Source organism: Drepanopeziza brunnea (genome assembly GCF_022702325.1).
Source record: "Drepanopeziza brunnea f. sp. 'multigermtubi' strain 214-2 chromosome Unknown ctg10, whole genome shotgun sequence".
NCBI classification, from domain to species: Eukaryota; Fungi; Ascomycota; class Leotiomycetes; order Helotiales; family Drepanopezizaceae; genus Drepanopeziza; species Drepanopeziza brunnea.
This window is the reverse complement of record NW_027094073.1, coordinates 357,445-501,623: the sequence shown is the minus strand read 5'-3', so window position 1 is coordinate 501,623 and position 144,179 is coordinate 357,445. Positions and strand designations below refer to the sequence as shown.

The following is a 144,179-nucleotide window of genomic DNA, read 5'->3' as shown; positions in this document are numbered from 1 at the left end:
AAGATCGAAGTAGGCTGCTCTATGGGGCCCCATGGGGCCCCACGGAGTTTTGGGTCCTTCCCACGGGGGAACCCACGGGGGGTACAAAATTCTGCCCCTCCCCATAGGGAAACCCCATAAAGCGTAAGGTTACTCCATAAGGTTTATATATATAAAAATATGCATATGCATAATTACTAATCAAGTTTACTAATCACATTTACTAATCACATTTACTAATCATATTTACTAATTACATTTACTAATCATATTTACTAATCACATTTACTAATCATATTTACTAATTACATTTACTAATTAAAAACTTAAAGTATTAGTCAAATTTACTAGTTATAAAGGCCCAAAGGTTAATAAAAACCCGTTCTTTAGCTTAAGTCTATTAATTACAAAAAGTTGATAAAAACCCGTCCTTTTGTAATTACGTAGAATACGTTCAACTCGATCTCCGCCTTTGGCCCAAGCTCTTGCTTATAAGCATAGTTCAAATAAATCTCGTCTAACTTAAATAGCTCTTTCAACTTTTAGCACTTATTGCTTTACTTAAATTCATTTTCATCCGAGAACTTAAAAGTGAAGCGTTTGTATACTAAAGTGCTATCGATAATAAAAAGGTATAGCATCAATAGCTCTTTCAAGATGCTTTTAGCTTCGGTATAATCGCTATCGAAAAGCTTAAAAGTAAGATCATTTAAAATCAATCGAACTTTAACATCCTTATAAGTTAATTGCTTTCTAATTAAGTTAAAGAAAGAGATAAAGTGATCGAAAAGACAAAAGACCTAAGCGCTCTCTTTTTAAATAAAAAATCAATTAATAATTATAAAATATAAATATTATTACTAACTTTATTAGCACCGTAATACTTAATGCCGAACTCGTCGATAAAACTTTTGCGACCCTTTTATTCGTAATCGAAGCCGATTAGTCTTAAAAATAAAGCGGTATCTTTCCCGTCATAGCAAATAAATATTAAATTAACAACGTTATTATTAGCATAAACGATTACGAAATCCTTATAGCGACCAAGTATCTCGTTAATTAGCTTATTGCTACCGGTGCTAAAAAGGTTGACCTCGACTATAGCGTTATAAAAAAGAAGAATCGATATTATTAAATAAAAAAAATAATTAGCTTAAAGCAAAAAATCAAAAAGCAAAGAATCAAAAAGAAAATAATTACTTAAATTAAATGTGATTATAATTAAATGTTAAGATTGGTTAAGAAGTTGAGTATTAAAGTTAAGAAGTTGAAGTTAAATATTAAAGTTAAGAAGTTAAATATTAAAGTTGAGGTTAAAAAGTTAAGTATTAAAGTTAAAAAGTTAAAGTTAAGTATTAAAGTTAAAGTTGAGAAATTAAGTATTAAAGTTAAGGTTGAAAAATTGAATAAAAAGTAATTGTAATAATAATGAAAAAAAGAAATGGAAAAAGAAAAAGAGCGAGTACTTATATAAAAATAAAAGTATAGCTTAATCGTAATCGAAGCATTGCTTCGATTCATTAAAAGTGAATTATAATATTTAAAACAATAAATCGACGCGGAACAAAAAAAATAACGCGTTTTAAAACAATAAATCGACGCGGAATAAAAAAAATAACGCGTCGTTTAATAATAATCGATGCAATGCTTCGATTTAATAAAAGTGAATTATAATATTTAAAATAATAAATCGACGCAAAACAAAGAAAATAACGCGTCGCTTAATAATAATCGATGCAATGCTTCGATTTAATAAAAGTAAATTATAATATTTAAAATAATAAATCGACGCGGAACAAAGAAAATAACGCATCGCTTAATAATAATCGATACAATGCTTCGATTTAATAAAAATGAATTACAATATTTAAAACACGAACTCGACGCGAAACAAAAAAAGAACGCTTCGCTTAGTAAATCTAATTAATAAATCTGATTAGTAAATCTAATTAATAAATCTGATTAATAAATCTGATTAATAAATCTAATTAATAAATGCTGCACGGAAAAAAACCTTGCATGCTGCACGTCCTTTTGCTATACGTGCTTAGCTCGGCTATAGCTCGGCTATAGCTCGGCTATAATACGTGCTTTACCGTACGTAATCTAATTAATAAATCTGATTAATAAATTTAATTAATAAATTTAATTAATAAATGCTGCACAAAAAGAATTAACGTACTTAAGGCTGCTATACGTAACTTACGTAAGGCTGCTATACGTAACTTACGTAAAGCTGCTATACGTAACCTACGTAAAGCTGCTATACGTAACTTACGTAAAGCTGCTACACTTAACGTACTTAAGGCTATTACACGTAAACTACGTAAGGCTGCTATACGTAACTTACGTAAGGCTGCCACACGTAACTTACGTAAAGCTGCTATACGTAACTTACGTAAAGCTGCTATACGTAATTTACGTAAAGCTGCTATACGTAACCTACGTAAAGCTGCTATACGTAACTTACGTAAAGCTGCTACACTTAACGTATTTAAAGCTGTTACACGTAAACTACGTAAAGCTGCTATACGTAACTTACGTAAGGCTGCCATACTTAACGTACCTAAAGCTGCTATAGCTCGGCTATAGCTCGGCTATAGCACGTGCTTTACCGTACGTAATTTGATTAGTAAATCTAATTAATAAATTTAATTAGTAAATCTAATTAATAAATGCTGCATAAAAAGGATTAACGTACTTAAGGCTGCTATACGTAACTTACGTAAGGCTACCACACGTAACCTACGTAAAGCTGCCATACCTAACGTACTTAAGGCTGCTACACGTAACTTACGTAAAGCTGCTATACGTAACCTACGTAAGGCTGCTATACTTAACGTACCTAAAGCTGCTACACGTAACTTACGTAAAGCTGCTACACGTAACTTACGTAAAGCTACTATACGTAACTTACGTAAAGCTGCTATACGTAACCTACGTAAAGCTGCTATACTTAACGTACTTAAGGCTGCCACACGTAAACTACGTAAGGCTGCTATACGTAACTTACGTAAGGCTGCTACACTTAACGTACTTAAGGCTGCCACACGTAACCTACGTAAAGCTGCTATACGTAACCTACGTAAGGCTGCTATACTTAACGTACTTAAAGCTGCTACACGTAACCTACGTAAAGCTGCCACACTTAACGTACTTAAGGCTGCTACACGTAACCCACGTAAAGCTGCTATACGTAGCGTACGTAAAGCTGCTATACGTAACTTATTCGTAAACTATAATTCACGGGCTATATAGCTTTACGAATAACTTAACTTTATTAAAAAACTTAATAGTTATAAAAAGAATTAGCTTTTTTAAAGTTTAATAAAAATAATACTTATAATTAAAGGAATTACGTGCACTAGCTAATTAAAAGGTTTTATAATTAAATTAAAAGTCCTTTAATTAATATAACATTTTAAGCGAAGCATATTAATTGACCCGTAAATTATAATTCACGAGTGAACTTTTCTTTTAATTACTATTACCGGTATTCTTAGCTAGCTAGCTAAAGTCGATATAGATATATTAATAATAATAAAAAAACTAAAGATATCGATAAAAAAGAATATAATTAATTATTGCAATCAATTGTAAATAAATAAATATAAAAACTTAATAATACAAAAAAAGCAATTTAATAAATAAAATCAAAGTCGTTAATTATAAAACTTAGCAAAAGCGATATTCTTTGCAATTAAACGCTTGATTTTAAAAGAAGCTTCTTTCTTTTTATCTTATATTAATCCTGCTTTATCATCTTCTTTTTCTTCTATTCGTTTACGCTTTAAAGTTGATAATAGATTTATAATTCGTTCGCTTATAAAAGTATTAAATTTAAAATCGTTAAACTTATATATTATAATTAACTTACTTTAATTTTAAATAACGACTAAAAGAGTTTTAAGTTTCGAAATACTAAATTTCGAAGTTTAAGCGGCATTTAAAGTTTTATAAGATAGCGAAGCCGAGTCCGGTATTTTATCAGCTTCCTTTCTACTTATTATCCTTTTATTACTTTGCTTAAAGCTTAATATTTCTTTCGCGTTAAAATAATTTTATTAAGAAATATCATTCGAATCGTTTTAATCGCATAAATTTGCTATCGCTAATATTTAAGTTAAAATTTATATCTAAATAAAAGTGTATATTATATAATATCGTATCTCGTTGCACTTTATTTTTATAATTTATATAGCGTTTAAAGCTAATCGATTCGTTCGTACCGTTCGAATCTAAATTTTCTAAATCGTTTTCGTTTTCTATATTATTAAGAACGTTTTAATCTATATCATTTTAAGTTTGCTTATCGAAAGGTAAATCCGTAGCTATTTTCGATTGATTTACTTTGCTTAGTTTTCTTTATAAAGAATATAATCGATTTGCTACGACTTTGCTTTAAAAAGCGAAAGAATGCGCTTTATATAATCTTATATAATAGTTAATAAATCGATTAATAAATCGATTAATAAATCGATTAATAAATCGATAAAAGGTAAAAATATCGCAAGTAAATTAATTTACTTTTTGAATGCTTTTCGTAATTTAAAGACTTTCTGTATTATAGCTATCGCATTTTAAACGAAACATCTTTATTAATATCTTAAAACCTATTTAAGTTCTCTTTTATTTAATATAATTAATAAATATTTATAAAATCAATATTATTTAAACTTACGTGATTTTCGCACTTTAGCTTTCAATATTATCAACTTAGCTTTTCGTTATTTAAAACTTATTATTCGAAAGTCTTAATCGATCGCAAGATTATCGCAAGCAAAGATATATTTAAAACAAAATAAGCTTTAAAATTAACGATTTTGCTATTTTTAAAACTTTTATACTTTTTATTCGAATTCTTCTTTAAGCTAATCTTTATTTAAATCATTATAATTTATTAAAATCGATTCGAATAAGTGCCGAGCTTTATTTAAGCGAGTATTATACATTTTAAAATATAAAGCAGTTATTTCTTTTGCAATTATTAATAGCGATAAATTGCCGCGACGATAATCGCAAATATCTTTTGCAATATTAAATACCTTTTTTACGCAAATATTAATTAAAAAGATGCATAGAAAATCTTTAGCTATTCGAGCTAGATCAAAGTACCGAAGCTTAAGGTTTCGCTAAGAAATTAAAATCTTTCGTCCGTCGACCGTTAAACTCAATTAATAAAAATTAATAAAATTAAAGTTTTAAATTAAAATTTCAAACTTACGAGTTAAAAAATAATTATATACTTCCGACGACTCGTGATCTATATCTTCGAAAGAAGCTTATAAAAAAGAACTTAATATTAATTTGCCGCGGAGTAATAAAGCGGCTATCGATTAACGATCGATTGCTTTAATATTATTAATACGTTAAGCTATAAATATTAAAGACTTATAATATTCGTTAAAAAGCTTTTCGAATCTCGCTTAATATATTGCAGACTAATCTTTACTTTCGTAAAGCTAAGAAAAATTTAAGTCGAAAGTCCTTAGCTTAATAGCAAAATATAAAATTATCGCAAAAGCAAAAATATCTTTTAACGGCTTTTGCGTTTTCTTATAATACTTATTTAATTTCTCGATAGCATTGATAACGCTTTCTTTTAATTGCAAGATTTATTTAAAATTATTGCGATCTTCTTCCGAAATCTTTATATATTTAAACTTTAATCGTGCTTATGCTTTATTTAAACGTTCGAATATTTTATTAAATATTAAAAATCCGTATTAAATAATAAAATTAAGCTTTTCATTTAAATGCATAATTAAAAAGTAAAACGGTTGAAAGATATCGATTAACTATAAGATTTGCTTTTATTAAGTATCAAATAATTTGAAAATACTTATCTTATCGATTTTTATATAATATTTTTAAATAATATCTTTAAGAGTTATAAATCGATTAAGCATATAAAATATAAAATCTTATTTTATAATAATATCTAAAATAAGCTTTAAGCTTTTCGTTAAAAGATGCTTTAAATCGTCGATAAAAGCTTTTATCGTTTTATTAAATCGCGATTTTCGAAGTTAGCTAGCCGTAATACATTTAATAAACTTTCGAACTTAAGTACGTTAATTAATAATTAATAAAATAATTAATAAATATTTTTTTTTAAAAAAAAAAACTTATAATCGCAAGTATATATATAATCTTTCGTTTATCGCGTCTTCTTGCTCCTTTTAGCTCGTTTATATTAAAATCTTTTTCTTAATGCTTTTTTAAGCTTTCGTTCGTTAACGATAATCGCGGTCCGAGCAACGCTTTAAAAGATAATTGCAAGACGTAAGCTATATACGAAACGTATAAAATCTCTTAGCTTATAAAAAGCTTTTTCTTAAATGCATTTTCGACGCATTTAAGCAACTCTTTTATTATTATATTATTCGAAAATGCGTTATCCGTTGTAATCGCGATTATCTTTTTTATTAAGCTTAATTTAATAAAGCGTTCGTAAATAATTCTTATTAATTCTTTTCTTATATAATTAAACTTAACGTATATAAATCTAAGCATAAGCTAAATCATATGCTAATCTTTTATAATTGCAATTCCGATTATGCATATAAAAGAATAGCGCTTAATACTAAACCAATAATCTAGTAAAATGCTAAGTTTTTAATTAGCTAGTAAATTGTCTAATAAATAACGATCAATTTCTAGAATCTTATCGTCGAGGTTTCGCTTAATAATTAAAGCATTAAAAAGCTTAAAATATAAGTTTTATAATTCGCAAAAAGATTTCTAATCCGGATTATTAACTATTCGAAACGAGCTTCGCGTAAATAATATAATATCTAAAACACCTTTTCGAAATGCTAATTTTAAGTCTTAATACGAAAGCGTTTTTCGTAATAAATATATTTATTTGATATTAGTTTTATTATTTATTAATTAGATTTATTAATCCGATTTATTAATCAGATTTATTAATCAAATTTACTAATCAGATTTATTAATTAGATTTATTAATCAAATTTATTAATCAAATTTATTAATTAAATTTACTAATTAGATTTATTAATCAGATTTATTAGATTTATTAATCGAATTTATAAATAAAAACAAACGTATTAAATTGCGTTAAAGAAATTTAAATCTTAATTGAGTTTGCCGAAGCTTTTGTTTTAGCCCACTTACGACGCGTTTGCAAACGTCCGTTTTTTAATAATCGGCTAATGCTTTCGTTCTAAAAGCTTTTAGCTTCGGATGCTTTAAAGCTCGATCGCATTTTTTATAGCATACTATAAGCTCTTTTATTGATTTCTTAGCTGCTTAAACGAATCTAATCTATATAAAAAAAGTTTTCTTTTTATTTCAATCGATTCGCAAAGGATTTTAATTAGCCTTTTGTTATTAAAAATACTATAAGGTCTATGATTACTAAGTATTAAAAGTCTTAATCTTTTCAACGTTCTAAATATAATATTAATTAAAACATCTAATAGTTGCTAATAGTATTAAGCTAAAGAAATTAATTATAAAGCTTTCGAACTCTTGACTTTGAAATAAATCGGTATCTTCGTAAGTATTTAAAGTAATTTAAGATAAAAACGAATTAATAGCTTAAGAAGATATATTTAGATTCTAGCGAATTTGCTATTAAATTATTGATTTAAACTTATATATTAACGTCTTATATACTTAAATATTATATAATATTATTTTATAATTTAAATATATTTTATTAAGTTAGTTTATTTTTAAAAAAGGTTTTGCTTACGCTTAATTTTTTTTAAGCAGTATTCTTGCGAGCGTTAAGTTTTAACTAACGGTTTTTTTTTTTATCTTTTCATTTTTTTTTATTTCCTTTTTATTAAAGCTTAATTATAATTATATCTTTTAACGCTTTTAAGCTCTTTTTACTTAAGTTGATTATTACGAATAACCTTTTTATATATAAACTTTAATATCGGTATATTTATATCGACTTTAGCTAGCTAATAGTATTTAAAGGAGTTCACGGGCCACTTAATATGCTTCGCTTAGCATATCATACTAATTAAAGGACCCTTAACTTAACTAATAACTTTATTAGTTAGCTAATGCGCGTGATTCCTTTTAATTATATAAAAGGAATCAGCTCTTTTAAATCTTAAAAAGCAATTAGAATTTAAATACTTTTATAACCGAGTGTTTTGCAATTGCAAGTACTTTAACGACCGTTACGAAGTTATAAATATATTTTTTAATCGCTTAAAAAGAATCTAATATTTAGTTTTTTTTAACTTTTACTTTCGATAATTATTAATTTTAAATTCAAATAATGATTTTATAATCTTCTTAAGCTTTATATGATCCTTTCGCTTTTTTATAAATTCTTTAAATAATCGCTTAAAGTCGTTATAACAAGTACTTACTTAAATTTATTAAAGTTTAATTAGTATATTAAGATAAAGTGCTTATAAAAATCTTAATTTAAATATAATCTTTGCAGCTTTCTTTTCGGCTGTTATTATACGGTAAATAAAATTAATATAATCTAATAAATATTAAAAATAAAAGCATTTAATTAAAAATTTATTATATAAAACGATAAAATACTTTATAATCGTATTAGCTTATAATTATATCTATAAGCTCGAATATCTATTATAACTGAAAAATAAATAAAAGAAATTCATATTTTAATAGACGCTTGCCGATTTATTTATAAGTGCCGTTTTATTATCTATATATTAATCAAGTTATTAATTTATTAAGGATTGCAAACTAATTAAACTCGATTTTTACCGAAGTAAATAATAAAATTTATTATTCTCTTTTTATTAGACGAACGAACGGTCGAAACGTTCGGTGTGCAATAGAAATGCTAAACGAAAAAGAGCGTAATCGTAGCTAGTTAATTAGAATAGACGAATATCGAGTTAAGCGATTTTTAAATAACGGCTATAAAATTAAGCTATCTATTAAATAAATCAATAAAAACGAATATAACGACGGATATTATAGAATTAGTATTATTAACGAGCAAAAGACTTTTTATATACAAAAGAAAGGTATCGTAAAAAAAGAAGGTAATAAATTCGATAGCTTGCGAAAGCCTCTTGCATTTTATTATTATAAATTAATAGATGAGTTTATATAGATAGTTTTAAAATCGTTATTATATTAAATAAAATATATATATAATTAACTTTAAATATAATTTATAAATATAAATATTAAAATAATTTATTAATATATTTATATCGATTTTAAATACAGCAAGTCGATTAATTCTTTTGATTTAAAACTTTAAAATGTAACGACCTTAAGCGATTACTTAAAAAAACTTACGAAAGCGCGAAGGTTTATATAAAAGCTTAAGAGAATTTTAAAGTAATAATTTAAAATCAACAATTACCGAGTGTAAAGGTCGAAAGTAGCTAAAGTTTATATATACGAAAGTAAAAGCGCTAAAGACTCGTGAACTATAGTTTATAAATCAAAAGCGAAAAATAAAAGAATACGAAAAATACGAAAGAAAAAAAAAGGAAAGTAGCTTAGCGCATATAAAATGCGTTTAAAAGACTTAGCGTATCGTTATATAAAAAACCGACGATTAGTAAATGTGATTAGTAAATATGATTAGTAAATATGATTAATAAATATAATTAATAAATATAATTAGTAAATATGATTAATAAATATAATTAGTAAATATAATAAGTAAATATAATTAATAAGTATTATTAATAAATATAATTAATAAATAAAATAAATAAAAGTATTTTTATAAAATATAAAATTTATAATTAATCGTGAATTCTATTTTATATAAACTTAAGCATTAAGTTTAAAAATAATCTCAATTCCGTATCGCTATCCTTAACGCCGTAAAACAACTCCGGAGCTAGCTCGTTCTTTTTCCAAATCAATTGCATAACGCGTTGAAATAAAATAAAATCGCAATTAGCTTTTTCAAATTTAATATTCTTTTCGAATCTTTTCATATTCTATTAAGCGGCTAAACTCGGCAATTCGTATTTAATCTTATCGGTATTTGCTTTAATTTTAGCTCGCTAATACTTCTTTTTATTAAAGGAAAAGTAGACGTAAAAAAGCTTGATTAAATAAAGACTAAAAGTTATAATATTAATTTAATTAATTAAAAGCATAATAAAATGAATTCTTATTTAATTCGTTTTGAAACCGTGCTTGCTAAATCTTAAGCTATCAATTTAAAGAAAGCTTCTTCACTCTTTAAATTAGCAGCTCGGCATTTTATTAATAAAGACCGCGCTACACTTTGCTAATAGCGACGAAATTGCTAAACGATTATTATATAACGTGATTTTATATTATTAATAAAATATAAATATTTAAATGAAATAAAAGCTTACTTATACGTGCTAACGTACTAATTGCCGAATAATCTTTTTTATCTTTTTATCGGTAATCGAAACGTATTTATCGCGAAGTATATTACTATTTTCTTTTTCGTCTTTTCGTAAATTAAATTCTTTATAAACCTTTTCGTTTAAATTGAATGCTTTATCAACTTAATCGCTATTTAAGTATTTTCTATTATTGAATCTAGTTGTAAAAGAAGCGGCTTGCATAGCAAGATTATCCGCGTAAATTCTTCGATTCTTTTTAAAATCGATTAGTAAATTGCTTAATAAATCAAAGAAAAGAAAAAGTACCGTTTATCTATAAGATTCTTTCGCATTTCGATCTATCGAGTTTTCCTTTTAGCTTTTAATACTTAAGAATATTTTAAGGTTTGTTTTTAAATTGCAAAAAGCTAATTAACGGCCGCTTAATCTCGTCCTTTAGCTTTTCGAAGCTTATCTGCTTAAAGATCTTGTTTTAGCTTTGCTATACGAGCATTAGCTCTTATCGTATAAAGATTAGTTGATAATTAGCTTCTCTTTAGCTTTCTTTTTTAAAAAAAATTAATAAATTAATAAAAGTTAAAATATTACGTAAAAAAGATATTTACTTTGCGCTTGCCAAGGTTTCTTAATACTAGATTGCTTGCCGCTACGATTGCCGTCGTATCGGCCGCATTCTAAAAAAAACGTTTTTGATTAATAAATAAATTAATAAATAAAAAAATGATTCTTATTATAGATTTTTCAATCTTTTCTATCAAATCAAGTTGATCTATATTTGCAATAATACTTTCTATCGAATCAAGCTAATAAGCGGCCATATTAAATAATATTATAAAAAAGCTAAACGTTAAAAGTAATTGTTTAAAGTAAAATCAAAAGTAATAAAATAAAAGTATTAAAATTAAAAGTAAACTCGTACATTTTATTTTTAAAACATCTTAGCGCAGCCGCTAATAAATTCACGAAGTAATAAAGCAGCCGCAGCTAAGATAAAGCGGCCGCAGCTAAAATAAAGCGGCCGCCTTGCGCAATTTTTACTTTACAAAGTAAAGTTTGATTTCTTTTTACTATTACTTAATAATCAATTACAACTATCGCTTTTCTATTTGCTACGCTTTTAAATATAACGCTATTCATTGCTTTATAAAGTCGTCTTTTTCTTATTTAAAATTATCAACTTATTAATCGTAAACTAAATTATCGCGATTAAGTCTTTTTATTAATACTTTTAAATAGCCTCTTTACCAAACGAACCTTTGCTTTCGAACCGACCTTTTTTTATTAATATACTAAGCATTACAGCTAAAAAAGATAACGCAAGCTAAAATAAGTTAATTAATAAAGCAATTAAAAATCAAGCGATCAAAAATCAAGCGGTTAAAAGTCAAGCGGCTAAAAGTCAAGCGGCTAAAGGTCAAGCAAATAAAAACGAAGCATAAAAAGATAAAGCAGATACAATACGCAGCGAAAACGTAGAAAAAGAAAACTTAAATTTGCAAAGTAAATAAAATAAGTTTATATTTAATTAATCGAAGTATTATTAATACTTTTTTAATTACTTTGCTTAGCGCAAATCTTTATCTTTAGTTTAGCAAAGCTCAATTAGCTACGGATACGCCAAACCTTACTTTTACTAAGCGCCGCGCTATTATAACTCGATAGCTATCCGATTAGTATTTAATTAATAAATTAATTAGTAAATCAATTGCAAATAGCTAATAAGCATTTATAAAAATTCTTAACCTTACTTTTGCTAAGCGCCGCGCTACTATAACTCGATAGCTATTCGGTTAGTATTTAATTAGTAAATTGATTAATAAATCAATTGCAAATAGCTAACAAGCATTTATAAAAATTCTTAAAACCTCGCGCGGTATTGCAAGTCTATAACAAAAAACCGATTTATCTTCGTCCTTTTTTCGCTGAATTTCTTAAGGTCAAGCTAATAAGTATTAATTACTTTATTAATTAATAATTGCTAATTTCTATCATTTTAAATAACGCTTTTTAAATATTAACAAACTCTCGCGCAAATATAAACTAGCACTTATTATCTTTTAAACTTCGATCCGATAATATTTTTAACTTATAATTAATAAATATTTACTAATCAAATTTTTTTTTAACAAACGCAATTAAATTTACTTCGGCTATTTAATCCGAAATAAACAAAAGCATCGTTTTTAATAATACTAGCATAAGTACTAATAGCTTTTAATAAGTTTAATCTTTTTAAACCTTTTTCTTTCGTTCGTTAATTGTTTTAAAACTGCTTTAAAAGCAATATAATAATCGACGAGCCAAGCGAGTGCATTAGCTCAGCTTTAAAACGAAAATCCGTTTTACGACTTAAGTGCTAAAAACAATTCTTTTATAGCTGCTAAACCTTTTTCTGCTTTTATTAATAATCGCATTAAAAAAGCTTTCGCGCAAAAAGCTTTTAAAAAGTCTCTTACTATCCCGGGCCTAATTATAGCTACAAAAACCGCGATAAAGACGATGCTTTATAATAATACAAATAAAAAAGAACAAAGCAATAATAAAGAAAACTCAAGTGAAAATGATATTCTTTTCTCTTAATACAAAAAAGCTAAAAAATCACTTTCGATAGTTAAAGCTGCTCGCTCCGTTTTATTAGCTAGTAAATCACTTTCGGCAATTAAAACTTCTTTTCGTCAAAAATTTAAAAAAAGCAAGTATCTTAAAAAGTCTGCAATTATTACGAAAAAAAGAAATTTAAGCTAACGAAAGCGCCGTCGCTATAAGCTAAGAAATAAGTTTAATTAATTAATAAATTGATTTTCAAGTATAATTACTAATTTATATAGCTATTGCGTTAAAAAAGATTCGACGATATCAAAAAAGCACCGAGCTTCTTATCAAAAAGACTCTTTTCTAGCGTTTTATTCGAGAGATCACTTACGATTTTAAACAAGACTTTAAATTTCAAAGCGGTGCTTTAAAATGTTTATAAGAAGCTTCAAAAGCATTCTTCGTAAAAGAGTTTAAAAGTAAATATTTATATATTTATTTACTAATCGATTTATTAATCGATTTACTAATCGATTTATTAATCATTTTTAATAACGAACTTATATACTATTTACGCTAAACGAATAACGATTCAAAACAAAGATATAACGTTAATTAAGAAATTGCGAGAAATCATAACTAAAAGTTTTATTTAATAATTTTAATTTATTATAATATAATGCAATATAATTATAAAGTATAACATATGTGATTAATAAATATAATAAATAAATATAATGATTAAGTAAAATTAATAAATATTCGTAAATTTGTTTTATTTTTAACGGCTTTACATATATTATTTTTAGCTGTCTTATTTTAAACCTATAAGGTTTCCTTATCCTCCGTAAAGAATTTGACTTAAAAAAATCCTCCTTATAAGGTTTTAAAAAAAAAGTCCCTTATCGGCCAAGACCTTATAGGGGGAATGGGGAGGAAAACCCCATGGGGCCCCCACCCTATGGAGCAGCCTAGATCGAAGCGATAAAAAATATTAAATAGTTTCTTAATATAAAAGTCGTCCGCGACTATTAGCGAAGAACGCTAACGCTTATATACGACGCTTATATTAAAAAAATAGCTAAGAAATTCGAACTTATAAACGGACGCTGCCTAGCAACTTTATTATCGTTTTATAATTTAATTAAAAATAAAAAGATAGCTTCGCGAAAGCAAGTGAAAGAGTATTAAAAAAAGATTAGATCCGTGCTATATATAACGATTATGCTACGCTTAAATATAGCTTTTGCAGCCTCTCAACTCTCTTACTTTAATATTAATTTAAGCGCGGAGTACTTCCGAGCTATAAACTAATGTTTGCGATATTTATTTAGCTCGCGCTTTAAAAGTATTTAATATAACTAGTTTAGCAAGTCGAAGCTAGTAATAGCCTTTAACGCTTTTTACGCCGATAACGAAAAGACGAAGCGATTTTCTTAAAAGTATATTATGTTTTTATTCGAAGGTGCGATCTTTTAAAAAGCTTTAAAGCAAGATATAATTACTATATTATTTATTAAAGCGGAGCTTCTTAGCATAGCCTTTATAATAAAAAAGACTATAACGCTCTAACGATTTTTTAAAAAGCTGCACCTTCGATTTACGGCGCTTTAAGTAATTTATTATAATAATTAATAAACTATTAAGCTTATAATTAATAAAAAGGAGCGTATCTTTACTAAGCTTCGCTACGTCGATATTTATAATATATAGCTGCGCTAAAAGCATTTTAAAAAAAGCTTTCAAGTTTAATATCTCTTTATTAATATGATGCACGCTAATAATCTTATAAAAAACTTGACTCGATAAAAGTTTAAAAGCTTTATCAAGCTTTTAAATTTATAAGACGCTCGCGCGTTTATCGAAAAGCTTTAATAGCATATATATACTATTTACTTATTTTATTTCATTTGTTTTTGCGCGTAATTCAAATTAAAAAACATTTATTTAGCTATTTTAGCCGTTATTTTATCTTATTTTATACGCTTTCTACTCTTCGCTTTTTATAATAAAAGATTAACCAAAGCTCTTAGCAATCTTTTTACTTTAGCTCGGCGCTTCGCAAAAGTTATAGCAACGGCGAGCGCCGTCGCAAGAGCGGCAAGCGCAATAATTAGCGCAAGAAGAGCGACGACGATAAGTGCGACGGGAGCGACGAAAGCGACGAAAGCGATAAGGGCGGCTAGCGCAAGCGCAAGCGCAAAAGCTGCTATAGCAGCAGATTAAAGCTTTTGCATAAAGTCTAAAAAGAAGTTCTAGTTAAAAGTAGCTACTTAAATTAAATTATTTCGAAAGTCAAAAAGCTTGATTTACGAAAAAGTGATATGCTCGAAGCGCTTTTTATCGCCGGAGCACGACTCGCTATTATAAGACTATTTAATCTAACGGGGGCCATATTTAAATTAAAAGTCTTAAAAGCAAAAGTAAAACTTGCAAAGCTATTAAAATTATTTTTAAAACCTTTATTTTTACTCGCAAGACCGCTCGGACTATTAGCAACGCTTTTTAAAAAGGCAGCATTTAAAGCGAGCTGTTATCGCATAGCATCTCGAAAACTTTAGCGAACTCTTTATATAGCACTATTATTTTTAGCGCTTACGAAGTTTTCGAAAGCGATATTAATAGCGGCAAAAGCAGCGGTGCAATTGCTATAGCTACCCTTAGTACATCGGAAATAGCGAATAACGCTCGTATCGCAATTATAATAGTCTTTATTAGATCTCGATATGATTTTATTATTAATGCATTTAATACATTTTAATACTTTAACGATCGTTAATATAAGTAAGCGCTTAATAAAAAAGTCTAAAAGAAAAAGCAAAGGTTCGGAGGTAAAAGTGCGAAGTATAACTACCGCTATAGCTGCAGCAATAGCAATAGCTAAAGCAGATAAAAGATTTTTTTAATAATTAGCATAAAAATATTAATCTATTAAAAGCACTTACTTTTAAGCGGCTTCGGCCGCGCTTAATTTTATTAAACAGAGTTACTTGCTTAAAAAGCATTATATAAATAGATAAAAGTTAAGTGTTTATTATAATAAAAAAGAACGCGCTCTTACTTATATAGCAACGCGATAAAGACGGCGCTAAAGACTTTCGCTACGTAATAAGACCGAGTTAAAAAGAAATTGCATTCTTGATTAACACTTAATTAATAATGATAACCGCTATTTATTTGTTTTAAATTGCGATAATAATCTTTTTTATTTATATCGAATTTAAAAAGCTTAATCACTTATTTTTTTTCTTTTTTTTTCTTTTTTGTTTGCTTGCAGCTTAGCAGCTACTTTGCTGACTTAAAAGGTATATTGTGCGGAACAAGCATAGTTTTACTTAAGCTATATATGACATATTATATAACCTCGCTTAGTAGCGCCCTTGGCACACTAGAGCTCTTAAGTACATGTACATAAATTCTAACGAGCTTTTTAAATAAAATATACTAAGCTTCATTCAATCCACAGAATCTCTTCTTGATCTTAGTGCCAGTAAGCACTACAAATCTTTTATCAATTTAATCGCTATTTAAGTATTTTTTATTATTAAATCTAATTGCAAAAGAAGCGGCTTGCGTAATAAGATTATCCGCGTAAATGCTTCGCTTTTTTTCAAAATCGGTTAATAAATTGCTTAGTAAATTAAAGAAAAGAAAAAGTACCGTTTATTTATAAGATTTTTTTGCATTTCGGCTTATCGAGTTTTCTTTTTAGCTTTTAATGCTTAAAAATGTTTTTTTAAGGTTTTCTTTTAAATTGCAAAAAGCTGATTAACGGCCGCTTGATTTCGTCTTTTAACTTTTCGAAGCTTATTTGCTTAAAGATTTTGTTTTAGCTTTATTATACGAGCATTAGCCTTTATCGTATAAGGATTTGTTAATAATTGGCCTTTTTTTAACTTTCTTTTTTAAAAAAAATTAATAAATTAATAAAAGTTAAAATATTACGTAAAATAAATATTTACTTTGCGCTTATTAGAGTTTTTTAATACCGGATTGCTTGCCGCTACGATTGCCGTCGTATTAGTTGTATCTTACGAAAAACGATTTTAATTAATAAATAAATTAGTAAATAAAAAGATGATTTTTATTATAGATTTTTTAATCTTTTTTATTAAAGTAAATTGATTTGTATTTGCAATAATACTTTTTATCGAATCAAATCAATAAGCGGCTATATTAAATAGTATTATAAACAAGCTAAACGTTAAAAGTAATTATTTATAATAAAATTAAAAATAGTAAAATAAAAGTGTATTATTCAAAGTAAACTCGTATATTTTATTTTGAAAATATTTTAGCGCGGCCGCTAGTGAATTCACGAGATAATAAAGCAGCCGCAGCTAAAATAAAGCGGCCGCAATTAAAATAAAGCGGCCGCTTCGCGTAATTTTTATTTTATAAAATAAAATTTGATTTCTTTTTATTATTATTTATTAATCAATTATAATTATCGCTTTCTGTAGTGCTTACCAGCATTAAGATCAGGAAGAGATTTTGTAGATTGAATAAAGCTTAGTATATTCTATTTAAGAAGCTCGTCAAGATCTATATATATATATTTAAGAGCTTTAGTATGCTAAGGGCGCTATTAAGCGAGGTCACATGATATATTATATATAGCTTGGGTAGAATTATGCTTGTTTCGCATAACACACTTTTTAAGTCAGCAGCGTAACTGCTGAGTTGCAAGCAAACAAAAAAGAAAAAAAATAAATGATTAAGCTTTTTAAACTCGATGTAAACAAAAGAGATTATCATCGCAGTCTAAACAAACAAATAGCGGTTGTTATTATTGATTAAGTGTTAATTAAGAATGCAATTCTTTTTTAAGTCGGTTTTATTACGTAGCGGAAGTTTTTAACGCCGTCTTTATCGCGTTGCTATATAAGTAAAAGCGCGTTCTTTTCTATTATAATAAACACTTAACTTTTATTTATCTATATAATGCTTTTTAAGCAAGTAACTCAATTTAATAGAATCGTTAAGCGCGGCCGAAGCCGTTTAAGAGTAAGTGCTTTTAATAGATTAATATATCTATACTAATTATTAAAAGAATCTTTTCTTTACTTTAGCTATTGCTGCTATTATAGCTGCGGCGGCTGCGGCGGCTATATTACGCACTTTTACTTTCGAAGCTTCGCTTTTTCTTTTAGACCTTTTTATTAAGCGCTTGCTTATGCTAACGACCGTTAAGGTTTTAAAGTGCATCAAGTGCATTAATAATAAGATTATATCGAGGTTTAATAAAAACTGTTATAATTGCGATACGAGCGTCATTCGCTGTTTTCGGTGTATTAAAAGTAGCTATAGCAATTGCACCGTTGCTTTTGCCGTTGCTAACACCGCTTTCGATAACTTCGTAAGCGTTAAAAACAATAGTATTATATAAAGAGTTCGCTAAAGTCTTCGAAATGCTATGCGATAATAGCTCGCTTTAAATGCTGCCTTTTTAAGAAGTGCTATTAATAATCCGAGCGGTTTAACGAGTAGAAGTAAAGGTTTTAAAAGTAGTCTCGGTAGCTTTATAAGTTTTGCTTTTGCTTTTAAGACTTTTAATTTGAATATAGCTTTTATTAAATTGAATAGTCTTATAGCAACGAACTATAATCCGGTGACGCGGAGCGCTTCGAGTATATCACTTCTTCGTAAATCAAGCTCTTTGACTTACGAAATGATTTAATTTAAATAGCTTTTTTTAATTAAAACTTCTTTTCGGACTTTATACAAAAGCTTTAATCTGCTGCTATAGCAGCCTTTACGCTTGCGCTAGCCGCTTTTATTGCTTTCGTCGCTTTCGCTGCTCTCGTCGCTTTCGCAATTACCGTCGCTTCCGTCGCACTTATTATCGTCGCTTTTTTTACGCTAATCGTTGCGCTTGCCGCTTTCGCGGCGGCGCTCGCCGTTATTATAACTCTTACGAAGCGCCGAGCTAAAGTGAAAAGATTGCTAAGAGCTTTGGTCGATTTTTTATTATAAAAAGCGAAAGGTAAAAGCGTATAAGATAAGATAAAATAACGATTAAGATTATTAAATAAATGTTTTCTTTTAAATCATATACAAATGAAAAAAAATAAAATATAATAAGTGAATAGCATATGCGTGCTATTAAAGCTTTTCGATTAACGCGCGAGCGTCTTGTAAATTTAAGAGCTTAATAAAGCTCTTAAACTTTTATCGAGTCAAGTTCTTTATAAAACCGTTAACGTATATCTTTTTAATAAAAAGATATTAAACTTAAAAGCTCTTTTTAAAGTGCTTTTAGCGTAGCTATATATTATGAATATCGACGTAGCGAAGCTTAGTAAAGATACGCTTTTTTTTACTAGCTATAAGCTTAATTATTTATTAATTATTATAATAAACTATTTAAAGCGCTGTAAAACGAAGGTGCAGCTCTTTAAAAAACCGTTAGAACGCTATAATCTCTTTTATTATAAAGGCTATGCTAAGAAGCTCCGCTTTAATAAATGATATAATAATTATATCTTGCTTTAAAGCTTTTTAAAAGATCGCACTTTTAAATAAAAACATAATGTACTTTTAAGAAGATCGCTTTGTCTTTTCGTTATCGGCGTAAGAAGCGTTAAAAGCTATTATTAGCTTTGATTTGCTAAACTGGCTGTATTGAATACTTTTAAAGCGCGAGTTAAATAGATATCGCAAATACTAATTTATAGCTCGGAAGTGCTCCGCGTTTAAATTAATGCTAAAGTAAAAGAATTAAGAAGCTGCAAAAGCTATATCTAAGCGTAATATAATCGTTGTATATAGCACGGATCTAACCTTCTTTTAATACTTTTTTATTTGCTTCCGCGAAGCTATCTTTTTATTCTTGATTAAATTATAAAATAGTAATAGAGTTGCTAAGTAGCGTCCGTCCGTGAGTTCGAATTTCTTAATTATTTTTTTAATATAAGCGTCGTATATAAGCGTTAGCGTTCCTCGCTAATAGTCTCGAGCGATTCTTATATTAAAAAACTATTTAATATCTTTTATCGCTTCGATCTTATACGCTTTATTAAAACCGTTAATAATCTCTTACGCTTTAAAAAGATTAAAGTGATAATATATAAGTTGAATATCGTTTACGTAAAACGCTATAAAAACCGTTTTGTTTAGATTCGTAAAAATACATAGTTCTTTACCGAATAATATAAGCTTTAATTTATCGAGTATGCTTATAAAGTCGAAATATTATAGAGTTAGCGAGTCTTTAAGTTTATATAAAGCTTTATCGACTTTTACGAGCATACTTTTTTGTTTAAAACCGTTAAAAAGATAACACGTAATTAAAACGCTGTCCGTATGTCTTATAGCGTTAATAAAAGCGTTAACGATATCGAATTGTTTTACTTTTAAATCAAATTCGGCTGTTATAGCTATTATAATCTTAAAAGATCTAGTTATTAGCGTAACCGCGTAAGTTAAATAGATAATAGATTCGTCTTAAAAGTCACTTTTAATAACAATCTTCGATTTAAACTTTATAATCTCTTCGGACGAGCTAATCTTATATATAAACACTTATTTAAAAAGTATAAGTTTTGATTTAGCTTCGCTTTCGAGAATCACTTTTTAACAATTCTTTTTCTTTAAATTATTCAGCTTTATAAAAGCTTCGTCCTTGAACTTTTTGCCGTATAAATATCGTTATAGCTCTTTTTAATAAATAAAAGGTTTTAAATGTTTTCGTTCTTGCGGGTTAAGCTGTTCTAGTAATAGCTTAAACGAAATAGCAGCTGCTATAACAGCGTGCAATGTTTCGTAATCTTTATTATCTTCGCGCACGAGTTCGCTATTAGCTTAAAAAGTCGATATAAAATTTAAAACGCGCGAATAGCGGTTCGAATCGGCGCGAAAGTTATTTAAAAAAAGCTTATTAATACTTGCGTATATCCTCGCGCGTTTTCTAGTACGGCTACTAATAAGTGAGTGCTTTTTATTAAAGTCGGAATTTTATTTAAAGTATTTATAATTTAATTTCTTATTATTAATGCTCGCTTTAAAAGGGTTTAAAAGCTTTTCTTTAATTGTTCGGTTTAAATCTCCGCCGGTTGTTAACGTAAAAGCTTTCGTTAGTCGGCTTATAGCTTAGCTCTTCGAGCCTTAGCTTTAAATAACAACTTAAAAGTATAATATACGCGCTCTTTTATTAAAGCTAAGTTTTTACTCGTTTACGATGCTCTTTTTTGCTTTTAATAGTCTTGAAACACCTTCGCCCTTGCTTTTAGCTAAAGAGCTAACGAAACGTTTAACGGTATAGTTCGAATCGTTAAGATCTATTAGATCGTCTCGTAAAGCAATTGCTTTTAATATAAACGTATTTATAAAGTCTTTAATTAAAGTTAAAGCTTTTAACGTTTATGCATCGCTCGGATTAAATAAAGTCGCATTCTTTAAGCTTTAATTAAATCTTTTTAAATCAACTTTTATAAGGTCTGACGGCTAGTCACCTTTTATATTAATTGCATTCGTCTTCTTTAAGCGATATTTTATAACGTTCTTTATATTAAACAAAGCGTCCTTTGTTTAATTAAAGTTTTTAATATCTTTTAATTTAATAACGATGCTTTTGATCTCGCTAATCAATTAGCCGACCGATTTTTTCTCGTTTTTAAAATAGAATTAAGTCTTATCGAACGTTACGTTGCGTATGACAATCATTTTATAAAGCATAAAAATATAAACTTTGTATATATTAAAAGCTATATATTTAATTAAGTAGCTTATATGTTTTTTTAGTTTGACTTTAAAAGCTTTTTTATTGCGAAAAGCTTTTCGATCTTTAATTATTAAGTACGCACGAGCGCTATACGCAATCAAACCGCTACAATCTAGTCTTAAGTCGGTGTCGATCTATATAAGAATCGCTAGATCGTATTATTTAAAATATTATTTAAACTAAAATTATAATACTTTATTCGAACTCTTTATAAAGCTTTTCGCTCTCGGTATTATGTTATAAAAGTAAATAGCGGCTAGTATAGTTTCAAGCTAAAGCTTTTTTAAAAGCTTTACTTTTACTTTTATTTTAATAAACTGTTTTATCACTTTTTTTTTAGCTCTTTCGGCTTTTCTATTAAGTTCGTAATTAAAAGATAATAAAAGCTTTAACTCGATCTTAACTTCTTTCGCTTATCTTTAATATTTAATAAAGCCGATAACGTTAATTGCGATTATCGAAAAATCGTTATCATAACGTATAATAGTTATTAAAAGATTGTATTTACGTTTCGTTTATACTTTAAATTCCTTTAGCACTTTTATAACCGTTAATTGCAACTTATCTTTTAATATAAAGCCGAATAGCTTTTTATTATATTTATTTTTAATTATTAACAACTATTTGCTTTCGTTAAAACCGTTAAAAAAGTCGAATAGATCTTAAGCGATCTTATAAAATAGCTTAATTGCTTTATTGTTTAACGTACGGCGAGATATAACTTATTAAGCGTACGTAATAGTATATGCTTTATATTCAACTTTAATAATTCTTTTAAGTCTCACCTTTTTAATATTATAAGTTAGCGCTTCGAGCGCTTTTTTGCTTAAATAACTTGTTCGTAAATGCTAAAGTACCGATGAATCCTCTTTTAAAGCTCGAAAGACATTGCTTTTTTAAAATTTATAACGTGTTTGCAAGCGCTTTTAAGTTGTAAAGAATATTATTAAGCAAAAAGAATTACGAATCAATTAAAGCAAAGAATAATTAAATAGCTTGTATTTAAAAAACGTAAAGTTGAACTTCTTTTTTAACTTTCTTAATACGACGCTTTTTTTAATTTCTCCGTAGCAGAGAGTTGCGTTATATCTCGAGTATTATACGCTAGCTTTGCTTAAAAGAGCTTTCGAGATAATATTTATATTAAACTTTTTAACGATAACGACGTTTTTCAACTTTAAATCTTTCGTTTTAATTTTATTTAATTCGTTTAAAGCTTTCTTAAAGACTTTAGTACTTCGCTCGACGATTAAAAGACTACTCGTTTTAGCTTCGATAAAGTCGGTTAAGCGAAAGCGTTGAATTAACTTTAGCTTTAAAAGATTCTTATCGTTAATAAAATAAATAGCGCCGCAATTATCGAGAAAAGTGCTATTAAATAGCTAATACTTATTATCAGCCGTATTATAAAAACCGTTAAAAGCAAGATTATCGAGCGTATTAAAGAGCTCGGGATCGATAATAGTTATTAACACTTTTTTAAAGTATTTTAATTTATCGCTATCATTCGATTGCTTTTCTTTGCTTTTTAAAACGATCTTATCGACTTAAATCTATATTTAACTTTTTTTCGTAATCTCTTTTCGAAACGCTTTAAACTTAAGCTTTTAAAGCCTTTTTTTTATAACGACGATATTATCTCGATTCGGCTTTGCGAATCTACTTTCGTTAAAACCGTTAAAGCAATAACGAAAGATCTTATACTTGATTGCGTCTTAATAATAGTTTCTCTTTTTAAAGCACGAGCATTTAAAACTTTTAATAAGTCTTTTAAAGCTATCGGAACGTTTACCGGATTGCTTAAGAGCAGTATCGTTAACTTTATTACTTCCGAAGATGCTACGAATAGTTTGATTTTCGAAAGTAACGAATACGCTAAAGAAGTTAAAGTTCGGATTGCTAATCTTTTCTTCGATTTAGCTTTCGTATTAATTAAAGTAGTCGTAAAAGATGCGCTTTTAAAGTAATAACAACCCGTCGTTTCGAATAACTTTTGCGAGCTTTAGCGACGCTTAAGTTAATAACTATTTTTCGTTAATAGCTTTTAGGCTGCTCTATGGGGTGGGGGCCCCATGGGGTTTTCCTCCCCATTCCCCTTATAAGGTCTTGGCCGATAAAGGACTTTTTTTTTTAAACCTTATAAAGAGGATTTTTTTAAGTCAAATTCCTTACGAAGGATAAGGAAACCCTATAAGTTTAAAGTAAGACAGCTAAAAATAATATATATAAGGCCGTTAAAAATAAAACAAATTTACGAATATTTACTAATTTTACTTAATCATTATATTTATTTATTATATTTATTAATCATATATGTTATACTTTACAATTACATTGTATTATATTATAATAAACTAAAATTATTAAACAAAACTTCTAGTTATGATTTCTCGCAATTTCTTAATCAACGCTATATTTTTGTTTTGAATCGTTACTCGTTTAGCGTAAATAATATATAAGTTCGTTATTAAAAATGATTAGTAAATCGATTAGTAAATCGATTAGTAAATCGATTAGTAAATAAATATATAAGTATTTACTTTTAAACTCTCTTACGAAAAATGCTTTTAAAGCTTTTTATAAACATTTTAAAGCATCGCTTTGAAATTTAAAGTCTTATTTAAAATCGTAAGTGATCTCTCGAATAAGACGCTAAAAAAGAGTCTTTTTAATAAGAAGCTCGGTGTCTTTTTAATATCGTCGGATCTCTTTTAACGTAATAGCTATATAAATTAGTAATTGTACTTAAGAATCAATTTATTAATTAATTGAACTTACTTTTTAGCTTATAACGACGGCGCTTTCGTTAGCTTAAACCTTTTTTTTTCGTAACAATTATAGACTTCTTAAGATACTTGCTTTTTTTAGATTTTTAACGAAAAGAAGTTTTAATTGCCGAAAGTGATTTGCTAGCTAATAAAACGGAGCGAGCAGCTTTAGCCGTCGAAAGTGATTTTTTAGCTCTTTTGTATTAAAAGAAAAGAATATCATTTTCATTTAAGTTTTCTTTATTATCGCTTTGCTCTTTTTTATTTGTATTATTATAAAGCATCGTCTTCGTCGCGGTTTTTGTAGCTATAATTAAGCCCGGGACAGTAAGAGACCTTTTAAAAGCTTTTTGCGCGAAAGCTTTTTTAATGCGATTATTAATAAAAGCAAAAGAAGGTTTAATAGCTATAAAAGAATTGTTTCTAGTATTTAAGTCGTAAAACGGATCTTCGTTTTAAAGCTAAGCTAATGCATTCGCTTGGCTCGTCGATTATTGTATTGCTTTTAAAGCAGTTTTAAAACAATTAGCGAACAAAAGAAAAAGGTTTAAAAAGATTAAATTTATTAAAAGCTATTAATACTTATGCTAGTATTATTAAGAACAATGCTTTTGTTTATTTCGAATTGAATAGCCGGAGTAAATCTAATTGCGTTTGTTAAAGAAAAATTTGATTAGTAAATATTTATTAATTATAAGTTAAAAACATTACCGGATCAAGGTTTAAGAGATGATAAGTACTAGTTTGTATTTGCGCGAGAGTTTGTTAGTGTTTAAAAAGCGTCATTTAAAATGATAGAAATTAACAATTATTAATTAATAAAGTAATTAATACTTATTAGTTTGACCTTAAGAAATTCAGCGAAAAAAGGACGAAAATAAATCAGTTCTTTATTATAAACTTGTAATACCGCGCGGGGTTTTAAGAATTTCTATAAATACTTATTAACTATTTGCAATTGATTTATTAATTAATTTATTAATCAAATACTAACCGGATAGCTATCGAGTTATAATAACGCGGCGCTTAGCAAAAGTAAAGTCAAGAATTTCTGTAAATGCTTATTAGCTATTTGCAATTGATTTACTAATCAATTTACTAATCAAATATTAACCGGATAGCTATCGAGTTATAATAGCGCGGCGCTTAACAAAAGTAAAGTTTAGCGCATTCGTAGCTAATTGAGCTTTGCTAAACTAAAGATAAAGATTTGCGCTAAGCAAAGTAATTGAAAAAGTATTAATAGTACTTCGATTAATTAAATATAAACTTACTTTGTTCACTTTGTAAATTTAAGTTTTCTTTTTTTACGCTTTCGCCGCGTATTATATCTGTTTCACTTTCTTATGCTTCGTCCTTATTTATTTAACCTTTAGCCGCTTGACTTTCAGCCGCTTGACCTTTAGCCGCCTGACCTTTAGCCGCTTGACTTTTAATCGCTTGATTTTTAATTGCTTTATTAATTAACTTATCTTAACTTGCGTTATTTCTTTTAGCCGTAATGCTTGGTATATCGGTAGAAAGAGGTCGGTCCGAAAGCAAAGGTTCGTTTAATAAAGAGGCTATTTGAAAGTATTAGTAAAAAGACTTGATCGCGATAATCTAATTTACGATTAATAAGTTGATAATTTTAAATAAGAAAAGGACGACCTTACAAAGCAATAAATAGCGTTGTATTTAAAAGCGTAGCAAATAAGAAAGCGATAATTGTAATTGATTATTAAGTAATAGTAAAAAAGAATCAGACTTTATTTTATAAAGTAAAAATTGCGCGAGGCGGCCGCTTTATCTTAATTACGGCCGTTTTATTTTAGCTGCGGCTGCCTTATCACTTCGTGAATTTATTAGCGGCCGCGCTAAAATGTTTTAAAAATAAAATATACGAGTTTACTTTTAATCTTAACACTTTTATTCTATTACTTTTGATTTTATTTTAAACAATTACTTTTAACGTTTAGCTTCTTTATAATACTATTCAATATAGCCGCTTATCAGCTTGATTCGATAGAAAGTATTATTACAAATACAGATCAACTTGATTTAATAAAAAGGATTGAAAAATCTATAATAAAAATCATTTTTTTATTTACTAATCTATTTATTAATTAAAAACGTCTTTTTTAAAATGCGGCCGATACGACGGCAATCGTGGCGGTAAGCAATCCGATATTAAAAAACCTTGGCAAGCGCAAAGTAAGTATCTTTTTTACGTAGTATTCTAACTTTTATTAATTTATTAATTTTTCTTAAAAAAGAAGGCTAAAGAGAAGCCAATTATCAACCAATCCTTATACGATAAAGGCTAATGCTCGTATAGCAAAGCTGAAACAAGATCTTTAAGCAAATAAGCTTTGAAAAGTTAAAAGACGAGATTAAGCGGCCGCTAATCAGCTTTTTGTAATTTAAAAACAAACCTTAAAATATTCTTAAGCATTAAAAGCTGAAAGGAAAACTCGATAAGCCGAAATGCGAAAGAATCTTATAAATGAACGGTACTTTTTTTTTTCTTTAATTTATTAAGCAATTTATTAATCGATTTTAAAAAGAATCGAAGCATTTACGCGGATAATCTTGTTATGCAAGCCGCTTCTTTTACAATTAGATTCAATAATAGAAAATACTTGAATAGCGATTAAGTTGATAAAGCATTTAATTTAAACGAAAAGGTTTATAAAGAATTTAATTTGCGAAAAGACGAAAAAGAAAATAATAATATACTTCGCGATAAATACGTCTCGATTATCGATAAAGAGATAGAAAAAGTCATTCGGCAATTAGCACGTTAGTACGCATAAGTAAGCATTTATTTCATTTAAATATTTATATTTTATTAATAATATAAAGTCACGCTATATAATAACCGTTTAGCAATTTCGTTGCTATTAACAAAGTGTAGCGCGGTTTTTAATAAAAAAGTGCCGAGCTGCTAATTTAAAGAATAAGAAAGCTTTCTTTAAATTGATAGCTTAAGACTTAGCAAGCACGGTTTCAAAACGAATTAAATAAGAATTCATTTTATTATGCTTTTAATTAATTAAACTAATATTATAACTTTTAGTCTTTATTTAATCAAGCCTTTTTACGTCTACTTTTCTTTTAATAAAAAGAAGTATTAGCGAGTTAAAATTAAAGCAAATACCGATAAAATTAAATACGAATTGCCGGGTTTAGCCGTTTAATAGAATATAAAAAGATTCGAAAAGAATGTTAAATTTAAAAAAGCTGATTGCGATCTTATTTTATTTTAACGCGTTATGCAATTGATTTAGAAAAAGGACGAGCTAGCTTCGGAATTGTTTTACGGCGTTAAAGATAACGATACGGAATTGAAATCATTCTTAAACTTAATGCTTAAGTTTATATAAAATAAAATTCACGATTAATTATAAATTTTATATTCTATAAAAATACTTTTATTTATCTTATTTATTAATTATATTTATTAATAATACTTATTAATTATATTTACTTATTATATTTACTAATTATATTTATTAATTATATTTATTAATTATATTTACTAATTATATTTATTAATTATATTTACTAATCATATTTATTAATCATATTTACTAATTATATTTATTAATCACATTTACTAATCGTCGGTTTTTTATGTAACGATACGCTAGGTCTTATGACGATACGCCAAGTCTTTTAGACGCACTTTACATGCGCTAAGCTATTTCTCTTTTTTTTTCTTTCGTATTCTTCGTATTCTTTTATTCTTCGCTTTTGACTTATAAACTATAATTCACGAGTCTTTAACGCTTTTACTTTCGTATATATAAACTTCAATTACTTTCGACTTTTATACTTAATAATTATTGATTTTAAATTATTACTTTAAGATTCTCTTAAGCTCTTATATAAACTCCGCGCTCTTGTGAGTTTCTTTAAGTAATCGCTTAAGGTCGTTACAAGTCTTTTAAACGCACTTCATATGCGCTAAGCTACTTTTTTTATTTTTTCTTTCGTATTCTTCGTATTCTTTTATTCTTCGCTTTTAACTTATAAACTATGATTCACGAGTTTTTAGCGCTTCTACTTTCGTGTATATAAACCTTAATTACTTTCGACTTTTATACTCGGTAATTATTGATTTTAAATCATTACTTTAAGATTCTCTTAAGCTCTTATATAAACCTTCGCGCTTTCGTAAGTTCTTTTAAATAATCGCTTAAGGTCGTCACATCTTGAAGTTTTGAATAAAAAGAATTAACCGACTTGTTGTATTTAAAATCGATATAAATATATTAATAAATTATTTTAATATTTAAATTTATAAATTATATTTAAAGTTAATTATATATATATTTTATTTAATATAATAACGATTTTAAAATTATCTATATAAACTCATTTATTAATTTATAATAATGAAATTTAAAAGGCTTTCGTAAGCTATCGAATTTATTACTTTCCTTTTTTGCGATACTTCTTTTTTGTATATAAAAAGTCTTTTGCCCGTTAATAATATTAATTGTATGATATCCGTCGTTATATTCGTTTTTACTAATCTATTTAACAGATAGCTTAATTTTATAACTGTTATTTAAAAACCGCTTAACTCGATATTCGTCTATTTTAATTAATTAGCTACGATTACGCCCTTCTTCGTCTAGCATTTCTATTGCACACCGAGCGTTTCGACCGTTCGTTCGTCTAATAAAAAGAGAATAATAAGTTTTATTATCTATTTCGATAAAGATCGAGTTTAATTGGTTTGCAATCTTTAATAAATTAATAACTTAATTAATATATAGATAATAAAACGGCACTTATAAATAAATCGGCAAGCGTCCGTTAAAATATAAATTTCTTTTATCTATTCTTTAATTATAATAGATATTCGAGCTTGTAGATATAATTATAAGCTAATACGATTATAAAGTGTTCTATCGTTTTATATAATAAATTTTTAATTAAATGCTTTTATTTTTAATATTTATCAGATTATATTAATTTTATTTACCGTATAGCAGCAGCCGAAAAGAAAGCTGCAAAGATTATATTTAAATTAAGATTTTTATAAGCACTTTATCCTTGTATACTAATTAAACTTTAATAAATTTAAGTAAGTACTTGTTATAACGACCTTAAGCGATTATTTAAAGAATTTATAAAAAAGCGAAAAGATTATATAAAGCTTAAGAAGATTATAAAATCATTATTTGAATTTGAAATTAATAATTATCGAAAGTAAAAGTTGAAAAAAACTAAGTATTAAATTCTTTTTAAGCGATTAAAAAATATATTCGTAATTTCGTAACGGTCGTTAAAATACTTGCAATTGCAAAACACTCGGTTATAAAAGTATTTGAATTCTAATTGCTTTTTAAAATTCAAAAGAGCTGATTCTTTTTATATAATTAAAAAGAATCACGCGTATTAATTAATTAATAAGTTTATTAATTAAGTTAAAAGTCTTTTGACTAGTGTGATATGCTAAGCGAGGCATGTTAAGTAGCCCGTGAACTCCTTTAAATACTACTAGCTAGCTAAGGTCGATATAGATATATCGATATTAAGGTTTATATATAAGAAGGTTGTTCGTAATAGTCAACTTAAGTAAAAAGAGCTTAAAAGTGTTAAAAGATATAATTATAATTAAGCTTTAATAAAAAAGAAATAAAAAGAAATGAAAAGATAAAAAAAAAACCGTTAATTAAAACTTAACGCTCGTAAGAATGCTGCTTAAAAAGAATTAAGCGTAAGCAAAACTTTTTTTAAAAATAAATTAACTTAATAAAATATATTTAAATCATAAAATAATGTTATATAATATTTAAGTATATAAGACGTTAATATATAAGTTTAAATCAACAGTTTAATAGCAAATTCGTTAGAATTTAAACATATCTTCTTAAGCTATTAATTCGTTTTCATTTTAAATTACTTCAACTACTTACGAAGATACCGATTTATTTTAAAATCAAGAGTTCGAAAGCTTTATAACTAGTTTCTTTGGCCTAATACTATTAGCAACTATTAAATGTTTTAATCAATATTATATTTAGAACGTTAAAGAAATTAAGACTTTTAATACTTAATAATCATAGACTTTATAGTATTCTTAATAATAAAAAGCTAATTAAAATCCTTTGCGAATCAATTAAAATAAAAAAAAAACTTCTTTTATATAAACTAGATTCGTTTAAGCAATTAAAAAATTAATAAAAGAGCTTATAATATACTATAAAAAGTGCGACCGAGCTTTAAAGCATCCGAAGCTAAAGGCTTTTAAAACGAAAGCATTAACCGATTATTAGAAAACGAATGTTTGCAAACGCGTCGTAAGTAAGTTAAAACAAAAGCTTCGGCAAACTCAATTAAGATCTAAATCTTTTTAACGCAATTTAATACGTTTGTTTTTATTTATAAATTCGATTAATAAATTTAATAAATCTGATTAGTAAATTTAATTAGTAAATCGGATTAGTAAATTTGATTAATAAATCTGATTAATAAATCTAATTAATAAATCTAATTAATAAATCGAATTAGTAAATCTAATTAATAAATAATAAAACTAATATTTAATAGACACATTTATTACGAAGAACGCTTTCGTATTAAGATTTAAAATCAGCATTTCGAAAAGGTGTTTTAAATGTTATATTATCTACGCGAAGCTCGTTTCGAATAATTAATAACTCGGATTAAAAATCTCTTTGCGAATTACAAAACTTATATCTTAAGTTCTTTAATGCTTTAATTATTAAGCGAAACCTCGACGATAAGATTTTAAAAATTGATCGCTATCTATTAAACAATTTACTAGTTAATTAAAAACTTAGCATTTTACTAAACTATTAGTTTAGCATTAAGCGCTATTCTTTTATATATATAATCGGAATTGCAATTACAAAAGATTAGCATATAATTCAGCTTATGCTTAGATTTATATACGTTAAGTTCAATTATACAAAAAAAGAATTAGCAAAAATTATTTACGAACGCTTTATTAAATTAAGCTTAATAAAAAAGATAATCGCGATTATAACGGATAACGCATCTTCGAATAATATAATAATAAAAGAGTTGCTTAAATGCGTCGAAAATACATTTAAGAAAAAGCTTTTTATAAGCTAAGAGATTCTATACGTTTCGTATATAGCTTACGTCTTATAATTATCTTTTAAAGCGTTGCTCGGACCGCGATTATCGTTAATAAACGAAAGCTTAAAAAAGCATTAAGAAGAAGATTTTAATATAAACGAGTTAAAAGGAGCAAGAAGACGCGATAAACGAAAGATTACATATACACTTGCGATTATAAGTTTTTTTTTTAAAAAAAAAATATTTACTAATTATATTTATTAATCATTAATCAACGTACTTAAGTTCGGAAGTTTGTTAAGTGTATTACGGCTAACTAACTTCGAAAATCGCGATTTAATAAAACGATAAAAGCTTTTATCGACGATTTAAAACATCTTTTAACGAAAAGCTTAAAGCTTGTTTTAAATGTTATTATAAAATAAGATTTTATATTTTATATACTTAATCGATTTATAACTTTTAAAGATGTTATTTAAAGATATTGTATAAAGATCGATAAGATAAGTATTTTCAAATTATTTAATACTTAATAAAAGCAAATCTTATAATTAATCGATATCTTTCGACCGTTTCACCTTTTAATTATACACTTAAATGAAAAGCTTAGTCTTATTATTTAATACGGATTTTTAATGTTCGATAAAATATTCGAACGTTTAAATAAAGCATAAGCACGATTAAAATCTGAATATATAAAGATTTCGAAAAAAGATCGCAATAATTTTAAATAAATCTTGTAATTAAAAGAAAGCGTTATTAATGCTATCGAGAAATTAAATAAGTATTATAAAAAAACGCAAAAGCCGTTAAAAGATATTTTTGCTTTCGCGATAATCTTATATCTTGTTACTAAGCTAAAGACTTTCGACTTAAATTTTTTTTAGCTTTACGAAAGTAAAGATTAATTTGTAATATATCGAGCGAGATTCGAAAAGCTTTTTAACGAATATTATAAGTCTTTAATATCTATAGCTTAACGTATTAATAATATCAAAGCAATCGATCGTCAACCGATAGCCGCTTTATTACTCCGCGGCAAATTAATATTAAGTTCTTTTTTATAAGCTTCTTTCGAAAATATAAATCACGAGTCGTCGGAAGTGCATAATTATCTTTTAGCTCGTAAGTTTAAAATTTTAATTTAAAACCTTAATTTTATTAATTTTTATTAATTAAGTTTAACGGTCGACGGACGAAAGATTTTAACTTCTTGGCGAAACTTTAAGCTTCGGTACTTTAATTTAGCTCGAATAGCTAAAGATTTTCTATGCATCTTTTTAATTAGTGTTTGCGTAGAAAAGGTATTTAATATTGCAAGAGATATTTGCGATTATCGTCGTAGTAATTTATCACTATTAATAATCGTAAAAAATATAATTGCTTTATATTTCAAAATGTATAATACTCGCTTAAATAAAGCTCGGCACTTATTCAAATCGATTTTAATAAATTATAATAATTTAAATAAAGATCAGCTTGAAAAAGAATTCGAATAAAAAGTACAAAAGTTTTAAGAATAGCAAAATCGTCAATTTTAAAGCTTATTTTGTTTTAAATATATCTTTGCTTACGATAATCTTGCGATCGATCAAGACTTTCGAACAATAAGTTTTAAGCAACGAAAGGCTAAGTTGATAATATTAAAAGCTAAAGTGCGAGAATCACGTAAGTTTAAATAATATTGATTTTATAAATATTTATTAATTATATTAAATAAAAAAGAACTTAGATAAGTTTCAAGATATTAATAAAGATGTTTCGTTTAAAATGCGATAGTTATAATACGGAAAGTCTTTAAATTACGAAAGGCATTTAAAAAGTAAGTTAATTTACTTGCGATATTTTTACTTTTTATCGATTTATTAATTGATTTATTAATCGATTTACTAATCGATTTACTAACTATTATATAAGATTATATAAAGCGTATTCTTCCGCTTCTTAAAGCAAAGTCGTAGCAAATCGATTATATTCTTTATAAAGAAAACTAAGCAAAGTAAATCAATCGAAAGTAGCTACGGATTTACTTTTCGATAAGTAAACTTAAGATAATACAAATTAAAACGTTTTTAATAATATAGAAAACGAAAACGATTTAGAAAATTCAGATTCGAACGGTACGAACGAATCGACTAGCTTTAAACGCTATATAAACTATAAAAATAAAATGCAACGAAGTACGATATTATATAATATACGCTTTTATTTAAATATAAATTCTAACTTAAATATTAACGATAGCAAATTTATGCGATCAAAACGATTCGAATAATATTTCTTAATAAAATTATTTTAACGCAAAAGAAATATCAAGCCTTAAGTAAAGTAATGAAAAGATAATAAGTAAAAAAGAAGCTGATAGAATACCGGACTCGGCTTCGCTATCTTATAGAACCTTAAATGCTGCTCAAACTTCGAAACTTAATATTTCGAAACTTAAAACTCTTTTAATCGTTATTTAAAATTAAAGTAAGTCAATTATTATATATAAGTTTAACGACTTTAAATCTAATACTTTTATAAGCGAACGAATTACAAATCTATTATCAACTTTAAAGCGCAAACGAATAAAAGAAAAAGAAAATGATAAAGCGGGATTAATACAAGATAAAAAGAAAAAAGCTTCTTTTAGAATTAAGCGTTTAATTGTAAAGAGTATCGCTCTTACTAGGTTTTATAATTAACGACTTTAATTTTATTTATTAAATTGCTTTTTTTGTATCATTAAGTTTTTGTATTTATTTATTTACAATTGATTGCAATGATTAATTGAATTCTTTTTTATCGATATCTTTAGTTTTTTTATTATTATTAATATATTTATATCGACCTTAGCTAGCTAGCTAAAAATACCGGTAGTAGTAGTTAAAAAAAGAGTTCACCCGTGAACCATAGTTTATAAATCAATTACGTGTAATAGCTTTACGTACGCTACGTATAGCAGCCTTACGTGAGTTACGTATAACAGCCTTAAGTACGTTAAGTGTGGCACGTAAGTTACGTATAGCAGCCTTACGTAGGTTACGTATAGCAGCTTTAAGTACGTTAAGTGTGGCAGCCTTAAGTACGTTAAGTATAGCAGCCTTACGTAAGTTACGTATAGCAGCTTTACGTAGTTTACGTATAGCAGCCTTAAGTACGTTAAGTGTAGCAGCCTTACGTAAGTTACGTATAACAGCTTTACGTAGGTTACGTATAGCAGCCTTAAGTACGTTAGGTGTAGCAGCTTTACGTAAGTTACGTATAGCAGCCTTACGTAAGTTACGTATAGCAGCCTTAAGTACGTTAATTTTTTTTATGCAGCATTTACTAATCAGATTTATTAATCAGATTTACTAATCAGATTTACTAATTAGATTACGTACGGTAAAGCACGTGCTATAGCCGAGCTATAGCCGAGCTATAGCAGCCTTAAGTACGTTAAGTATGGCAGCCTTACGTAGGTTACGTATAACAGCTTTACGTAAGTTACGTATAACAGCCTTAAGTACGTTAAGTGTAGCAGCTTTACGTAAGTTACGTATAGCAGCCTTACGTAAGTTACGTATAGCAGCCTTAAGTACGTTAATTCTTTCTATGCAGCATTTACTAATCAGATTTACTAATCAGATTTACTAATCAGATTTATTAATCAGATTACGTACGGTAAAGCACGTGCTATAGCCGAGCTATAGCCGAGCTATAGCAGCCTTAAGTACGTTAAGTGTGGCAGCCTTACGTAAGTTACGTATAGCAGCTTTACGTAGTTTACGTGTAGCAGCCTTAAGTACGTTAAGTATAGCAGCTTTACGTAAGTTACGTATAGCAGCCTTACGTAAGTTACGTATAGCAGCCTTACGTAAGTTACGTGTAGCAGCCTTATGTAAGTTACGTATAGCAGCTTTACGTAAGTTACGTGTAGCAGCTTTACGTAAGTTACGTATAGCAGCCTTAAGTACGTTAATTCTTTTTGTATAGCATTTATTAATCAGATTTACTAATTAAATTTATTAATTAGATTACGTACGGTAAAGCACGTGTTATAGCCGAGTTATAGCCGAGCTATAATCGAGCTAAGCACGTATAGTAAAAGGACGTGCAGTATGCAAGGTTTCTTTCCGTATAGCATTTATTAATCAGATTTATTAATCAGATTTACTAATTAAATTTACTAATCAGATTTATTAAGCGAAGCGTTCCTTTTTTGTTCCGCGTCGAGTTCGTGTTTCAAATATTATAATTCACTTTTATTGAATCGAAGTATTGCGATTATTATTAAGCGACGCGTTATTTTCTTTATTCCGCGTCGATTCATTGTTTCAAAACGCGTTATTTTCTTTGTTCCGCGTCGATTTATTGTTTTAAATATTATAATTCACTTTTAATAAATCGAGGCAATGCTTCGATTACGATTAAGCTACACTTTTATTTTTATATAAGTACTCGCTCCTTTTCTTTTTCTTTTTCTTTTTTTTATTATTATTACAATTACTTTTTATTCAACTTCTTAACCTTAACTTTAATACTCAACTTCAACTTCTTAACTTTAACACTTAACTTCTCAACTTTAACTTTAACACTCAACTTCTTAACTTTAATACTTAACTTCTTAACCAACTTTAACACTCAATTACAATTACACTTAATTTAAGTAATTATTTTCCTTTTGATTCTTTGCTTTTTAATTCTTTGCTTTAAGCTAATTATTTTTTTTATTTAGCAATGTTAATTCTCTTTTTTTATAACGTTATAATCGAAATCAACCTTTTTAACACCGGTAGCAACAAGCTAATCAACGAAATACTTAATCGCTACAAAGATTTCGTAATCGTTTATGCTGATAATAACGTTGTTAATTTAATGTTTACTTGCTATGACGGAGAGGATACCGCTTTGTTTTTAAGACTAATCGACTTCGATTACGAATAGAAAGGTCGCAAAAGTTTTATCGATGAGTTCGATATTAAGCACTACGGTGCTAACAAAGTTAATAATAACATTTATATTTTATAATTACTAATTGATTTTTTATTTAAAAAAAGAGCGCTTAAGTCTTTTGTCTCTTCGATTACTTTATCTCTTTCTTTAACTTAATTAAAAAGCAATTCACTTATAAAGATGTTAAAGTTCGATTGATCTTAAGTGATCTTACTCTTAAGCTTTTCGATAGCGATCATGCTGAAGCTAAAAGCATCTTAAAAGAGCTATTAATGCTATACCTTTTCATTATCGATAGCACTTTAGTATATAAACGCTTTATCTTTAAGTTCTCGGATGAAAATGAGTTTAAATAAAGCAACAAGTGTTAAAAGCTAAGAGAGCTACTTAAGTTAAACGAGATTTATCTAAACTATGCTTATAAGCAAGAGCTTAGGCTAAAAGCGGAGACCGAGTTGAACGTATTCTACGTAACTGCAGAAGGACGAGTCTTTATCAACTCTTTATAACTAATAGACTTAAGCTAAAGAACGGGTCTTTACTAACCCTTAAGCCTTTGTAACTAATAAATTTAACTAATACTTTAAGTCTTTGATTAGTAAATGTGATTAGTAAATGTAATTAGTAAATGTAATTAGTAAATATAATTAGTAAATGTAATTAGTAAACTTGATTAGTAATTATGCATATGCATATTTTTATGTATATAAACCTTATAGAGTAACCTTACGCCCTATAAGGTTTCTTTATAAGGAGAGGCAGAATTTTGTACCTTTCGTGGGTTCCCCCGTAGGGAGGACCCAAAACTCCGTGGGGCCCCATAGGGCCCCATAGAGCAGCCTAATAGCTTTTAAGAATGCTTTTATCGCGAGTATACTCGTCGTTTTGTAAAAGTTGTTTATCTTCGCTAACTTATAGATAGCTCGGTGTTCTTTGATTTATACTATTAAAAAGACGCTCTTTTGCTTAGCTGCTTATAAAGATTTGTTGTAGTTTCGTGCTATCGATAGCTTAAAGCTCGAGTCGGATAAACAGTATATTTCTTAAAGCTTTTTTATTAAGAATTAAATAAAAATATTATCTTTTTTTAAAGCCGTTAAAATCGCTTCTTCGAGAATAAAGCTCTTAACCGTCTTTTTGATTTAGTTTATAATTTAATTGCTTTTGTTACTTAAGACCTTTTAATTGTTTATAACGAAGTTGTATTCTTTTATGTTATCGTTATACGCTTTTTAAACGTCTTCGAACTTAGCGTCTTTTAACTTTAAAAGTCTATTAAAATCGTTTGCAAAAGCTTTTAAATGCAGTTCTTTTTAAGCCTTTCGTTAGCGGTCTTACTCTTAGAACTATTCGTTATTAAGCTCCGTTATTATCTTTATAGCAAACTTCGTTTTTAATTTAATCTGTTCGATAAAAAGAGCAAGTTCTTTTACGCTAATATAAAAAGATGCGTATTATTTTATATTAAAACGCTTAATAAAGTATTTGTAATTTGTAATTTATCTTAAAAAGTCGCTACGACTTATAAAGTTCGTTTTATTAATCAAGAAGACCTCTTCTACTTTATCGTCTATTATTATAGCAATTGACTTTATAACTAAAGCTTTTAAAAATTAATTAAAGTTCTTAAGAGTAATAAGTATTAGTTGTAAGAAATAAATATAATTAAAAAAAGACAGATTGCAAAATGAAAGTTATAGCAAAGTAGCGTTAAAATGACTTGTAAAATCCGCTTTCGATTAATTCGAAAGTTGTTAAAAACTAATTGAATAGCTCGTAAGTGCGAATATAGCTTTTAATTGTAATGCTTATTAGCATTAAAATTAAAAAAAGATTCTATAAATTGAATAAAACTTAGTATATTCTATTTAAAAAGCTCGTTAAGATCTATATACATGTACTTAAGAGCTTTAGTGTGCTAAAGGCGCTACTAAGCGAGGTCACATAACATATCACATGTAGCTTGGGTGGAACTATGTTTGTTCCGCATAACACTTTCTTATTTAATACGCTTTTAAATATAACGCTATTTATTGCTTTGTAAAGTCGTCTTTTTTTTATTTAAAATTATTAATTTATTAATCGTAAATTAAATTATCGCGATTAAGTTTATTTATTAATACTTTAAAATAGCTTTTTTATTAAACGAACTTTTGCTTTCGAACCGACCTTTTTTTGCCGATATATTAAGTATTACGGCTAAAAAAGATAACGTAAGCTAAAATAACTTAATTGATAAAGCAATTAAGAACTAAGCGATTAAGAGTTAAACGGCTAAGAGTTAAGCGGCTAAAGGTTAAGCGGCTAAAGGTTAAGCGGCTAAAGGTTAAGCGGCTAAGAGTTAAGCAAATAAGGACGAAGCATAAAAAGGTAAAGCAAATATAATACGCGGCGAAAGCGTAAAAAAAGAAAACTTAAATTTGCAAGGTAAATAAAATAAGTTTATATTTTATTAGTCGGAATATTATTAATACTTTTTTAATTACTTTGTTTAGCGCAAATCCTTATCTTTAGTCTAGCAAAGCTCAATTAGCTACGAATGCGCTAGACTTTACTTTTGCTAAGCGCCGCGCTATTATAACTTGATAGCTATTCGGTTAGTATTTAATTAGTAAATTGATTAGTAAATTAATTGCAAATAATTAATAAGCATTTATAGAAATTCTTAAAACCTTACGCGGTATTGCAAATATATAATAAAAAACCGATTTATTTCCGTTTTTTTCTCGCCGAATTTCTTAAAGTTAAGCTAGTAAGTAATAATTACTTTATTAATTAATAATTGCTAATTTCTATTATTTTAAGTGACGCTTTTTAAATATCGATAAACTCTTGCGCAAATATAAACTAGCACTTATTATTTTCAAAACTTCGATTCGATAATGTTTTTAATTTATAATTAATAAATATTTATTGTTGCTAGGTAAGGTATAAGGTGAGAGCATGGTGCACGTGCATTATAAAAGCACCCAAAAAGATATGCTGTACAGAAGCCTAGCTCTGAGGCTAAACCTCATAGTTTTACAAAAAAAGTATTAAAAAAGGTAAGTGGAAAGCTCGTTAATTGTTTTAGCTAAAAGATGTATGCCTTTTTATAAAAGATAAGTCCGTTTAGTATAGCCTTAATAGCTATAGCAAGTACCTTATTAAGCAAGGTGTTTACATCCGTCCTTTTATAAAATAAGTAAGCGCTTCCGCTTATTATTAAGCAAAAAAGAAAAAAAAAAGGTATAAAAAAAAGAAAAATCTAATATATAAAAAAGAAAGAGAGTATCTTGTCTTTAAACTCTAAACATTTAAACATTTAAACTACGCTTTAACAGCTTCTTTATAGTCTTCTTCCGTGCTTACGTCTTTAATTCCTTCGTTCTTTTTAAGCTAAGAAAGTCTTTTCTTTTTAGTAAGGCTAGCATTAGACGATAACGTGCTAATAATAGCATCTTTAAAAGTGAAAAAGCGCGTGTCGTTCTTGCGCTTATTAATAATATCGTTAATAAGTATAAACTTAGCCGACGGAAAGTTAGCGAAGCTAAAATAAAGTCCGGAGCTATTAATTAAGTCGTCTTTGTCTTCGAACAAGTTATCTAAAGCTTTTATAGCTTTATCGAATGCGCGGTTTAAAGATTTTAATTAAAAAAAAAATCTTTTAAAATTGCCGATTTAGCTCGTGAATTATAATTTATAAGTAGATTTCGTACTTTTTAAAGTGATCTTCATATTTAAATTAAAGTCGTTAAAAGACAACTTAATCGATCGCAAGCTTTTCTTAAAATCCTTCAACTTATCGGCGTTTATAAAGTCGTTAGCTCGGCGGCTCTTGCTTTTAAAAAAGGACTTAGCTTCGTAAATCTTAGCTTTAGTATTTAAAACGATAGTAAATCCTTTTTTAAATGCCGAAAACAATTTTTTTTTATATTTAATAAAGTGTTTTTAAAATTAAATCCGAAATATAATAAAGATAACGGTCAATTCTTTTATTACTCGAAGTTCGTTTTAATTTATTCTTTCGATTAAAGCTTTTAATACGAAACTAACGTAATCTAGCTAGATTATAACGGCGAAGAGCTAGCTTAATTTATTAATAACTCTTTATCGAAAAGTTAACGGCATGCGTCTTAAGACGATAATGCAAGCGTGCTTTATAAAGCTAATTTTATTTTCTAAAATGCTATCGTTTAATAAAGCGGTATAATTATTAAAAAAGATAGCTTATTCGTAAAAGGAATTTTAAAAAGCGTTTATATTTAAGAAAACACTTTGTTTCGTAATAACGGATATAAAAGTAGCGAGATCATTAATTATAGCGAAAAGTTAGCATAACGCAATATTCTTAAAAGCATTTAAAGTCTTCGACTTAAATCTAAAAGCTTTTTATTTAACGGTCTTTTTAAAAGTAGTATCGTAAGTATAGCTTTTAAGCTAAATAATTAAGCTTTCGATCTGATTCTTTACGCCGTAAAGCATTAAATAATAATTCAAAACTTTATCTTTTACTCGTAAACTACGGTTTACGAGTCGTTTAATATTAGCGTCGTATTTAATCGCAATCACTCGAATATTATTATTGCATTTAAAAAGCTAAAAAGGTTCCGAGTAAGCGATAAGCTTATAGTTCTCGTCTTAGCGATTAAGCAAAGTAGCAAAGTATAACTTATAATAACTTCGAAAGACTTATTAAATCAAAAAGTACACTATATTAAAAAGTACATTAATCGAAGCTCTTTTTAAATCACTAGTTCGAAAGTGGTGCAAGTATATTTAGATCTCTTTATTTATAATAATAAAAAAGATCTAGTTGCCGTGCTTATCGTTTAAAAAAAAAGCTTTTAATATAAGCTAAACTTTCGTATAGCTATTCGTATTTATAATATTAAAAAAGCTATTCTTTTAAGCAATGCTTATCAAGTTAATGCTTTAGTTCAACTTATTAAAAGATATCGGCTTAGTTTTAAACTTAAAAGAGCTTAAGCTAAACATTTTCTTAATTAAAATACTACTCTTAATCTTAATAACGAACATCGATTAATTGCTCGAGTAAAGCATAAAGTTATTAAAAGCGTTAATTTGAAAAGCTTCGATAAATCGATACAAATTAAAACGGATTACTATTATTATAAAACCTTTCGTAGCTAACTTAAAGTATTTAACGTATTCGAAAGTATAGACTTCGTAAAAGACTTTATTTAATAAGTCGATAGCGGACGATAAAACTCTGCGGTTAAAGCGGAGCTTCGTTTAAACGTTTAAGTTAAAGAGTTCTTTAAATTTATCTTTAAATTCTAATACGTTTTTTACTTTTTAAAAGACTTTTATGCAATCGCAATCGTCGTTATTAAAGCTTAAATTAAAGATCTCGGATAGCAAGAAGTAGTTTATTACTTTATTTTTTTTTTTACTTACTTTCATTTAATTACGACGATCGAAAAGTCGTAAGATCGCGTTATTAGAAAATTCGTTTTTTAAAAGCTTGCGGATCTAGCTAATAGCTTTCTTAATTAATTCCGCGGCAACTTAAAAAGTATTATCGATATTCTCGTTTAAGTTTAAGCGATCGAAAGCTAATTAATAAAAGTCTTAGCAAAAGTTGATAAAAGCTACGTCTATACTTATAAAGTCTTTAATCTCGACGAGTCTTAAGCAGCGGTTCGATATAGCTTTAGCTAATTCGTACTCGAAGCTATTTTTTTTTTTTAATAAGTAATATTAATAGCAGCTAATTCTCGAAAAAGTCGCGTTGCACTTTAAGTTTAAAAGCTAAAAAAAAGCTCGCGTCGATAGACTTACGTAAAATAAATATAATCGAAGCAACTAGTTTAACGTTCGAAAGCTTATTAGCTAAAGATAACGTCGATCTTTAAAACAAAGCTAATGATAACGAAAAGCGCGCAATAAGTAATCTAAGCAAAAAAGTCTTAAGCGCAAAAGGTTAACTTAATCTCGCTTCGATTGCTAAGTCATCTTTTACTTATGAATTATAATTTACAAATAGAATTTCGGATTCGAGTTTTTTTTATAAAACGAAATTCTAAGTTTGATTTTCGTCAGCAAACTCTATACGTTTTTTAAGCTCGTCGTATTCGCTTTTAATATTATCGAAAGCTAAAATCAATAAGCTATATAATAAGACTTTTAATCTTAGCTTTTTTAAAAGTCTTTCGTTAAAAATAGCGATCTTATTCTTTTATTTAATATTGTTTTTATTTTCTACGGTTTAGCAAATAAAGTTAACTACCGTAGCATTAAGCTTAATGAACTTGCGTCTTTAAGCTATATTAGCTATAGTCTTTTAAAAAGCGACGTAAACAATAATATAATAATTAATAACTTAAATAGCGTAAGCGTTAAAAGTGCAGTTCTTTAAAATAACGCTTAATTAACGAGCGCTGCGGATTAAAGTGCATATAGCCTTAAAGTAGTCGTTATACAACAATTAGCTTCGAGCGCCGTCGAAAGCTCTTTTAATTCGTTTATATCTTTCGGCGTTTTTATTACGTAAAAAGTAGATAGCGGTGATTTTAATAATAAACTGATCGTAAGTCGAAAGAAAGTCTTCGGCGTTTATATTTTTTTTTACGCATTCGGCTCGTAAAAACTAATCGTATTACAAAATCAAGTCGTCTTTTTTACTTAATCTATTATTAAAGTCGAAGGTTACTACTTTAAGCATAGCTAATTAATTAAAATTGTTTATTTAACGGTAAGTTTAAAAGAACTTATCGAAAGTCTTAATAACTCGTCTTTCGAACTTTAGCTTAAAATTCGATTGTCGAGCTAAAACGGCTTGCTTTTCGCTTATTAATAAGCTAAAAAGTGCATTACGGATAAAAGCTTTTCTTTTAACAGCGGCTAACTTAAAAAGCATATCTAACTCGTGAATTACGATTTACGAGCTAAACATAAGATAACGGAATAAAAGCTAATAATAGTAATGATTAATTAAATAATAATTAAAATCGTTAGTATTAATATAATATTATATAGTTATAAAGAAAAAGTAATAATAGTGTTATTATAATTATTATTATATAAAAAGAGAAAATGTTAAAAAGAAAAAAAAGAAAGCTTTCTTATATAAGTACATTTATAAAAAAGACTTACTTTTTTTAATAGCAGTTCACTTTCGAATACACGTAATTAAGCACGCTTAAAACAAAAGAACAATTTTAAATAAGAAATAAAAAATAGCCGTGTAAGCTTAAACAAGTAAAAAACAATTAAATAATAAGAAAAATCTATATAAGATAAGTGAATAGCTAATAAAATAAAAAGAATAAAAAAAGAACCGAGAATACAATAAAAAGCAAGTTTAAAAGTAAAAGAACAAACGTAAAAAATACTTTTTTTTATTAAAATAAAAAGAGTGATTATTAAAAACACGTCCTTTTATAAAATAAGTAAAGAACAAAAAGAAGATACGAAAGTAAGAAAAACAAAATAAAAGAAAACAAATTAAAAAACAATTTTATAAGCTAGTTTTTATTCTTTCGAAAGTGTTAAAAGAATAATTTAAAAGTTAATAGATCTAAGTTTAAAAGTCATTCTTAAGTTGAGTAGTTTACTTTTGCCGTCGTCGGAAGGCTCGTATTCGCTAAGGTTTAAATTGTTTAAAGAATTCGAATCTTCTTTTTTTTCTTTTTCGTCGTTTTTATTAAAAAAAAAAAAAGTTTAATCGCAGCAGTAAAATCGTTTAAAGCGGTTAGCTATAAAAGTGCTTTTAAGCTTAATCTTATCGGTTTTTTAAAGTTTATAATATCTTTTATCGTAAGCTTTAAAAACGATATAAAGTCTTAGCTATTTATAATTTAATTTAATATCCGCGAATATATCGATGCTGCGTTTAACGTCGTAAAGTAATACTAAGTTTTTCTTTTTAATAAGTTCCGACTTCAAGACCTTAATTCGTTTTTAAGTGGCTTTAACGGTAAATCGATAGCGTTTCTTTTTTAAAATGATTTCGTCGATATTTTCGTCTCGGAGTTTTAATTGTTTAAACTTTATAACAAGCAAGTCAACGCGAGATCGAACTTTTTGCTATAATAATAACTTTTAGATTAGCTATCGTGATTTCAAAAATAGCTTAGCTTTTCGTTCGTAATTTAAAAAGAAAAAGGTAATTTTAATAAGTGCGTATATCGATATCCGGATCGTAAAAAGCATCTTATTAAATTTGCGAACTTAATCTTTAAATCTTTTATTTATGATTTTCAATAAGCTATTTAAAATGTCTTTATATCCTTTTTCGATTATTCTATTTGCTTTTAAATTATAGCTCGAGATTTAAACCTTTTTAATCTCGTATTTAATAGCGAAAGCCTTAACAATTGCTTTGTTTTCGAGTCTTTTATCGATAATCAGTCTTTCGAATAATCCGTAACGGCAAACGATATTGTTGGTACACAAGTGTTTGATAGTACTATCGGTTTAGGTATTGGTTGTGTTGTAGATGTCTGGTATTGCTATATTGGTAGTGGCGGTCCCTTAAAAGGACCGCGGGTGCACGTGCCACCCTCACGTGCCAAGTCTACTATTACCTTTATCGTTCTTTTTATTCTTATCCGTTGCATACTTATAAAGGCCGTTGTATTTCGATACTAGCAGTTCTTTACTTGTTGTAAAGAACGCTTTAATTATACTTATACAAATTCTTGCGTCTCGAAGTTTTGCCGAACTTTATACTTCTTTTATTACTCTCGATCTACTTATCTTTTAATACGCACTTCTAGCGTATTGCAATCGATAAAGCTTTTTAAAGCTTTATTCGGATTTGCTTTAATTATATAATCAATTAAGTTGCTCTTCTCGTTAATCTAGCGAATCTCGGCGATCTTTTTACGCTCGTAAGATTATCGTAAAGCTATTATATCGATTATAAGCCTCTTTTCTTTAATTGTGCCAAGCTTTACTAAACACTCGTAAAGTGAGTAAAAGTCGGTAGCTATTACTATTAGTATTTTTAATAACGAAAGCTGTTCGGTGATCTAATCTAAAGTAGTATTTAAAGCAATTGCAATATCTATTCTAGCTATTATTCCGAAGATTTCTAAGGCTAAAACACTCTTAATAACTCTCTTACTTTTCGTAGAGCTATAATGCACCACGTTACTTATGACCTTAAAAGTCTTTTCGGTCGTACGTGTTTCGTTCTTTAAGATAATCACGTACTTAAGTTAGCTAGATAAATCCTTGTTGTTTGCAAAAAAGCTATTTACGAATACAAAAAGCTTAGTTAAGCGAAAGTCGATAAAAACGTATTTCAGCCTTTTGCCTTAATTGCTAATCATCTATTAAAAGCACTTATTAAAAGCTGCCACTTCATCTTTACCGGAGTCTTTATATTAAGCTGCTATTAAAAGAGCAAATAAAGCTTTAAGTTAATAAGTAAAAGCAATATATACTTTGCGTGCGCGCTGCTCGAAGTACTTTTGTTTATAATTTAATCTATCGAAGACGAAGGCGAGCTTCTAGCTTTGCTGTTTTTATATAAAAAGCATAATATCGTCCTTTTATAGCTTTAAAATACAATTATTAAACTTAATATCAATAGTATAAGTTAGCTTAGTTTTATCCTTAGCTTTTAAGCCGGCCTTTTTGAGTTCTGACCTTTTTTTAATTGCGAATCGATCGTCGGCGAAGTAATAGATATCGTCTACTTGCATCCTTATAAGCTTAAATATGCTTTTCTTAATACAAATCAAAAAGCAAAGGTCGTAAGTCGAAGTGATCGTAGATAGCTTTTCTTTATAATAAGTGTAATACGTTAATTATCAAAAGGTACTTGCTTTAAGAATTTTATATAGCGCTCTCCGGATTTTTATAATTATCTTTTCGAAGTAAAACTTTATTATCTCTTTCGATAAGCGTACTAAAATAAGCTTATTTAATAAGTGATCACTTTAAGTATAAGCTTGCGTAATATCACGAAGGTAAAAGGAAATTCTTAATAAAGAGAGTGCTAGCGCTAGTATAGTAATAAAGCGTTAGCTCGAGCGTTATATAATAAAAGATTAAATAAGAATCATTTTTTTTCTTTCGTCGGCGAAAGCTTGTATAACGAGTCGCGATTTCTCGAATAAAGTCGCTGTTTCCTTGCTTTTAAGCTCGTTAACAAGACGAGAGCTAAAAATACGCTCTTTTGCGTGCTTTATAAAGTCGTATAAGATGAATTCAAATACGCTTTATATAATCAAGCTTTCGATCTTACGCTATTATAAGTCTTCGAAAATCTCGTTAAAAGTAGTAATTACACTTTCGACCCGTAGCTTCGTAGCTAGCTTACGGTTTATTTGCTCTTTCCGAGTTAAGAAGGTGTTTATATCACTTGATATAGTAAAGAATTGCGCTAGCTTTTTAGCTTTCGTACAATAACGCTTTAAAAGTCGTTTATTTCTGCTACTTCGACGTAGCGCTTCTTCTACTTATTCTATTAATAGTCCTTCCTTTTCGAAATGCTTTTTTTAAGCAGTATTTTCTTAGTAATATAGCTTAATTATTATAGCTTTAAATTAGACTGCTTTATTATTAACTTAGACCGTGCACGTATAGCTTTCCGTCGCAATAAAAGTATAAAGGCTAGTCTATTGCGCGCGCTAATCCCCTTTCTTTTCTTTTTATACTCTTACTTAGCTTTGCAAAAAAAAAGCTAGCGTTTTAATCGTAAAAGGTCCGTTGCGCATATTTAAAGCGTCTGCTACTTGTTTTACAACTTGCAATCTTCTCACTTTCGACATAGCCTTTTTAATAGCTTCTGCTTTAATAATAGCAAAAAGAGCTAGCGGATCTAAGTGAGTCATGCGAAAGTAAGCATCGAAGACTAAAAAGATAAGTATTAAGCTTGCTAGTCCGGCGGTATCGTTGACGGTTTTAATTGCTATCTGCAAGATCTGCTTTTTAATCAATCTTAAGTCTTGCATCTCTTTCGAAATGATTTCGTAAGCTCGTCGTAAAAGTTAATAATATCTTTTTATCTTTTTTACGTTATTATAAGCTTTCGTAAGCATCTCGATGATATCGATAAATATCATTTTAGCTAGACCGCGAAACTTAGCTATTGCAAAGTTCGTTCTTAAGTTGTAAATAATCAAATCGAAAGGACCGAAGTAGTTATTAATCTAGCATTCTTTAAGCGCGTTTTAAGTAATAATAGCCGATATATCTTTTAAGAAGCGCTTAGCTTAAAAAGTAGTCGCTAAGTCGACGACGTATAGTATTAATCTACCGTTTAAATGCATCACGTTTATAATAATAAAATAATTGAACTTTAAATTATCTTTTAAAATGAACTTGTATCGGCTCGAAGCTGCATTATGCATTTAACATTAATAGCAAAACCTCTCGATCTTCTTTAAAGTGTCGAAGTCGATATTATCGTAACCGCTAAGGTCAAGAACCTTTTGCAAGCGTAAAACAGATAAATAGCCGAATTTGCGGTGTAACTAGCGTAGTTCTTGTTCCGTAAAGTGCGCGTCCGTAAAAGCGTCTTCAAGTTGTAGCATAAAAAATAAATAGCTTTATTTACGAATTACTAAAATACGCTTGTTGCTTTAAACGAGCATATTATTAAAATTGTTATAATAGACTTAAAGTCGATCTATATCTTCGAGTAAGATAAAGAAAAGAGTCCTTATATTAACAATATAAAATTCGATAAGTCTAAAAAAAGTATTTACTATTACGAAGCTTATAATACGTATAGTATTGCTTCCGAACTTAATAGTATTTTTGTCGGCCGTTCTTCGATTGATTCGAAAAAAAAAAAGCTTGCTTAAAGCCTCAACTTATTGCTTTTTTGTAATAAAGAGGTTAACTGCTTTAAAATCGAGAATAAACTTTTAGAATTTACAAGCCGAGTATCGGTCGAATAAAAAATGTTTTAAAGGAACGATATTCGAAGGTAGCTTAAATAAGTCGATAGAAGTAAAAGTATAATAAGTTGCATTTTCGAGCAACGCTACTATTAAGTGTTAGCCGTTAATAGTTCTTAATTTAATAAAGAATTAAGTTGCGGCCGTTAATTGTTAATCAAAAGTGATTTAAAGTTGTTAATCGAAGCCTTGTACTCTTTTAACTTATACGAAGTAATAAGTATACTTTTTAAGTCTTACGTCTTTCGTATAGTATTAAGCTTAGCGTTTTTAATTATCGTAAGATTTCTTACGCTCTTCGCTATTATGCTATATAAAAAAGTGACTTAACTCGCCGTAAATAAAACAGCGTTTGTTAACGCGATCAGCACGGGTTGTTACGCCTCTTCTTCTTTTGCTATTACTTCCGTAATTGCTTCGATTACTTTAGCTTCGACTGCTGGTCCGATCATTTCCTCTTTTAATATAGCCTTTAAAGCTTCTATTGCTATTACCGTTATAGCCACGGCTTTTATTGCCTCCGCTGCTTTTGTACTAGCGGTCCACGTAATAAACCTTATCTTCGTATTAATCTTTCGACTCGATAGCATCGATAAAGTAAGCGGTAAAAAGTCTAGTCGTCGTAATAATAGCAATCGATAATCGTAATTAAGAGACGAAAGCGGTAGTCGTAAGTGCGAGATTGTATTAAGCAAACGCGCATTCAAAAACGCTTTATACCGCGCTTAAAATTACGTCTCTTAAAGCTTTATCGAAATGATATTCGAAAGTTAAATTGCGCTAAATAAAAAAGAGCTTCTTAACTATTAGCGTAAAGCACTCCGCTTTATCTTTATCGGCGTTCTTTTTAAGACTCATCATTAATTGAAGTATAAGTGATCTTTATTCCGATAAGTACTTTTAAGCAGATTTTAAAACTTTAAACTTAAACTTTATAAATGCAATTATTATTTAAAACTTTATATCTTTACCGTAAATATTAATTATATAGTACTAATATGCCTCGTCTTTAAGCATTAAAGAAAAAGCTATTGCGTAGCTTATTTCATCGCTTTAAAAGATGCTTAAGCGTATATAGTTTTTATAGAAAATCTTAAGCTTATCGGTAAAGACTTCGTATTTAGCGCTTTTATATTTCTTTTCTATGTCTTAATATACTTTCGAAAAGTCACTAATCTGTTTAACGTAGTCGCTAATTCTTGCTCGAAATAATTTAAGTAATTTGACGTAAAAGAGGACGGTTGTGTTAAGTAGTAAGAAGATCTAGTATTTAATATTAATCTTTTTATTAAGAGTTAATACCGAAGTCGAGAAAAGACGTATAGTTAACAGAATAGCGGAGCCTCGAATATTAAAAGGGTCACTTAATAAAGTGCGGTTAGTACTTATAGCTAATCCCTTTTGCTCGATTATAGATTTAATTATAAAGTCGATTACAAGTTCAATTGTAAGCTCGATTGCAAGTATAATAGCAAATGCAAGTGCCGCCGGCGTAATAATAAGTACCGTTATTGCTTTATCTTTAGCGTACTGCTTTTGCTTAAATGCTATTTTCTTAGCTTTTTTAACCTTTTGTTCCGCGATGATCTTATTCTTAGCATCTTTATAAACAAAAGTCTATAGCTTTAGCTCGTCTTTTTAGCTTAAAGCGTAAAAGATTAATACTTAAAAGATACTTTTAACTAATCTAACTTACACTTTACTTATCACGAAGTGTTTTTAAAGCTAGCGGCAAATCGATCGGTAAGCGTATCTTTATATCTTAATCGTCTATTTATTAAAATCTTGTAAGAAGATCTCGAAAAAAGACTCTCTTTGCTTGCTATTGTACGTGTCTCTATAGCTTTTTAAACACATAGCGATATAGCTATTGATTATAAAAAGGTCTATAACTTAAGCGGAGTTAATAAAGTCAAAGTTATATCTTTAAATAAAAAGATTGATCTAGCACTTTAGTCTTAATAATACAAGTCTAGCTGATACGTTCGGTGTAGCCGAATAAACGGACATATTAGCAGCGAATTCGTATATGAAAAAAGGAATTCGTAATAGTTAAAAGTAAAAAGGTATAATAATAGATCTGCTAGCTTGTTAACTAAAGAAATAGTTCTTTAAAAAAAGTAAGAATCGTGCTCGCAAAGAGTTGTCCGCTTCTTAAATCTTTCTCGCGCGTGATAGACGCAATCGATTCTCGTAAAAAGTTATTCGATTTTCGATTCTTAATCGAAAAACCAGTAGTAAGTATCGTTAGCATAAAATGAAAAGCGAAGTTAATAAAAACTTTTTAAACTTAATTTTATTTCTTTTAAACTTTGCGAATTTGTAATTTATTCAACTACTAATCAGTATTGATACACAAGTGTTTGATAGTACTATCGGTTTGAGTATTAGTTGTGTTGTAGATGTCTAGTATTGCTATACTAGTAGTAGCGGTCCTTTAAAAGGACCGCGGGTGCACGTGCCACCTTCACGTGCCAAGTCCACTATTACCTTTATCGTTCCTTCTATTCCTATCCGCTGCATGCCTGTAGAGGCCGTTGTATTCCGACAGATATCTTTTTAAAAAAACTTAGCAATAGATTCGGCGTTAACCGATCGAAATAATCGCTTTTTTAACTATTTAAATAAATCTTCTTTAGCTAATACGAAGCAAGTCATTTTTTTATCGATAATAAGTATTCGTAATACGTTTAAGTTAACTTTTAATTATATTTAAGTAAGCTAAGTCGAATATAAAAGGTTTTCTATTCGTTTAGCTTTGCGTTTTTAATAAAGCTTATAGCTTTAAACGAAAGCTTTACAGTCTTCGTAATATTTATTTTAAAAAAAGAGTTTTAACGTGCGATAATAAGTTAATTCAGCTCTTTTATATCCGGATTTTCGATAAGAATCGGAAATAATAATATAGCGTTTTTAAGTTTTGTCGATAACTAGCTTAATCGAATAAGAATTATTTGCTCGCTTATAAAAGTAACTATCTTTAACTAAATAATTAAGTGCTTTATTTTTAAACTTTTAAAAGTCGTAAATCTTAATCGAGAAAAAGCGTTTAAAAGTAATAAGGAATTAAGCAATAAGCTTAAAATCGGGCGAATAATCGTGCTTCAAAACTCTCTTTTTAGCTCGTAAACTATATAGTATAGTTTACGAGTCGTTTAATCGAAAATACTAAAACAATACTTAGCTCGTTAATAACTTAATCGTTAATATCTTTTTTTTTTTTTTTTTAATATTTAAAAAATGCTTTTTTCTTTTTTTAAAAAGACTGTCCGCTGCCGTGTTTTTAATCTTAAAAATATGCTTGACTTTAAAGTCTATTAATTTTATTTACGCAATTTAATTCGTAACGAAAGCTTTAAGCAAGTCGCTTATTAATCCGTTAAATTAATTAACTAATACTTTAGCGTCGGTTTTTAAAATAAAGTAAACTTCGTATAATTCGCTTTTTATCTTTTTTATAACTTTTAAAGCACCGCGGCATTTTCGCTTAATCGCGTCGTACTTGCTTTCCGTAAGATTTTAAAAATTATTCTCGAACTTAGCAAAATATCGCTTCTTATCGGAATCTTTTTATTATAATATTGCTTTTTATCTTTTAAGATTAGCGTTTACTATTAAGTAAATTTTCTTTTCGTCTTTATTATAATCGATCTTAATAAAAGCGAAAGCAAAAAGCAAAGTTTCTTTAAGCAGCTTTATCGCTTTTTATTAAAGCTTTAACTATTCGAATTCGACTTTTTTTCTTATAATCGCGTAAATTAAAGCAGCAATCGTAAAGAAGTTTTTAATTTAGATTTTATAATAAACTACGATCTTAATAAAAGCTCGCGCTTTCGATATATCTTTGCATTTAATCTATTTTAATATCTTTTTAATTTTAACGGTTTAAAAGTAGCGTCTTTCGCTATCCGTAACGAATCTAACGATATTAAAGCTAAGCATATAATATTAAGACTTCGTTCCGACGGTCGTCTTAGCTCTTTTAAATCTTACGAGCACTTTATCGATATTTTAAATATATTTTAAAACGAATCGTCGTATTCCGAACAAAACTTTTTCGTAATTGTAAAAAGATCGAGATCTTTTAACTTTTACGTCATTTATATAAAGCAAGCAAACGTTAAAAATGCAATTTATAAAGATCTTGTAAATGATTTTAACGAATTAAGCAATCGAATTAATTGCTTTTATAAATATCCGAGTTATCCGAAGCAATCCGATAAGCGTTTAAATAGCTATTATGTTTTTAAATTTAACGTCGAAGAAAAATTAATTGTATTTAAAAAAGAAGTCTAAGAATATAATTATCGTAAAACCGGTAAATTCGTTCGAAAACTAGTTTATATTCGAAGCAATATTAACGTCTTTAACCGTTATACGGTTTATCTTAATTATAATAATAATCAGCTTGTATTTTCCTTTTTTTTTCTTTATTATAATAAACCATTTGTTCCGATAAAAGCCTTAGTATAATTCGAAGACCTTTTGCTTTAATCGTTTTTTTAATATAAAAATAATTATTTCTTATAAAGCCTTCGGTATAATAAACGTTTTCTTTTGCTAAGCTTCGTAAAGCATCGTTTTAATCTTTTAAAATAGTATAACTTCTTTCTAAACTTAGCCAAGATAAGTAAAATTTTAAGCTATCGCTTTTTTTCGATTTAAAAAGCATTAATAAAACAGCTTTTTTTTTTTCGAAATGACTTAAAAGCTAATCGTAAATGCTTCGAATCGTTTTTTCGTTAATTTTAATCTAACTTTTAAATTTAAAAACTTGCTAATAAAATATTTCGAAAAAAGTCTTTTAGATTTAAAAGGTTTCGCTTTCTTATCTTGCTTAAATTAATCGTCGATTCTTTTAAGTATCTTTTTATCCGATACTCTTAAATCTACCGATCTAACTTTTTTTACTTTCTTTTTATATATCGTATTAACTTTTATTATATTCTTTTTTAAAAGGTCTTTATCGTTATCGATAATAAATATAAAATTTTCCGATTTATCGAGTTTAATTACAAATATTTTTAATGTTTTTGATTTTAATAAGCTTTGCTTAATATTAAATTGAATTGTTTTTTTATAATTTTATTATTTTTATACCGATTTATTTATAAACTATAGTTTACGAGCGGAATTTCTTTTTAAGCTTCCTTTTAGCTTAGCATTTATCTTAGCTTGTATATTAGTTATTAGTTTCCTAAGTCTTCGACTAAATCCGATTTGTTTTTTATAATAATAATTTGTTTTTAAATAAATCGATCGTAGTTTTAAAAAAAAGCTTTTATCGTGTTATTATCGAAGTAAGAAAAAAAGAGTTAAGATTTTAAAAAGAAAAGCATGCTTAAAATAACCTCGTAACTACTATTATTAATAATAAAAAAATCAGCGTAGTTAATAATTCCGCTAATAATGACTTCGACGTCGTTTATCTACTTATCGAAGTTATAAAGATCTTCGGACACGGTAGTATAAACTAAAGCTCGATCCGTTATAATAAATAGTTTAATTATCTTAATTACTTCTTTATTTATTATATTGACTTTAAATCCGCTATCGAAAAAGGATTTGCTTTTAATTATATCGTCGATATTAATAAAAACTTTTAAAGTCTTTATCGTTATTTCGAAGCAATTGCGAGCGATAAGTTGTTTGCGAATTTGCGTCGCTAAAAGGTTTAGCTTGCCTTTTTCATTTCGACTTAAACGTTTAACAATTAAAGCGTTTATAAAAATAAGCTTATTTTAAAAGACTTCTACGTTTTTTTTAATATCGAGAACTATTAAAATATAATAATTTAATAGCTTATCGAAGCGAAAGCTAAGTCCGAACAAATCTTTAATTTAAACTTCGATTCTTAATTTTATAATCGCCGCTATTGCTTTTTCTTAAGCTTTAATAATAACGTAAAAGTCAATGAACTTCTTTCGTTTATAAATCCTTTTTTTCTTTTTTTTTAATACTCGCTAAGTGATCTCAACCTCTTTTTTTACATCTTTTATAACTTCGTCGGCTTTAACTAGTTTAAAAAGTTTAAAAGACTTTTTTTTAATTACATTATCGAATAACCCGTCTTTTAAGTCTATCTTTATAGCAATACCCGATTCTTAAAAAGCATAAGCTTTAAGAGTACTATAGTTCTTTTTTTTTTATTATCGGATATTCTTTTTAATTTTAATAAGCTTAGATCTTTCCGAAAGTAAAAGAGACTTTTTAGCTTTATTTCTTACGGCAGCGTTAATCTCGACCGAAGCAACCTTTATGCTAAATAAATAGCTAAGCGTATTGATTTACTTTATAATATTAATATTCTTAATGTCGATTAGTTTTTTAAAGATAATAATAAGCTTTTTTAATTAGTTGGTTAGTTGCTAAGCATTTTGATCGGGCTAGTATTAAGCTAGCTATTAAATTAGTTGTTAATAAAAGAGCAAGTGTTTATAAGTCTTAGGTCCGCTAATAAATCGATTTTTTAAGATGTTATTGTATTTCGTCTTACGAACGTTTAAAACGATAGATTTAAACTAAGTTTTTCCTTGCTTCTTTTAAATAATAAAAGCGCCGATCTTTTTAAGCTTTAAACAAAAGCGTCCGTAATCATTAATATAAATATATCTTTTATTAACTATGTTTTTAAAAGCTTTATATTTATTTCGATATTAATAAAGAGCTTGAATTATATCTTCGAAGTTTTTATAAAAGCTATAATTTTACATTTGATTCTCGTATCTTTTACTTTTTCTTTTTTTTCGTTTTTATAATCCGTAGCCGATAGCAACAATCTAAACTCTACTTTCGAAGCTAACTTTACTTCGAGCATCTTAAGCAATATACTTAATAAAAGCTTCGTCGCGGTTTTCGAATCGAACTTAAAGTTAAGATTAAATAAAGCGTCGAGAAGTTAAGTTAACGACTTGATCTTCGAAGTAATCAATTCGATTATAAATTATATTAATCTATAAGTTAGAAAACTTCTTAATTATAAAACCTATTTTATTAATTTCCTTTTTTTCATTCGTAAATCGTAGTTCACGAGTAAACAGCATTACTATTAAAGCTTTTTTAACAAACTCAAGAACGCTAGCTAGTTCGATATGTTTTTTAATTAAAGTCTAAATATCTTTAATAAAGTTAACTAAAAAAGACTTTTCTTAATTTATAGCTTCGATAGTTTTAATACTTTAATCGGTTTTAAAAGCGAATGCGGCGAAGTCGTCGAAAGCGGCATAAGAGTTTAAATCGAGTTCGTCGATTTTATAATGCTTAATCGTTTTATTTCGAATTCCGACGAGCAATCCGAAAAAGAACAAGCGGCTTTATTCGGTCTTGCTTAAAAAGTATATTAAAGTAAGCTTTTTAAAGACTCGAGAAAAAGTGCGATAATAGTTTTTCAAGTTATTGATATCTCGTTTTTGCATAGCAAATTCTTGTAAGAAAGCGATTAAGTTTTTAATCTGCTAAGTATCGTTTTTACGAAACTCGGCTTTTAAAGCTTTAACGAAAGTAACTTAATCTTTTTTAGCTTTTTATTCGAGCAAGCTTTTAATAACTTCTTTGCGAGAGTTATCGCAATAACGGAAAAGCTTAATAAACCGATTATCTTTAAGGATACTAAAGTTATTATAAGTCTTTTCGTACTTTTCGATAAAATCGATAATATTAATATTATTAAAGCAAAAAGCTCTTAAAGCATCTAGCAATAGCATACGAGTAGTTATAAAAGCGTAAAAGATAGCAAGGTCGATTATAACTAGCGCAAGGCCTAATAAAAGGACAAGAAAAGCAAAAAGAAAAAGAGTAGTATAGATTTTAAAACCGGTGTTCATTTTAAAAAGCATTTCCGAAGCAAGTGTTTCCGATAAAGATAACGGTAAAAGTTTAAGTTAAAAGTCGAAGTAAAATAAAGATAATCTAAAGCTTATAAGAATACGATTAAAAGATTTAATAAATTCAAAAGATTCTAACGAAAAAGAAAATGACTTTGCGTCGACTTCGATATTAAAAATCTTAAAAAGGTTTTCGGTATTTTAAAGATTAGATATGTATATGTATTAAAAAAGATCGAGTTAATAAAAGGTTTTTGAATTGTTTGATTTTGACTCGTGAATCGAGTTCACGAGTAAAATAAGCGATTTTCGCAAAGTATTTTCGATTCGAAATTAAAAAGAATAGATCTTATACAAAAGTAAATTAATAATTAAGATTAAAACTATAAAAAACTTAAGAATCAATTGATTAACTTCGTTAATAACTCCGGACTATATCAATTGCTTTAATTCAAGATAAAAGCTAAAGTATAAAAAAGTATTTTCATTAATAAGTAAAAATTCTTTCTTATTAATAATAAAAAAGAGTTTTTATCGGAGAGCCGAAATATTGCACTTCGGCCATTTCGGCGTTTCGGTGTTCGAACTTATCGAGAATAAAGTTTTAATTGTTTTAAAGTTGTAGTTATAAAGTAAAGTGCTAAATGAACGAAGATCAACTTAATTGCGAATTAAGCGATTATAATAAGTTGTATAAAGATAAAGACTAAAGGTTTGAATCCTTACGTAAGTCACTAATATAAAAGCACTTAAAAAGATATGCTATACAAAAGCTTAGCTTTAAGGCTAGACTTTATAATCTTATAAAAGAAGTATTAGAAAAGGTAAGTGGAAAGCTCGTTGATTGTTTTAGCTAAAAGATATATGCCCTCTTATAAAAGATAGGTCCGTTTAGTGTAGCCCTAATGGCCATAGCAGGTACCCTATCAAGCAAAGTGTTTATAACATATACACGTGCACGCACGGACCTCAGCCTTAGCACGCTCCTACTACAACCTCGCCCTTAATTCCTAGTCTTAAATAATACAAGTCATTCAACTACACATATTAGCAAAGCTTTCTCGTGACTTAATATTATCATCAGATTGATACTAGCAATAAGTTATAAGCCCCGAAGCTTAATTCAATTTATTCTAAAGTATTTCTAAACTTTAAACACCTTTTTCGGCGTATTAAAATACTTACCTTATCTCCTTAACAATTCGTCACCGTAGCGCGCGATTCGTCAGAACGCGCTTCTATAGCATCCTTCGCAATTGATTCTTAATTGCAACTTATTAATATAGCGAAAGGTGAGGCCGAACCTAACGGTTCTTTAAGCAAGAAGCAAAAGGAAGCTGTAGTCAAAGCAAACTTAGCTATATAGCAACATACTACGAAAAGAAGAAAGATAGCAAAGGAATTGCTTGCTTTAAAGAAACCACTATTAGTACCTGAACCTAGAATCTTTTCATCACCTTTTTAATTACGCTATCTAACGCTATTAAACGTAAGAAGCTTACTATACGTAGCAGCAACTCTGCTTAAAGTATACTTTTAATTCTTCTTCGAGGCTAATAAAAGTGAATTATCATCTAATAAAAACGAGTTTATTATTCTTTTAAAAAAGATCTCTAAGTCGCTAGCGCGCTTAATCGACAGCGAACCTCTTCCTTCTCTTCCGAGTCTTCCGAGTCTACTTAACGAACCACTTATTACGATTATACTTATACGTCGAAAGAAAATGAGTTCGAGTCATAGCTTCAACTTACTTAAAGCTTTAAAGCTAAAAAGAAATGAAAACTATTAATAATAAAAAGATAAAGTAATCAATATTACCAAGTCTAATAAGATTAATAAATATATCAATCTAAAATCTAAAGCTTTAATACTTATAGAAATCGACGAATGCGATAACATAATTAAAGCAAAAGACTTGCAAAGATAGCTAAATTAAGATACCGAAGAGTTACAAATAAAGCTTGCAATTACTTTGAATTGCAAAGCTAGTCCTTTAAGACATACATAAAGTAAAGCTATTGCTTTAGATATATAAAAGTCTTTACGATATTAATATAAAAGTTCTAGTACGGTCTTAAAATACAACGCTATTCAAACTTATATTATAATTAAATACGACGATTACCTTTTTTTAAAGAAGTTCGTAATAGCATTTAAGATTGCAATTATAAAGCTTGATTCGTTAAATATTGCGCCGCTTTTACAATAAAATCCCGTAATGTTTATCGCTGCTTGCTTAAAGAAATAGCCTATTTAAGCTAAGCGCTAAAGATCGACTCTACGGATAGCGACTATTATACAAAAGAAGGTAGAAATCACCCTCGAGTCTCTTATTAAAGACATCATCGATAAAGCTCGAAGCAGCGATTTAATCAAAACAATCAATAGTCAAGCTTTATACGGTAACAAATCAAACTTAAACTCGAACTCGAATAACTCGAATACGAAAAACAAAAGTAGCAATAAAAGTAGAAATACAACAAACAAATCGAAGTTATAACAAGTTGCAGATAAAAGACCTGATTGCAAGTACTGCAAGCAGCCTAAACCTTTATACCTTTTTAAAGATTGCTTCGTTATTAATAAAGAGCTTCGAAAAGCGTTCAAAAAGAGAACTAGCAAAAAGTCTATCTTATATTTTAAGCGTATTAAGAATAAGAAAGGTAAAAGAAACAATAATAATAAAAAGAAAAACGATAAAAAAGTTGACGGAAAGATCTTTTCTTATGCGCTCCTTTTTATTAAAGAACCTCTAGCTGTTGCTATTGCAAGTAGCATAACATACTATACGTCGTCAAATAAGAATCGTTAGCTCTACGACACAAAAGCAATTGATTACGTTTGCAATGATCTCTTTAAGTTTATTATTTATATAATTAAAAAAGATCTCTTTTTTATAAATACTATAAAAGGCTTAGTTCGCCCCTTTAATATTAGCACTTATGTCATCAAATGCTTTAGATCACGAGGCTTAGCAAGCGTTATTAAGTGTAAGAATACGCTTTACATACCTTAAAGTCTCGTTAATTTGTACTCAAGCTTAAAGTTAAGCAAAATCGATAATTATTTAAAAGAAAATAAGTTGCTTACGGCTACCGATAAAGAGATCTATAAAGTAGATGCTAAGCTATTCATTATTAAAAATGACTTTTGCGCACCTTCTGCTTTTATTACCGGCCACGCTTTACTTGCAGCTATTAAAAAAGCTTTTATTAATATTAAACTTTAGCACAAACGTATATGCTATGCTAGCTTACAAGCGGTTCGCGATATTTAAAGTAATATTGTCGGAATGAAGTTTAAGGAAACCAAAACTAATAGAACACGTGTTTGCGCTTTTTATAAGAAAGGTCGTCTTATTCGAAAGACTAATAAAGTGTTAGCACGCAAAAGACTTACGATTGCTTTACAAAAGCTATACGTAGATATAATCTATTTGACTTTTATTAAGATCCACGGTCATAAATACGCTTTAATCTTCACTTGCTTAACTATAATAGCTAAGTAAAGATACACTTACGCAATCAAAAGTGACGCTTTCTTAGTTAATAAAAAGATGATTCGCTTTGTTAAAACTTAATATAATCGCATTATTAAAATGTAGCGCTGCGACGGAAGTAAAGAATACTTTTTTAAACAGATAAAAGAGTTGGCCGACCACCTTAATATATTACTTAAAGAATCGACACTTTATACTTTCGAGCAAGACGGTAAATCAAAGCGATCTATTCGTACTCTTATAAAAAAGCTACGCACCGTAACTATTGATTAAGAGATTCTTGAGTTCTTATAGCCCGAGTGCTTAATAGCAATAATCTATATCATTAATTTTATAGCTAACACTGCTCTTTTAGATAAAAAAACCTTTTACGAAGCTTTTTAAGATGATATTAAGCTAAGAGTGATCTATAAACCTTTAGTTAAGCATCTACGAGTACTCGAATGCAAAGTCTACGTTTTAATTAAGCTTGAACGCCGCGTACAAAGTCGCAAACTAACGCTTAAAGCTAAGGTCGAAACATTAGTTGGTTTCGAAAGCAATAACATCTAGCGAATATACGTTCTTTCTCGATCTAATAAGAAAGTAGTTCGTACCTTTTATATTCGTTTTAATAAAGATAAACTCGTTACCGAACTTACTTTTAAAGAAGAAAAAGAAATGCTATTTAAAGCTAAAAGTGACCAAGTTGATCGTAATTAGCTTACTTTTAGCTAACACAACTAAGATCAAGAGTCTTTTAAAAGCTTTGATTATTACGTCTAAGATGAATTAAATTTCGATAATAATTTAAAAAAGATTAAAGACGAAAAAGCTACCGATAAGCTCTTTGAACCTTATAGAACTCCTTCCTTAAACGATAAAGAAAAGGTTGAAGAAAAGGTTAAAAAAAAGGTCGAAGAAAAGGTTGTTCTTTTTAAAGTAAATGATAAGACTCTCGAAGCTTTTACTATTCGGAAACTACGCAAAATCTACTCTTAAGTTCTCTTTTCGGAACGAGTAAATACTCGGTCTAGTATTCGCAATGCTGTTGCTTTATTAGCAAACGTAATTATTAAAAAAAAAAAAAAACACTTATTAATAGACTTACTTCAACGCTATTAAAGAATCACCATTTGCAAACGACTTTCAGACTATAAAAAAGGCTTTAGCACGCTTAGATACAGATAACTAGCGCTAAGCTATTATCAAAAAGTACTTTGCTTTTCGACGCAAAAAGACGTAGTCAATTATAAAAAAGCGTGATATCTTTAAAAGTAGACGCATTTTAAGCTTACGCTTATTATTTAAGACTAAGAAAGATAAAAATAAAAAGATCGAGCGATATAAAGTAAGATTCGTAATTTAAAGCTACACATAACAAAAAGGCCGTGATTACGATTAAACCTTCGCTAAAGTATGCAAATTAATTATTTAAAAGCTTGCAATTGCTTTAGCCGCTTTGTACGACTTAAAGGTTTAACAATTCGATGTTAACATTGCTTTCTTAAATAGTAAAGCTGATAATAACATTTATATCAAAGCTTTATTAAGATAGGTCGAATTCGATTACACTTTTACTAATAAAGACTGCTTAAAGCTATTTAAAGCTTTGTATAGCTTTAAACAATCACTACGCTTTTAATAGAAATTGTTACGAGAGCGACTTGCTAATGTAAACACCCTGCCTGATGGGGTACCTGCTATGGCCACTAGGGCCACACTAAACGGACCCATCTTCTATAAGAAGGCACACATCTCTTAGCTAGAACAATCAACGAGCTTTCTACCTACTTTTTCTAATATCTCTTTTATAAGACCATAAGGTCTAGCCTCAAAGCCAAGCTTCTATACAGCACATCTTTTTAAGTGCTTTTATATTAGTGACTTACGCAAAGATTCAAACCTTTAGTCTTTGTCCTTATATAGCCTATTACAATCGCTTGATTCGCAATCAAGTTGATCTTCGTTTATTTAGCATTTTACTTTATAACTACGACTTTAAAACAATTAAAACTTTATTCCCGATAGGTTCGGACATCGAAACGCCGAAATAGCCGAAGTGCAATATTTCGGCTCTCCGGCAAAAACTCTTTTCTATTATCAATAAGAAAGAATTTTCATTTATTAATGAAAATATCCTTTTATACTCTAGCTTTTATCTTGAATTAAAGCAATTAATATAATCCGGAATTGTTAGCGAAGCTAATCAATTGATTCTTAAGTTTTTTATAGTTTTGATCTTGTTTATTAGTTTACTTTTGTAAGAGGTTTACTCTTTCTAATCTCGGATCGAAAATACTTTGCGAAAATCGCTTATTTTACTCGTGAACCCGGTTTACGAATTAAAATCAAACAATTTAAAAACCTTTTATTAACTCGATTATTCTTAACACACACATATATTTAATCCTTAAAATACCGAAAACCTTTTTGAGATTTTTAATATCGAAGTCGGCGCAGAATCACCTCCTTTTTCGTTAGAATCTTTTGAATTTATTAAATCCTTTAATCGTATTCTTATAAGCTTCGGACTATCTTCATTTTACTTCGACCTTCAACTTAAACCTTTACCGCTACTTCTATCGGAAACACTTGCTTCGGAAATGCTTTTTAAAATGAACACCGGTTTTAAAATCTATACTATTCTTCCTCCTCTTGCTCTTCTTGCTCTTTTATTAAGCCTTGCGCTAGTTATAGTCGACCCTGCTATCCTTCACGCTTTTATAACTACTCGCATGCTATTGCTAAGCGCTTTAAAAGCTTTCTGCTTTAATAGTGCTAATATCACCGATTTCATCGAAAAGTACGAAGAAACTTATAATAATTTTAATATTTTTAAAGATGATCGGTTTATCAAACTCTTTCGTTATTGCGATAACCTTCGCAAAGAAGTTATTAAAAGCTTGCTCGAATAAAAAGCTAAGAAAGATTAAGCTGCTCTCGTTAAAGCTTTAAGAGCTGAGTTTCGTAAAAACGATACTTAATAGATCAAAGACTCGATCGCTTTCTTGCGGGAATTTGCTATGCAAGAACGGGATATTAATGACTTGAAAAACTATTATCGCACCTTCTCTCGAGTCTCTGAAAAGCTTACCTTAATGCACCTTTTAAGCAAGACTGAACAAGGCCGCTTATTCTTCTTCGAATTGCTTATCGGAATCCGAAATAAAACGATCAAGCATTATAAGGTCGACGAACTCGACCTAGACTCTTATGCCGCTTTCGATGACTTCGCTGCATTCGCTTTTAAGATCGACCAAAGCGCTAAGACTATCGAAGCTATGAATCGAGAAAAGTCTCTTTTAGCTAATTTTACTAAAGATATTCGGACCTTGGTTAAAAAACATACGAAGCCAATTAGCGTTCTTAAGTCTGCTAAGAAAGCCTTAGTAGTAATGCCGTTTACCTGTGAACCACGGTTTACGAGTGAAAAAAAAGAAATTAACAAAGTAAGTTTTATAATTAAAAAGTTTTTTAACTTGCAAATTAATGCGATTTATAATCGAATTGATTACTTCGAAGACTAAGTCGCTAACTCAACTTCTCGACGCTTTATTTAATCCCAACTTCAAGTTCGATTCGAAGACCGCGACGAAGCTTTTATTAAATATACCGCTTAAGATGCTCGAAGTAAGGTCAGCTTCGGAAGAAGAGTTCAAATTGCTGCTATCGGCTACGGACTACAAGAACGAAGAAAAAAAAAAAATAAAGAATACAAGAGCTAAATGCAAGATTATAGCTTTTACGAAAACTCCGAAAACACAATTCAAGCTTTTTATTAATACCGGGATAAGTGTAAGGCCTTTAAAGACATAGTTAATAAAAGATATATTCATATCAGTGATTACGGACGCTTTTGCTTAAAACTTAAAAGGATCGGTGCTTTTATCATTTAGAAAAAGCAAAGAAAGACTTAGTTCAGATCTATCGTGCTAAACGTTCGTAAAACGGAATACGATAACATCTTAAAGAATCGGCTTATTAACGGACCTAAGACCTATAAACACTTACTCTTTTATTAACAACCAATCTAATAGCTAGCTTAGTATCAGCCCGATTAAAATGTTCAGCAACTAATTAACCAGCTAAAAGAGCTTATTATCATTTTTAAAAGACTAGTCGATATTAAAAATATTAATGCTATAAGATAGATCAATACGCTTAGCCACTTATCTAGCATAAAGGTTGCTTCGGTCGAGATCAACGCCGCCGCAAAAGACAAAGCTAAAAAGCCTTTCTAGCCCTCGAAAGGATCCAAGCTTATTAAGATTAAGAAGAATATTTGACAATAAAAGGAAAAGAATTACGGCACCCTTAAAGCCCGTGCTTTTCAAAAATCGGGTACTGTTATAAAGATAGACTCGAAAGATAGGCTGTTCGATAGTTTAATTAAAGAAGAGTTTTCTGGACCTTCTAGACCAATTAAAGCCGACGAAGCTATAAAGGATATAGAAAGAAAGGTTGAAATCACTTAACGAGTACCAAAAGGAAAGAAGAAAAAGACTTATAAACGAAAGAAGTTTATTAACCCTTACGTTACTATTAAAGCTTAAGAAAAAGCAATAGCGGCGATTATGAAATCGAGAATCGAAGTCCAAATTAAAGACCTGTTCGGACTCAGCTCTCGCTTCGACAAGCTATTAAGCTATTATATTCCAATGGTCCCCGATGCTAAGGAAAACGTAGAGGTCTTTTAAGGTAAGCCTATTTTTATAAACGCTTTAACTATTGGACGTCTAGGTCGAAATAAAGAAGGCAAGCTAGACCTCTTAGCGACGCAAATCCGCAAACAACTTATCGCTCGCAACTGCTTCGAAATAGCGATAAAGACCTTAAAAGTTTTTATTAATATCAACGGTATAATTAAAAGCAGATCCCTCTTCGATAATAGATCTAAAGTCAACGTAATAAACAAAAAGGTGGCTAAGATAGCTAAACTACTTATTATAACGGATCGAGCTTTAATCTATATTACCGTGTCCAAAGATCTTTACAACTTCGATAAGTAGATAAACGACGTCGAAGTCATTATCGGCGGAATTACTAATTACGCCGATTTCTTTATTATTAATAATAGCAATTACGAAGTCATCTTAAGCATGCTTTTTTTTTTAAAATCTTAATTCTCTTTTTCTTACCTCGATAATAGCACGATGAAAGCCTCTTTTTAAAACCACGATCGATCTACTTAAAGCTAGATTATTATTGCAAAAGACAAGTCGGATTTGGTCGAAGACTCGAGAAACTAGTCGCTAGCATGCAAGTTAAGATAGATGCTAAGCTAAAAGAAAGCTTAAAAAGAAATTCCGCTCGTAAACTATAATTCACAAGTAGATCGGCATAAAAACAATAAAATCATAAAAAAACAATTCAACTTAATATTAAGCAAGGCTTACTAAAATCAAAAACACTAAAAATATTTGCAATCAAACTCGATAAATCAAAAAATTTTATATTTATTATCGATAACGATAAAGACCTTTTAAAAAAGAATATAATAAAGGTTAATACGATATATAAAAGGAAGGCGGAGAAGGTTAGACCGATAGATTTAAGAGTGTCGGATAAAGAAATACTTAGAAAGATCGACGATTGGTTCGAGCAAAATAAAAAAGCGAGACTTCTTAAGCTTAAAAGACCTTTTTCGAAATACTTTACTAGCAGGTTTTCAAACTTAAAAGTTAGATTAAGATTAACGAAAAAACGATTCGAAGCACTTACGATTGGCTTTCAAGTTATCTCGAAAAAGAAAGAGCTGCTTTACTAATGCCTTTTAAATCGAAAAGAAGCGATGGCCTAGGATTTTACTTATTTTGGTTAAGTTCGGAAAGAAGTTATGCCGCTTTAAAAGATCAAGACGATGTCTTACGAAGCTTAGCAAAAGAAAACGTTTACGGTATCGAAAGCTTTGCAAAAGATAGTTATCTTTATGCTAAAAGAACGATTAAAGCAAAAGGTCTTCGAACCATGCTAAAGCCTTTATCGGAACAAGTAATTCATTATAGCGAAAAAAGAGAAAAGAAAATATAAGCTAATTATTATTATAATTAAAATAAACCGTATGACGGTTAAGGACGCTAATGTTGCCTCGAACGTAAACTAATTCTCGAACGAATTTGCCGGTCTTACGATAGCTACACTCTTGGATTTCTTTTTTAAATACGATCAATTCCTTTTCAACGTTAAGTCTAAGAACATAACAGCTATTCAAACGCTTATCGAACTGCTTCGGATGACCCGGATACTTATAAGAGCTATTAATTCGATCGCTTAATTCGTTAAAGTCATTTACAAGATCTTTATAGATTGCATTCTTAACGTCTGCTTGCTTTACATAAATAACGTAAGAATCAAAAGATCGCGATCCTTTTATAATTACGAAGAAGTTTTATCCGGAATTCGACGATTCGTTTTAAAGCACATTTAAAATATCGACAAAGTGCTCGTAAGGTTTAAAAGAGCTAAGACGACCGTCGGAACGAAATCTTAATATTGCATGCTTGGCCTTAACATCGTTAGATTCGTTATAAATAGCGAAAGACGCTACCTTTAGACCGCTAAAATTAAAAAGATACTAGAATAAATTAAGTGCGAAGACGTATCGGAAGCCCGAGCTTTTATTAGCATCGTAGTTTACTATAGAATTTAGATCAAAAACTTCTCTACGATTGCTGCCTTAATCTACGCGACGATAAGAAAAGGGGTCGAATTCGAATGGTTAGAGCTTTAGTAAAAAGCGATAAGGCTGTTCAAAAAAGCCTTGCTCTTTGCTTTCGCTTTTATCAAGATCGATTATAGCAAAGACAAAAGGAAAATTTACTTGACAGTAAACGCTAGTCTTAAAAGATAAAAAGCAGTATTACAGCAAAAGGATTCCGATAAAAAGCGATATCTTGCCAAGTTCGAAAGTGGTCTTTAGAACCTTGCGGAAAGCAAGTACGACGCGACTAAGCGAAAATGCCGCAATGCTTTAAAAGCTATAAAAAAAATAAAAAGCGAACTATACGAAGTTTACTTTATCTTAAAAACCGACGCTAAAGTATTAATTAATTAACTTAACGGATCAGTAAGCGACTTGCTTAAAGCTTTCGTTACGAATTAGATTGCGTAAATGAAATTGATAGACTTTAAAGTCAAGCATATCTTTAAGACTAAAAACACAGCGGCGGACGGTCTCTTTAAGAAAAAAAGGAAGCATCTTTTAAATATCAGAAAGAGAAAAGAAGAAGATATTAACGATTAAGTCACCAACGAGCTAAGCACTATTTTAATATTCTCGGTTAAACGACTCGTAAACTATAGTTCACGGGTTAAAAAGAGAGTTTTAAAGCACGATTATTCGCCCGATTCCGAGCTTATTGCTTAATTCCTTACCACTTTTAAACGCCCTCCTTCGATCAAGACTTACGACTTCTAGAAATTCAAGAACAAAGCACTTAACTACTTAATTAAAGATAATTACCTTTATAAGCGAGCAAACAATTCCTACCCGATCAAGCTAGTTATCGACGGAACTTAAAAACGCTATACTGCTATTTCCGACGCTTATCGAGAATCCGGATATAAAAGAGCTAAATCAACTTATTACCGCACGTCAAAACTCTTTTTTTAGAATAGATGCTACGAAGACTGCAAGGCCTTCGTTTAAAGCTATAAGCCTTGTTAAAAGCGCAAAGCTGGACGAATAGAAAACCTTTTGTACTTGACTTAGCCTATTTAAATATAGTTAAAAGTCAGCTTAAACGTATTACGAGTTTCTATTATCGACAAAAGAATAACTTGCTTTATACTAGCTAAAGAAGATCTATTTAAATAGCCGGAAAGGCGGCCACTTCGATCGGTTAACGCCGAATCTATTGCTAAGTTCTTTTAAAAAGATATCGTTTGCCGCTATAGATTATTCGAAAGACTAACTATCGATAAAAGACTTAAAAATAAAGCAATTGCTAAAGCTTTCGCTATTAAGTACGAGATTAAAAGGGTCCAAATCTTAAGCTATAATTTAAAAGCTAATGGAATGATTAAGAAAAGCTATAAAGACATCTTAAATAGCTTATCGAAAGTTATAAACGGAAGATTTAAAGATTAAGTTCGCAAATTTAATAAAATGTTTTTTGCGGTCCGGACATCGATACACGCATCTATTAAAGTTATCCTTTTCTTTTTAAACTACGGACGAAAAGCTGAGCTACTTTTAGAATTACGATAGCTAGTCTAAAGATTACTACTTTAGTAAAAGGTTCGATCCCGCGTTAACTTGCTTGCTATAAAGTTTAAACAATTAAAACTTCGAGATAAAGATATCGACGAGATTATCTTAAAAAAGAAACGCTATCGACTTGCCGCTAAGGCCACTTAAGAACGAGTCAAGGTCTTGAAGTCGGAACTTATTAAAGAAAAAGACTTGGTACTGCTTTACGATATCAAACGCAACATCGATATATCCGCGAACACCAAGCTGGACTATAGATAGCTAAAACCTTATGTCGTCTTTAAAACCTACGATAAAGGATACTACAAGCTCTAAGAAACCGATAAGACTGAGCTTAAAAGCACTTTTGCAGCTAACCGCCTTAAGCGATTCTACCGCCGCAACCAAACCCTCTTTCTTTTTGATAAAGACGACGAAGAAGAAAAAGAAAAAAATTCGAGCTCTTTAAACGACTCGGACCTTAGCGAATACGAGCTTTCCGACGACGGCAAAAGTGAACCACTCAACTTAAAAGTGACCCTTAGACTTAGGTCCATCAACTTCCAAATCATTCCTTTAACACTTTCGAAGAAATAAAAACTAGCTTATAAAATTATTTCTTAGTCTGTTTCCTTTACTTTGTTTTTTTTTACTTTCTTATCTTCTCTTTGTTTTACACTTATTTTATAAAAGGACGTGCCCCTAATAATCACTCTCTTTATTATTAGTAAAGAAGGGTATTTCTTACGTTTGTTTTCTTATCTTTGGACCTGCCTTTTATTATATTCTTTGTTCTTTCCTTGTTCTTTTCATTTTATTAGCTATTCACTTATCTTATACAAATTATTCTTATTATTTGATTGTTTTTCACTTGTTTAAGCTTATACGGCTATTTCTTATTTTTTATTTAAAACTATTCCCTTGTTTTAAGCGTGCTTAACTACGTGTATTCGAAAGTGAACTGCTGTTAGAAAAAATAGGTCTTCCTTATAAATGTACTTATATAAGAAAGCTCCTTTCTTCTTCTTTTCAACATTTTCTCTTTTTATATAATAACAATTACAATAATATTATCACTACCTCTTCTTCACAACTACATAATATTATATTAATATTAACGATCTTAATCATTACTCAATCGATCACTACTATTACTAGCTTTATTCCGCTATTTTATGTTTAGCTCGTGAACCGTAGTTCACGAGTCAAATATGCCTCTTAAGTCAGCCGCCGCCAAAGAAAAGGCCTTTGTCCGAGATGCACCTTCTAGCTTATTAATAAGCGAAAAGCAAGCTGCTTTAGCCCGACAATCGAGTTTCGAACTGAAGTTCGAAAAACGAGTCATTAAGACTTTCGATGAGTTTTTTTAAACCTACCGCTAAATAAGCAACTCTAATCAATTAACTATGCTTAAAGTAGCAACCTCCGACCTTAATAATAGATTAAGTAAAAAAGACGACTTGATCTTGCAATACGACTAGTTCTTACGAGCCGAATGCGCAAGAAAAAATATAAACGCCGAAGACCTCTTTTCGGCTTACGACTAGTTTACTACTAAAGTCACCGTTATCTACTCCTTACGCAACAAGAACGCTAAAAGACACAAACGAATCAAAAGAGCCTTCGACGGCGCTCGAAGCTAATTGCTATATAACGACCACTTTAAAGTTGTATGCACCTTAATCCGCAGCGCTCGCTAACTGGACGTCATTCTAGAGAACTGTACCTTTAACGCTTACGCTATCCAAGTCATCAACTATTATATTGTTGCTTACGTCGCTTTCTAAAAGACTATAGCTAATATAGCCCGAAGACGCAAGTTTACCAAGCTTAATGCTACGATAGTCAACCTCACTTGCCAGACCGTAAAAGACAAGAACAATACCAAGTAGAAGAATAAGATCGCTATTCCTAACGAAGGACTCTTGAAGAAGCTAAGACTAAAGGTCTTATCGTGTAGCTTATTGATTTTAACTCCCGACAATATAAAAGGCGAATACGACGAGCTTAAAGAACGTATAAAGTTTGCCGACGAAAATTAAACTTAGAGTTTCGTTTTGCAAAAAGAATCCGAATCCGGAACTTTACTCGTAAACTATAATTTACAAGTGAAAGATGACTTAGCAACCGAGGCAAAACCAAGTCAACCTTTTGCTCTTAATACCTTTTTGCTTAGATCACTTATTGCGCGCTTTTCGCTGTCACTAGCCTTATCTTAAAGATCGACGTCATCCTTTGCTAATAAAGCTTCGAACGCTAAACTAATTGCTTCGATCATATCCACCTTACGCAAGTCTATCGACGCGAGCTCTTTTGCAGCTTCTAGACCTAAAGTGCAACGCGACCTTTTCGAGAACCAGCTGCTATTAACACTACCCGTTAAAGAAGGAGATAGCTTCGAGTACGAACTGGCCAAGGCTGTGTCGAACCGCTGCTTAAGACTCGTCGAGATTAAAGACCTTATAAGTATAAACGTAGCCTTTATCAACTTTTGCTAAGACCTTTATTAATCAGCTTTCGACCGCTTGAACTTGGACGAGAACATCGATAATACCTTTTAAGTTGCCGCGGAATCAATTAAGAAAGCTGTCAATCAGATCCGCAAGCTTTTAAAGGACGAATTTTCTAATAACGCGATCTTACGACTCTTCGACCGTCGTAACTAAGTGGAAGTAAGTAAGGAAAGAAGCAAAGTAGTGAACTACTTCTTACTGTCCGAGATCTTTAATTTAAGCTTTAATAACGACGATTGCGACTGCACAAAGGTCTCTTAGAAGGTGAAGAACGTATTAGAATTTAAAAATAGATTCAAAGAACTTTTTAACTTAAACGTTTAAACGAAGCTCCGCTTTAGCCGCAGAGTTTCACCGTCCGCTACCGATCTATCAAAAGAAGTCTTTTGCGAAATCTACACTTTCGAATACGCTAAATACTTTAAGCTAGCTACGAAAGGCTTTACAACAACGATGATCCGTTCCAACCTATATCGATTCATCGAAGCCTTTTAAACTAACGCCTTTAACAACTTTATGCTTCACCCGAGCAATCAATCGATATTCGCTATTAAAACCAAAGGCAGTACTCTAGCTAAGAGAATGTCTAGCTTAAGCTTTTCTAAGTTTAAAGCTAAGCCGATATCTTTTAACAAGCTAAACTAAAGCACTAGCTTAATAAGCACCGCTTAAAAAAACAGCCCTTTTAACACCTTAAATGCGGGTAGTTATACGAAAGTTTAGCTTATATTAAAAGCTTCTTTTTTAAATAACAAATACAGCAATCAAACTTTCTTTATTATTATAAATAAAAAGATCTAGATATACCTTCACTACTTTCGGATTAGTGACTTAAGAAGAGCCCCGATTAATGCACTCTTTAATATAATGCACTCCTTAACCTAATAAGTCTTCCGAAGCTATTATAAGCTGTACTTTGCCGCTTTACTTAATCGCCGAAACGGAAACTATAAGCTTATTACTTACCTTGAACCCCTTTAGCTTCTTAAATGCAACAATAGTGCTCGAGTGATTGCGACCAAACACGACGCTAATACTAAACGACTCGTAAACCGTGGTTCACGAATAAAAGATAAAGTTTTAGATTACCACTTAATGCTTTACGGCGTAAAGAATCAGATCGAAAGCTTAGGTATTTGGCCCAAGAGCTATACCTACGACACTACTTTTAAAAAGACCGCTAGATAAAAAGCTTTTAAACCCAAGTCGAAGACCTTAGATGCCTTTAAGAATATTGCGCTACGCTAACCCTTTGCTATAGTCATAGATCTCGCTACTTTTATATCCGTTATTACGAAACAAAGTGTTTTCTTAAACATAGACGCTTTCTAGAATTCCTTTTGCGGATAAGCCATTTTCTTTAACAATTACACCGCTTTAATAAACGATAGCACTTTAAAAAATAGAGTCAGCTTTGCAAAGCACGCTTGCACTATCGTCTTAAGACGCATGCCGCCAACCCCTCGGTAAAGAGTTATTAATAAATCAAGCTAGCCTTTCGCCGCTATAATTTAGCTAGACCACGTCAGTTTCGTATTAAAAGCCTTAATCGGAAGAATAGATTGGAACGAGCCTCGAGTAGTAAAGGAATTGACCGCTATCTTTGCTATATCCCGGACCCAATTCTAAGAACACCTTATTAAGCATAAGAAGAAGTTGTTTTCGGCATTCAAAAAGGGATTTGTTGTTATCTTAAACGCTAAAGCTAAGACTTACGGAGCCAAGTCCTTTTCTAAAGGCAAGAGCCGCCGAGCTGACGACCTTATAAACGCCGATAAGTTAAAGGATTTTAAAGAAAGCTTGCGACCGATTGAGTTGTCTTTTAACGACTTTGATTTAAGTGTAAAGATCACTCTAGAAAGTGCGAATTCCACTCGTAAACCACGGTTTACGGGCCAAATCGACGAATTTAAAGCATCATCTTCTTAACCGGAATCCTTAAACCGCGCTTTCGATAAAGCTATGAAAGCCTTAAGTGATTTGCTCGAAAACGAGGACGACCTAACTAGTGGCTCCGGACCTTATTCTAGCTTCGCTGACCTTCCGTCGGCCAAGTTCACACTTATCAACGATGCGACTAATAAGCGCAAGAACGACACGCGCTCCCTCACCTTTAAAGATGCTGCTGCTAGCACGTCATCGTCCAATGCTAGCCTTGCCAAAAGAAGAAGACCCTCCTAACCTGAAAAGAACGAAAGAGTTAAGGACGTGAGCACGGAAAGAGACTATAAAGAAGCTGCCGAAGCGTAGTTTAGTAGTTTGAATGTTTGGAGTTTAAAGACAAAATACCTCCCCTTTTTTTTTGTACATTAGATTTTTTCTTTCTTTTACACCCCCTTTTTTTTTCTTTGCTTGATGATAAGCGGGGGCGCCTACCTATTCTATAAAGGGACGGATGTAAACACCCTGCCTGATGGGGTACCTGCTATAGCCACTAAGGCTACACTAGACGGACCTATCTTCTATAAAAGGGCACACATCTCTTAGCTAGAATAATCAACGAGCTTTCTACCTACCTTTTCTAACATCTCTTTTGTAAGACCATAAGGTCCAGCCTCAAAGCCAGGCTTCTATACAGCACATCTTTTTGGGTGCTTCTACACTAAGTTAAGATTCGCTTTTATAAAAACCGATAATTATATTTATATTAATAGAAACCTTAAAATTATAATTGTCATTTATATTAACGACTTTTTAATGATCGGTAAATCGGAATTAATCTACGAGCAATTCAAGAAAGATTTGCACGACTTATTCGATATCATTTGTACCGATAAAGCTACTTACTTCTTAAGAGTTAAAATCGTTAAAGATCGACCCGCAAGTACTATTACTTTATGCTAAGACGCTTATATTAATAAAGTGTTAGACTGATTCGATATATCTAATTGCAAAAGTGCACTTATACCTTTTGCAATAAGTTTCGAAGTTTATATAATCAAATTTAAAAGCTAAGCTACTTAATACGAGATTACATTATACTAGTCAATCGTTAGCTCTTTGCAATACTTCGCAACTCACACTCGATAAGACATTGCTTACTACTGCTTTTTATTAGCTAAATTCTTAACTAATCCGTCACTTCAACATATAGCTGCCGCAAAGCGCGTTCTATAGTACTTATAAAGTACTCGTATACTATCAATTGTTTTTAATAAAAAGGACGCTAAGCTTATTAAATTAATAGGCTACTGCGACTTCGATTAGGCCGGCTTTAAAATAAATCGAGTTTCATATAGCGGAAGAGTATTCTTCTTTGCAAAAAGCGTTTTTAACGTCATTTCCAAACGCTAGACTATTATAGCTTTTTCTTCAACCGAAGCTAAATACGTAGCCATATGCAAATTCGCTTAAGAGGCCGTTTAAATTAAGCAAGTACTTAATAAAGTTAGCTATAAGAAAGCTGACGCAAAGAAAATTAAAATGATTTGTAACTTATAAAAAGCACTTTCATTCTTCGAAAACTTTAAATACTATTAAAAAACTAAGCATATCGATATTAAGTTCTATTACGTACGCTATAAAGTAGCAAAAAGACGACTCGATCTGTGGTATATTCTTAGCAAAAAGAACGTCGCCGACGGTATAATAAAGCTATTGAATAATACAGATCACGCTACCTTTATACAATTGCTTCGAATGAAAGTGCTAGAGCTATAGAGTTTAGCAATAAGTGTTTTTTTAGCAAAAGGTAATAAAGGTGTATCATAAAAGGTTTTCTCTTTTTAAAAGTCGTACCTGCTACATTCGATAGAAATAAAGTAGACTATGCTCTTAAAAGTGTTTTTATTTCTACTCTACAGAAAAAGGTATATTAGTTTAAATATAATTAAAGTACTGCCGAGAGCTTTTGAGGCCTCGATAAAAGAGTGTGTTGCTAAGTAAGGTATAAAGTGAAAGCATAATGCACGTGCATATACACGTGCACGCACAGACTTTAGCCTTAGCACGCTCTCATTATAACCTCGCCCTTAATTCTTAGTCCTAGATAATACAAGTCATTCAACTACACACATTAGCAAAGCTTCCTCGTGACTTAGTATTATCATCAGATTAATACCAGCAATATTTATTAATTAATTTTTTTTTTAATAAACGCAATTAGATTTACTCCGGCTATTCAATCCGAAATAAACAAAAGCATCGTTCTTAATAATATTAATATAAGTATTAATAGCTTTTAATAAGTTTAATACTTTTAAATCTTTTTCTTTCGTTCGCTAATTGTTTTAAAATTGCTTTAAAAGCAATATAATAATCGACGAGCTAAGCTAGTATATTAGCTTAGCTCTAAAACGAAGATCTGTCTTACGACTTAAATGCTAAACTTTCTTTTGCTTTTATTAGCAATCGCATTAAAAAAGCTTTCGCGCAAAAGGCTTTTAAAAGGTCTTTTATTATCTTGGGCTTAATTATGGCTATAAAAACCGCGACGAGGACGATGCATTATAGTAATACCAGGGCAAAGGACCAAGTTCTTTGTAGTGTCACCAACGAGCTAATTATTCGATTTATAAAAATCTTTATATATTAAAGTAAATTATAAAATAAATAATAATAGAAACTGAATAAATCTAAAAGTAATTGGCGCAAGAAATAATTTATCTAATTATTTATTATAAAAAAGAAACCTCTTTGAATACTTCTTTTTATAAGAGAGACCTTAAACCCTTTTACGAATTACTTATATTTTAATAATTTAATATAAGACGAGGACCCCTTTAAACCCCCTTTTTTACTAAGAAAACCTAAGACCCTTTTGCGAATTACTTATATTTAATAATTTATTATAAAAAGGGGACCCCTTTAAACCCCCGTTTTTATTAAAGAAACCTTAGACTCTTTTGCAAATTGCTTATATTTAATAATTTAATATAAGGGGGAGACCCTCTTAAACCCCCCCTTTTTACTAAGGAAACCTCAGCTCCTTTTGCGAATTACTTATACTTAATAATTTAATATAAGGAGGGACCCTCTTAAACCCTCCCTTTTATTAAGGAAACCTCAGACCCATTTGCAAATTACTTATATTTGATAATTTAATATAAGGGGAGGACCCTCTTAAACCCTTCTTTTTATTAAGAAATCTTATACCTTTTTGCGAATTAATTATATTTAATAATTTATTATAAAAAAGGAATCCGTTTAAACTCTTTTTTTCTAAAGAAACTCTAGACCACTTTGCGAATTGCTTATATTTGATAATTTTATATAAGGGGGGGACCCTTTTAAACCCCCTTTTTTATTAGGAAATCTTATACCTTTTTGCGAATTACTTATATTTAAAGCAGCAGCGTGCGTTACGTAAGGCAGCGACGTGCGTTACGTAAAGCAGCGACGTGCGTTACGTGTGGCACACTAGCAGCTTTACGTAGGTTACGTGTGGCAGCCTTACGTAAGTTAGGTGTGACAGCTTTACGTAAGTTAGGTGTAGCAGCCTTACGTAGGTTAGGTGTGGCAGCCTTACGTAAGTTACGTGTAGCAGCCTTACGTAAGTTACGTGTGGCAGCTTTACGTACGTTACGTATAGCAGCCTTACGTAAGTTACGTGTAGCAGCTTTACGTACGTTACGTGTGGCAGCGACGTGCGTTACGTAAGGCAGCGACGTGCGTTACGTATAGCAGCCTTACGTAAGTTACGTGTAGCAGCTTTACGTAAGTTACGTATAGCAGCCTTACGTACGTTACGTATAGCAGCCTTACGTAAGTTACGTGTAGCAGCCTTACGTAAGTTACGTATAGCAGCTTTACGTACGTTACGTGTAGCAGCGACGTGCGTTACGTGTAGTAGAATTAATAGCGGTGACTGAATTAGGCTTAGCTGTAAGACATATTTAATTCGGGCCGACCCTTTCCGAAATCTAAAATTATCTGCCGACATTTCTCTTAGCATTGCTTAGAAATCCTGTTAGATCGGTATAAATAATCTCACGTGATTGAATGACTAATCACCACCATAACCCTTGGAATTTATCTTGGGTCACCGTTGGTAACAATAAATGAAAAAAAGCAAAGCGATAATAAAGAAAACTCAAGTGAAAATGATATTCCTCTTTCTTAATATAAAAGAGCTAAAAAATCACTTTCGACGGCTAAAGCTGCTCGCTTTATTTTATCAGCTAGCAAATCAATTTTAATAGCTAAAGCTTCTTTTCGTTAAAAATCTAAAAAGAGCAAGTATTTTAAAAAGTTTATAATTATTGCGAAAAAAAAAAGGTTCAAGCTAACGAAAGCGCCGTCGCTATAAGCTAAAAAGTACATTCAATTAATTAATAAATTAATTCTTAAGTACAATTATTAATTTATATAGCTATTGCGTTGAAAGAGATCCGACGATATCAATAAAGCATTAAGCTTTTTGTAACGACACGCCAGGTCTCCTGGACGTATCCCCATATGCGCCAAGCTACAGCCTACCTCCCTCCTTTTTTCCTTCGTATTCTTCGTATTCTCTCATTCCCTTCTTTTGACCTATGAACCATGGTTCACGAGTCCTTAACGCTTCTACCTTCGTGTATATAAACCTTAGCTACCTTCGACCTTTATACTCGGTAGTTGTTGATTTTAAGTTATTACTTTGAGATTCTCTTGAGCCCTCATGTGACCCTCGCGCTCCCCTAAGTTCCTTTAAATAATCGCCTAAGGTCGTCACACCTTTCCCCCCCCCCCCCCCCCTTTTTTTTTTTTTTTTTTTTTTTTTTTTTTCTAAAAACGATATAATACTTAACTTATCCTTTATTCCATTCCATTCAATCCTTTCCAATCCTATTTTATTCTATTCAATCCTATTCTATTCATTAGAAAAGGACAGGAAAAGGAACGTGGCAGCGGACCTAACTAATCCCGCCTTCTTACCTTCCCGCCTTCCCGCCTTCGTGGTGATAGGGCGCCAGCTCGGCGGCAGCGGCGGCGGTTTAGAATAAACCCACATAGCCAGCTATGCTTGCCTGCCATGCCTCGGGGGAATAAATGGATTAGATTAAATAGATTAAATAGATTAAATAGATTAAATAGATTAAATAGATTAAATAGATTAAATAGATTAAATAGATTAAATAGATTAAATAGATTAAATAGATTAAATGGATTAAATGGATTAAATGGATTAAATGGATTAAATGGATTAAATGGATTAAATAGATTAAATGGAACAGATTGAATAGATAAGATGGATTAAATCAAATAGACGATACGAAATAAGCCATCTATTCACCCACTTATTAGCGATAGGGGGGCTACGATTCTTTACTTATACGAGGTGCTCCTTACGAACCTTCAGCTCTTTCTTTTTTTTTTCTTCTTGCCATAAAAAGAGAGATAGAAAGTCTAAAGACCCGAAATTAAATCATCGATATGCGACGTCTTTTCGAAGAGATTTTCCTTTATCGGCGATTCCGAACCTTCTTCCTTTTTCCTTTTCGAATACTACGCCGATTACGATCTATACTTAACGGGCATACCGATTAAAATAACTAAAAAGATTTGCAAAAAAAAAAAAAAAAAAAAAAAAAAAAAAAAAAAAAAAAACGTATATCAGAGATAAAATAAAAAAGGCTTAATTCGATTAATCGAAAACACGGTATGACGCTTTCGAAAAAGCGTTTTGCAAACACACCGGCTCTACTTAAAGGCTACGAACGCAAGCCTTCTTAGCTTTACGACGAAAAAGAACGATGTTTATACTACACGGATCGAGGCCGCCCGTAAGGCTAATGCTATACGTATTCGATAGTTCAAAGTTGTTAAGAGAAAACTCGACGCACAGCATTATGAATTGCTTTTAAAAGGTTTACAAGTGTTCGGCTATTTGACGAGAGGTTTTCCTTGACGTAGTTTTTACTCTCTCGATTAAATTAGTACTTTATATTTAACTTTTTTAGCTTAGCACGTCGCCGTACCTTATAGGAGGTCTTGAGGCGGCAAGCTTCGCCTGCTACCCGCCCGACGTAAATAAATACAACAATAACAACAACCCATCCACCCACCTACTAGCAATCAGATTAAGAGATGCGATATACAATATACAATATGCGATATAGTGGGCCTTGACGTCGCAACTTTTTGGGGCCCTTCGCCGGATTTCAAATACCCGAGAGGCAGGTGTAACGCTGACTGATTGGTAAATAGTTAGGCTCTAGCTGTTCTGGCATAGGTATAGAACTCTTGCGTATAGAACTCTTGCATATAAACTCTTGCGTGTATAACTCTTGCGTGTAGAACTCTTGCGTGTAGAACTCTTGCGTGTGTATACCGTAGATGGGTACCAACCAGGGTCAGTAGCGCGTGAGCAAGTGAGATATGATATAATATAACAAGACAAGACAAGACCAGATCGACCAGTCGTCGAGACGTTACGGATGTGTTACGAATAGGGGCATCAGTGGCTTCAGCTTAGAGTCCTCATCCCTTGGTCACCATTCCCCTCCCAGCGGTAGTGAGAGAGGGCTGGCTCTAAAACCGCGGATATGCATCTATTGTTGCGTGGGGTATATTGCATTATAAATTGACAGCTATTCTTGACACTTTCCAAAAGAACCGGGGTTTGTCATCATTACACAGACACGCGTAAATCCAATACCCACCTTTCCAATGATATCGAGACGGACAAGACAGACAGGGGCGCGTGGTATCTCTCGTCGCTTCGCAGGGGCGGTGTTGCTGTGGTGGGTGTTCTTCGCAAAGGCATGGTTGGTGCTGTCGTGTAGCCAGGTGCTCGCATGGGTAGGTATAGTTGTAGTTGCAATGGAAGAGCCAGTCGTCCGGTCCAGGCCAGTCCGTCAGCTCCGGAGTCGGTTCGCATAGGCCAGCACTTCATCTCATCTCACCTTCGATCCCTACCTACCACTTGCACAGTCACATACATCCACGGAGGCGGCTCACCACCACCCAGCCAAGGGGGAAACTATCTAGAACGGGTGCTGATGCGCACTCGAGATCCGCGAGGTCCGGCGATCGATCGCCGCGTCGTCTTGGACGGGAGGACCCGCGTAGTTCTGCTTGCCCCACACGAAGTACCAGAGACCGGCGACGAGGAAGAAGGCGACGAGCACGGCGGACGCGTAGTTCATGGTCTCGGCGGCGACGGGGATGGTCGAGGGCATGCAGAAGAGCGGGATGGCGAGAGCAGACCAGGCTGTCACGCGTGTGAGCAGAGCGGCGACAGCACATCATCAGGAGAGACCTACCAAGCGCCACAAAGTTGCACACCAGGCCGAGCTTACCCATGTCGAACTTGCCCATGCTGATATGGGAACGGCCTCCGATGAGCGAGACGGCAATGGGAACGGCGTAGCTGACGGTCAAGCAGATGACGCCGACGCCCGAAAAAGCGTTGAACGCAGCCGAGGATCCAAAATACAAGAGCCCGAGGAGGATCTGGATGGTGGTGCAGAGCAACATGGCGTTCAGCGGGACATCCAGGCCCTTGTGGATCTGTTTCCACCACTTTGAGCCCGGGATCGCGCCATCACGCGAGAAGGCCCAGGTGGCGCGGGATGCGGCGGTCGTGCAGCCGATCCCGCAGAAGATGGCCAGGACGATGAGGGGGACGAGTAGGGCGAAGGCGCCGCCCTTGGAGCCCACGGCCATGGAGATGATGACGGGGGTGGGCTGGCCCGAGGCGAGATTCGCGAGCATGGTGATGTCGGGGAGGACGAAGAGGAGGGAGAGGAGGAACACCGCGCCGCAAATCGTGTTGAGCATGATGGTCCCGACCATGGCGCGAGGGACTTGGACGCTGGGGTTTTGGACCTCTTCGCACATGCTACCTTGTGTCAGATGTCGCGCCGCAGGGGGCAGAGGAGATGGGACGAGACGCACGAAATGATCATCCCCGTGGAGGAGGTCGCATAGGCGGCTTGGAGGAGCCCCACACAGAATGCCCACCCGTCGGGCCATCCGGACTGCGGCTGGAACTCGGTGAAGACGAACTCGGCATCACGTCGACCGGCTTTGGCCAGGGCCAGGACACAGACGACGATGCAGATGACACCGACGAACGTCCAGAAGATGGCAAAAGTCTAGCCTCGTTAGTCTCACCCCACCCATCCGGGATCTCTGCTCACATCTAACCACGGCAACCACTTGTTCCCCAGAGCGGAGACCAGATTACAGAGGACCGTAATGGCGACAAAGGTCAAGAAGATCTGGTACGTCTCGGCTTCCCAGATCCCCACGGCCGGCGCGGTCTCGGTGGCCGCTTGGGATTCGAACACGTTGATGCAGCCGATGAGGAAGAGCGTGGTCCCGAAGTTCACGGAGAGGGTGATGGTGATATTTCCCACCACGTACGACCAACCGCAAATCCAGGACATGATCTTCCGACACCACGCTGGGGACAGCATGAACGTCTGGTAGTACACGCCGCCGGCGGTCGGATACACGGAGGTGATCTCCCCCAGGGACACGCCGACGCAGAGGATGATGGTCGACACCGCCAACCATCCCCAGATGATGGTGGTAGGCCCCCCCCCGACCAGCGGATAGTAGAAGGTCGTCGCGAGACCGTACGGAATGGAGGCCAGCACGAAGGACATGAAGGCGACCTGAAGCGTGGATCGGTTCCGGACCAGCTCCGACTCGTATCCCATGGCCCCGAGCAGGTCGTCGGCCGAGTTGAGAGCGACATTGCCTCGGAGGTCGTCGTTGGTGTTGGTCTTCTTGTCGCCGTCGCCAGCGTAGTGGTGAGGAGGATAGTCCATCTTGTCGTCGAGGTGATTGATATATAGCTGGCTGGGCTGAGCTTCGTTCTCGCAACTGGTCACAATGCCTCTACCGTGGTTGGGGAGCAGACGAGGTTGACGAGGGCGACGAGGGGGACGAGGGGCGATTTTGTCTTGGATAGTAGTTGGGTAGTATTTGTATTCTACTGTACCTACCGGACGGACAAAGGCCCGACGACAGTGCAGGCTTCCAGAAAAGTCTTGACTTTATCTCCCTGGCTAGGGTCTCGGACTAGGAATCTGAGCCAAGGCCTGCCGGTGGGGGGCCTGGGGGGCGATTGCTAGGAGGAGGAGGAGTAGTACTTACTGTACTTACTGTACTTAGTAGTAAGTACGTAGTACTACGTAGTAAGTACTTACTAAGTAGTACTTACTAAGTACTACTACTACTTACTAACTACTACTACTACTACTACTACTACGTCCTCAGGTCTCATTGGATGATCGCCGTCGACCACAGGAAGTGGGTACCACGTGTATGCAGGGCTGGCTGGGGACTCGACAAAGTCCTGGGGTCCATCCTGGGAGATAGTACAGTAAGTCGCTGAAGTCGCTGTCAAATCAACGGACCCCTCGGCCAGCTCGCTGTGGGCCCATACATAGTATTTGATTCTTCACTGCGGATCTGTGAGATGAGACTGCGCCGTTCCCCGTCTCTCGATAAGGAAACGGGACATGGGGCCCTTCTCCTGCATATCTACCAAGTACGGGATGTCAACAGTGGACACACCTCAGTCCGAATGGATACTGCCAGACGTCGCGGAGTCGAGAGTGCTGAGAGCCTGCGCGTCGGATAGGATAGGATAGGATAGGAGAGGATAGGAGAAATGAGAGAGAAAAAGTCTATTGTTGCTGTCGCGCACTGAGCGCATTAAGCGAAATGTACCGTCGTCTGTGAACCGCCGCTTGGGGGAAAGTGCAAGTCAAGTCTTCTTGGCAAGGTATCGTAGTAGTAGTAGAAGTAGTAGTAGTAGTACTACTTCTACTACCACTAGGTGGCAACGCGCAACTTCGGCTTTGGACCAGGCTTCCAAATTCGGCTGTTGATGCAGTCGGGGTGCGGTGGTGTTCTGGTGTTTTGGCCCAACGTTGACGACTTCCCGACTTCCCGACGTACCGACTCTAACGTTGCCGTCGCTCTGATCTGATGCTTCGACTTCTTTCTGCAGTGCAACAGGATCATCTTCTCAGGCAGGCAGGCACCTTTGCCGCGATCCCACAGTGAACCCACGTGTGAGACGGAGAGATGAACGAACCCCGGCTATTGCCGAGGTCGAGTGGGGTCGGACGGGGGTAGGGGTAGGGGTAGGGGTGGAGGGGAAGGGGGAGATGGAGGTGGAGGTGGAGGTGGAGGGGGGGGACTGACTGCCTGAGCGCTCCAACCGGCTTCCGTGTGTGTCTAGCTAGGTACATTAATTGACCGAGGTCGTTCCCATCCACCACGGACCACGGCTGATTGGAGCATCTCGCCTCTGTCTTATCTCCGACCCAGCAGCTCTTCCTCCTCCTCCTCCTCCTCCGTCGTTTCGACTCGTCCGACGAGTCGCAAGTGGAAGTGGAAGTGGAGGTGGAGGTGGAGGTGGAAGTGGAATGATATCATCGCTTCCGGCCGACTCCTACGTATGGAAAAAAAAGTCTATTCTGTCAAGGGTCCTCCAGGGTCGATTGTTTCTACGTAATGCCTCGAGGAGAGTGGATCCGTGTCCCGCAGACCTCGACGCGACGCGAGCATGAAAGCCTGCCTCTGCCTCTGTCTCCGTGCCGGCGCGGAGAAGGTCAGGGCCACGTCCGTCGTCCCGTCGAGGAAAACGAGGTGAGGTGAGTCGCGTAGCGACTACTACCGGTACCTCCCTACTTGGTGAGCGGAGCAGAAATCTACGGAGCTATAAAGGAAGTCTAGATGGCAAACGGATTGAAAATAGTAGTAGTAGTAGTAAGTACGTAGTAGTAGTAGACTCGGTTTGAGACTATTAAGCTCGCAGACTATTGAACGAACCGCTAACTCTAAGAGGGAGAAGCTTTTCCGAGAAAGCGTAAAGGAGAAGAGCTGTATCGACGACGTACGTAGGTAGTATATCCAAATCTGGGAAGCTGAAACCGAGATCTGGGAATGCTACGTACCGGTAGTATATCGTCGGGAGAAAGGCCGAGGCTATGGTGTAGGTATTAGCATGAAGAATAGAGAAGTATGTCAGAATGATACTACTAGCTGAGAGTCTGCTATCCCTCTTTCCAGTGTGCTATGCATCCAAGTGAAATGTTGCACCTTAAAGCAGCAGTCAAGTCAAGGCGTGCCCCCCATACAAGTAGTAAAATCCCATCCCATCCCCGGCCCCCCATACAAGTAAAATCCCATCCACCCAGCTGCCCCAGACAGGATTCCTGTTGTAATGCAGATACAAGAGGACTGAATTCATTGTGACTAAAGAAACAGTGGAAGAGAGGGGGAGGGGGTGGGAATGGCCATACCAGCCTCTGGTCTCTGGGCTATGCAATAGGGCGTTGATAATGATGTTTTAGTCGCTAACAATGACAAGCACAAGCATGAGATATTGTGAGTGGACGGGACAATAGATAGCAGAGCGGTATGATATAAGCCTACAGCGACGAGTGTACCTCCCTCCACTCCTCCCACGTTCGCGGGGGACTGCCTGGTCACGTACAACAAGATGGCCGGCGCCGCAAGCGAGCCCGGGGAACGAAACGCAAATGCAGCCAACGAAACACGCTTGAGCAAGGCGAGCGAGCGAGCCATCTAAAGCTTCGACGCCGCGGGGACCTTGTCGCCGACTTCCTCCTGGGCGCGTTCGCGGAGGATCTTGCGCAGGATCTTGCCAGACTAGCCATTGCAATCAGCAAAGATGCCCTTTCAATTCAAGCATCGGATGCAAGCGCAGAGCTCGATGAGGATGAAAGAGAAAGAGAGCTGGTCGCGATACAGGAGGGATGGAGGGGGGGGGGGGGGGGGGGGGGTCAAGAGCCACACTCACGGGATTCTTCGGCACGGCATCCACAAACACCACGCCCCCATCCAGCCGCTTGGTCCGGCTGACCTTGCCCACCAACCACTCGGCCACCTCGCGCTCCGTCACCTGGCCCTGCCCGCTCGCCTGGATCACGACGTAGGCGCGCGGGAGCTCGCCGCCGTTGATGGTGACGCCGACGACGCACGCGTCGGCGATGTGCGGGTGCTCGAGGAGGAGGCCTTCCAGCTCGGCGGGCGCGACCTGGTTGCCTTTGACCTTGATGAGCTCTTTCATGCGGTCGACGATGTAGAAGCAATTACGCTCCTGGGCTGGGTATTAGCTGGGATAGATTCCCGGACTGAGAGGAGAGGAGAGAAAGGGGCGATTCAAAATGGGAGGGCGGGAAGAGGCGTACATCTACATAGGCGATATCGCCGGTGCGCATCCACCGTCCTGTTTTGGGGTCGTCGACGAAAATCTCGTCGGTAGCGGGTTGGTTCTTCCAGTATCCTTTCATGATGCTGTTCTCGAAATCAGCATCTCGACTCATCTCATCACACGAGCATAAAAAAAAAGGGCGATCGAAGCATACTTGGGACCCTGCACCCAAATCTCCCCTCGGTCGCCCTGCTTCACTTCCGTCTTGCCATCCAGATCCATGATTTTAGCAGAGCAGTTGGGGTGCAGCTCTCCGACGGAGGCGGCTACGATATCGAGGTTCGGGTCCCAGGCGAGGATGGAGCAGGTTCCTTCTGTCATGCCCCATCCTTGCTGTTGTTCCTTAGCCGCGAATTTCTCACTCTCTTTCGATGGAGAGTATGGAAGGGGGGAAGAGGGGGAAAATGAGGATGGCACGTTGGAAAGCAATGAAAGCTGTGGGACGCTTACCCTAATCTTCCGATCACCCTGCTTCCACAACGCCTCACACTCCTTGACGACATCTCCTCCCAGCGGCGCCGCGCCACAGCCAAGATCAAGCACACTACTGAGGTCATATTTCTTGGTCAGTGGAGATTTCGCGAGGGCCTATTGAATTCTCCCATTAGCATGAGCTTGCCCTTGGGCCCTCTCTTCCCCTCCTCGAAAAGCTGACTGGTATTAGGACATACAACAACAATTGGCGGGACCATGATCAACGAGGTGATCTTGAATTTCTGTACCGTTTCCAGCATCTGCACGAAATCGAACTTCTTCATGATATAGACGGGGATCCCGCGCTTCGGAGCGCAGGTGACGAAGATGGTTTGGCCCATCGCGTGATACATGGGTACGAAGCACAGCCAATTTCTGTATTTCATTAGCAAACCATCTCCATTGATCCATCTCATCTACCTTGCCAAAACCGCTTCTGAGCCATAAGCGAGCCCCCCCCCCCTTCCCCCCTCCCCCCTCAACCAAAAAGGCAACGGGATAAGCATACGTACGCCTTCTTGGTCCTCTCCTCATACTGCGGATGCAGCGACGGCATATAGTTATACTGCATGGCATTCGCCACGTAGTTGTAATGCGTGATCATAACCCCCTTCGGCACACCCGTCGTACCCGAGCTATAATTCAAGCAGCAAACCTCCTCCCTCGCATCCCTCGGCTCCACCCACTGGAACCCGCGTCCAACGCTCTCCCTCTCCATGAGGACGCTCCAATTCCGGACGCCCAAACGACCCTGACCGTTCCCGTCAGAAAGCGCATCGTCGAACGTAAACACGCGCCCCTTGCTCATCCCAATCGACTGTGCAGCTTCTAGCCCCAGCTCGAGCGCGGCGTCAGCGCATAGTAGGTACCTGGCGTCTGAGTTCTTGAGCTGGTAGGCGAGCTCGCGAGCCACAAAGCCCGGGTTGGCGCCGGTGAAGACCCCGCCCGCCATCAGGATACCCATGAATGCGACGGGGAAGAAGATGTTGTTCCCGGAGAAGAGGAGGACGCGGTCGCCGGGCTTGAGGCCGGCAGCGACGAGCCCCGCGGCGAAGCGCTGCGACCACAGGCGGAAGGAATCAAAAGAGAGCGACTTCGTCGTGGGAGCCTCGGCATCGAGGAAGAGGGGAGTTTTGGGGAGAGGGTGGGTGGGCGAAGTGAAGAGGAAGGTTGGGAGGGAGGTGGTGGGGATGGGGATTTGCCAACGGGAGTGGATGGGCATGACTGCGGTGGTTTGCTTGGGGGTGTTGGTTGTCTATAGAGAGAGGTAATATGGTGTTGTTGTGATGTTGTGATATATAAAAGGTGGATTGTGTATAGTATTGTGACGCAGACAGAAGTAAGGCAAAGATCAAAACGAAGAGAACGATTCTCTGGTGATATATCAGATCAGATCATAACGCAACCTAACATAATATATCATATCATGAAATTCAAGCGGTGCGTACCCAAAAAGCCAAGAGGAGAATATTCAAAAAGCTCGGTAAAAAGAGATGTGAAAGTATTTAGAAATGATCTGGGTTGGGTAGGTTCTGTTACCGTTACTATAACTCCCGTCGATCTTCCGCGTGTGGGGTATGTGTAGGTAGTTTGTTGTACAGTATATTATCTGTAGCTTGCCGAGACCGAGGCGAGCGAGAAAAAGGGGGTTGGCTGTGCCGCACACACTCACTGCTAGGCCTACTCACTGCCGACCCAATCGCAGTCAATGCCGAGTTCTGTTTATGGTAGGCTTCAGATCCAAACGAGCGAGCAGGCGGGTGGATGAAGAGCCCGAGGTTTGATAGTGAGATGAAGATGCGGCTGACTGAGAAGCGGGAAAATGGCCAGAGTGAAAAACCAAGATGCCAAGATGGTATATGTCACGTGGCAAGTGATATGAGTATATCCCAATCCAATAAGCCTGCAAGCTGCCGCGACGCAAATGAAACAAAGACATCTGAGTCTGGTAATTATGTATGATTAGCCCAGATCTTCAGTCCGGCAAGAGTGGTTTAGGTACACCCCGTGATGCGATGGCTGGACTAAGCTGGTACCCAGTCCCTTTCAGACATGGATAGGTAGTAATAGCTCGGAATTTTTTATTTTTTTTCCACCAAAGGGAAGGACGTAGAGGTAGGATTAGAAAGAAGTGGGTTGAGGTGAAGAAATGTGTGTATATGTATATATACATTCAGCAAAGATCATTGAATAGTTGTACTTCTGCTTAGCACCCAAGACTTGTATCAGACGTACCGCCACGCCTCGACAGCTGGGTAGGATGCTTAGCTACTTATTTATATAAATAAGTATCTAGGGACGCGAAAGAAAGATGCATGAGGAAAGTCAGCCAGCTTGTTCGCATGTATAGATTATAAATCTCACCTTCTCCCTTTTATATTGTTGACATTCCAGTGCTTCCAAAGCCAAACGTTTGCACCATCTGATCTGAGACAATAGAGTAGGGCCGAATGATCGCTACTTTTCCTTTCTTACCAAGCAACATCGCATTTCCGTAGAGCATTTCATCACCGCTATATAGCGATGCATCATTCTGTTGCGAGTTATTCCGTAGCGTGTGGATTCGGATAATTCCAAGTTATGAGAAATCAATAGTTTCAAAACATGTCTATCATTCCTCGTTAGCAGCCTTTGTCCCTGTCGTTCTCGACCCTTTCTTGATCTTTCCCGCCACTCCCGCCCAGCCGAGAGAGAGTATTTAGCAGATCAAGCTTTCATGCCCGGCCCGCCGCGTCGCCGGAATGAGTTGTTTTTGATTCCATCCTTCGCTCACGAGGCCACGTTTCACTGTAGAATATACCGTGAGTTGAATGATTATTGATTATAATAAAAATAAATAGCTCGAGAAAGTGCGAAACAGAGATAAGAGAGAAAAGATGGATGAAAGGATGAGAAATGCATTGTGCAGCTATCAATCGATATCTTTGTCAGCATGACGCAGTTGAGCTAACTAGCACGGATATCCCGGATGCCGATGCCGACGGGGTGAAAAACAAGCGAATTCCCCTCAAGTGCAGCTTTAACCCAGTTTAAGGTGTTTGGTCGGCTTCTGCTCTAACGTCACTGCGTCGACAGCGGCAGACCCTTTTCATCATCCATCGGTGCGGATTGTTATCGCCGCATCCTTCACTCATCGACAGGCAGGACGGACAGCTATTGTTTCAGCACTCACTCACTCACTCACTCCCTTACTACCACTACTACTGCCACTACCTTCGCGCTCAGCGCTATTCCATTCCCTCCTTCTTTAATATAATACCTACCTACCTACCTCTCTCTCTCCATAGCCAATGCAATGGCCGACCGGAACCCCAACCACAACCACCCCCAGCTCAACGTCCCCGATCCAAACCCGGATTTCCAAGACGCAGTCCCCGGCCGAGTGAGGACCGATTCACCAAGGAGTCAGGGCTCTAGCATTCTCTCCCCCGTCACAGTAGGCAGCGCACCCGAACGACCGCGCGCTTACGGCCGCCGCCCTTCGATCCGCATCCGCCGCCTCAGCTCTGTGCAGAATTTCAGGCCAGGTGCCTGTCCCGTCGAAGGGACCAGCACGCTGGATTTCGCTCCCGGCACAGCTTCGAATGACGGCAATCGCAACGGGAATGCGGATCTCGCGGGCGCAGGAGAGGGCGTGAGGCGGAATCGCAGCTTCTCGGATCCGCATAGGGGGGCGCTGACGTCGAGCTTGGCCGCGGGCAGGTGCGAACGTTATATGCCGGATGTAACGGAGGAGCCGACAGCGAAACCGGCGGCTGGTCCGAGGGAGAAGGAGACGTCAAGGGTGCAGTTTCCCGATGAATCGGTGTCGGCGAGAAGGGAGGCGGGCGACAGGAGGCCGATCAGTCAGCCGACGGCGAGTTTCTGGAGGCCCTTGAGGAGGGCGCGGACGAATATTGAAGGGAGAACGGAGAGAGATCGTGGAGAGCAGGCCGTGGGCAATGGACATGCAGAGTACGAAGCGGATTTGGTTGATCTATTGGATCTTGTTGGTAAGCTTTCCCGGCATATTCCCTCCTTCACTGCCCTGTTTAAACTTCCCTTTCGCTCGGATTCGAATTTGAGTTTTGAGTTCTGAGTTCTGGAGCTTGAGAGTTTAAGCGACTCTTGGTATTGAAATTGAGTTTCGAGATTTGGTCTTGGGAGTGCGGTGGCTGTCAGTCTTGATATTTATTGACACTTCCCGCAGACCCAGAGGTCTCGACCCTGCAAACTCTCACCAATGTGCAAAACTCCCTCTTCGTCCCTGATCTTGGGAGATACCTTAATCGACGACCGACGTATAATCTGACCAGACGGCCTACGAAAGACGACAGCACGACATCCAGCGATGATGATACGGGCTTCATGGTTGCCCCGAAAGACGAGGCGCGCCCAGCAGCGAGGAGGATGGCATCGGGTGCGACGCTGAATACGATAAGCTCTAATGTGAATGAGAATTACTACGCGGTGCTACCGCACGGCGTTCGGCTTTCTGATTGGAGCGAGGAAGAGAAATTGGAACTGAATGACCATGTCAGGCATATGCTGCATTCACGGCGTTCGAAATTCAAGAGGAGCATGAAGGGCTTCAAGCAATACGTTTCGAAACCCCTTGGGTTTTTTGTCACTCTCTACGCGGTATTAATCACCGCCTTCGGACTCGCTTGGGTCCTCTTCTTGATTGGTGCGCTCCTATCCCTCATCTCTCTCTCCATTATGTTTGTGTCTGTTGTATGACTGGTGCTGACTTACTCCAGGCTGGGTCAATGTCAGCGGCTCCCGCAAGGAATACATGATCAACGTAATCGACAACGTCCTCGTGGCCCTCTTCGCCATAGTGGGTGACGGCCTGGCCCCCTTCCGCGCCGTAGACACTTACCACATGTGCTTCATCGCCCACTACCACCGCCTAACCTGGCGCCTGCGGCGGGAAAAATCCCTCCCCAAGCTCGCCAACGATTCAGACCTCCCCGCTGTCCAGCCCGAAGAAGTGCAAGACGTGGAGAAGCAAGAATTTTCAGTCCTGAGCCCGGAGCAGGTTGAGAAGCTGCAGCACCACCAGCAGAAATTCGCCAAGAGTCATAGTTTCTACAAGCCCCACGAAACCTCCACCCATTACGCGTTTCCCCTGTGGATGCTAGTCGCGATCGTGGTGTTGCTCGACTGCCACTCCATCCTCCAAATCTCACTAGGATTGTGCACGTGGACCATCTCCTACCACGTCCGGCCCTTCGCCCTCACGACGGTGATCCTGTGCTGTAGTATCACTGTCAACACCACGGCGGGCATCCTGATCACTGTCGGCGACCACAAGACGCGCAAGAAGGACGTGCGGGAGAGGATGGTCCGACAAGACCTGACGGCCGACGCCATCAGGAAGATGGAGAAGAAGCGGCGGCACGAGCTCAAGAAGGCCGGACTCATCCGCGACGGGGAGGAGGAGGAGAGCGCGCTTGATGTCCCGGACTCGGAGGGGGAGGGGAAGAGGGAGAAGGAGGGAGAAAGCGAGCTGGTGAGGAGGATTGATCCTGGTGCTGACAGTTTGGTGAAGGCTAGTCGAAGTCTTAAGGGGAAGAGCGGGACAAGAGGCAAAGTGGAGAATGGGGAGAAGGATGTAGTAGTAGAGGGAGAAGGTAAGGAGGAAAGTAAATAAGTAAGCAATTAGGTGTGTAATGTGTCTATACACTGGATGAAAAGACATTTTATGGAGATTCGTTCGTCAATTGAGAGATCAATACGCGATTGATAAACTCAACCCCCCACCCCTCCACCTTTTTTTTTTTCTCTTTCCCCCCCTCATCCGCAGACATAGAGTAGTCATATAAATGAGCCGGCTAATATTGTATCACCCTGGACTCGAGCAACTACATACATAGGTACATACGTATATACATATAATACCAATCTTGATTGATCGCCATCCATTCCATTCTATACTCTTTGTTCTCCTCACTTTCCTTATTCGGATTTTAGACTTACTTTCTGTCTGTGTTCTTATTGATATTTATCTTTTGGAGAGGAAGAGGAGAAGAGGGGGAAGATACGGTGGTGAAGGGGTAGGGAAGGGGTAGGGAAGGAAGAGAGGGTTCAATCAATGAATCTGCTGCCGCTAGCTGCCCGATTTAAAAGAAAAAAAAAGAAAAAAAAAAGAAAAAAAAAAGAAAAAAAAAAAGAAAAAAAAACATAATACTAATTAATACTAATTAATACTAATACTAATACTAATACTAATACTAATACTAATACTAATACTAATACTAATACTAATACTAATACTAATACTAATAATAATGATAATAAGTGCAAAACTCATCGCGAAGCCCATGATAAACGGGATGCTCTAAGATCCTACACGATAAACCCAGCTTAATGTTAAGAAGGATCTCAGATCGCTACTATACAAAGCGATTATTCCTCTTCACATATCGTCAAGCACAAAAAGCAGAGCAAAGCAGATAGATATATGTTTTCTTATAGGTAAAAGTTGAACCCAAACTAAACTAAACCAGACCAGACTAAACCAAACCAAACTAATCTAAACCAAACCGGTAAGCGACTCGCGAGCGAGACGCCAGCCAATTATCCAACCAACTAATCAAACAACCATTTATCTAGCTATCTAGCGATCTATCTATCTACTTATCTATCCACTTATCTCTTAAGTTTTCCCAAGCCGAACAATACAATAACGACCACGGGACCACATTCTGCTTCTTCCGCTGATACAATACGAGCCCGTTCCCTTTGCATGCAATTGATTGCGCTTCTCTCTGATGATGCACGCATCCATCGATCGATCCATCGATCGATCGCTCACTTTCTATCCGCTCCGTTTGTCCGGCTCGCTACCGCGTAGCGAGCGACAGCTTACCCAGCAGTGCGGCCTCCTCGGCGAGACTTTTTCGCTGCCGCAAGCTGGCTGGCTGGCTGGCCGACTTTCTCTCTCTCTTTCCCTCTCCCCCCCTCTTCACTCACTCTCTCTCTCCCCTTCTCTCACTTTCTCTCCACACATATATACACATATATACAAATCTATATACATATATACACATATACATAAATATATAAAATCATTAATCTATATCCAGCTATAAAATATCCTTTGAAAGAGACGATACTAATGCCAACAACCCCAACCCCAACCCCAAGACAAAAAGAACAAAAAGAACAAAAAGACAAAAAGAACAAAAAGAATCATACCACCATCATCTCCTCCTCTCGGGGTAGAGAACTTTCGATCCCTCTCCTACCTGCATGCATGCATGCATGCATGCGAAACAGAACAGAATAGAGCAGAACAGAACAAAATAAAATAAAATAAAATAAAATAAAATAAAACAGAACAGGTAGACAGACAGACAAAGTGATCACAATCCTATACATTTAAAAAAAAAAAAAAAAAAGAAAGAAAAGAAAAGAAAAATAAGAGGAGAGGGTACAAAAACAAGGACGAAAGAATGAGCGAAGAAGGGTTGTGACATGATAAGGTACACATACCTAGGTACACATAGGTACACCGGTAAACACACGTGTATCTACTGCCGGTGATTACCTAGCTATAGCGCCTCTTCTCTAGGCAATAGTTCCAGTAACCGATCAGTGTGATAGAGCAGCGGATTAGGTTTTGATTTTGATTTCGAGTTCGAGGCTACGATTGCTGCCCTATCTGTACGTCGGACATACATACATACATACATACATACGTTTATACTTACATGCTCCTTAAGCAGCAGGATTTTTGATTCCTCTTCCGATCTAAAATCCCGTTGCCAGTTGCCATTGCCATTGCCGTTGCCACTCCCTGAACCTGTTTCCATCCCACTTCCCAGATATCGTAAACATGATGGCGTGAAGGAGGTGTCAAGCCAATTGATGCCTTTCTTGCCTTGCCCAAGCCCTCATTTCGTTTCGTTTCGTTTCGTTTTCGTTTTCGTTTCGTGGAGGAGTGGAGTGGAGTGGATGCTAGGAGAGATTGGACGTTCGTGCTGTGTAGGTGCAGCGAAGAAGGGTGAAGAAGAGATTATTTCTTCTTGGTGTCATTTATCGCCTTGTGTCGATACCAAATGCTTGCTTGCAGATCGAAATGTTAGATGCCAGAGGTGGACGTCTAGGATAGGAGATCCGAGATGGATGGGCAGTATGGCGAAGGAGAGGGTTGGGTTAGAATGTGTTGGACGCGCAGGGGGGAGGGCAATGGTCGAGATGTCTGTTGCAAATTTGTTTCAGCGCCTGGTGTCTATCCGTCTGGTCTGTACATTGACGGTGATAGGTGTCCGGCTGATTGGAAGAAGGAGATGGTGCAGTTTGTAAGTGGATAGATGCCTGTCATTGTGACTGCTGCCGGTCTTAGTTGTCGTTGACGTGAGGAGACCCTTCTATCCATCCTTTCTTCCGTCCTTTCTTCTGTCCTTCTTCCCTCCCTTCTGCCACCGCTCTCTGAATCTCTCCCTCTTTCCCTCTCTCCCTCTCACCACCCTTCACCTCCATCCTCTTCACCACACAGCAAGATCCCCCACCTCCCTGCCCCTGCCCTTGCCCTTTCCCGCCCCCCTCCTCCCCAGACTCGAATGGCATGCTGCCCGCCCTCCCATCATCCATCCCACCCGTAGCCCCCGCTAGACGGCAATCTGCCGGGTATTCTGCTTCTTCAAGGCGATCCCCATCAGCGACGCGAAGCCAACGGCGATGATGACCGCGCAGAGGGAGATGAGCACGATGGGGAGCGTCTGCAGCATAGCGTTGGTCTTTTTTCCTTAGAGGGAGAGTTTGTGTCTGGTTCGATTCGAGTGGATTTTGGTGTGTGCGTGTGTATGTGTGTTTGTGTTAAGGTCGAGAAATTTGGCGGGGGTCGATAGTGAAAGTAAGGTGAAGTGAGGTGACCGGGTAGACAGCTTGAATGAACGAGTGAATAGTAACCGAGATGGTATCTATCCTATCAGCTGTACGAGAAGACAATGATAGTAACGATGAATCGATTGATGGATGGAAATGCCCGAACCTGGAAACGATCGAAGGGGGAGAGATCCGTGGAGAGAGAAGATCAAGCGCACGTCGATACCGGTAGAGAGGTGTACCTACCTACTCTGTATATCCACCGGTCATGACGTCAGCCACATACCCACGGCTCGTATCTCCGTATATCATCAGCCTGCATGCATATACGCATATACGCATATACAGTACGTACGGAAGTACGAGAGTAGCGTCCCAAGGGAGGAAATGGGGAAATCAGATACGAAAACCACAACTGCAAACGGAAGAAAATCAAAACTTGGGGGGAGACTAGTAGGTACGATACTAGGCCACGGTTTAGCTCGTGGTCGGCCTCAATGGAACGCAAGGGCGGCGGGAATGCAGAATCTGGTTCATTTTTAGAGTGTCGGCTGGGGTTTCTTTGGCTGTATACGTAGATAGATACAGGTACAGTACAGGTACAGGTATAAGTAAAGGTACAAGCTTTCCTTGGAAGGAAAGGGGAAAGTGTGGGTAGGTAGATATTGACAAAGTATATACAGTATGAAGAGTTGGATTGCTCTCGAATTGGGTATGTTCAACGTTGAAAAAGCTCTGCTCGGCCCTAGCTATAACTAGCCAACAGGATGACGTTGATGATGATCATGATACCGGTAATGATACGTATAGTCGATTTTGCTGGAGCCGAGACATGCATATAGACCCCGTATACGGAAATATAACCGATATCTCGGGCGGACGTCGCGCCAACCTGTCACCGGGGCTGCTCGGCGCTGATATCTTTTCCCCCTTCTGTCCATCATTGTACGGTGTCCATTCGTGCCCGGGCTACAAACCAGGTATCAGGCACCTTCTCGTCTTGTCAAAGGCTTGAATTGACGTGTTTCAATTGCTTGATGGACCAGAAGCTTCTCACGGCCCGAAACACGAAAAACGCAATTCGGCGTGGAAAGAGAAACTGTGTTTCTTTCATCGTCGGCTCGGGCTTGGATTGAAACTCTGGGCAGTGGCATTGCCGGATTTTTTCCTTGCTGGTGTATATACGGAATCATGGGGGATTGGCGAGGCTGGAAGGTGCAGGAAGGAGGGATAGAGGATAGAGAAGAAGGTTGCTCTGAAGCTACTCTCCCCCCCCATGAATAAATGTCGAAAGTATAATTTCGCAAGGGATCTTACCAAGGCTTAAACCAATCAACTTATAAGGATTCGGCTTTGAAAAGTATCTTTGAACCGGTTTTTAGTCTATATAGTGGAGTTGACAAGGCTTTGAGCCATTAAGAAACCACCGCTCTATGATTTATGGGCCTAAACTGGGTCCGACATTTATTCATGGGGGGGGGAGAGTACCGGTAGAGAAGACAAGCACTGATGGAAGGATCCAATTAAAGCTTGACTCGGACAAGACCTGCCACTACGCAGGGCACGGCACTTGGCCAGAAAACGCAAAAGACGGTACAACAAACAAATAAACATACGTATATACGATACAATACGACCCCCGTCAGAAAAAGATACTGACGCTCGGAACGGGCCAAAAAAATCAAGATGTGGGTAGCCTTCGGCCGAATTTATTTACTTGCTGATATACATGTATTTACATCGATAGAAAAATAAGGCAAAACTCATCTGGGAGCCCAGAGTGACCGACCGGGGTCACCTGGGGTTCCGGTTTACAAACATAACGGAATAGGTTTTCCGGCGAACTCAGTTAACTGAGAGCTCTCAATGCCCTCGGCTCACTTCGAGGTTTCAGTTGACAACCGAATTGAAAAGGTTTTTGCGTACCTGCTCCTCTCCATTTTCGTCGAAAGAGCAGGGCTATGATTGGATCAATCGGCTAGTGTCAAGATGGTCTCACAGTTCGTTATGCGTGAGCTTAAGCCATTGAGTCGGTATGACACTTCGTCGACTGGTGCCTACAATACTAGGACAAAAGTGTTTGGATAGTAGATAGATTGCTGTCCGGTCGGTAGGCGAGAAACTTCCCTTGCTCTGGCTTCCGTACATGTCGCCATGCTATGTCATCTATTCCGTCGTAGTAGTAGTACTACTAGTAGTAGTAGTAGCAACATTTATCTATATCATGGGCGGTATGAGTCTTCGGTATAATTTTCTAAGTTCACTTACTGATTTCCTCAGTGATCCTCCGGAATGAAAAAAGGGAGAGTGATGGGACTGGCCGTGTTTGAGTATAGTATGAGCCCGGATGGCACATCTCTCCAAGCTCGTAGTAGTTGCTGGATACCTCTGAACATATGGCAAGATGAAACGGATCGATATTTGACTGGCGGAAACGACAAAATCGCGAATGCAAAGTGTTCGCTGTCCCTCATTCAGATCAAGCCAAGCATCGACTGACAATCCACGGCGGACGAGAAAGGAAGTGAAACCATCAAGTTTGATAATGATGTGACGAACTTCTTATTCGATTCTGTGCTATGCCCGGAAGCATCATCCCCGGACCCGGGATCCGGAAGTCATCATATCAGGAGATCCCGAAAAAGATCATGGAGAGACGGAAGTTCCGTCGGAACTCTCTTACGCTCTTTCTGTGACACCACACCTTTCATACTAGTCAAACCGCAACCACCTCCGTACGGAGTATACACAGGTACATAAGGTATACACCCCCCGTGACGGTCCAGCTCCGCCGACGGCAAGGCTTGGCCCTATGCCATGTTCTCTCTGAACCACCACAGCACGTACTCACCACGGACCCAATTCAGTATACGTCCCGATTCCCGATTCCCACAGTACAGAATCCCGGGCCCCGGGTCGCACTCGGCCATGTTGACCCTAACAAGTCTATACAGTACCAGACAGTCAAAATCTAGAGAGTCACTTCCGCACCTGATCAAAATGAAACACGAACCTGTTATGATCGCACCTAGCGATTGCCTCGGGAAGATGCCGATGCCTAGTTTTGAACTAATTTGAAGGTGTCCCTATAACCAAGTACCGGTACGGTCCTTGCTCACCGACGAAACAAGCCTGGTCAAGATTGCTGATGGAATGCATACTGTTCGACGTAGCCGAGTCGAGATTGTGAAGGTGGCGGTGATGCGTTAGAAAAGTAGGTACGCAAGGCGGCGACGAGGTCGCGTTCTCGGCTTTGATTCCGACCATCTATCTATCTGCGCTTCTTGAGCACGGCACGCACATTATGAGCTACGATGCTCCACCGTACCCACCGCACGCGCAATCTGCATCACAGTCGCGGATCGTGTACCGCGTGGAGCAGGCACGTGATCGTGCCGGAGCCCATTGCACGAAAAGGTTATACAAGTAAATTGTGCGAAGCATTTCGAAACCTTCGTTTTGCAACCAGATCGAAAGGATCTGGTGGCTCGATTTCGCCGCAGCTATGTTTATTTTGCGCATTCAATGCATTGCAATTGCAATTGTGATCGTGATCGTGATCGTGATCCTCAGCCTTTTTGGGAAAAGAAGCGAGAATCGAGATTGGAAAAAGTCGTCTGAATCTATGGAGTGGATAGGTAGTAGCTTCGATAGGGGTACTAGGTACTACTACTACTACGTATATGGCTCTGCATTGACTTCGACTGAGAAGCCAGGGCTGACGCGGGGGGTACATCCCAGGAAGTCAAATTCCCCGAGTCGACGAGTCCCGAGGTCCTGGGATCCCTCCTTCCCGTTCCCTCTCTTCTCTCTGCCGTCGTGCGCAGTACAGCCACCGGAGCGAGACACAGGACAGCCGTCAACCCCCCCAAGAGGCGCTGATCGGATCGAATCAGATCCAACTACAACCAAAAAGTAAAAACCTCGTACCGGTACAACACTGCCTTCACTGTCTTCACTGCCTTCACTGCCTTCACTGCCTTACGAGAACTTGCTCAGGGCAGTTGAAATCTAATTAAGATGAATGGGACGCACCTGGGCGAAGAGCTACCGGTACTGTAGTGGAAGGGGGTGATCCCAGCGAGGAGCCGGATAGACTTTGGTCGCATTTTGACGAATCCCGCTACACTACGCTACACTAGACAGATCTCCATAGCCGGACAGCCCAGCAGGGTCCAAGTCGTGCGCAGCTTACGATTGGGGGCCCGGAAATACCATCTGGAAATACCATCTGGAACTACCTCGAACTATACCACCATGTGTGCGAGCACCGACGACGACGAGCCATGGGGCTCTCCTGGGAGAATCTCCATTTCCAAGACACTGGCATCGGAATGTCATGGAACCCATGGAACCGCGTCGGGCACCCAGAGTATGGGATGGGCATTAGATAAGGCTGTCGACATCATTCAAAGGGCCAAATTTTGAACGCTCGGAAGGGACCTGATCTGGCGACTCACTTTCGCTCCAAATTTCAGCTTTGAAATACACTCTCTTTATATTTGCCCAGGCCCAGTTAATATGTTGTTCGATTCACCTGTCTTTTGCGTCCTGGCCATCTTCGTCGCCGTCGCGCTGGGCAGTGCAGAGTGGCCTCCCCAAGAGGATCCGCGAATCGACCTAGGCTACGAGCTCCACCAGGGCCAATTTAACGAACGTACCTCCTCTTGTCTGCGCACACACATCCATACTAACAGCGACCCCAGTCCACCGGCCAATTCTACAACTTCTCCAACATTCGCTACGCCGCTCCGCCGCTGGGCAATCTGCGCTTCGCACCGCCGAGCGCACCGACGACGAGGGGGGTGCTCAACGACGGTTCCCGACGCGCCATCTGCCCGAACGCAACCCCGGGATGGAGCGCCACGATGGTGAAGTGGCTGACGGAAGGCATTGGGAGTCTCGATATCCCGGCCGGGTACACGCCGCCCAACGTGACGAGGGGGGCGCCGGGCCTACCGGACGAGGGCGAGGACTGCTTGTTCCTGGATATGTTGGTGCCGAGGAGGGTGTTTGATGAGAATATGAAGATGAAGGGGGCGCCGGTGTGAGTTGCTTACCTCGCCATCAACTTTCTATTAACGGATGTAACTGACGGGAGCTGGATGATGAAGCGTTGTCTGGATCCACGGCGGTGGGTATACCATGGGCTACAAGACGCAATATGGTAGCGGTGTTGGCCTCCTGAACGCCAGTCAGCGAGATGAGAAGGAAGGAGTGATATACGTCGCGATCAACTACCGTCTCGGGGCCTTTGTGTGTCCCCGACTCCTCTCCCACGCCAGCTCGCGTGGTCAGGTTGCTGATGATTGCGTCGCAGGGCTTCCTCTCCAGCAAAACGTTTGAACGCGACCAGGGCACCCCCAACGTTGGGCTCCTCGACCAACGCTTCGCCCTGCAGTGGGTCCAGAACAACATCGCCAAGTTTGGCGGCGATCCGGGTCGCGTGACCGTGATGGGAGAATCCGCCGGCGGGGGCAGCATCATGCATCAGATTACGGCCTACGGGGGAAAAGGCCCCGAAGCAAAGGCGCCCTTCCAGCAGGCGATTGTGCAGAGTGGTGCCTTCCTGCCTGTCCCGGGCATGGAACGCCAGGAGGCCATCTACGCCAGGTTCCTGAGCCTCGCGGGCGTGCAAACCCTGGCCGAGGCGCGCCAGCTGCCCACGGCGGACTTGCAGTTTGTGAATCTGATGATGCTCGGGGAGGCGAAGTACGGGGATTTTGTATTCAGTACGTCCATCCGTCCGTTCTTGGGCTTCTTTCCCGCCAGCCTGTTACTTCAACCCCTCTCCCCGTTCCGTTGGGGCAATCGTATTGACCGAACGCGCTAGATCCCGTGGTAGACGGCACGTTCGCGCCCCAGCTCCCCGGCAAGGCGCTGCTCGACGGCAGCTTCGACAAGTCGCTGCACCTCATGACGGGCCACAACCTGGAAGAAGGGCTGATCTTCACCTCGCCCTTTGTCTTCACGCCCGAGACGTTTTCGCAGAACGTCGTGGACGTCTCGTTCCCGGACGCGGACCGCACCAACGCCTCGGACTACATCCTCAACACGCTCTACCCGGACGTCCTGGACGGGAGCCTCGGCTACACGAACCCCGTGTCGCGCGGGGCCGCCATCGTCTCGGAGGCCCTCTTCTCGTGCAACGCGCAGTACCTCAGCAAGGCCTTCTCCTCCCTGCAGAAGCCCGGGGGAGAGGCACCGGGACCGGGACCGGGAGAGGGGGGCCGGGTGTGGAGTTACCTATTCAGCGTGCCGCCGGCACTGCACGGCGACGATGTCATGTACACGTTTTACGAAGGCCCTGCTGCGGCCGTCAAGAACGACACGTTGGCGGTGATGATGCAGCGCTACTTCATGAACTTCGTTGCGGGCGGCGACCCGAACGGAGAGGGGCTGCCGGCCTTTGGGACGTACAGCAGCGAGGGCACGGCGGTGGAGGCGGGCGGGGTCGGCATGCTGATGGAGTTCGGGCTGAACCGGACGGAGATGCGGGTCGATAACCTGCCGGCGGAGAGGTGTGGGTGGTGGCAGCAGGCATTGTACGTCTGAATCTCTGCTCTCAGCCGGACCGGACCGGACCGGACTGGACTCGAGCTCCAAGGATGTAATGTATAAAATGTATATAACGCATATAAAAAAAATCTTCGAAACACCACCCAAAACGGCTTTCGATGTCTATCTCTTGTCTCTGACCACCTCTTGTGATACCTGCGCCCGGCCAGTGCTGGCGTCAGTACCCACGGCTAGCGGTGTACTTATTACACCCGCCTCTCTACGCCCTCCGCCGCTTCGAACCTCCACTCGGCAGCTGGCAGCCGCTCTGAATCCATGGAAAAGGATTAGATGGGAATAAATAGATAGATAGATAAATGAATGAATCAGATAGATGTAAATAGATAAGCTATCTTGGCAATCCAGCCGAGGAGAGTAAGGTAAGGTGAGGTGAGGTAAGGTGAGGAAGGTAGTTACGACGATTGTTCACCTACCTACTGTACTAGGGTACTTACTACGAAGCGCTGTCTGTTTTTTCTGCTTTCTTTTTGGGGGGGGGGGGGGGGGGGGGGTGATGTGTTAAGGGTGGTGGTGGTGGTGGTGATGGTGATGGTGATGGTGATGGTGATGAGGAGTTGGTGGTGATAAGGAGTTGATGGTGATGGTGGTGGTGGTGGTGATGTTGATGTTGGTGTTGAAGAATGGGTCTTTGGGAGGGGTGGTGTTGGTGCTGGGATTGTTGATGTGGGTGGATAGAGGGATGGATATAGCAACTCCTTGACAAAAAAAAAAAAAAAAAAGGTTTAAAAAAAAAAAACGTCCGTCACTTTTGAATCTCCTTCTTCGTTTTGTTTTTGTTTGTTGTGAGTTGTGAGTTGTGGGTTGTATGCTGATTTTAAAAAATGAAGAGGAGAAGGAAGAAGGAAGGAGAGAAGGAGAAGGGAAGGAGAGAAGGAGAGAAGGAGAGAAGGAGAGAAGGAGAGAAGGAGAGAAGGAAAGAAAAAGAAAAGAAGGAGAAAACTAAAGAAAAAGAAAAAAAAAGAGAAAAAAAAGAAAAAAAAAAAAAAAAAAAAAAAAAAAACGAAAAGAAAAAGAAAAGAAAAGAAAAAGAAAACGAAAAGAAAAAGAAAAGAAAAGAAAACGAAAACGAAAAGAAAAGAAAAAGAAAAAAAGGCAAGGGAGAAAGAAAAAAAATGAAAAAAATGAAAAAAATGAAAAAAAATGAAAAAAAATGAAAAAAAAATGAAAAAAATGAAAAAAATGAAAAAAATGAAAAAAATGAAAAAAATGAAAAAAATGAAAAAAATGAAAAAAATGAAAAAAATGAAAAAAATGAAAAAAATAAAAGAAAAAGAAAAAAAAAATAAGATTTGCGATAAAAAAGGGAAAAGGCTAGATATAAGAGATGGCAAGAAGGGCTTAGTTCAATCGACTGAAAACATATAAATAAACACGGTATCAGTCTTTATTTCATGTCTTTGCTAATAATAAATAAATAAATAGAAAGGAAAAAAAATTTGGCAAGCGGGAGGAAGAAGGAGGCTCTTATAAATATATCGAATCGATTCGATTGAGTGTACGGAATAGAGCTGGAGCTACCTACGCACGAGCGAATGCGCGCGAGCGTTTATTTATGGGTTTGTGATGAGGTAGAAGTAAAATGAGAATGAAATTGAATGAGATTAGGAATGAAAATGGGATTGGGAATAGGAATGGGCATGATGTTTGGATATCTGTACGGACTGAGGTCGTTTGTGCGGATGTGGGTATGGGTGTTTGCGGATAGCGAGGGATGATTCGTTGGTTTTCCTTATGTGTTTTTTTGCTTTTTTTTTTTTAAAAAAAAAAAAGAAGGGGGAAAAAAGATTTTCTATAGTGTGGATTTGACTTTCGGATGGATGGGATTTTATACATGATTTTTTTTTTTTTTTTTTTGTCTTCCAAGACATCGCTGTATTTCAGAAAAGGTTTTCGAGTTTAAGGGTTAGGGTTGGGATAAGCGCTTGGTGTTGATGTTAATAAATATGATGATGATGATGATGATGATGATGATTAGCGAATAGGATTAGTTGTTTATATATATTGGTTTCTCTATTCTGCTTTAAAAGTAGAGCCGTTTTGAGTGGATAAATTAGATGAAAATAAATAGACTATCTGAAGTAGATAGATAATCTTTATCGTAACCCTGCCGCATCTGGGTACCTCCTTAGCCACGCTTCCTTTTTTTTTTTTTTTTTTTTTTTTTTTTTTCCTTCTTTCCTCTTTTGAACTTCAAGTCTAATCGTCGGCTCGCTTAGGTGGTCCTCCCATCATCTTTAAGACTCGACGATTACATTAGATAGATAAGTAGGTAAGTCAATCAATAAACGGATCCATTCAGAAACTCGCTAAATCCAATTCGCTAATCCATCTACCCATCTCCATCTTCATCCTCGTCCCTTCTTCTTTGCCACTTGCGCAAACTTTTCCTTACTTGTAAATATACGACGAAATCCTACTATCAAACTCCCCTTTCAACCTTAGCCCATCGAAGATACCTATCATCAATGTTATCCGTGTGAGCGAATGATCCCGCGGCGGAAGCACATAATCCGTCCTTATATATCACATCATACATGTCTTTTGATCAGCTGTCACAGAAAACCAACTCCCTTAACGTTGTATAGGATATAGAATACGAAGTGTAGAATAAAATCAAAATGAAATGTTGCGTATGCGAAGAACGAACATTCCGCACCACGGGACGGGTATCGAGAGAGCTGACGACGTCGTCGTCGAGGCCGTTGAGAGATAGACGTACTCTTTTTTTCTTCTTTGTTGCAAAAGAAGGAAGAGGAAATATAAGCCTGAATAGATACTGAGATACTTGAATCCCACAATTTTAAAAAGAATCACTATACTAGTGAGGAAAGACTCCGGCTGATCTACCGCAAAAACGACAATCTCTCTCTCGCGACACTATCTACCATATCAAGATCGTTCGTTCAGTGCAGGTGGTGCGAGCCATTTTTCCAGATTCTGCTAACCGGAGATCCAAACCTCGGTTCTCAAGAACCAGGCTTTGAAAACGGGTACTTGCTGTTTTTGAGAGCTGCACTTCGTTCGTTCTATTGCTAGATTTCAAGACCGAGGGTTCATTACGGGGTGCGAAGTATGAGTATGCTCTGTACTTTCCTCGCGTAAACACTTGTGGGAAGGGATGCTCGAAGATGGGAAAATGGAAAGGGAACGGAAAGCTTGTTTTGATATCAGATTTACTTTCTTAACTTTTGATGGGGGGGGTTTTTTTTTAGGAAGTTTTGGCTTCTGCAACGAAGTGATTCAGACGAGTTCTGAAATCAAAACCGAGGTTTTAAATTCCGAGTTCGTAGTATCTGGCGGGGACTAAGGTGGATCTTAGAGCGAGAGAAGGAAAGGAGGAGATAGGGATGGGAGTGCGACGGCAGTTACGAAGGAGGAAGAAGTGGCGAGGAGGGATGGGATGAGACGAGGAGGGTGGTAGGGGGGAGGGGAGGGGATATCTTTAGTAAATTGATAGATTGGTGAATAGATAGACTGATTGATAGAAAGTAGAGAAAAGCAAGAGCCAAACGATTTGATTCAATAACAAGAAATAAAGAGAGAGACGGAAAGACAGAAAGAAAGGAAAAGAGAAAAAAGAAGTTGATAAGGAAATAAATGACCAGATTGGTCGCTCGCTTGCTACAGAATAGATCAGAAACGATGAAAACAACCGCAGGAGCAAGACAGAGATAATGAAATACATGTATAAGAAGCACAAGAATTATACTAAAAAGCAACTCGTTTTCCTCTCCTCTTTCTCGATACCTACCTACAGAATCAATCAACAAAACCTCCCTCCATCCTCCCTTTCCTTCCTCCCTCCCCCTCGATCTACGAAAGAGATCTCCGGCGTTTCCGTCCGGATACGTATAACCTACCTACCTGCCTCCCCTCTCTTTTCGCGAGACCTACCTCATCTACAAAGCTCCAGAAAGCAAGTAATTAATAGAAGGTGGTGAAACTAGCAAAATATAAATAGCTAAATATGCCTACCTCCCTACAACATTAGCCGCCTTCTCCTTCCCCCCCCCCCCTCCTACCTTTTCCTTTGGTCAAGTTTTGCTAATATTAGAATTAATATATTAGAATTACTCCGCAGAATTCGAAATATGCTTATACTCACTAAAAGCCTTGACGATTTACGATTGATTACTTTGTGCGGCTAGATGTGCGGTATTTCGAGAGTTGATTATTGTTGCGGTCATGATGCGGGATGACGGATCTGATCTGACTACCTTAGTTGACTGACTAGCTGATCTGACCGATTATATAAGAGGCTCTATACCACGACCCTTTACTGCGTAATCTGTACGAGAGTGAACCTGGTGGACCTAGAGCTAATTATCCGTAGGATGATTAAGAAGAAAAGAAGAAAAAAAAGAGAGAGAGAAGAAAGAAGATAGTAGGAAAGAAAAGATTGCTTACTTGCTCTGTAACAAACTGAATAAGATGATACTTGTAAAAAACATATATATATATATATATATATTATATTATAAAAAAAAAAAAAAAGATAAAAAAGAAGAAAAAAAAATTATAAAAGAGAAATATTAATATATACCTATATATATAAATGCCACCCCGGAAAAGAACATGGAATACACACATAAGAAAAGAGAATTATATCGAAAAATAACACCCCTACCCTCTTTTCTTCTCCCGCAATACCTACTTATAGAATCCACCGGTAAAACAAAACAAACCCCCCCCCCCCTTCCCCTTCCCCTCCCCGCCTCCCTCCCTCCCTCCTGAAAAGAAATCTCCGACCCTTCCGTCCGGATACGTACCCTACGTACCCTACGTACCTACCTACTCCCCACCCTCCCCATTACGCCATACTTACCTACCTACCTTACCTGCCTTACCTACCCTACCTAGTAGTACCTCCCCCACCCTACCAACAACTAGGTACTGTACCAAGAACACCTAAACTCACAGCCGATGATTAAAATTAGAAAGAAGAAAAAAAACCAAAACCAGAAACCTTTAAATAAATAGGTATACCGGTACCTACCGGTACCCTACTTACTGGTACCTGTCTCTCCTCCCCCCATTCCCACCCTCCCTCTCCCCCCTCTCCCCTGCCCCCCTCCTTCCCCCCTCCCCCTCCCTTCCCACCCTCCTTCCATAAAGTCACCCTAATATTAGAATTAAATACACACACACACACACACACACATTTAGAAACCCCTCCCTAGAATTCTCCATGTGCTTGCTTATATGTACCTATGAGAAGAAAGAGAAGCCTTGGAAAGGATTCACAATGACTTCGTACATTGGAATGTACTGTAACATGTACCGGTAGAAGGGCTTTTCAAGGGTGGAGCATTGCTTGCGGAGTGAGTGAGTGAGTGAATGATCGGACTGAATCGGACTGGTCTATCTGACTGGTTGGTTGGTAGGCTACGGACAAGAACGATTTGATACTGTGCTGGCGTGACTTGTACGAGCTGCTTCTTGTTGAGGCTATTTATCCGTCGGAAAATATGAAAAAAAAAATATGAAAAAAAAAAAAAAAAAAAAAAAAAAAAAAAAAAAAAAAAAAAAAAAACCTCGCTGCAAAGATCATGTCGAGGTACCTTTTCCGTTGTAAAGCGCCGTACATAAAAAAAGGCATAACAACACCACAAATCCAAGAACGACCACCTCGGGCTCTATGTTTCTGTCTGTTTCGTACTCCGGAGACAGTGTTTAGTCGTTACGAAGGGCGAATAGGCAATGGCGTCCTTTGATTCGCTGATCAAAATACTTCTTACTCACTGTACGGAGTACCGGTACCGTAACTGTTGCGTAGAGGTGGGTTGTTAGTTGGTTGGCGGTGCTGGCGGTGGTGGATACCGGTCGAGCTACTACTTAGGTAGGTAGGTAGCCGAGGGCCGAAAGAAAAAGAAAGCAAAGCACCCGACCGGGCTCGTCGGTTTACCTAACTCCGTACGGGGAGGGGACGGGGGGTGGCGTGGGGGACTCGCGGGGATAAGAATGATAAAGGAACTTTTTCGTACTACGTACTACTATGTACAGCTCGTTTAATCCGAAACCCACTAGCGAGGGCACGAGCAGCGGCACGCAGATTGGCTTCGGACTTGGGGCCTTGGACTCGGACTGGGGGGTTTGGTGCACACTGGTGACACGTAGGATATAAATATTACTACGTAATGGTTGACGGTTGAAGACAGCTACGAGTAGTACCGGTAGTCGTAGTGGTATCTACCGTATCGTTCGACGCCCGTTGATGAAGGATAACGGCTGGCTCACGTGAGATGGATCTAGCTGACGAGCATTCTTCTCTTGTCTGGCTGCTGGAGGGAGGAGGGAGCAGACTCCGTAGATGAGCTCAAGTGGCGTGGCTTGCGGGTCGAGAACCTACGGACAGTGAATACCTCCTTTTACTACGTACTACTAGTTGGACTGGGCATCGAATTTCCCGGCGACCTCGGCAGTGGATGAGTATCGAGCACAGGCCAGACGGGAATTTATGAGGTGGGTTCATCGATCTGGATCTCATTGGATCTGTGGAATCAAGGCGTCATGAAATCCAACTCGGTTGTGCATTTGTTCGCTGTGGTATGCGTCGCAGTAAATGTTCAGCCGATGGACCGGATGTCGTGTCGTGGGAGTCGTCGGCCAGTCGGTCTGTTGCATGAGTGCGTACCGAGAGCGACCGTACCGTACGGTACGTCCAAGATGCGGTGCGACTCGTGTCTGTACGGCCGGACGTCTTGCTGACATTGACCTCCTGAATGTTCGTGTACGCACTGTACGGACGGACCACGCGGAGGCCTACGGTACCGATGCGCCTTGAACCTGGACCCCTAGACGGTCCCCTTCCCTATCCCGGGATCCTGGCTTGGGTGGATGTTGCGAACTTGGGCGTTTGAGACTGGGGTGAACTGGCCAGTCGAGTCGAGTTGAGTCGAGTTGGGGTCGAGTTGCGTTGAGTTGCGTTGAGATGGGTTGAGTTGAGCAGGGTTGAGTTGAGTTAAGCCAACTGAAAGACTGCTCTCTCTTCCTCTCTCTCTCTGTCTCTCCCTCTCTCGTGTTGTGCATATCCGCCTTTGCATCTGCATCGGCATTTTTGCATCTGCATCTGCATTACCCCCCCACTGCACCTGCACCAGCTCATTTCCTCATCTCATCTCTCCTGTGCCCACGTCACCAAGTAGCCAAGTCCAACATTGACCATCTCTTCTTTTCATCTCTCTTTCAGTTTCTCTTTCTCTCTCTCTCTCTCTCTCTCTCTCTCTCTCCCTCTCCGCCTCATCCTTGCTATTGACCCTCGACTGAACACTCCTCTTTCTTTGCTGCTGGATTGATCGTGCTCGCCCGTGCCCTCAACCTCGCCCTCGCCATACGGCAAAAACCAACAGGCCCAGCCCAGACCCGGGCCTCTGAACGTTCTTTCGTTCGGGCCACTTCAGAATCAAAAGCCGAAGCCGAAGCCGAAGCCGAAGCCGCTCCATCCAGGTCTTCGTCGACGTTCAGTAGATACGGGGCGATTAGGCCCAAGGTGGGGAACTAGACGGTATCTGTACCGAGGGAGAAACGACAGTCAGGTGCTCCCATCCCCACAATCACGTGACATACCACACGTGCAACCAAATGTAAACCACCGACACCATCCTCTTCTTCTGTTGCGTGCTGTTGACACTGTCGTTCACTCTCCCTCCCACCTCTTCCTCTCCCTCCCTCCTCCAACTCCTTCACCTCCTTCACCTCCTCTACCTCTACCTCCTCTCCCTCTCCCTCTCCCTCTCCCTCTTCTTCCTCACATCCTCATCAACCCTGCCCTGCACTGCCCTGCCCAGCCCCGGCCCTGCCCTGTCCCCGACATGGGTCGCCGCAGACACGATCGGGTCCCTACTCCGTGGGCCGTGGGTACAGAGTTCAACTTCCTGGTCCCTCAAACCCAATTCCATTTTGACTTTCCCCCCTCTGCCCTTGGAAAGACGGTTCATATCGACTTCTGCAATCTACTCTACACGAGGGCCGATTCATCCGATCTTTTCATTTCTCCTCGACTCGACCTTCTCCTTCTATGACGGGGACAAAAATAGAGAACAAGAGAAAGAAAGCCTGGATTATCGGAGCATTTGTATTACTGTACTACTTTCTTTTTTCATCGCCTGGTCGCTCGTTCCCTTACCCTGTGCAAGCCAGCTAACAACACCATCGCGCAGGACTCGTTGAAGGTGGGGGAAGTCTAATCGCCCGCGTCTCAGATTCTCGTACTTCTACTACCCTACTACGGACCACAACGCTCCCACCCACCATCGTCTTGGGGATTCGGGATTGGGGATAGACAGTCAAACAGACCGACAGACCGACCGACATTCGCAGTTGGAAATGCCCAACTCTGTCGACTGATTCCATTGGCACTTCCCCTTCGACGTCGACAACAATCAATCCATCTCTCGCTGTACCATTCTGGCTCCCCGGGATCGACCACGCCCTCTTTAATGAATACCCATTGTCAATCTACCATTCGTTCGCTCGTTTATTTGTCTATTCTTTCATTCGTCCATTCATTCATTCATTCGCTCGAAGTTCGATCACTTCCATTTGTTTAGCCCAAATACCCAAGTTATCTCCAAGTTCTAGAGAACAAGTCGATCGAATCCGCAACCGCGACGATCTGCTCCGGCTCCCTGGCATATCCATCTCCATCTCCGGCTCCTGGCTCCTTTCCACCAGACGATCGACGGCTCCGCGCATACACTAATCAGCTTCGTGTCCGACGGCTTCATGCATATGCAAACGCGATAAAAGGGGAAAGGATCCGAGGCGCAGCATTGGTCGGAGAGGGTAGCTGCTACCAATTTGCAGCCAGCCCCTTATATCCATCGCCAGAGGACTTGCGAGCCGTCTTCCCTCCTCGGTCCCAGCTGAAATGAACAACACACCATGGCACCCGCCATCCAGGAATCCTGGAGCTGCTGCTGGATCGGTCAGGAAGGCAAGAGATCGGGCGGAGGCAGGAAGAGCAGCGGCGCGGACGCCTGCAGCAAACCCACCGGGCAGGATCCGGCCGCCCATGCCGGCCGTCTTCTCGGGCCCGAAGAGTGGGCAGCTTCCCATTGGGATGGCAATCTCCAAACCGACGGCGGCCCATGCAACGCCATGGCCGTTAGCAGGAGCGGTTGATCCAGGCCAGAATTACCAACCACCCGCCGGTCGAGGGCCTGCGCCGCAGCGGCCCCCGCGACCCATCCAGGTTCCGGGAATGTTTGAGACGTCCCAGCTGGAGGATCCGTCGCCCACCTCGGACTATGGGTCCGAGAGACAAAGCCAGGTATCTAGAGAATTGCCGCCATACACGGTGGGGGGTAAACGGGAGGTAGAGGATGCCGTCTCGCCAGATGATGTGTCTCCAGCCGGAACCACCTCCAGGCCATCCACCATCTCGTCCGTAGGCTCAATACCGGACTTCCCAGTACCTGAGGTTCCCCCCGTTCCCCCCGTCCCCCCGGTTCCCCCGGCACCCCCTCGGAGAATCGCCAATCTCGGGCCACCGCCCAGTTCGAGGCGTGGCACATCTCTGTATTACTCGCACGCATCCTTCGTCTCGCCGATCCCCGAGGAGAGTCCTCGCTCCCAAACGACACATCACTCGTACGCCTCGAGCGCCGCCATCCCCATGAGCTGGGGGTCAAGATCTCCTCGATCACCCGGCGATGCGAGCAGCATGTACTCAGACGAGGATGCCTACGGCCCGCCGGGCTTCCATCCATCCCTTACGGCAGACGAAATGCAAGATGCTGCCGGACCCGGCGATCAAGATGGGCAGGGACTGATCCGGAGCGCGAGTTTCGGACGCAGGGCGAAGCCATCCATGGTCACCAACAAAAGTTTGGAGAAGACAGAATCTCAGGCACCGCCAGATGAACCGCAGGAGCCACGACAAGTGACGCCGATGGGGGATGTGGCCACGTCCGGAGCCCCTCAGGGATTTGGTAGGACGGGAGGGGATCAGGGACCGGAGAGGCAGGAATCCCAACGAGACCCGGCGTGGCCCATGATGGGGAACACCAATTCCCCGCGGGCAGGTGGAACCGGATTCGCTCCCAGGTCTGGCCGCTCGCCTGAAGCGCCTAGTCCGTCGTTCGCGCGGACTTATACGGCGAATGAACCATCGCCGGCGTACACATTCTCGGATCCCAAGGCGCATGCGATGATGGGAGCTTACAACATGGCGAGTTCGCTCGGACCTCCTACGCCGGGAGGGACGAGGACCCCAAGTCCGGCGACGAATAATAATTACGGCCCACTGTCGGCTATGCGACGGCCCCCGAGAGTGGACATGGATGCGGCGAGAGAAGCAGAGGTGCGAGGCAGCTCGACCAGTCTGCCAGAACTGATCAAGCGAGCAACCCGCTTGGCGGCAATGATGGACCGGGGTAAGAGACCAAGCAGTAAGATGGTGCTGGACGACTTCCCGAGCGAGAGCGACTTCCAGGCCTTTGCGAGAGAGAAGGAGATGAACAGTAAGTGGCCCCTCGCTTTCCTGCAACCCCTACGCCCGCGGCCAACTCGCTAAATGTCAACAGTGACTCCCACGGACTGGCGCCGATCCGCTACCGCCATGAACATTGGGGCGGGCCGCGTCGAAGGCTCCACCAACCACTGCCAGCCCGACTGGTCCGGCCCCTCAGCCCACAATCGCAGTCAAGATTCGAACGCCCAGCAGCCGGGACGCCGGTGCTGCGGTCTCCCCAACTGGGCCTTTGTGCTCACCCTCCTCCTCCTCCTGGCCATCCTCACTGCTGCCATCATCGTCCCCCTCAAAATCCTCGTTCTCGACAAGGACGACAGCTCCACCTCTCGATCCATGTCCCCTGTAGAGCAATGCGCAGCCAGCCCGCTCACGGCGTGCTCCAACGGCGGGACGTCAGTAATAGACAAGGGGGCCTGTGCGTGTTTATGCACGAACGGATTCACAGGGTTGAGGTGTGCCTCGGCCAATGCTACGGGCTGCTCCACCGTCTCCCTTCCCGGACCGACGGTCACTAATGTCACGGTGGGAGAGGCCGTCCCCCGCGTCATCGCAGGCTCCATGACGAACTTCTCCGTGCCTCTGGACGAGACCACCATCCTCGTGCGATTCAACTCGGCGGAGCTGAGCTGCGCCACGGAAAACGCTCTGCTCACTTTCCAAGGCCGCTCGGAAAGGATCGGCGACGCAGGCGATTTTGTAACCCCCTCCAGAGGCCCCTCCTCCGCGGTATTATCCGTCCCCAGCTTGATTGCAGCCCCATTGGCGGCGCGCCGCCGCGACCTTGGCTCACCCATGGCACCCGACCCCCTCGCAACGCCAAACCAAGACATTCACGACATCTCCATGCGCGCGACGATACCCCCCGCCTCCCCACCCCCCTCCTCTATCGCCGCTCCACCGGCACCCTCTCCCTCCCCCGAGGTCGTTCTCTCGGGCGTCTACGAAATCACGGAAGAATCCCTCGACTTTGCGCGCGTCGCCGTCCTGTACGTGCTGCAGGAAGGCACGGTGGACGATGCCATCACGGCCCAGATCGCGCTGAACGCCTTCTTCCGGCCCGCCAGCTACACGAACCTTGCGGCGCGGAACGTCAGCGTGGGCGGCGTCCGCGTCGTCAACCTGCTGGAATACTCGGTCAACGTGGGCGCGGGCGATGTGGGTTCGGGGGCGTCGGGCCGCGCGGCGCGGCCGTTGGGGATCAAGGGGCGCAGTGTGGATTTATTTGCAGTGCCGTGAGCGCGGGAGCGAGCGAGCGAGCGAGTTTCTCACGTCGTATATCTATACTAAAAAGTAGGTAGTAAGAGAGTTGATGCGAGGGTATGACAGTGAGTGGCAGAGAGAGCGAGTGTATATATATATAAGAGAAAGAGGAAGAAGAGAAGAAGAGACCAAATCCTTGCGGGGTTCCAAGGGACGAACGAGGATACGATACGACTTTGTTTTGTTTCTTTCTTATATCCCTCTTCTGTTACGAACGTACCATGTAGGACGTTGGTTAGGTTGATAGAAGATTCTGATTAGTTATTATATAAGCACTAGTTAGCCGGGGTTGTATAATATCCCGCTCCTACTAATGCATATACCTTATTATAAGACCTCAGCCTTGTGGTATAATCATTTCTTATTTCCTTCTCTTTATCTTTCTTTTACGGAGTATTATTATTTCACGTACCGATTGTAAATAAGACTTGATATTCTTGTGTGTATGATTTTTTTTTTTTTTCTTTTTCAGAGCCTGAATGTAATATTAAAGAGAAAAAAAAAAAACATTAAGAAGGAAAGAGTCGATTAATTATTGGCTGTTTCGCTGCCGAAGCTTGAGCTTGAGCTTTGGCTTGAGCTTTGGCTTGAGCTTTGGCTTTTATTCTATTTATTTATTGAAGTAAGGAGTTAGTAGGGGTAGGGCTGATTGGTATTGTTGTTGTTCTATCGGTAGATATATTGGTTTGGTATTTCTTTTTTCTTTGAAGGAAAAAAGAAAAAAAGGTGAGTGGGTGAGTGAGTGAGTGAGTGAGTGAGTGAGTAGGTGAGTGGAAAGGGGGGGGGGGGAAGTGGAGTAGGGGAAGAGGAAGATGGAGGATAGGATAGAGTCGGATGGGGGTGGATAGGATATGTATAGATATGTACGGAGGGTATGGGGTATGGGGTATGGGTATGGGTATGGGTAGCAGTCGGTTGGCTGATATCTGGGAAAAGTGGAAGATGGAGGAGGAAGGAAGACGGGGTAGGATAGGTTGATAAGCGAGTAAGCGAAAAGTAAACGAGGGTGAGCGAAAGTATAAACTGGAGAGAGAGAGTGGGGGGGGGGGGTAGCGAGTAAATAGGGTAAAGCGAGCGAGGGAGAAAATGGAAAGGGAAAGAGAGAAAAAGAGAAAGAAAGAAGAGCAGAAGGAATCTCATGTTATTCTTTTTGTAATCGAGGCGGGGGGGTGGGGGGTTTTCGATTATTGCTTCAAGGCTTGCTTTTTGGTTTTCCTCAAAGGGAAAGTAGAAAGTAGGGAGGATCATTCCCGCGGTCCTCTGATCCTCTTTTGATGAGAGACGGTTATTGGAGCGCTTAAAAAGCAGGATCAAGCTCTTTCCGACCATTCCTATTAAAAGAGGCCGACCGTCCCGAGCGCTTTTGTTTCATGGCCCCCCCCGTTTCCCGTTTAGATTTTTTAAAAACAGAATACATTTATCGAGGAGCCCGTTTGAAATATCTAAGACGGTTTATGGATCATCTGGAATGAGATGCGATGAAGAAATTAGAGGTTCTTTTTTTAACGGTGCCGTTTTCGATTATGAGTCGGTTCTTGAATCGATTTAGTATACTTTGGTTTTGGAATGTTGAGTTTTGGTTTTGGTTTGGTTTGGGGTTTGGTTTTAGTTTTTTTTTTAATAGAATAGCTTGCTTAGCTTGTGTAAAGCTTGTACGTACATGTATTTGTGTGTGTATTAGCTAGCCTTGAAGCTCTGGAGTGGGTTTTATCTCTTCTGCATTTTTCTCTTAAATTAAATTTTTTCTTTTTCTCTCTTCCTTGTTCCCAAAATTTTCTTTTTTATGTAAGGGATGTTTGATAGGCGGAGAGGGTCGATTCACATATGAAATCTCTCAAATGGTGTAAGGATTGGATTTTTAAAGTCTACGATTTAGATGGATATGTATGTTACATGGTCGGTCGGTCTCCTTACTACAGTACTCGACCACCCGTCATCATCACCGCGAGTTCCCGGGCCTCACCACTTGATGAGATTCTTCTTATCAGTGCTCCACTCCTCGGGCGGCTCCCTCTTGGGCATCACATAGCGATAGTACTCCTGCAAGCCCGGGTACATGTCGAAGAATTCCCACTTCGCGCGCGCCACCTGGTTCTCCGAGCCCAGGAAGAGGACCTTGCGCGCGCAGAAATGCAGCCCGGGCAGGGTCAGCCGCTGCGGCAGCTCGATCTCGACCCAGACGTTCCGGATCCCCGGGTCCCGGAAGTAAGGGCCGAACTTTGTTGCCGTCGCCCACTCGATGCTACTGCTACTGCTGCTGCTGCCGCCGCCGTCGCCGCCGTTGCTGTTGCTGAGGAGGCAGAAGATGCCGCCCGTGCCGAGCTCGATCATGCTGTCGAGGACGCCGTGCCGGCCGCCGGCGCAGAGGAAGCCGCCCTCGGACTGGCCGTCGGCGCTGGCGTCCATGCGTATCCACTCGCGCTGCTCGGGACAGGCCCCGCTGCGCTTGATGAGTCGCATGGCCCAGCTCTTCTGGATCTCGGCGAATGAGGGCTCGAGCTCGCTGAAGTGCGGCTGGAGCTGGGCGCGGAACCGGTCCTCTTTGGTCTTGAGGATGCTTTTGGGCTTGAAATCCCCGGGGGTCGGCAGCTCGGTTTCGATGATGTGGTGGGTTTTCTTTTTCTTCTTGGGGTCTGATTTCTTTTTCTTCTTGGGGTCTGCAGACGCGTCGCTCCGTGGCATGGCTGACGATTGCTGCAGCTGCGGTTGCAAGGGCGTGTCTCGGAAGGCATCGCTGTGCGGCATCACTGACGTCGGCTTGCCGGACAGTGGTCCAGGCGCGAAGCCGCAACCGAAGCCGAATTCCAAGTCGTCCAGTTCGAAGTCGAGCTCCGGTGTTTCTTCCTCTTCCGCTTCATTCTCTTGGGCCTTGCCCTTGCCCTTCGACTTCTTCAGCTGGTCGTTGTTAGCGAAAGTGTCTCCGCTCGCGGGCATCTTTGATCCGCTGCCGGAATCGCTGGACTTGACGAGCAGCTTCGATCTGTGGCTTACGCCCCTGAACTGCTCGAACCCGTCGTCGTCCTCGTCGTCGAGTGCGTTGTCCTCTTCTCCGATGGGGGACATCTTGCGCAGGGCCTTGAAGTTCTTGAATTCTACCGCGGAGGGTGGGACCCTCACACTGGTCTTGCTCTTGGGCTCGCGCCCGCGCTCGTCGTCGTTTGACTTTGGCTTTGGCGTCTTGGATGAGGACTTGGGCGTCTTTGAGGATGGGCGTCCGGACATGTTGTGCTGTGTTGTGCTGTATGTGTTTCTGGCGTATCTTTGTTGTCGAGTTTTTAGAAGATGAGGAAGAGGGTTTTGCTCTTTCTCTTTTCCTTTTTATTCTTTTCTTGGGACGTTTGAAGTGTGCTTGGGCGGAGGGAGTATGGTTGACACTTGACACTTGGGGAGGAGAGATCCGGGTCTTTATATACCTCCCGACTCCAGTTCCCGTGGAGCTCTGCAGTATATCGGAGAGTCATATGCTCTATTGGTGATACAGAATCGCATTGGTGGGTGATTCGATTACGTGGGTCAGAGTAGCCTGAATCCCCTTTCTTTACTCTGTCTTATTCCCTCATTTGGCGAGCACAATCACATCTTTAGTACTCGGTCGATGATGCACCAAATGTAGACTCTGAATATCTCCATTTGACGTCTCGTATATATACAGAAAAAAAGAATTGCAAAGTCTGAAATCAAATCTTGCACAACTCGTTACTCTTCATTTTTATTCTTTTTCTGTCTTTTACTTTATAAAATACTGCATGGTAGACAGACGTAATGCTGTTTCTACTTTACTCTTCTGATCAATATGACCAAGCGAGAGTTTCTGCTCATTAGCTATGGAGACGTCAGTTGCGAAGATGGTGTTAAAGTGGGACAAGTAATTAAACATAGCCCCACACTCTGGTACCGAGTCTGCGACTTTACTTATCAATCACTTGAGGATCCTGATAGCACACTTAGAGATGATTTTATAAGAAGCGGCCGGTATCGGAAATGGTAGCTTGTATTTCTATATCTTCGACATCTTTTCTTGAACTTCCTGCGAATTTCTGGATAGTTGTGAATCAAGGTTGAGCTTGAGGGTAGTAGGTAGGTTCAAAATGCAATGAATGAATGGTCTGTCTCTGCATATGGCAGATACCATCGAACTTTTTACACTATAAACTTTTTTTCCCTGACGAGACATTCTTGGTCTTCTGAATAAATGCCAGGATAAAGCATTCGATGCGTGTCTCGGCTCGTAAAGTCGGCCAATAAGTCAACCAAGAACGCTGAAGGTAGTGCGTTGCCCACTTGGCGGTATAGGAGACAATGAATGATTCGTCAAGTATCGTTAATTCCTGAATATTAGCAACAGGTCTCGATTACCACAGCGGATTTTTTCTGATTTGAAATAAGCTTCTCTGCTTTCCAGTAAGGTCAGAAAGGCTGGGCCAGCTTGTGGTGTACTTACTACATCCGCTTACCGGGTCTGGAGGGTTGAGCTCCATAGGGGTGCAGAGCAGTAGGAGAGCACAATTTTGTCTTGAATTAATTCAAAGAACTCTAGTGAGAAGGCAGGTTTTCTTCGTCTCTTCCTGGTTCGGCAATGGTGCGGACGTGGATGAAAGCAATTATATTCTAATACTCGATTTGTCTTGGCGAATACGGACGCACCATGCCAGGGGCTTAGGTAATTCGCGCTAGCGGAAGCTTGGTGATATAGCAACATCCTTATCCACACATCATACCTACTGTAGGTATATTTATCGATCAACATCCTCGACAACTTCTGCAACCGTAAGGGCTCAATACCATACAGTACTTGCAGAACTTGCTTCCTATATAAGTACAATTTCTCAGTTTGCTATTATTAAAATCCAGAGCAATCAACGTACAATTCCGGCTTTGTCATGAATCACCAGCGCTCGTGAGTTTGACCTTTCGCGAATCTGCAAGCAAGACCATGAGTTTGCTATCCTCGTCGAAGCCTCACCATAGTGCTGTTCTCTCAGAGACCACACCGCTCCTCGCGTCGCCAGCAGATAGCCCAGCGTTGCCCATCAATGAAGGAAGTCTTCTCGACCACGATTCGACAGAGACCACCTCGGCTCGCGAAACTCGCCATGTCGAAGATACGCCTCTCCCCAAAACTCAGATATTTCTGCTCTGCTTAGCTCGCTTGGTCGAGCCCGTCGCTTTCTTCGGGATATTTCCGTATATCAATCAGATGATCCAGGAGATCGGAAAGTTGGCAGAAGCTGACGTTGGGTTCTATAGCGGTTTTATCGTGAGATTTCTGTTATCTTTAGCGAGCATGGATCTGTCCCATATTCGCTCGCTTGCCGTTACTAATCCATGACTGGCGCAGGAAGCGATGTTCTCGTTTACACAGATGCTGTTGATGATTTCATGGGGCAGAGCTTCCGATCGTATAGGCAGGAAACCAGTCCTGGTCTTCTCCTTGGGAGGTGTAGCCGCTGGGACTGCCTTGTTTGGAATGAGCAGGACGCTCTGGCAAATGGTGCTCTTCAGATGTTGCGCTGGCTTCTTCGCTGGAACCGTCGTGTAAGGTTTCTGGTTGTGACGGCAGTCATACGGATAATGCTGCTGACATACTGAGTAGAACAATCCGGGCTATGCTTTCAGAAAACAGTACCCCGAGGACCCAGGCTAGGGCTTTCAGCTTCTTCGCATTTAGCGGGAACTTGGGCATTCTTCTTGGCCCGTTGATAGGTATGGACTTGCTCTATGATTTGCGCATCTGAGGACTGATTGTTTCCAGGCGGCGCACTTCAGAGTCCGGCCAAGCAGTACGGTGGGGTTTTCGTCGACATCAAATTCTTCAGAGACTATCCATATGCTCTGCCGACGTTTGTCACTGGCTCGATTGGCGCTGCCGCTGCGGTGGCTTGCGGCATTTTGGTGAAAGAGGTCGGCTATTCCGAGGCTTGATCCGAATAGAGTACTGACAACGGCTCTAGACACTGAAACGAAGAGTTAAAAGCGACAATGGATCTGAGCTTGAAGCTCCGATGTCCATCTACGAAATTATGAGAGCGCCAGATATAGGCTACGTGCTATTCCTCTACACCCACGTCATGCTCCTCGGTCTTGCCTATACAGCCCGTCAGTCACCCTGCGTCCTTTTCCCAATCTTCAACTGACGGTGAAGCCCAGTTTCGCCGTTATTTTGGTTTACCGAAGTTTCCCTCGGAGGTTATGGTTTCACCCCTATGCAAATCTCTCTTTTCCTAGCCGGCATCGGCGTCTCGCAAGGAATCTGGCTGTTGCTGTTCTTCCCGACCCTGCAACGAAAATACGGTACGGGAAACATTATCCGAGTCTGTTACATCACATGGCCGATCTTCTTCGCCACCTCGCCGCTGTGCAACTACCTCCTCCGGCACGGTCACACGACAGCCTTCTGGATCATAGCACCAACTTTCCAAATTGCAGGGAGCGGTGTTGCTATGGCCTTCAGTAAGTTTCGCCGGATGAGTGGAGAGCGAGCGCAGTAGTTAACGGGTAACAGCCGGAGTCCAACTCGCTTTGAACGATGTCTCTCCGTCATCGGATACGCTTGCAACGCTAAACGCGATGGCGCTCACACTTACAAGTGGCATTCGAACGATTGGGCCAATAGCATTCACTAGTCTGTTTGCTGCCGGGGCCAACAGCCAATTTCTGAATGGCTATCTGGTGTGGATTGTTCTGATAGCTATTGCGATGCTCGGAACCGTGTCGATGAGATGGTATCCCCAGAGAGCAGAGGGCAGAGTAAAGGATCATGATGGTGTTATCACACGCCAGTCACAGCGTTAGAAGAGTGCTTGATACGGACACACCTGGTAGGGACAGGAACCGAAAATGCAAGAGCCTGCGAGCTGTAAATTCTCATACCGCTTGAGGAACGGGCAGAACGATCGAATCTCTGAGATTCGGACCCTATAGAAATACAATCAGTTTTCGGTTATGCTGGTATGGAAAGTTCCAACTTGCCAACGCGTTTTGATCAGCGGCTAATTTCCAAACTCTTTTAGCCACAATCTCGATTCAAGATCATCAACACTACCCTGACCTCACAGCTCATATATAAATATACAGTATACTTGCTGCATCTCAGACTTCCGCCTTTGCCTTGAGGATGATACAGAATAAAATCATTTGTAGTCATCGGCTCTAGCTGGACCGGCCTGGTCTGCTTCATATCACGCGATAGATCCAAAGATGAAAAGGAACCGTAGGCTTTCCCAAACACGACGAAAATACTCAGATATCTAATGGGCGACGCAGTATATATTTTCCCACTGTCCACGATGTTGTGAGGTCGTCGACATAGAGGCTAGCAGGCTAAGTTCATCAAGTCCCGTAGTGGAAACGCCGATCTCCAAGTCAGAGGTTACAGAATGTGTTAATAATGCAGAGACCTGGGGGAGCTGCATATTTCCAAATACGACATTTTGGAAGTTGCTGTTTATTTTGATTTGGCAGAAGCTCTCTTGTTGGGAGCCGCATCCTTGGACTACCTATTTATGCCAACGCCTTGCTAAGGACAATACACAATATCTAAAAGAAAAGAGAAAAAGAAAGAAATACACAAATGCTTTCCCGGGGAGCACAGTTTGAGAGACTTCTTGATACAGACAGTGCGTGTGGATGCTCAAAGTCGCGAAAGGCTCACCCTTTGTTTTGTTTTTATCGTCGCACTCTCCCCCCCCCTTCCCTTTCCTTCCCTTATGACCTGTCGCTGACTTTGGGGCAGATAGCTACATAGCTAGGACTTTCGCACTGATGGCTGAAACAGGACCTTTATTGAGCGTCTCAATCAATCAGACTCCGCTTCAATTTTGATAGAGACTTGGCCAGAACCGCCCATCTGGTATTCTTCTCGTCGTTCTTGCTCCGACTTGAGTTTGGAGTGACCTTGAGGACTAAGAAGCTCTCCTCCGCCCCGCTGCGGCTGCGGGACAGAAACCTGATCGCGGTTGCCGATCTTTTCTTCTTGCTCTTGCTTTATCCGACGTTCAGGCTCCTTCCCAGCTTTGTGGTTGTCCTTTCCGTTCGGGCTGATGTAGCTATTGGGTCCTCCATAGGCGCGGTCACCAGCGTATCTGTTGAGCTTTGCGGTGTTACCAGGTCTCTGGCTATTATCGTATCCGCCTTGGCTTCTGGCGTTGTTTGCTCCCCAGTTGAGAGCGCCCCAACCGGGCCCATATGGTACTCCGGCATTGCCTAGTCTCTGGCCAGCAACGCCGCCACCGTATCCGTCAACCATGATGGCGCTGCTTGGTCCCTTCTTTTGGTTGCCATGCTGCATGTTCGGAAGTCTGGCGTCGTGAGGCAATTGCGGTTCACGATGACCATTGCCCCAGCCGTCCCCGTTTGGCATTCTCGCATTGCCCGGCTCCTCCTGCCTAGCCACGCTGCCGCTCACAAAAATCTGGTCAAGGAGTCGCATATCGAAGGACTGGATCTGTAGCGCTCCCGGTTGGGTCCTGTACTCCCTCGCCCCCTTCTTCCACAGGTCGATGTAGAAACTCCCGGCAACCCGAAACTCCGTCTCCAGGTCGTACAGCAGCCTCGCCACGGCCTCGACCTGCGAGTAGGAATAGGGTCTGAGATCGAAGAACGGCATCGCCCTCCACGGCATGTATGCGTAGACGGCGCGCAGGAATCGCATCCGGACCGGGCTGGCGGCATCTACAAATGTATTCATGACCATGACCGTGTCGATGAATGAGATGCAGGACTCGACCGTGTATCCCATGTAGATCCCGCTCGGGGTTTCGATGCAGAGCTTTTCGTTGCCCGATAGCATGTCGCGGAACTCCTCGGGCTCTGTGATGCCGCACATGGGATGCATCGTGAAAGGAATTTGAGGACTCGGGGTTCGTATTTTTGGTGGTATTTTCTTTGAGGTTGTAAGTCGAGAGTAGATAGCGAACTAGGAAATCCCTTTCCGGGATGTGTATGTATGTATGCCTCGAATAGCCACGTAGGAGCGTTGAATCAGAGCTGCTGCTTTTTTCCGTTGATTCATTCGTGCTCTTGTTCTCCGAGGTGAATGGGCGGGTAATGAAGGCCTTGAACCCTTTTTTGTTCACTTATCGACGTCAACCACGCTCCTTCTGAGCGCGGAACAACGTGCCTCCAAGCGTGAACAACTCAACTCAAGCCCAATCCGCTTCTCAGACTTGCCGCTGAAATCTTCGTTCCGCTATTTACTTTTGATAATGACAGCCAGCCTAAGCGTTTTTTCTCCCTCTCTCGTCGTCGTTTGCCGCTATGACTTATTCCTTTCAAGACAAGTAATATAGCTAGTCAGTCAATCATATATCAACTCTATTCCTTCCTCCTCTTGCTTCTATTGCTTATCGAGAATACTTTTCCGTATCGTATTATTTATCGTATCGCACGTATATCTCTGTGTCTCTCTTTCAGAATCGTGGATCCTTTATTGCAGCTTTTGAAGATGGGGATGGATGACTGCGCGTCTTCTATTGGCCGTTTTGCTTGTATTCGTGCCTGGCTGTCTGGTTATGTATTATGACTTACTAATGGTTGGTTTATAAAGCGTGAGTTATAAGGCCTGATTATAGTTATTAGTATAGTCGTTGATAATGCTTTTGGCTTCAAGTACGATTAAAGTATGAATTAAGTCATTTCAGTCATTCAGATTTGTATTTTATTTATTTATTTATTTATTTATTTATTTATTTATTTATTTATTTATTTATTTATTTATTTATTTATTTATTTATTTATTTATTTATTTATTTATTTATTTATTTATTTATTTATTTATTTATTTATTTATTTATTTATTTATTTATTTATTTATTTATTTATTTATTTATTTATTTATTTATTTATTTATTTATTTATTTATTTATTTATTTATTTATTTATTTATTTATTTATTTATTTATTTATTTATTTATTTATTTATTTATTTATTTATTTATTTATTTATTTATTTATTTATTTATTTATTTATTTATTTATTTATTTATTTATTTATTTATTTATTTATTTATTTATTTATTTATTTATTTATTTATTTATTTATTTATTTATTTATTTATTTATTTATTTATTTATTTATTTATTTATTTATTTATTTATTTATTTATTTATTTATTTATTTATTTATTTATTTATTTATTTATTTATTTATTTATTTATTTATTTATTTATTTATTTATTTATTTATTTATTTATTTATTTATTTATTTATTTATTTATTTATTTATTTATTTATTTATTTATTTATTTATTTATTTATTTATTTATTTATTTATTTATTCCGAGTTTTTGATAATAATCTACCGCTGTATGCAACATTTAGATTTGTTCTTTATTCTACATATTCGGATATTTAAATCTGATCCATCTTTAAGAAAGGAAAATAGCACCAGCGAACTTTTATTCTGCATCTTCGAACTGATTCTATTATCAAACCCGCTCGCTGAATCCGATTTCTTTATTCGTTTTATAAAAGATTGCTTTTTTAGATTTTTATTCAAAAAAAAATTAACAAGTCTTATCCAGATCTCATATCATCTTCTTTTCTTTCCGATTTAATCGGCTTGGAAACGAACTTTGAGATTAAAAGGTAGAAAAAGATGGTAATAGCTACTATCGTTTAATTTTGAAGTTTAAATTGAGCTGAGCTACGAAGGGATTGTAAATGTATTAGCTGGCTGCTACTCACTGATGTCTTGTAAAGGAATCTTCATAAGCTAAACGAAACCCATTCTGAAATTCCTTAAGCTGGCATGAAAATCGAAACGAAGTGTGTTTATTTAAATATGATTTGGGGAGGGGAGGGGGGTGGTGGTAGCCAAGCTGGCAGCGGGATATGTTCTTGCTTGTGGGATGGAAGTCCTGTTTATCTGTCTGTCTGTTGACTCGTTAGCGAAAGCCATGCGAAAGGCCGAGTTGGGGGAGCTTTGCAGGGATGGCGGGTTATAATAAGCGGGTGTTTTTTTCCCTCTGACTCCTCTTTTTCTTCTTCTTCTTCTTCTTCTTCTTCTTCGCCGAAAGATTCTTTCTCTTTGCGAGCTCCTTTCTATCAATCAATCAACCAATCAATCAGCAGGATAGAAACGAAACGTTCCCTATTCTCTGGCTGGCTAGAAACCCTCGGGTCCATGGACCAACTGACTAGTTAAATACGCCAGACAGAACCCTTCAAACTCGTTAGCTAGAGTAGGCAAAAGAAAGAGAAAATTCCCAGCTGAAGGAAATCGCGGACTTTCAAGAGAAGCCTAGCAGAAAACAACATGCCGCATTCCTACTAACCCCACGGCTGGCTCGATACTGCTGATAGGTTTGGATGTAGGCGATGGCGATGGCTCTGAGGAACTGAGAAACCTGTAGAATCTTACCTAACGAGATCCTCTGATGTATATGGGAAAGGAGTCTGTCTTAGAGAGATGGGGTAACGGGGTACGGACATTTTTGAAGGGGCGAGGAACACCTCTTCCAGAGATGGGGATAATACTTGAGTTTATATATATGTATATATATTTCAAAAAGGGATAGATGGAATGGGATGGGTTGGGTATAAGGGAAAATCGCGCAGATGAAGATATTCCGAACATAAATGTCTATTATGGATTCGCTGGGGTTTCGACTGTGGTTTTATAGCACGAGAATAAATACACGAGATGACAGATCGACGGGAAGAGAAAGACTAAGAGAGCATGAGAGACTCGGAAAGCTTCGCAAAGTGGGATGACTACGATGAACTCAAAGGATACCTAGACATAAGTAAATATTGATGAAAGCGCCCACTTAGCACAGCTCAAGCCTACTACGTCCTAGTACGTGCGTTGAATATATATTCGGATCTAAACTCATCTGTCCCAGACCAGCCACGACAACGAAACCCATACTCCACCTATACATGATACCCCGGATTCCTAAGCGACGCCGTTGACCAGCCCTTGAGCGGCTACATGATTGTCCCCTCCTGCCGTGGCCCCTACCAAGCTCCAATTCCTTACTCCCCCTTTCCAATCGCTGACCCTCACGTCCGTAATTCTCACCACTACCACCCGGACCTCCTCGCCCTCGATATACATCACCCTCCCACCATCCTGCGTCTCGCCCCAGAGGCTCGGCTCTCCTCCTCCCCCCGCGCCCTCCGTAAACGTATTGTTATCTAAATGCATCTCTTTGCAGTACCGCTCCTCCTCTGTGCCTCGCTCTACCAGCTTCGCCTCCCCGTTGATCGTCGCGGATATACTGCTCATCGCACTCGTATTTAGATTCAAGAGGAGAGAAGCTAGGGACGAGCTGGATGCCTCTGGGGGTGGAGAGCCAGTGCGGTCGTTGGTGGAGCCGCGGCGGTTGGTGGTCGGAGGGCGGTGCGAGACCCAGTCGTGGACGAGGAGGGAGACGTTAGGGTTAGAGACCAGGTTGAGAGTCTTCTTGGAGGAGGGATTGGTGGTCATTATTATGATTGGGGAGCTGCTGTAGGGGGTGGAGGGGAGGTAGGTGTAGTTCATGAGGGAGACGTGTGGAAAGAGGTTTGTGCATGTGGCGAGATGGAGCTGAGGAAAGTTAGCTGGTGTATCGATATCTGCAGTTGCGGTTTGTATATGGAGCTGAACGTACGAATCGAGCATTCTTCAGGCATTGGACGACTTCTGCAGGGAGACAATTGACGGTTGCTTCTGCCGCCATGATTGCTGGAATCGAATGGAATGGAAGATGAGATGTGAGGTTATCCCGGGCTTTGAATTTGAAAGGAGTTGCCTGTCTTTGAAAGATGTACGTCTGGTTCTTGGTGGGTTTATCGTCCTCGTTAGGTTGGTTTCATGTCTTGGGATGAGAGTTTTCGCGATGGCTTCATGACGTTGTTATACTTTGACACGAGACTCACGTGCATTCTCAACTCCCACTTTCATGCCGACCGGCTGGGCTGGATTGGGCTGGGCTATTTTGGGTCAAGAACCACATTCAAATTCTCATCTTCTCTTCTCGACACATCTCACAGTATATATAACAATACAACATCTCTGTTTCCCTCCTTATCATTGTGTTTTGTTTTGCTGCGGTCTCTCAATCTCAAGCCATCAAGCTCTTCGCTACGAGGATTTATCCTGGATTCAGCATTTGGCGCCACTTATCTGGCTTCCTGTCACGTATTGGAAAGCCAACCATCAGGAAAGGCTCTCGAACGAAGGTTTGTTGGCAGATACTGTATAGCCTTTGGGATCTTGGTGACAACAATCCAGATACCGCTCAAGCACCACGGTATACTGGTCATCACAGCTATCGTTATCTTTTCCATCCCGGTATTATTGATGGTGTGGGCATCCTGGAATATACCTGTCAAACCCGAGCTATACGTACCTCACGTGGCATCGATCACGGGTTTCGGTACACCTTCTCCAACGAAAACCTAGCCTGCGCCCTACTTTGCAATGGCTTCCTTCAAAATCAGATGGGGACCGTAAAGCCATCATGGGCTAATCAATTGATACGAGGCGAATCATATCATCTCCTCGATCTTCCCTGCTGTGTAATTGCACACACCGCAGGCGTCGTCAACACTAAAGAGCAACAACCTCCTCTTTTAGATCCACAACTCTGGCTCTATAGCATCAGCCCACTCCAACGCGGCTTTAAACGTAGCCAGCAGCTCCTTTGTGTCTTCGAGTCCGACCGAGATCCGACACTGCGTCTCTCGCAAATCATACTGCTGCGCCCAATCCAGCTGGTCTTTTCCATATAAACACTTTACGTACGGCAGCGCCAGGGTCAAGTGAGCACCCAGATGAGGTCCTTGATGCACGTTGAGGTTGTTGTAGAACGCCTTGATCGCCTCCGGCTTTTTGAACTTGACGCTGAACAAACATCCAAAGCCCGGCGTAAAGTCCGCGGTGGGCGGCCGCATACGGTCCTTGTAGTTCTTCAGCGTTTCGCTAGTATTCGTACAATACACCTTCTTCACACTGCTCTTCTTATTCCCAACCAGATTCTGCAAATATCCTACCAGCGTCTCAGTATTCCTATTCAGCTTCATTGACCTCTCCAGGTAATCTCTACTGTTCACCTCCAGCGCCTCCGCATCCCCGCCCCAAAACCGATTAACATACTGTCTCTCAAACAGCTCCTTCAACTCCTCATACCTCTTCGCCGACGGGTTGAGCACAGCGGAAGCGGCCATAACATCTGCATATCCGGAGAACGACTTCGTCAAGCTCGACACCACGATGTCTGCTACGCCCAACAGATCCACGTTGCAAAAACTAGCCAATGTGTCATCAACTACCAGCAAGAACCCATATTCGTCGGCCAGGCTTTTCAACTTCGCCAAATCAGGCGTCACAAGCAGCGGGTTAGCGGGAAACTCCGCCCACAGCGCCTGGGTCTTTCTGCCCTCTTTTCGCTCCTCCTCGAGGTACGCTTCGAGAAGAACGAGTTCATCCGCGGTACCTAGCCCGAAGAACTTATAGCCTGGTCCGAAATCCTCAAGGACGTGCGGGGTGCTGTGGAACGCAAACCCGAAGAGAACGGTCTTAGCCTTGTATTTACTGAGCAGGTACTGGTACACTGTATAGATAGCCGACATGCCCGTCTGGAAAAGATAGACATCGTCCTTTTTCACCTTGGCCGCTCTCGCCGGCTCAACAGGCGCGCGTTCCAGCAGTCCTGCGATGCGGTCTCTCAACATCGCATCGGCGGGTGAGACTTCAACCTTCGGCTCCGACTCGGAATCCGGATCGAGGACTTCATGCAGAAGGTCGAGGTGTTGAAGCGCTGACTCGGCTAAGCGAGATGAGATGCCTACGCCAGCGTCCATCCAGAAGCGCATGAAGAGCGATGTCTCCAGCTCGGGGAAGAAGATGGCGTAGAGACGAACATTCGAATCGAGGACTTTCGTGGTGACGTCTGAGGCGGAGACGGAGTCGAGGCCGTGGGCGGGCGAGGTGACAAATGCCTGACATGAGGTGACGGATTCGGGCGCGGAGAAAAGCAGCACGTCCTCCCCCTCTTTGCCGAATTTCTCCACGACGACAGCGTTAAGCTAGGGGCTGGGTGTTAGCTGACCCTTCCATCTCTCATTGCTTCGCTCTTTGGACTGCTGCTTCGGATTTTGAGGTTCGGAGGATAGCATGGCTGGAGGGAGCATCAAACACACAGAGACTCACACTCTCGATATCCCTATGCAACATCATCCTCGGATAAATACTCGTTATCTGCCTCAAGAGCGTCACGTCCTTTTCCATGATCCGCAGCAGGTTGTCCCAGCCCGGCATATGGGTAGTGATGGCATGGTGGGCATAGGGCGGGATCGCTCCGAAATGGGGCGTTTGTAGTTTCCTTGCTGGTGCCATTGCTCTCATTCTAGATATCTTCAGGTACGTCCACGAGTTTCAGGATGGGAAAACTCTGCTTGGGAGGATGATGCGTGAGAGTTCGATTTACTTACAAATTATGCGTGTTTATTTTTTACAAGTTATGCGTGTGCATGCGTTTGATTGCGGGGTAAGTGGAACAGAATGTAAGGAAGTCAGTAGGTTGCACGAGGTGGCGATCATCATGTGTTCGTTCTCACGTCAGCCTCGCATCCAGGCAGCAGCTTTCACCTTACCTTCTGTTCAGCTACTAAGATGATTATCGATGAGACGAGACGAGACGAGATGAGATGAGATGAGACGAGATGAGATGACATGACATGACATGAGATGATATAAAATGGGATGAGATACAGCAACAAATCAATCGAGCTCGAATCGAAGATATCAAGGCCATTTCAATTTAGCGTAATCGTTTTGATAATAAGAGCAGTAAAAACCTGTCAACGAATAAGAAAATATTACAATATCAGACACGAGAAGTATAAAATAAGACATCTCGTAACACACTGAAGATACGTACGAGAAGCCTCAAAATCCATCTCCAGTTCTCTAGCATAGTTATCATTCATTAAGTATGACTAGTACGATGAAAGTATAAAACTAGGAAGGGGTTCACTACCTTGCTCGACACCGTTGTGAGAGGATGGTCGCATCCAGCAGTCAATATACGAGATCTAGTGCCTATGGTTTCGATATGCTCGCCCGGATATGAGACTTGAATAACAAAAAAAACTCAAGGAAACCCCAGCCCCCCCTACCCCGGATGATATTTTCTCTCTCTCTCTACGTCCCTAGCTTTTCCAGGAAATCAGAATTAAACCGAGAATGGACCTGCAGATCTGCAAACCTCCCGTGCAAAACCGACCGTGATCGCCAAGTCGACCTGGGGATAGCAGGTAACTGATAGCTGCACGACTATCCGATATTTACTCGATTTGCTGTTATTCCGTTTTTGCATTTTCAAGGGGGGGCCAGGGGGGTTTCTTGCTTGCGATTTATGTGTACCATAAGAGTAATGTTGGGATCTGAGGAAGTGGATAGCTGCTGCATCATCTTTCTTTACAGAGTGGAGCTATATATTATAGATATTGCTGCGATGACAAAGCCAGGCAGGCGCTCAATATCTGTAAATAGATCTGTGATTTTCTTCGAAGAGGCTTATAGGATATGGAAAGCTTGCGGGAGGTCGGGTGGGAATTGATCGAGAAGTGGATGCGGCCATGTATTCCGTCTTCTGAAGATGAGATTTGATATGCATCACATAGTTGTGCTTCTGTTCTCTTTTCTTTTTCTTCTTCTTCTCTTGTTTTCTTGAGGGCCATGCAAAATTTCTTTTATGGTCCAGGCGATATCCTGCCGTGGCTGTTGGAAATGCTGATGTACACGTTCGGTGAGACGTTGAATGAAGCCTCTGAGTGAGCGAGGGCTGCTGACTCGTGCAACCGATGCGCCTAGTCGCCGCTATAAATTATGATCATGCCGTGCTTCTTCTAACGTCACCCCCTCGGCCTCGCATTGCAACATACGCATCCCGCACAACAAGTCATCCTCTGCGATCCCGTGATCTTCTGTCTCTGTTCCGGTCTTTGGCTTGGAGCAAATGATCGACCTCTGCTTTCTGCTTCAGAGATCCAGCCTTGGTAGGCGATCAGCTCGTTCCGTCAAGTGACTGGACTGGGCTGGCATGGATTGATGCTTAGGGAAAAGAGATTCTCGGAGAGATCTCTAAGCGATCTAGTGATCATTTCGCAACCCAGCTATTGAGGCTAACCGGGTGACGACGAGTAAGGATGGGCTTTTTTCCGCCTCAGTACGTGATGTTTAGATGAAGAGGCTGCCCGGGAGTCATCACGGGTCAGCCCAGTGGGAGAGGGTAGGCACAGCTGAAACAAAATACCACCGGAAGAAAGACTGCAACACGGCTCTAGAGCTTCTGACCACATAAGCCGCGAGGGCCAAGGGAGAGGCTTAGAAGGCTGATCTTGCTTCTTTTACATATCGAGTTCTTGTTTTTTCTCCATCATCTCCCGCCCATCCACCTAAAAGCCCTTCCTATATTCATACCCTGTGCTTTTCCAAATTACTTTAACTTCACATTTAATTGCTAGACGAAACCCTACCATTCAACATGTCGCACATTGCTCGCGACGCAAAGGCTATAGCCGACACAGCTAAAGGAATCGGCAAAGCTGCCAGTGAAAGCTTCATAGAGCTCAGAACCCGACGAGAACGGAGATTTCGCGATGTCGAGAACAGTTTGCCAGATGTTAAATCTCTCCAGGCTTCCGATCACCGCCCTTCCGTGGTCTCTAGTGTCCTCTCCAGCCTAGGATCTTGGAACCCTTTCCCCCAGCCCGTAACAGACAACGACACCGTCTGGCTTCTCGACAACACAGCTTATAGAAATTCCCGAGGAAATTGGGAGGCCGAGTTTGTCGCAGCCGTATTTGACAAGGATACCGGCGTTGAAGTCAGCACAATCGTTGCGGATATCGCCGAGAAAGTTGGACTGGGAAAGGGTGATGCGCAAGAGGCTACGATTCGGGATAGGTTGACACCTTTTGTGCAGAATATCCTGCCAGGAAGGTCCGTGAAAATTAAGTTTGCAGGACAGCAGGAGATCAATTTGGGACCGGGTGGTAGGGATGGCATCAGTAGCGATATCAAGGCCGTGCCTTCGCATAGGGATGGTGCCGTTGTCGCGAGCTTCGCGTTGGTGCCGAAAGGAGCAAATGGCATTTTGCAATCGAAGACTGCGTATGCCGAGCCTGAAGGATGGGGTGTGATTTCTGGTAACAGTGGATTCTCGTTTTCCAAGGACGTGACTAACAGCCTCCAGACATCGACGACACCATCAAGATTACGCAGACTGGTGACCCCATTGGGATTCTGCGATCAACCTTCGTATCTCCAGGCACGCCAATCGAAGGTATGCCTGAACTGTACGCCTTCATCCAGAAGATGATTTCTCCCGCATCGCCTTTCTTCTACCTCTCCGCGTCACCTTACAACCTCTATTCGTTCCTCCGTGACTTCCGGACAAAGTTCTATCCCCAAGGAACGATCATCCTTCGAGATGCCAGCTGGATGAACCTCTCAGGCCTTCTCTCTAATCTCACCGTCGCTACTCAGCAGTACAAGGTAGACCGCATCACCAAGATCAATGGGTGGTTGCCCAAGCGCAAGATGATCTGTATTGGGGATTCGACGCAAGCTGACCCCGAGACCTATGGGGAAGTGTTAGTTGCTCCTTCGAAAGTTCCCACCTCACATAAATGCAAGAGTACTGACGAGACCTTAGCTACCGCAAACACAAGGGCTTCGTGAAACTTATCCTCATCCGGAAAGTGACCGACATCGCCGCCCTCAGCATCGAAGAGAAGAACGAGCCGAAACGCTTCAAGAAAGCGTTCAAGGATGTCCCGAGAGATGTCTGGCACGTCTTTGAATCGCCGGAAGAGTGTTACCAGCTCATCAAAGATGCCCTGGCTCGGGGCTAATTCTAGCAGTGGAAATTTGGTCATTTTTGGGAGCATGAAGCGCTGGGGTCTGGTTGGATTGGGACTCGGGAGTTTTGAGTTGTCAGCAAAAGACTTGATTCCCATTTCGTTTTGCTTTTTGGGTTGATCTTTTCCGCATGCTGTTGTGCTACTTACTCTGGGTTCTGGGATCGTTGGGGATGGGCTGATCCGCTCTCGTTTCCTCGTCTAATTCCGCCGTGGCTAGACCGAGCACAGGGTGGAAAGGGGAGCGGTTTGACGGCTTCCCATTGCACTGCATGTACTTTTCTGTCAGACTAGTGCTTGTTCGGGGTCGGGTCAGTATTATCAATCTAAACACCTGCACAGTATCTTTTGGGTATGCTAGATCCATTCCGTCTTTCTCTTTCTCGCTTTCCACGCCCACCCATCACCAAGAGGTCTCGGCTCCAACGGTCGTCACAGAAAAACCTCACCTGCTACTAAGTAACGAAGGGCCATCTGCCCAGACGATCTATGAACCGAACTGAACCAATCTCAACAATTCCCTATGATCCTGCATACCGTAATCCCCAGGAAAAGAAATCGATAAAAGGCAAGCACACTTCTCTCGCTCTATTCCAAGCCCGGCGCTCCTTCCCTCTTATATCGTCGTAATATTTCGAGACGAGCACCTCCTCCATCGTACAGACCCCTTTTAAGAAATGTATCGTCTGTTTTTATACTTCATCCATGTTCTTCCCTCCCAGACAGAGCCAGATCTTCAAAGATTCCGCGCGTCCTGGGACGGCATCGGGCTCGATTCTGGGCCGGGAGCCAAAGGATGATGATAACAACAACAGCAGCAACAGCAACAACAACTCGATCCAGCGCTTGCAGCAGATTGAGAGGGAGGTCCGGGGATGGGAGGGAACATGGGAATGGGAATATAAGAGGGAATATTTAATCGGAGTCTTCTCGTCTACGCAGACGCAGACGCAGACGCAGACGCAAGGATGAGTCGGTTTTGTCTAGCAGTAAGTAGTGATGTAGTCGTCGTCCGTCAGTCACCTTTTAAAGCATCTCGAGCTCGGCCTATGTCGACCCATGAAAAAAAAAATTGAATGATTTTTTTTTTTTTTTCGATTTTTTTTTTTTTTTTTTTTTTTTCAAAGACCGGACGGAGACCATCCCAGATACTCTTCGTCTTATCGCGTGTCTTGATTCTGAGGCGAAATCAGCTAGGTACCGGTAATAAGCTACCGGTACCCTACCCTACCCTACCCGGCTTCAAAACAAACTTTTAATCCCTCCAGAATAAAAGAAAAAGATTAGCAGAAAATACCCGTCATCTAAACTCTTAACCCTCCTTAACTCATCTCGCGGCTAGCCCTTTTTTTTTTCTTTCTTTTTTTTTTTTCTTTTTTTATCCCTTTTGTCCCCCTTTTTTCCCTTTTTCTCCCTTTTTTTCCCCCCTCCCCAATCCTTCAATCCTTCCATCCATCCACCTCTCTACACCTTTCCATAAGGAACCTACTCTATATACAGCAAAAAAACAAAACTTGAAACAGCAGCTGAAAAAAACGAAGAAGAAGAAAAACAAGAAAAAATAGGAAAAAAAAAGGATTTATAAAAAAAAATATAAATTTGTTTTTATTGTTTATTTTTTAATTTTTTAATTTTTTAATTTTTTAATTTTTTAATTTTTTAATTTTTTAATTTTTTAATTTTTTAATTTTTTAATTTTTTAATTTTTTAATTTTTTAATTTTTTAATTTTTTAATTTTTTAATTTTTTAATTTTTTAATTTTTTAATTTTTTAATTTTTTAATTTTTTAATTTTTTAATTTTTTAATTTTTTAATTTTTTAATTTTTTAATTTTTTATTTTATTTTATTTTTATTTTTATTTTTATTTTTTTTTCAGAAAGAGACCTTTCTTTTTCCGCATCGCATCACATCACCGTCGTTTACAACGCAATATTTTCTTAAAAAAAGAAAAATCATATCCTCGTCTGTACCAAAGTTCTATTTATCTATCTACATATTTATTATATACACTAATCCCCCACCTCCCCTTCCCCTCCCTCATAAACCCACACACCCAACACCCGCCATGAAAAAAAAAAAAAAAAAAAAAAAAAAAAAAAAAAAAAGAAAAGGGCCCCTTATCAACTCCCAGCTCCCAGCTCCAACTCCATCGCACAGACCTAAAAACAAACAAACAAACAAACAAACAAACAAACAAACAAACAAACAAACAAACAAACAAACAAACAAACAAACAAACAAATAGCTAGCTAGGTCCTGCCTCAGAAGATATATCTACACCGGCAGTACCTTTTTCTTTTCGAAGCTGGGTGGATGGATCCTCACACCCCATACCTCACACCTCATACCTACCTAAATCGATCGATCGATCGATCAATCGGGTTCAGACACCTACCTACTGCGAGAGATAGCTTGGGGGATTATGCTTTCCTCCTCTCGATGTGATTTTGTTTTTATTCATAGATAGGTAGGTAGATGTATAGATAGATAAAACACAAGCGTTTGCGTGAATCACCTCGCAAAATGCACTTCTTCTTCTCCCCTCTTCTCGTCCCCTCGTTTATTTTTCTCTCTTCTCTCGCTCCCCCTCTCTCTCCCCTCTCCCCCCCTCACTCCCCTGTTTCTCTCTCTCCCCTTCTTCTCCAATTTTTTTTGTATATTTTTCTCAAACCGGACAAGTATAAGAGTCCAAGAATCGAGGGGTTAAAGAAAGGATAGAGAGGAGAAGAAAGGAGAGGAGAGGAGAGAGAGGATGTACCGGTAGGTCGGTCGTGTTTTCTTGGGCGCTTCATCCCCATCCCCATGCCCATGCCCATGCCCATCCTTTGCTATGGGAGAGATTTCCGTGCCGATTCGAGTGGCGCGACCGGTGTGATGAGGGTGTAGATAGATGGATGGATCAAGTACTCCCTCCGTAGAGGGGAGGGAGGGATTTTCTGGCTGGGTAGAAATAGGAAATCCAAACACTCGCTTGCCTACTACCGCTTGCCACTCCGAAAATGCCATCAAAACGCCATCAGAATGTGGAAAGAACGAAATGCAGCGTCTTTTCATATGATCATGTATCAATTATTGTAAACATTACATTATTCTTCCCCTTCGTACTTTACAAACATTAATACAAGACATCGTCTACAGCTGTTGCTTGTCATATCTGTTTCCATCTGGAAAAAGAGAAGAAGAGGAGGGGAAAATCCAAGTCCGGCGCCTATGTAGATAGTTGGAAGGCCGTGGGTATCCATTTGTCGGTCGTAAACACTGCTCTCCAAAGTACACTTTTCGTTGCCAAACTCCATCCCCCCCGCCCCACCCTACTGCGTTCATTCACATGTCCCCAGTCATCAATCTCGTCCACGCTACTAAGCATTGCTTTTTAAAGTGGGGGGTGGGTAGTCTAGTACTCGTCCTTGACGCGGTGCTGGTTCTCGGTGTCGATGAACGAGCCCCGGGTAGAGCGCTTGCTTGGGTGACGCTGGCGTTTCCAGAAGGCGATGCTGCCGCCCGGTCCTCCGGTGCGGCTTATAGTACTGTTGCGCACATTGTCGTCGACGCTGTATCTCTCCTTGCGGTTGGTGCTGGCGCCGCAGCCGAGGAAGAGGAAGATTGTCGCGAGGAATATGCAGGCCCAGGCGCCCCAAGTAAAGCCGAAAGCGTAGCGGCCGATGGAGGAGGAGATACCTGCACCGCGGAACTCGTTGCGGGCCTTGACAAATGTGGCGCTGAGGGTTATCAGTTCTGGGTGTACGAGGAATAGGGGGGGGGGGGGGGGGGGGGGGGGGGGGGGGGAGTAATGGGAAGAAAGAGGACAAGAAGTTGAAGCAGAGAAGAATGGGAGGGGAGTGCCTACGTCATGAGAGAAGCGCCAACGGAGAACCAGAGCAGAGAGATGGCGAGGGAAGCTCCACAGATTCCAGACGCGAGGCGGCTGCACGGGGCCGCGACGGAGAGGAGGAGCGTCAAACCCGTAGACACCAGACCCATCAGATAGAAGACCCAGCCGAATCTCCAAGCGTAGTAGTAGAAAGTGCTGGTGGTGCCCTTGGCGTGTTTTCTGCACATTTATTAACGGTCATCCTACTACCGCAACCCATTCCTCGTCAGGAGAGAGAACATACCCGACCAGACCGGTGGGAACGCCCTCGGTACCGCCCACCCAGGCATATCCAAACGGCATAGCCGGAACCGTGGCTCCGCAACTTCCACCGGGCGTAGCGCAGGTCTTCCAGAAGGTCCAATAGGACTCTGGGCGGCCGGATCCGGGGAAGGAAGAGGTATCTGCACGCAGGAAGTACGACTTGTTGAGGGGGGTATGATCGCGAACTCCGCTGAGGACGACGAAGAGCATCAGGAGAGTCGCGCCGGCGATGAGGATGAGGGACACAGTGCCCATGGCGCCACCTGGGGATGAAGGCATTAGCATTTCTGTGCGGGACTGGATTTGGGAGAAGAGGAGAGGGAAAGCGAAGTCTTACGGATGCCCCTTGCAGCCATTTTGAAGGTAGGTTGTGTTTGTCGTGGGGGAAGGGGGGGTATTAATGAGATGATGTTGGCAGAAAATTCGGATGGATTCAAATTCAGACGGAGAGAGGACCTTTAACAAGCAGTCAGTCGGTCAGTCAGTCGGTCAGTCAGTCATTCAGTAGCGGATTCTCGCACGGCCACGACCACGGCTATGGCGAGTTAAGAACCAAACACATCCTTGGACCTCAGACTCCAAGGCACAGCTCAGCTCGAGCTCGGACGATTGCCAAACTACACAAAGTAACACAAGAAGAGACGAGACGGAGACTTACCCAGAGCGTTGGGTTTGTACAGCGGTGCAGGGTTAGTTCGTAGGTCGATAGGTCGATTCGGATGATGGTTTGCAGGGAGAGAAGAGGAGAGGAGGGGAGAGAGGAGGGAGAGAGGGAGAGAGGGAGAGAGGGAGAGGGAGAGAGGGAGAGATAGGACAAAGGCGAGAAAGCAGGGCAGAGTAGAGCAGAGCAGTGGTAATGGTAATGGTATGGGTGATGGTATTGGTATTGGTATTGGTGTTGGTATTGGTAATGGTATTGGTACCGGTGTTGGTATTGGTATTGGTATTGGTGTTGCGGTTGCTGTTGCTATTGCTATTGCTATTGGTACCGAGTCAATCAAGGCCCTGCAGAGGTGACAGCGATATCATGATGACGATGCGGCGCTCTAGTGGCCGGGTGACCTGGTTGACCCAGCCTGACTCAGACTCTGATTCGTTCCGTCCAGCCCAGAGAGATGCGCGAGTCACGTGTGGAGCGGGCATCGCCTGCATGGGCACTGGAATCTGATCTTTCTCTCTTTCTCGACTTTCTCGCTGTCTCCCTTTCTCGCCTTCTCACTTTCTTTGTCGGTTTGTTGATGCTGGACGTCGAGTGGAGATGCATGTGCGGTTAACCAATTTCTACTTGACGTCATTGAAGAGCTTGAACTTGAAGCTTGATCTTGAAGCTTGATCTTCGGCTTGATCTTGCGCTTGGGCTTAATTGGACTTGGACTTGGACTCGCTTGGGATACCGGTACCGGTACCGGTAGCATAGGATGGACTGACGGGAAATATTTTCATTCGTTTCCCCATCAACAAGAGCTGCTCAAACCCAAGCACTATCCCCAGCATCCAGTCATCTCATCCAATGTGACCAGAACTCCCGACGCTCTCTTGCCCACTGTCGCACGCCCTACCCAGTTCACTGCCAACTCACTCCACAGCTTCTTCTTTCCTGCTTTTCCGTAGCATGGCGAGTCATGTACCGCACGGCACGTGACTGCAAAGCCCAGTGCGAGATATCATGGTCTCTCCGCCCCCGTCCGTACCCATCATGCGGCCCGCCGCACCACATCCCCACGTTCCGTATCCACATCGCATAAATGGTTGCGCTCTCCGTTTCCCGGATTGTCAGCGCAAAAACCCCCCGTCCAGCTCGGGAGTTCCCGTGGGCGGCAAAAACACCGGTGCCGTGACGCTGAATGCGAGCCGTGCCGGCGGCTGGCCGGAATTAGATGGTGCTATCATGGCTTTCTATAAATGCCCCGCGGCAAGTCAAGATTCCACGGATGGCATCGAGCCAGCTGTACGAAGGGTCTTGGGACAAGCCGGAGACGGCTGGGAAGGTTTTGGTTGGGAATAACCCATCTCCTCAATGCTATTATCGAGAACGATGGCCTCCTCTGAGCCGTATTGAGGGTTCATTGCTTGAAGAATCACAGACATGCTATGGCTGGTTTGGGCAAGTAATGGCATTTAATTTGACCGTTGGATCTAAGTAAGGGTCGTTGACTTTAAGTGAATTATAGGGTGCATGATTACTTATATGTAGGGTAGTATCATAGTTACAATTTTTCGAAGTCGTTTTAAAGCGATGAAGGGAGCTGTAAGAACACGAAATTCTAAATACTCAAGTTTCCTTGGATCTACTATGCGTTTCGCTGATTTCTCTCGAGTCTGAAATGGTGAGTTTGAGGCAGATAACATGGAAACGAAAAGCGCATCAGACGAAGGAAGAAAATCTGTCCCTGGCATGAGAGAGCCAAAACTTCTTTTATATGAGTGTATTTATCATAAAGCATTTTTCTCCAATCCGTATCCCCTCACCTATACCCTTCACCGTGGGCGGCTAACAACAACCCACTCCAGGTCTTCCGCCAGCGTCTTCTCTTCCGCCTACCGAATCAGACGTCTCCTTGACCGTCTTAAAGACCAGAGTCGCCGGCGCCAGCCCCGACATCTTCTCCGCCCCCGCCAGCAGTTTCTGCATGATCGTAGGGAAACAATGCCCGACGAAGAACGATCGCTCATCCGCGCTCTCGACGCGCGCCGTGTGTTCCCAGAGGAGAGCCCTGATGCGGTGCGCTTTCTCTACATCTATCTCTCCCCTTTCCCCTTTTTCCTAATACGAAAAACGACTTGCAACGGGCCCCTATCAAGTAAGAAGCCAGATTCTCGGTCTTGATATCACACCATGGTTGGTGTGGCAGCGAGCAGGAGCAGGCATGTTCAAAGGTCAAAGGGACGCAAATGATTTGCACAATAGCTATGCCCTAAATAAATAAATTTATATAAATATATATAAATCTATAAATCTACCATTCTTCTCATCACCACATCACCTACAGCAAAGAAGAGAACTCAGCACAAAGGGATAAACAGAACGGCTTCCTACCGTATACTACTAGAGAAGTCTTCAGCATAGCTTACTTGGGTTTCTCTCTTTTTCAAGCCCGCAACATAGCCTAAATCGCTCGAATAAGCCAGCGAGCTAGCGAGCTAGCTAGCTTTCCTGAGAGAGAACTAACAGAGAAAAGAAAAAGAAGAAGAAAAAAAAGAGAGAGAAAGAAAAAAGAAAGAAAGAAAGGTGAGGCTCAGCTAGCTACTTAGCGACGCACCTCGACCTCGAATTCAGCGGCAGACGAAAAACCCAATCGATCAAGAAGCCTGTTTTGCGCTGCTCGCAGCCCGCGTCCAGGTGCGAACTAGGGAATTGAGCTGATCGGGGCATCTTGAGAGTGGAATGGAATGTTGGTTATTGTAGTATGTTTATATATATATGGATATGGATATATATATATATATATGGATATAGAGAATGGTATACCGGTATAAGGCGACGAAGAGCAAAAAACAAAACGCGAATCCATTCACAGCTTTGGAACTTAGGGAAGGGAAATATTTTGATTTCTCTCCGTTATTGTTTTCTCTTTTTTTTTTTTCAATTGCAATCTATTCATCGAGTTGTGTATTCCTGATCTTTCTGCTGTCTTTGTATTGTTTCTCTCTTTTAGATGCGTAAAAAAAGAAAGAAGAAAAAAAAAAAAAAAAAAAAAAAAAAAAAAAAAAGGAGATGGATAACTGGATCTTTCCTTCCGACGGACGAGTTATGATTATGACGATTATGGAAACGAACCTTTTGGGGGGGGGGGGGGGGCGTGGTAAGGGGGTATCTTCAAAGAGTTTTTTTAACTCATTCCAGTTCTTGACCTTTTCTAGCTGCAGCTGCAGGCTATCCATTCATTCATGCATTCATGCATTGATCAAGCCGAAAACTCTGCCTCTCCGATATACGTAGATGTTACGTATACGCTCGATATTATCCTTCCCGTCTCTCTCTTCTTCTGCAAGACAAAAAACGAGGGGGGTGGGGGGGGGGAGATACTGTACTAGTACATGTGTATTCTGGAGGCGCAAGCTCCTCGCTTACATCTGATAAGTAGCGACGGAGCTGAATTATCACTCTACTCCCTATGACGCAGAAACTTCCCAGATAAGGATTTCGCGGCCTCGGGTAAAGTCGGACGAGCAAGAATTGATGGGAAAGGAAAGTCTTGATAAGTAGGAAAAGTAGAAGTTAGAGTTGCATAGGCAGATGACGTAGTGGGAGCCCGCTATATCTACTGTATGTACTGTAGTCTGTACAGAGTAGTACTACGTACGTAGTAGTGGTACTTACTACTGGATGAGAGAATAAAGCCAGAAAGCTAAATTTAGTTTTTTTTTTTAAGTAAGTAAAAGAAAAAAACTCTCTTTTGAAACACAGCCCCCCCTTTGAATGCACGTCGGACCCAGTTCGGCTTCTAGAAGTACAAATCGTTGAGCGGTGCTTTCTGAATGGCTCTCTCAAAGCCCTGCCAACTTCGTGGTGGAGACTACGCACTTAGTCAGAGATACTCTTCGAAGCTGAATCGTGACTTATCGGTTCACTGCTTCAAGCCCTGATAAGAAGAACCCTTACCAAAGTATGCTTTTCGATGTGTATTCAGGAGGGGGCTGTACCGGTACTGCAAAAGCATGCGTAGATCATCTGCTCCGCTTATCTTCTCAACTTCTCTTTCTTTTTCCTTCTTCTTGTTCTTTTTCTTCTTCTTCTGCCGCGCTTCCAGAATAAGGCCGCGTCCCCTTTGAAAAATGCCTCGATACGTAGTAGTACTTTCCCCTCCCGTGAATGATGAGCAGACCCAGCTGAGCCTCAAAAACCGTCGAGCGGCGGCTTTTTAAACTCCGCGAACGACTCAAAGCCTCGTCAACTCTATTGCACACGGGTCAGAGACAACGTCACAGGCGCAAGTACTACTACGTAGTAGTACTAAGTGTTACACCCTGAGGGTAGGGTAAGCGGGAGGTTTCAAGTGTTCATTTAGACTTCTAAGTACGGCATCCTCAGGCTGTAACACTTAGGCCTGTAACCGTGGTACTGTACTTGCTGAGAGATACTTTCAAGGCTGAATCTTTATACTACGACGTACTACTACGTAGCTGTAAGTTGATTGGTTGAGGCCTTGGCAAAAGCACTTGCAGAATCATCATACTTTCGTCTCTTATTCAGGGGGTGGGGGGGACGGGGGACTCGACCTACCAACAAGGATCGAAATCACGTAATAGGATCTCCCTTCCTAGGCTCCATACGGAAGGAACATGACAGACTGGGGTCCCCACTTGGGGGTGGGCATACGGAAGTATCTCGATAAGCTTCTCCGAGAGCCCACAAAACACTCCGTAATTAAGACTTTTGTCCTACGTAATGATTACACAAACAGACAAAACAAACAAACAAACGAACACTTAGCGAGAGGTTATCCTCGCTTGATGTATACTGTATGTGTAGTACGTAGGTACCCAGCTTCCTTGCGAGAATCAGAATGGAGCCCTGGTGGAGAGACGGATAACGTGTGACTGGTGATGGTAGCGCTTCTCTCAAATAAGTGGCATAGGTAGGTACAAGGAGGAAGGAAGAAAGGAGCATAGGAAAATACAGTGTGGGACGCCAAGCAGTCTTGCCTTCGGGATCGCCTCTCCCGAGCAGAGTCTTAATTACGACAAGGGTAGACTAACTAAAAGCGCACGATGGGTAGGTAATCCTTAAGTACTACTATAATTGGACGTAGTAGTAGTAGATGGGTTCTAGATGGGTTCTAGATGGGTTCTAGATGGGTTCTACTAGATGGGTTCTTCTACAGAGCTACAGCGGCGAAGTGTTGTAAACTTTGCATATCCACAGCCACAATTCTAACTTAATTGAGCAACAACCTGAGCTTAAGCACGGAACGTTACTGCATAGAATCTCGAAAAGCGTTACGGAGTAGTAGTTTACTTTGTATTAAGGTCAGGTCAATTGCTCAATCAGGTTAGAGTTGTGGCTGTGGAGTAGCAAGGGTTACAACACTTCACCGTTATACCTCTGTAAACGAGTTTCACGATAATAGCTCGTGTACAGAGAACGATGCGATCAAGTATTACGTTGCTTGAGCAAATCACGAGGTAAGTAGGAAGTAAGTGCCTCTGCCTCTGAGAAATGAATCATCGTTGGGTGATTCGCTCGAGTGCTACCCGACTGCGACGATTATCATTAAATGACTAGGCTACATAGACAATTAACTGGCCGACAGGCGAAGAGCATGGTAAGTATTTTAATGGCGGCCCGCTCGCTCATGGAGAATGAGGCACCCAATTCCCACCAAAGAGAAGATGCACGCTCCTGCGCGAGCACTTGACCCAGCTGTCATCGTTTTCTGCTCCGCTCGAAGTGATGACTCCCGCGTATTTTCCGCTGGTGGTGCTGATGAGGCACCGATCGGGACCAGGATCTCCTGTTTGGGGGAAAAAACATCGTCAGCCAGAGATCTTCTCATCGTTCCAAAGATCCCATGCCGAATCTCAACGTGGCCTTGGTGCTATATCCCAAAGCCAAATCATCGTCACGGCACGAGGGAGTGAGAGATGAACGTACCTCCTGTGTAGACACCCTCTTTTTTCAATGGGAAGGCCTCGTATGGTGGTTTAACGGCAAGCGTGAAGCTTTCCAGGTTCTCGAATTCCTGTGGGAACGGGGAACCTCCAGGCTTGGTACCTTGCTTGTGGTGCTTGTAAGCCGCATCAGTGCATTCGGTGACCTCAGCAGCGGTGTATGAGACTTCGTTGCAGACTGTTGATGTTTTACGGGGCTCGATATTGCCGGGTATAGGGGAGGAGAGGGCAGTGGTGAGGAGGAGAGTGATTGGGACGAGGGACTGCGCCGTGTTAGAGTAGAAGGGCTGAACTGGGACGAGGAAACGAGATGTGGCTAGCATAGTAGAGAGAGGTTTTCTTACCGGGAATGAGAGAAGCATCTTGACTGATTTCACCGATGAGATGATCACTAAGCTTGAGGACGCTTGACTGATTTTGCTGACGAGATAGATCACTGAACTTGAGGATTTTTGACTGGAAATCGAAATGTACAAAGGGGTGGAGATATAAACGTATAAAAGGGATCGAGATTTAAGATACAAACAACCTGTGGAGGCTAGGACACTAGAGTTAGTAGCCGAGCCATATATGCATGCGTATATATAAATACCATATATACAACTACATGCAAAAGATTTGATTTCGGGTCCCTGCGCGCTGCTCGTCACTTTCAACTCACTTTCACCGAGCGGCTCACTCACGCGACACAAGTTTTGAATTTCCAAGCAAGTTGAAGAGTTAAAGCAAAGCCGGTGGCTGAGTTTGGGCAACCGGTGATCTCCGGATCCGTTCCTGGCTATGTCTTGGCGATAATAAGTTTGACAATAGGTTTGTTTACAATCAAATCCATGGGGAGATTATCGCGGAATAAGGATTTAGAAAAGCGAGATCAGCCGGCAGCAATCTGTGAGTCCAAGCGATCGCTGTTCGGTTGAGGTATTACTCAGCAACCCTTATTCAGCTTGCCAGGGTTGCTGAGTCAGCGTGAGGGACTTTATAAACTTCTCTCACGTCGTACCACCGTTACTTCTATCCAACTTGAACCCAATTCTCTATCTTGATACCTTGCAATCTCGAGAGTGGCTTCGCAAAACGCAAAATGCAAAACGCGAGGTACGAGATACGAGGTGCGTCGGTTTAATAACTGTCAAAGTGTTGCTCTCAATCTCAAATAAGTAAGTGAGTAGTCGTGAATGATGTTGACATATTTCTTCGCTTGCGAGTGATCCAAAGTATTCTCCCCCGTCCCTCGATCACGACCACCTTCCCACCACGGCCACGTACTCTGCCTGCGTCTCTCGATCATGAAAAGTATGTGATCGATCGAGCCTCCAAACATGGAATTTGGTAAGACCCTCTCCGCAAGGAGCGTCGACGTCTCCAAAGCCGTCAACCAATTCTGCCAGCATATCATGGACGCAAAGAAGGCAGACGAGACCCAGCGGGTCGAGGACGCGTTGTGGCACTCGTGGAAAGAGCTCTCAAGGGTAGTTGCGGAAACGAAACCTGAAGATCAGGATCCAATTGTGGAGTTCTTGAAGAGGCTACGGAATGGAGACGGAGGCGACTCAGAGCTGCAGGTTTGGGGATGCGGGACCACTTTGAAGGAGCTTCCGCTCTTGGGGTCTGCAATAAGAGATGTGTGGAATGAGGGTAGGCCGTCGGAGCGAGCAGCTCTCCATTGAGGATTGTCACTGAATCGTGGCCAGCTCCGGATGAGAGGAGTCCGCCTGAGATGGACGACGCGTGGGTGAATCGCAATGCATTCGCCGCTCGCGCCACAGCGGCTGCAAAGCCCGGAGACTCTATGGACTACTCGCTGTACAGCATCTGGTCTCTGCGGGATACTCTGGAAGACGTACCACCAGAGGAGGAATTGAAGCCGGCGGCCGCAAAAGCTGCTGCGATGTGGATGATCTACGCCTCACGGGAGCTGTGGCAGCGGGCCGTTGACAGGCAGACCTATGAGGGCAAGTCGGCTAGGGCTGGCGATTCTGATCCCCTTAACGGTAAAGACTGGAATGGGCACTCGAAGGAAAGATGGGAGTTCTGGATTCGCGCATTTGAGAAGAGGAAAGACCTCTCAAACGATGAGGAAACGAAGATGGTGTTGCAGAAAGCATTGAGAAGGATGAGCCAAGCAGAGCATGGGAGTGATCCTTAACACATATTGGAATGCTACAATTAACCAAAAATATCGAGAGAGGGGAGTGGGTCTACTAGCTGAGCGTGCCCCGACTTTTACTGTCTCAAGAATCCATCCCGCTTAACATTTCTCTCTACTTCATCGGAATCGCTTTCGTACTGTTCTTCAGTCTCGTCACTTCTCTCGACGTCCTTATGCTCGTCAACTCTTTGGTCCCTTCAACCTCTTCGGTCTCCCAAATATTTAAAGACGATTTTATTCCTCCGTTGCATTCGTCTCCGTATTAGCAGAAAGGACAGCCCCAAAGCTAGCCGCCTCATGGCCGGTTCGGGCAGAGGGAGAGGAGAGCAACCCGGCGCTCCTTACCAAATCCCAATGAAATATTCTCCCCCTCAATCCCCTTTCCTAAATACCATTCATGACTTGCCATCCCCGTCGTACATTCTTCTGATGTCCAACTCTCATTATCTCCGTCCCACAAGATACACGCATCGAGGATTGGTCAGCTGACCTGTAGTCGTAATATATCTTGCATGGCGTATTTCCAAC

At 38.6% G+C, this 144,179-nt stretch overlaps 15 protein-coding genes across 15 annotated transcripts; 6 read left to right on the top strand and 9 right to left on the bottom strand.

Moving 5' to 3' along the window:
* Nucleotides 1-79,080: 79,080 nt before the first annotated feature.
* On the bottom strand, nt 79,081-80,874 carry L3040_005959 (uncharacterized protein; the record flags this gene model as incomplete). The annotated part of the gene is made up of 4 exons (XM_007291402.2): nt 79,081-79,307; nt 79,360-79,937; nt 79,994-80,193; nt 80,239-80,874. The coding sequence occupies 4 exons, from the start codon at nt 80,872-80,874 to the stop codon at nt 79,081-79,083; spliced, it is 1,641 nt and encodes a 546-aa protein (XP_007291464.2).
* A 2,776-nt stretch (nt 80,875-83,650) lies between these two features.
* On the bottom strand, nt 83,651-85,995 carry L3040_005958 (uncharacterized protein; the record flags this gene model as incomplete). The annotated part of the gene is made up of 7 exons (XM_066155932.1): nt 83,651-83,734; nt 83,886-84,185; nt 84,277-84,382; nt 84,454-84,632; nt 84,750-84,887; nt 84,971-85,148; nt 85,286-85,995. 7 exons carry the CDS (start codon nt 85,993-85,995, stop codon nt 83,651-83,653), a joined length of 1,695 nt encoding a protein of 564 aa, XP_066011243.1.
* Nucleotides 85,996-88,068: 2,073 nt separating this feature from the next.
* L3040_005957 (uncharacterized protein) lies at nt 88,069-90,408 on the top strand (the record flags this gene model as incomplete). The annotated part of the gene is made up of 3 exons (XM_007291404.1): nt 88,069-88,765; nt 88,963-89,439; nt 89,513-90,408. The coding sequence occupies 3 exons, from the start codon at nt 88,069-88,071 to the stop codon at nt 90,406-90,408; spliced, it is 2,070 nt and encodes a 689-aa protein (XP_007291466.1).
* A 5,989-nt stretch (nt 90,409-96,397) lies between these two features.
* L3040_005956 (uncharacterized protein) lies at nt 96,398-96,746 on the bottom strand (the record flags this gene model as incomplete). Its single annotated transcript, XM_066155928.1, has 3 exons — nt 96,398-96,533; nt 96,601-96,615; nt 96,688-96,746. 3 exons carry the CDS (start codon nt 96,744-96,746, stop codon nt 96,398-96,400), a joined length of 210 nt encoding a protein of 69 aa, XP_066011242.1.
* A 1,098-nt stretch (nt 96,747-97,844) lies between these two features.
* L3040_005955 (uncharacterized protein) lies at nt 97,845-100,142 on the top strand (the record flags this gene model as incomplete). Its single annotated transcript, XM_007291406.1, has 5 exons — nt 97,845-97,985; nt 98,294-98,634; nt 98,702-98,843; nt 98,908-99,319; nt 99,421-100,142. The coding sequence occupies 5 exons, from the start codon at nt 97,845-97,847 to the stop codon at nt 100,140-100,142; spliced, it is 1,758 nt and encodes a 585-aa protein (XP_007291468.1).
* An 8,893-nt stretch (nt 100,143-109,035) lies between these two features.
* On the top strand, nt 109,036-111,876 carry L3040_005954 (uncharacterized protein; the record flags this gene model as incomplete). The annotated part of the gene is made up of 2 exons (XM_007291407.2): nt 109,036-110,629; nt 110,693-111,876. The coding sequence occupies 2 exons, from the start codon at nt 109,036-109,038 to the stop codon at nt 111,874-111,876; spliced, it is 2,778 nt and encodes a 925-aa protein (XP_007291469.2).
* A 1,983-nt stretch (nt 111,877-113,859) lies between these two features.
* Nucleotides 113,860-115,122, bottom strand: L3040_005953 (uncharacterized protein; the record flags this gene model as incomplete). Its single annotated transcript, XM_007291408.1, has 1 exon — nt 113,860-115,122. The coding sequence occupies one exon, from the start codon at nt 115,120-115,122 to the stop codon at nt 113,860-113,862; it is 1,263 nt and encodes a 420-aa protein (XP_007291470.1).
* A 1,711-nt stretch (nt 115,123-116,833) lies between these two features.
* Nucleotides 116,834-119,195, top strand: L3040_005952 (uncharacterized protein; the record flags this gene model as incomplete). Its single annotated transcript, XM_007291409.2, has 11 exons — nt 116,834-117,157; nt 117,239-117,435; nt 117,494-117,603; nt 117,653-117,801; nt 117,852-117,996; nt 118,048-118,350; nt 118,403-118,647; nt 118,822-118,848; nt 118,911-118,973; nt 119,041-119,110; nt 119,164-119,195. 11 exons carry the CDS (start codon nt 116,834-116,836, stop codon nt 119,193-119,195), a joined length of 1,665 nt encoding a protein of 554 aa, XP_007291471.2.
* Nucleotides 119,196-119,695: 500 nt separating this feature from the next.
* Nucleotides 119,696-120,733, bottom strand: L3040_005951 (uncharacterized protein; the record flags this gene model as incomplete). Its single annotated transcript, XM_007291410.2, has 1 exon — nt 119,696-120,733. The coding sequence occupies one exon, from the start codon at nt 120,731-120,733 to the stop codon at nt 119,696-119,698; it is 1,038 nt and encodes a 345-aa protein (XP_007291472.2).
* A 3,064-nt stretch (nt 120,734-123,797) lies between these two features.
* On the bottom strand, nt 123,798-124,563 carry L3040_005950 (uncharacterized protein; the record flags this gene model as incomplete). Its single annotated transcript, XM_007291411.1, has 2 exons — nt 123,798-124,430; nt 124,495-124,563. The coding sequence occupies 2 exons, from the start codon at nt 124,561-124,563 to the stop codon at nt 123,798-123,800; spliced, it is 702 nt and encodes a 233-aa protein (XP_007291473.1).
* An 895-nt stretch (nt 124,564-125,458) lies between these two features.
* On the bottom strand, nt 125,459-127,223 carry L3040_005949 (uncharacterized protein; the record flags this gene model as incomplete). The annotated part of the gene is made up of 2 exons (XM_007291412.1): nt 125,459-126,913; nt 127,038-127,223. The coding sequence occupies 2 exons, from the start codon at nt 127,221-127,223 to the stop codon at nt 125,459-125,461; spliced, it is 1,641 nt and encodes a 546-aa protein (XP_007291474.1).
* Nucleotides 127,224-129,375: 2,152 nt separating this feature from the next.
* Nucleotides 129,376-130,747, top strand: L3040_005948 (uncharacterized protein; the record flags this gene model as incomplete). Its single annotated transcript, XM_007291413.1, has 3 exons — nt 129,376-130,039; nt 130,087-130,486; nt 130,549-130,747. 3 exons carry the CDS (start codon nt 129,376-129,378, stop codon nt 130,745-130,747), a joined length of 1,263 nt encoding a protein of 420 aa, XP_007291475.1.
* Nucleotides 130,748-134,149: 3,402 nt separating this feature from the next.
* Nucleotides 134,150-135,246, bottom strand: L3040_005947 (uncharacterized protein; the record flags this gene model as incomplete). Its single annotated transcript, XM_007291414.1, has 4 exons — nt 134,150-134,474; nt 134,603-134,806; nt 134,871-135,153; nt 135,228-135,246. The coding sequence occupies 4 exons, from the start codon at nt 135,244-135,246 to the stop codon at nt 134,150-134,152; spliced, it is 831 nt and encodes a 276-aa protein (XP_007291476.1).
* A 5,938-nt stretch (nt 135,247-141,184) lies between these two features.
* Nucleotides 141,185-142,334, bottom strand: L3040_005946 (uncharacterized protein; the record flags this gene model as incomplete). The annotated part of the gene is made up of 7 exons (XM_007291416.2): nt 141,185-141,345; nt 141,486-141,765; nt 141,847-141,938; nt 142,025-142,040; nt 142,095-142,134; nt 142,186-142,280; nt 142,323-142,334. 7 exons carry the CDS (start codon nt 142,332-142,334, stop codon nt 141,185-141,187), a joined length of 696 nt encoding a protein of 231 aa, XP_007291478.2.
* A 249-nt stretch (nt 142,335-142,583) lies between these two features.
* Nucleotides 142,584-143,648, top strand: L3040_005945 (uncharacterized protein; the record flags this gene model as incomplete). Its single annotated transcript, XM_007291417.2, has 4 exons — nt 142,584-142,611; nt 142,708-142,795; nt 142,851-143,137; nt 143,194-143,648. 4 exons carry the CDS (start codon nt 142,584-142,586, stop codon nt 143,646-143,648), a joined length of 858 nt encoding a protein of 285 aa, XP_007291479.2.
* Between the last annotated feature and the right edge of the window lie 531 nt (nt 143,649-144,179).